This window comes from Salmo salar, chromosome 06, assembly GCF_965601325.2.
Source record: "Salmo salar chromosome 06, fSalSal1, whole genome shotgun sequence".
In the NCBI taxonomy this organism is placed as follows: domain Eukaryota; kingdom Metazoa; phylum Chordata; class Actinopteri; order Salmoniformes; family Salmonidae; genus Salmo; species Salmo salar.
The window spans coordinates 51173783-51317961 of NC_138296.1; the positions used below are offsets into that span (position 1 = coordinate 51173783).

At 41.3% G+C, this 144179-nt stretch overlaps 3 protein-coding genes and 1 long non-coding RNA gene across 7 annotated transcripts in view; 3 read left to right on the forward strand and 1 right to left on the reverse strand.

Annotated features, from left to right (window-relative positions):
• The window catches only part of LOC100380738 (syntaxin-binding protein 2), an 18721-nt gene extending 6417 nt beyond the window's left edge, over positions 1-12304 (forward strand). Inside the window, exons 11-18 of one of the 2 annotated variants that reach the window (XM_045720678.2) lie at positions 1-65; positions 2058-2138; positions 3581-3722; positions 4085-4191; positions 4339-4437; positions 6532-6617; positions 9152-9312; positions 11516-12304. The exon at positions 1-65 is cut by the window's left edge and continues 59 nt beyond it. In XM_045720678.2, coding sequence (XP_045576634.1) covers positions 1-65; positions 2058-2138; positions 3581-3722; positions 4085-4191; positions 4339-4437; positions 6532-6617; positions 9152-9312; positions 11516-11595 — 821 coding nt within the window. In that variant the 3' untranslated portion in view covers positions 11596-12304. The remainder of the gene's footprint in view (positions 66-2057; positions 2139-3580; positions 3723-4084; positions 4192-4338; positions 4438-6531; positions 6618-9151; positions 9313-11515) is intronic. The other variant, XM_045720679.2, reaches the window with a different exon arrangement.
• A 5711-nt stretch (positions 12305-18015) lies between these two features.
• Positions 18016-19134, reverse strand: LOC106607543 (uncharacterized). The gene is made up of 2 exons (XR_001329223.3): positions 18872-19134; positions 18016-18673 (listed from the first exon to the last, which is right to left on the reverse strand). It is a non-coding gene; the product is annotated as an uncharacterized LOC106607543 (long non-coding RNA).
• Positions 19135-19315: 181 nt separating this feature from the next.
• On the forward strand, positions 19316-48853 carry LOC106607544 (pre-mRNA-splicing factor SYF1). The gene is made up of 19 exons (XM_014204577.3): positions 19316-19459; positions 19750-19898; positions 22698-22821; positions 23032-23229; positions 25079-25213; positions 25308-25472; positions 25812-25956; positions 26384-26535; positions 27048-27167; positions 27423-27554; positions 27972-28103; positions 28840-28953; positions 29257-29419; positions 29898-30088; positions 36534-36656; positions 37164-37329; positions 37583-37709; positions 38004-38116; positions 45031-48853. Exons 1-19 carry the CDS (start codon positions 19424-19426, stop codon positions 45096-45098), a joined length of 2553 nt encoding a protein of 850 aa, XP_014060052.1. The 5' UTR covers positions 19316-19423; the 3' UTR covers positions 45099-48853.
• A 260-nt stretch (positions 48854-49113) lies between these two features.
• Positions 49114-106803, forward strand: LOC106607545 (calmodulin-regulated spectrin-associated protein 3). Of its 3 annotated transcripts, none has more exons than XM_014204578.3 (18): positions 49114-49664; positions 65118-65380; positions 84939-85094; positions 85246-85332; positions 94096-94128; positions 95381-95519; positions 95973-96112; positions 96515-96599; positions 97591-97633; positions 97833-97903; positions 98492-98564; positions 98732-100937; positions 101022-101155; positions 101291-101574; positions 101746-101848; positions 102109-102227; positions 102767-102885; positions 104062-106803. In XM_014204578.3, the coding sequence occupies exons 1-18, from the start codon at positions 49532-49534 to the stop codon at positions 104362-104364; spliced, it is 4491 nt and encodes a 1496-aa protein (XP_014060053.3). In that variant the 5' UTR covers positions 49114-49531; the 3' UTR covers positions 104365-106803. The 3 variants fall into 3 exon arrangements, with proteins under 3 accessions (XP_014060053.3, XP_014060056.3, XP_014060055.3); XM_014204581.3 differs by having other exon boundaries at positions 98528-98564; XM_014204580.3 differs by lacking the exon at positions 94096-94128 and having other exon boundaries at positions 49115-49664.
• The last annotated feature ends 37376 nt before the right edge of the window (positions 106804-144179 follow it).

Consider the following 144179-nt stretch of genomic DNA (forward strand, 5'->3'; position numbering starts at 1 on the left):
CCAATATCAAAGACCTGTCTCAGATGCTGAAGAAGATGCCACAGTACCAGAAGGAACTCAGCTTGGTGGGTATTCCTTGTCTTTCCATCTAAAATCAGTCGATTGGTTGAGACTGGCATTCATGTCTCTTTAGTGATCACATACTGTCCGTCTAAATGTCAACACGTGTTCTATTCCCATTAATAGCATATAGAAAAGCACCTGGGTGTTTTGGCAAAGACATGGGCCATGTTCCAATGTCCATACTAGCAAACAGTATGTTCTTTACCTGCAACGCTGAAAGCATAGTGCAAGCTACTGTCGTGTCTTGACTATCATTAATGTGTTCGGCTGTTATTTTATAAAATGATTACGTACCACGTTCAATTATTACGCGATTAAATTAATCCTATAACAATTAAGTAGTAGTCTGGGGCACCACGGAAAGTTATTTAACGCGTTACTATCTCCCGACTAAACTCTAAAGATATAAATATCTCTTACATCAGTCAGTCAGTTCATTAATTCTTATTTACCGTCAGTCTCGTTCTGAATGTCGCCTATGATCCTCACCCAAAAGGGCAAGTCATTGTTCTCGGGCGTGAGCTGCACGTAAAAAAGCAGTGAATTTTACCCTCAAGGGGTGCGAGCCTGATTTTAATTTAAATGAATAGGAGAGTATTACCCTCTGCAAACGTTGCGCATCCAGTGTAGCAGGCCACTTTTATAATGCATGTCCAGTAGTATTTCTTCATTCTACTGTGCCTTCAGAAAGTATTCACACTCCTTGACTTTTTCCACATTTTGTTTTGTTACAGCCTGAATTTGAAATTGATTAAATTAATGTTGTCACTGGCCTACACACAATACTCCATAATGTAAAATTGTGTTGAATCAATAAGTATTCAACTTCTTGGTTATGGCAAGCCTAAATATGTTCAGGAGTAAACATTTGCTGAAGTTACACAAGTTGGATTCACTCTGTGTGCAATAATAGTGTTTATGAATTTTGAATGATTACCTCATCTCTGTACCCCACACATACAATTATCTGTAAGGTCCCTCAGTTGAGCAGTGAATTTCAAACACAGATTCAACCACAAAGACCAGGGATGTTTTCTAATGCCTTGAAAAGAAGGGCCACCTATTGGTAGATGGGTAAAAAAAATAAAGAATACAGACACTGAATATCCCTTTGAGCATGGTGGTTATTAATTACACTTTGGATGGTGTATCAATACACCCAGTCACTACACACATACAGGAGTCCTTCCTAACTCAGTTGCCGGAGAGGAAGGAAACCGCTCAGGGATTTCACAATATTACAGAAATGATTGGCTGTTTATAGAAGAAAATTAGGGATGGATCAACAACATTGTAGTTACTCCACAATATTAACCTAATTGACAGAGTGAAATGAAGGAAGCCTGTTCAGAGTAATCTTTAAGGACTGGGTAATTTTTCAGGATACAACAATAAATGGAATGGAGCTAAGCACAGGCAAAATCCTAGAGGAAAAGCTAGTTCAGTCTGCTTTCCACCAGACACTGGGAGGTTAATTCACCTTTCAGCTGGACAATAACCTAAAACACAAGGCCAAATCTACACTGGAGTTGCTTACCAAGAAGACAGTGAATGTTCCTGAATTGCCGAGTTAGTTTTGACTTAAATCTACTTAAATCTGTCAAGACCTGAAAATGGTTGTCTAGCAATGATCAACAACCAATTTGACAGATTTGTTAAATAATAATTGGGAATTTCAGATTTGGAAAGCTCTTAGAGACTTACCCAGAAAGACTCACAGCTGTATAATCAAAGGTGCTTCTACAAAGTATTGACTCAGGGGTGTGAAAACTTGTGAAAATGAGATACTGTATTTCACCCCCCACACACAATTAAATATTTCTTAAAACATGTTTTGATTGTGTCATTATAGGGTAGTGTGTGTGTGTAGATGGATTAAATTCTAGTTTCTCATCCATTTGGATTTCAGGCTGTAACAACAAAGTGGAGTATTATTATAGTGTGGAGTGATGACATCAACTTTTTATTAGTTAATAAGTCATGTTTGATTGCAGTACTCCACTCACCTGCACCTGGCTGAGGCCTGCATGAAGAAATTCAAAGCCTCTGTGAACAAGCTGTGTGAGGTGGAACAGGTCAGTGTTACTACAAAAGTCCCAAATGGTACCCTATTCTCTATATAGTGCACTACTTTTGACCAAGACCCACAGGGATCTGATCAAAAGTAGTACACTATATAGGGTGCTGTCAAGCTCCCTCCCTCCCTCTCTTATGAAACCATATGCAAATGACCTGGCAGGTACTCCCAGGAGCATGTTTTTGATTCTCGGAAGTGTAAAACACAGCATGTTTTTATTCAACCTTTTAACCAGCAAGACCCTTGAGATGAATCATCTGTTTTTCAAGAGCGACCTATAGCATTTTAATTATGTTTGTGTTCTGTGATTTTTTTTCCCATCTTTCCTTACATCCGTTCTACACTGAAATGTTTATTTTCCCAAACCGATATCCTCCTCCTTCCTTATATATATATATATATATATATATATATATATATATATATATATATATATATATATATATATATATATTTTTATATATAGAAAACAATCTTGAATAATCACATCCCTGGTTGTTAGCCTTAGGTGGTTAAACCATGAATGACCAGGTCACCATGATGTTGTGTAATATATTTTAATATTTAGAACTATCGTGTCATATAATAATGCTCGCCCACTCACCCCATCTAGCCTCCACTGGGGTGCTGACCCCCCCCCCCCTCCCACATTCCCATCTCTATTTTTACCTCTGAGTCTCATAAAAGCTTCATAGGCTGCTTCTTCCCAAATGGCACGCTATTCACTAGTGCACTACTTTTGACAAGCGCTTACTTTTGACCAGAGCCCTATGTGTCCTGGTCAAAGGTAGTGCACTATATAGGGAATAGGGTGCCATTTGAGACTCAGACATTGTCTGATGCTTTCTGGCGGCCTAGTGGGCATCCACTTCACTAATGTTGTGTAAAGGGCTTGAGACGAGACGTGTCGCACACCTGGATCAACTGTCCCTCTCTGAACCTACAGTAATGCACAGGAAGCTGTTATGTCATGCCTAGTCTTTTAAAGACCATTCATGTTGCCAGGCTGTTATTACTCCATCCATCCATCCATCCACGTCTTCCAGAAATCTTACACCATAAGGCATCAAACATCTGACTATAACCCCTTTCCCTTCCTAGTTCCCAGAACAGCTCCTACTTTCTCCCTCAACACAATTACTACATCTCAAATGGCACCCTAGTCTTTATTTAGTGCATTACTAATAGCGTGCCATTTGGGATGCAAGCATTGTTTTGGTCTTAATAGTTCTAATAGCTCCGCACAGGTTTGTTTTTGATAGTCTGTAATATAGTAGGTTTAGTGGTCGATCATTTGAGACATTCCTAGCATGACCAGGAGTGATGTAATCTGGGTCTGGTTGTGGGATTATGATCTGAAGTGTTAATGCATTGATGTAGATGAGGAGGACCTAAAAGCATCATTCTCTGATTGTTGTTTTCCCCTTATATGTTTCCCAGGACCTGGCCATGGGGACTGATGTAGATGGGGAACCCCTGAAGGATGCCATGAAGAGCATCGTCCCTGTACTCCTCAACACCGACATCGAACCCTACGACAAGATCCGCATCATACTGCTCTATATCTTCCACAAGAAGAAGGGTAGGTCAACAGAATGGCACTGGCTGCATGATCCCACTGTGTCTGCTTTCTGTCAGTGCATTGTCAAGATACACACAGCAGGTACAGCAATATGAGTGTTTCTAATATGATACGACACAGCTACTACACCACATGACTGCTATTGAAATTAAAGAGGAGCAGATGGTGATCTTTAGGTTGAGCACTTGGCTCTACTCTGTATATAATGTTGGTCTCTGTAAGGATATATGTGGTTACTGTTGATCCTCGTGGAATGACAACAGGCTAGCTAATGAATCAGTTTTGATTAGGTTAACTTGGTGATGAGTCGTCATTACCTTCTCCAGCTCTACTCTGTATAACAGTGGCCTCCTCACACACAGGCATTGGAGAGGAGAACCTGACCAAGTTAATCCAGCATGCCAACGTGCAGGCAAACAGCAACATCATCACCAACCTACAGCACCTGGGCTGCCCCATCATCGCTGGGGTCAGTAGGGCTCTGTCTGTCCGTCCCTCTCTCGCTCCTCCAACTGTCTCTCTGTTGCTCTCTCTCACACATTGAACAATTGCATCTCTTTACAGTGAAGCCTTTTTTCCCTTGTTTATATTTGAATGATGTGAAATGTTGTTTCAGGCTCCCAATGCTGGGAAAACACTGCCTGAGAAGAAAGAGCGCAAGGAGAGCACGTACCAGCTCTCCCGATGGACACCCACCATCAAAGATGTGATGGAGGTATGGAAGAGAAGGATAGACAGACAGTGTGGTAGAGGACTTCACGTGTCCAAATTGTTGGACCTGTTCCGAAATGGGCCTGGGGCTTTCCCACCCGGACCCGATATATATATATATATTTTTTTATACATATAGAGACACTTAACGAACGGACCCGGGACAAGTAGACCCGTTCCATATAGACCTGGTCGGATCCAGACCCGGTCCGATCTGAATGAGGGAAGCAGCAGAAAAGTACATTTTTAAGATACTTTATTAACCAGAGCTGATAAAGTGTGAGGAAGAGAGGTGGCTGTCTAGCAGGGGCCGTGCTGTGTGTCTGAACTGTGAGAGCGAGGGAAGGAGAGACTCCAAGAAAGACTTGTGCTATAGTAGACCAATAGCTGCTATAGTTAGGTTATTTATTATTCAATATGATTACATAGTGCCTGTCTTGACTGCATCAAACATGAAGCTAGTCTAATTGAGGCTGCATGCACTTTCTTGTCTTACACAGTTACAAATAACACCATTCAGATTATTACGTAGCAGCCTACCTCTTGGTTGTTGTAGCCTTTCGTTCTCCTTTAACAATTAATTCCGTCATTTTAATTCCATTGATTTATATATCTCCTAACTTTTGCCAGACACGGAGGCTCTGACTGTAGCCTATTGCCGCTTTGATTACTTATGCTTGGCCAACAACAAGCTCCAAGCGCCGCTCTCGTGAAAAGCAACATATATTATACAATTTCTCTCCCTCCCTCCTGCAGCCGTCGCATTTGGACCTGTATGAGTCCTTCTGGACAAGTCCGTTAAAATTACATATACCGTGACAATAATATAAGACGCGGGACATTATTTAGAATTCTGGATCCAGATCGGGTATTTTGGTACAGGTGGATCCGTGAACAGCTGACTTAAGCCAGGACTGCCGGGCAGTCCGTTTTGGCGGTAACATGGACTCTAAACAAAGTGATTAAACTTTGTTGCTCCTTGCTGAAACATGCAACAAAAACACCCCCCACAATGCAGCAGCACACAGAAATAGAATTGGCTTGGAACCTATAACCCTGGCAATTTGACTGGTAAACTCATGGGTACACTCGCAATGGCTTTCTGATATAGAACCAGTCAGTATTAGATAGAACGTCACGACCCTGCCCGTCTGTGGGGAAGACGACCTGTGGTTACCCCAGTGGCTCACAGCAAAAACAGTTTTCAACCACAATTTCCTTGTTTTAGTCAATTACAAAAATACATTGAAGAGAAGTACAGGTCTAAAGATTACGTTTCAACGTTGCCTACTCTCTAGCATTCTCACTACTTATTAAAAAAAAACCGCAAGGCTTCCCACATCCCCCTTTTCTGTTTGCTTGAGTGAGCGTGCTAGCTACCGACTGGAACATTAAGCTAGCCAAGACCAACAACACAAACAGACTATACAAGTAGTGAGTGGAGTTAGAAACGGACTGTACTAAACAAGTTAAATGTCAAACACATAGCTATGTGTAGCCTACTTTTTGACCTGGCTACCTGTATATTAACAACACAGCAGCTTTTCTGCATGTTTTGTTGTTTCTGTATAACCAAAAAAATCTATCACAGTTTCCTCTACAATGGGGAATAACAGGAAAGAAGGTTGGTTTTCCCCAATTTGTGGGCGTGGTCGAATTCCTTATTACATGAGAACTGACTGGGACTATTGTGAGGCAATATTTCTATGATAATAAAGAATATTCATTCAAAAAATGTTAACTGATGTGGCTTATGCAATGGAATGTGTTTTTGTAAGGTCAGTTGAGTTGAATCAACAAATCACAGCACATATTGATGGGTATACTTCCTGCTTTGCTTCTATGGGTACATTCGCAATGGCCGCCAATCCACCCATTATGCCATCATTGACTTGAATAGGGACGCCTGTTCTATTCATTCTATTTCTATGGCAGCACATGTAGTCAGGAGGAGTGTATTAAAAGTATTTTTTTATGTTTTGCTATTTGAAAGGTTATTACGAAGACTGCGGTCATTTCGCTTGGCAATTACTGTCATCCAAAATTCCATGACTGTCACAGCTCAAGTCTGACCAACCCTGTCTGTCTATTTTCCCAGAATGCCATAACAGACATGCTGGACAGGAAGCAGTGGCCATTCATCTCTGACCCTGCCCCCATTAACACCACGCAGATGACTGTCAGGTGTGTATACTGTATACACCACGGAGGGGAGGGGGGGGGGCGCGCAACATGGAAGGGGTGGGGCTGAACCAGAGACAGAAGGGTCACATACATTAACACTTTAACCTCACTTGTCATCTTGAAAATAGAGCTTTGTTGTAGTTATGTGAGCTGGAGAGGTGAAAAGTTAGTTGATCCAAGCTGCCATTAGACAGCCTGTGAATAATCTCCCTTGCCCCATACCAGGAGTTATTTTATTTTTAGTTTGTTGACATAGCTTGTTCATGTTGTTCAGTGCATTTGGAAAGTATTCAGACCCCTTGACTTTTTCCATATTTTTCTAACGTTATAGCCTTATTCTAAAATGTATTAATCAAAACATTTTTATCATTCTACACACACACAATACCCTAAAAGGACAAGGCAAAACAGGTTTTTAGAGATGTTTGCTAATTTATAAATAAAAAAAGACTCCTTATTTACATAAGTATTCAGACCCTTTGCTATGAGACTTGAAATTGAGCTCAGGTTCATCCTGTTTTCATTGATCATCCTTGACGTTTCTACAACAAATGCTGATGCTCCAGATACTCAACTAGTCTAAAGAAGGCCAGTTTCATTGCTTCTTTAATTAGAACAACAGTTTTCAGCTGTGCTAACATACAGTTGAAGTCGGAAGTTTACATACACTTAGGTTGGAGTCATTAAAACTCGGTTTTAAACCACTCCACAAATTTCTTGTTAACAAACTAAAATTTTGGCAAGTCGGTTAGGACATCTACTTTGTGCATGACAAGTAATTTTTGTTTACAGACAGATTATTTCACTTAATCACAATTCCAGTGGGTCAGAAGTTTACATACAGTAAGTTGACTGCCTTTTCAACAGCTTGGAAAATTTCAGAAAATGACATCATGGCTTTAGAAGCTTCTGATAGGCTAATTGACCTCATTTGAGTCAATTGGAGGTGTACCTGTGGATATATTTCAAGGCCTACCTTGAAACTCAGTGCCTCTTTGCTTGACATCATGGGAAAATCAAAAGAAATCAGCCAAGACCCCAGAAAAATAATTGTAGACCTCCACAAGTCTGGTTCATCCTTGGGAGCAATTTCCAAATGCCTGAAGGTACCACGTTCATCTGTACAAACAATAGTACGCAAGTATAAACACCATGGGACCACGCAGCTGTCAAACCGCTCAGGAAGGAGACGCGTTCTGTCGTTTAGAGATGAACGTACTTTGGTGCGAAAAGGGCAAATCAATCCCAGAACAACAGCAAAGGACCTTGTGAAGATGCTGGAGGAAACAGGTACAATAGTATCTATATTCACAGTAAAACGAGTTCTATATCGACATAACCTGAAAGACCGCTCAGCAAGGAAGAAGCCACTGCTCCAAAACCGCCATAAAAAAGTCAGACTACGGTTTGCAACTGCACATGGGGACAAAGATCGTACTTTTTAGAGAAATGTCCTCTGGTCTGATGAAATAGAAGTGTTTGGCCATAGTGACCGTCATTATGTTTGGAGGAAAAAGAGGGTTGCTTGCAAGTCGAAGAACACCATCCCGTTGCTGCAAGAGGGACTGGTTCAGAAAATAGATGGCATCATGAGGCAGGAAAATTATGTGGATATATTGAAGCAACATCTCAAGACATCAGTCAGGAAGTTAAAGCTTGGTCGCAAATGGGTCTTCCAAATGGACAATGACCCCAAGCATACTTCCAAAGTTGTGGCAAAATGGCTTAAGGACAACAAAGTCAAGGTATTGGAGTGGCCATCACAAAGCCTTGTCCTCAATCCTATAGAAAATGTGATGGCAGAACTGAAAAAGTGTGTGCGAGCAAGGAGGCCTACAAACATGACTCCATTACACCAGCTCTGTCAGGAGGAATGGGCCAAAATTCACCCAACTTATTGTGGGAAGCTTGTGGAAGGCTACCTGAAACATTTGACCCAAGTTAAACAATTTAAAAGGCAAAGCTACCAAATACTAATTGAGTGTATGTAAACTTCTGACCCACTGGGAATGTGATGAAAGAAATAAAAGCTGAAATAAATCACTCTACTATTATTCTGACATTTCACATTCTTAAAATAAGGTGGTGATCCTAACTGATCTAAGTCAGGGAATTTTTTGTAGGATTAAATGTCAGGAATTGTGAAACTGAGTTTATTTGGCTAAGGTGCATGTAAACTTCCGACTTTAATTGCAAAAGGGTTTTCTAATGATCAATTAGCCTTTTAAAATGATACACTTGAATTAGCTAACACAACGTGCTATTGGAACACAGGAGTGATGGTTGCTGATAATGGGCCTCTGTATGCCTTTGTAGATATTCCATAAAAAATATGCCGTTTCCAGCTACAATAGTCATTTGCAACATTAACAATGTCTACTCTGTATTTCTGATAGACATTTTTGTCCATTAAAATAACAAAATTTAAGTGACCCCAAACTTTTGTACATGTTTTTATTTTGCCGCAGCAGGTAATTTGTACATAATTAGGAATGTACATGTTTTATTATGTTAACATTTATATCATACTGCAGCAGTGCTCGGTTTGGACAATGGCATAAGAACAAGTCTCCAACGGAGTATCGTTCCGGCCCTCGGCTCATCATCTTCATGATCGGAGGCGTGTCCCACTCTGAGATGCGCTCCGCCTACGAGGTCACTCGAGCCACCGACGGAAAATGGGAGGTCCTGATTGGTAAGGAACACAATAGTTGGACTGAACCTTAATAGTGTACACTTTTATATTTCATTTAACATTTTCTTTAACCAGGCAAGGCAGTTAAATTAAAAAAATTATTTACAATGATGACACACCATGTACCCTTGTTTGGAATTCCCCTGCTGGTGGCGCTAAAAGATCCTATAGTGCCTTCAGAAAGTATTCATACCCCTTGACTTATTCCACATTTTGTTGTGTTACATGTAATCCATCTTGAATTCAGGCTGTTTTTTTTCTTCTTTAGACACAATACCCCATAATGACAAGGTGAAAACATGTTTTCAGACATTTTTGCAAATGTATTGAAAATGAAATGTATAGAAATACTTATCTAATTTACGTAAGTATTCACACCCCTGAGTCAATACTTTGTAGAAGCACCTTAATCCTCTGGGTAAGTCTCTAAGCGTCTTCCACACCTGGATTGTGCATTTTGTACGTTTATTCTTTTCCAAATTCTTCAAGCTCTGTCAAATTGGTTGTTGATCATGGCTAGACAACCATTTTTCAGGTCTTGCTGTAGATTTAAGTCAAAACTGTAACTCGGCCACTCAGGAACATTCACTGTCTTCTTGGTAAGCAACTCCAGTGTATATTTGGCCTTGTGTTTTAGGTTATTGTCCTGCTGTCAAGTTGAAGCAGACTGAACCAGGTCGGGCACAAAAAGCTTATTTTGTTTACATCCCTGTTAGTGAGCATTTTTCCTTTGCCAAGATAATCAATCCATCTTACAGGTGTGGCATATCAAGAAGCTGATTAAACATGATCATTACACAGGTGCACCTTGTGCTTGGGATAGTGAAATGCCACTAAAATGTGCAGTTTTGTCACGCAACACAATGCCACAGATGTCTAACGTTTTGAAGGCGTGTGCAGTTGGCATGCTGACTGCAGGAATGTTCACCAGAGCTGTTGCCAGAATTTTGTTAATTTCTCTACCATAAGCCGCCTACAACGTCATTTTAGAGAATTTGTCAGTACGTCCAACCGGCCACACAACCGCAGACCATGTGTAACCACGCCAGGACTTCCACATCCGGCTTCTTTACCTGCGGGATTGTCTCCGGCCAGCCACCTGGACAGCTGATGAAACTGAGGAGTATTTCTGTCTCTAATAAAGCCATTTTGTGGGGGAAAACTCATTCTGATTGGCTGGGCCTGGCTCCCAAGTGGGTGGGTCTATGCCTTCCCAGGCCCACCCATGGCTGTGCCCAAACCCATTCATGTGAAATCCATAGATTAGGGCCTAATTAATTTATTTCAATTGACTGATTTCCTTGTATGAACTGTATCTCAGTAAAATCTTTGAAATTGTTGCATGTTGCATTTATTTTTAATCAGTACACAATGTTGTTGATCCATCCTCAATTTTATCCTATCACAGCCATTAAACTCTGTTTTAATGTCACCATTGACCTCATGGTGAAATTCCTGAGCGGTTTCCTTCCTCTTCGGCAACTGAGTTAGGAATGACGCCTGTATCTTTATAGTGACCGGGTGTATTGATACGCCATCCAAAGTGTAATTAACACCATGCTCAAAGGGATGTCTGCTTTTAAAAAAATATATATATTTTTTTACCCATCTCCCAATAGGTGCCTTTCTTTGCGAGGCATTGGAGAACCTCTGGTCTTTGTGGTTGAATCTGTGTTTGAAATTCACTGCTCAACTGAGGGACCTTACAATTATCTGTAAGTGTGGGGTACAGAGATGAGGTAGTCATTCAAAAATCATGAAGAACACTTATTGCACACAGAGTGAGTCCATGTGACTGATTTTTACTCCTGAACCTATTTAGGCTTCCAATAGCAAAGGGGTTGAATACTTATTTACTCAAGACATTTCAGCTAAATATTTTTAATTTGGAAACATAAAAAAATAAAAATAATAATCCACTTTGACGGGGTATGGTGTGTAGGCTAGTAACAAAACATCTCTAAATTCAGGCTGTAACACAACAAAATGTGGGAAAAGTCAATACTTTCTGAAGGCACTGTATATCCCCCAGCATGCATGTTTTTTTATTTTATCTTTGTCTGGTAAATGCACCGCTAAGTCTGTCTCTCTCCATACATTTTTGTTGTGAATCTTCACAACGAATATATGCCTCCTTGGGTTTCAGAAAAGCACTACTATTGTGTTAATGTTTCTGTATTGCCTGTTCACCTTCTCTCTATAGGTTCGTCTCACATTGTCACACCCACCAGCTTCCTAAATGACCTGAAGAAGCTGGACCTGGATCCAACTCCTGAAAGCTAGATATAACCCTCCCTTCACTCCTCGGCCTGGAAGGGAGCTGGCCTGAGTCTGCAGGGAGAATGGCTCTGAACACAAACCTGGATTCAAATTGTGCTTGTTTTCTTTCAAATATGTTGAGCGAACAAATACTATTTGAACCCAGGTCTGCTCATTATGAGACGCTTGTGTACTCGTCTAACTGTAAAACAAAGTGCCGTTTTTAAGATGTAGTCATCATTAAAGGATAGTGTCTTTTGATTCTCAATCTTTTATTGAATTTCTCTTTAGTTACGGTTGAAGTAAAATAAATTATGTACATACGTATTAATGTAATGCTGTGATGGACATTTTTTTTTGCTCTGAATATTAAATTAAAACAGTCCTTATATTATGAGGATCATTTTAAGCTGTCTCTGTCTCTGTCTTCAACTGTAATTGAGTTACAAATATGGGCTGCATCTCAACAGTCTAAAGTAGCTTCCTCTCCTTTTGTCCTGTTAGTGCAGATGAACTAAAGGACATAAGGAGCAGTGGCCTCTTTAGACTATTGAGATGCAACTTTTGTGTGGGGAGCATTAAATACTTGTGCCTTTCTCAAGTTACAATTGTTTTCATATGTCTTAATGTCTTTACCACTGTAGTGTGCCTCGGAAATCATGCACTTTCATGTTTGGGCCTTTTGTCTTTTGTATTTTAGTCAATTATGAATAAACAATATGCATACATTTTACTTTTTGTACATTGTGTCTTATATTGCAATGTCATATGTTCTAGCTGCCATGAGAATGCCTAGAGAATCTCTGGTGTTGAAGCCAGGAGAAAACAATACTAGTCTGGGCACCGGGTGCAGATTAAGCCTGGAAAAACACTTTAAATTGAGATTATTTTTAGTCCAGGACTAGGCATAATATGTGTCCAGGAAACTGTCCCTATATTTATTGCATACATTAATTCTAATGTCCATTTCTATGGCAAACAAGCATGCTTTATGTATTGTAGCATGTATTCTAATTTCCATTTCGATGGCTTTCACAATCGATGCTGAAGGTCTTTGTTTAATGTAATTGACATTGACCATAAGCCTGTTTAGAATTAGAGACCTTAGGACACTGAGCTTAATTACTTATGCATGCTTAACCTCACCTCTTAGTACTGCATTGTCTCAGTCTGAATAGCAAATATTTGTCCCACTTGTTTTAATGTATAAAGGCTTAGAGCATTCATGAGGTCTTCATAAACACCACATGATTCTCAAGTCATTTATAGCATTTCTAATTAGATAAAGGGGATATAACAGGCCTATACATCTGGCTTTACATCTGGCATTTGCTATGGTCCACTGTAGCTCAGCTGGTAGAGCATGGAGCTTGCAATGCCAGGTTTGGGGGTTCGGTTCCCGGGACCAACTCTTTGTTATTGTCCAACAGGGAGCACCAGCTGAGCAGGACAAGTTCCTCACCATGATGAGTCAAATCAAATCAAATCAAATTTATTTTTATATAGCCCTTCGTACATCAGCTGATATTCTCAAAGTGCTGTACAGAAACCCAGCCTAAAACCCCAAACAGCAAGCAAAGCATGTGAAAGAAGCACGGTGGCTAGGAAAAACTCCCTAGGAAAAACTCCCTAGAAAGGCCAAAAACCTAGGAAGAAACCTAGAGAGGAACCAGGCTATGAGGGGTGGCCAGTCCTCTTCTGGCTGTGCAGGGTGGATATTATAACAGAACATGGTCAAAATGTTAAAATGTTCATAAATGACCAGCATGGTCAAATAATAATAATCATAGTAGTTGTCGAGGGTGCAACAAGCACGTCCGGTGAACAGGTCAGGGTTCCATAGCCGCAGGCAGAACAGTTGAAACTGGAGCAGCAGCACGGCCAGGTGGACTGGGGACAGCAAGGAGTCATCATACCAGGTAGTCCTGAGGCATGGTCCTAGGGCTCAGGTCCTCCGAGAGAAAGACAGAAAGAGAGAAAGAGAGAATTAGAGAGAGCATATTTAAATACACACAGGACACCGGATAAGACAAGAGAAATACTCCAGATGTAACAGACTGACCCTAGCCCCCCGACACATAAACTACTGCAGCATAAATACTGGAGGCTGAGACAGTCAAGCCCAACGTGGTCGTATGGAAGAGCAGCACTGTCTTGAACCCTACCGGGACCACTCCCTCTACCCCCAAACACACCACTACTATACCCTCAGGTCAGTACTGTACTAACCTAACGTAGCAGGCGTTAAAGAAATACCCTTGCAGGATCCTCACATCAGATTGGTTCTTTAACCTGTTGGCCAACACCCAGGGGCATCGGTTTGACGACCTGCAAGGGACCCTTCCCTTGTTGCCAGGGATACTGCTGGTCATCAGGATGGGGTGAAGACAAAGGCTGGACCCGGTCCATTTGTCACACCTCAGGTAGGCCCTATTCTGACTTCCAAATCAACCCCTAGCCCAGTGTTTTTCTTCCCAAAGGGGTGCACATTTTAGCATCTACTTCCAAGAGGTAGGAGGGGGACAAGGAGAGCAGGTAGCTGACTATTGGTGGCTATTTAGCAGCCTGATGGTCTGGGGGTAGAAGGTATTGGCCAGTCTGTTCGTTTTAATCATAATAATCCTGTACTGCCCGTGTCTGAGTGATGGAAGCGGGGAGAACAGGCCGTGGCTCGGCTGAGGAACCTGATGATCTTCGTGGCCTTCCTGCAACACCTGATGTTGTAGGTGTCATGGGGGGCAGGCAGTGTGCACCCAATGGTGCATTCGGCTGAGCATACCGCCCTCTGTAGTGCCTTGTGGTCAGCTGCAGTGGAATTGCCGTACCAGGCTGTGATGCAGGCCAACAGTATGCTCTCGATGGTGCTCCTGTAGAACACTATGAGGGCCCTCGGGGACAGGCAACATTTCTTCAGCCTTCTGAGGTTAAAGAATCGCTGTCGTGCCTTCTTCAACACAGTATGGTTTGACCATTTCAGCTCCTTGGAGATGTGTACGCTGAGGAACTTGAAGTTTTTGACCGTCTCCATGGCGGTCCCATTGATAAGGATGGGGGCGTTCTTGAATTCCACAATCAGCTCCTTTGTTTTGCTGACGTTGAGGGAGAGGTTGTTTACCTGGCAACCTCCTCCCTGTAGGCTGCCTCGTCGTTGTTGGTAATCAGGCCTACTACTGTTGTGTCATCAGTGAACTTGATGATGGAGTTGGAACTGTGTGAGGCCACGCAGTCGTGGGTATACAGGCAGTACAGGAGGGGACTGAGGACGCACCCTTGTGAGGCCCCCGTGTTGAGGATCAGTGTGGAGGAGGTAATCTTGTCTAACTTCACCACCTGGGGTCGGCCCGTCAAGAAGTCCAGGACCCAGTTGCTTCGGGAGTTCAGTCCCGGAGCTGTGAGCATTGTGACGAGTTAAGACACGATGGTATGCATTCCTCTTGTCCAGGTGGGTGAGGGTAGTGTGCAGTGCAATGGTGATTGCGTCGTCCATGGATCTATTGGGTGGTAGGCGAATTGGAGAGGGTCGAGTGTGTCGGGGAGGGAGGAGGTGATGCAGTCATTCAGTTCAGTTACTTTCCCTTTCTTGGGCACTGGGAGGATAGTGGAATTGGGGATAATGGCCTGGGCTAGAGAAAGATTGAAAATGTCTGAAAACACAACAGCTGTTCATGCTTTGAGGGCGCGCCTTTCCTGAACCAGCAGACTCCCAGAGAGACACACCAAGGTCAGCCTCCTTTAGCCCTGGCTCTGAATAGACCATAAAGGATCCCCCAGCTCAAGTAAATATATTCACTTGAAATGTTTATTGCTTTTGTGGGATAACATCACATGCACATTTAAAACAAAAAGGAAAACAAATTCAGAGGTATTCATATGTGTGGTAGACAGGCAAGTCACTACGCAACAGGGAAAATCAAGTAAATATATTAATGTTTTTATTTGTTTTCTTATATTTCATTTTCATTATATATTTTAATTCTCATTTTGATAAACAGATGTCTATTGATTATGGATGCATGTTGATTTATTCACTTGGCTTCTTATACATTCCCACCATCAGACGCTTGTATTTTGAAAGCATGATTAAATCAGTTTATTCTATGCTTGCTTTACTCAACATCTGAACTCTGAAAGAATCGTTTTATTGTTGTCTGTATTGTTTTTTAATGACAATAACTGTGATATTTTCTCCCTGAAGGTAACATTGAGGTTGCTCATGTGCTTCACTCCACAACAGGTAAGCTCATGCATGATGTTGGTGACAGTCTGCTTGTTTGAAGAATGTGGTCATACAGTATGTCAGTATTGTGGTCAACAAGTAAAATGTCAACCTACAACACTGTGTTGATTACTCATTTGGGAACTCATAAAGGCAGTTACAGAATGCAGTTATATAAGACTAAGAACGCAATAGAATTCACATTACAATTAGTTTTCCGTTTCTTTCACTCAGGGACGCAAGGTCAACAACAAATGCCATGCTCCTTACCAGAAATGTTCTTCGATTTGGGACCCCCAGGAGAGGCTCTGGTGGTCACTCTGAGCTTAACCCCAGGAAGACCCCTATCCCTCAACATGGATCCAGAGAGTGAGCATTGCACAGCTCCAGAAGGGTCTGGGACTAGTGGGGGAGAGGAGATCTAGAGAAGGGAAAGGTCAAAGAGGATCAAGGAAGGGGGGTGGAAGAAAAGACAGGAAGGAGGGAGGTAGGAAAAGATAGTTGGCAATCAAATGTGGAATATCTGGAGATGTGATAGGTTGAGCTGCAGTACAGAGATGACAAATTGCAAGTTGTTTTTGCAGGGGTTGATATAAATACAATCTTTGTTCATTGTTTTTTATTTATCATTGTCTGTTATTGTTGTTTCTGTTTGTCTTTGCGTGAAAGTGAAATGGGCCAAGCAATTCCTGACTTTGTCATGCTCAGGGAGGTAAAGTTAGGGTGGAAAATGGGTCCGTTCCAGGTCGTGTTTATTGCAATCATGTTGCAGATGATCATATCTCACAAAGCCTGGTGAAGTGTTCCTATGTGTTTTAATCTTCCAAGATGTGTATCCCCATTGAAAAAAATGGCTGTCTGGAACAACACCACCATATCAAAATCTCAAATGTCTTGCAAATGTTTTATGATATATAGTCATATTTTTCAGCCATGTTATGTATTTTATGATGAGCTGCAGGCGAGAATGCAGCATTATGTGAAACTTCTTGTTTTGAACAGCAAGTTGAAGTTGTAAGTCAGTGTAATTCTTGTTAATAGCTATTCAATAAAAAAGACATGATTGGTTGAAATTCTATTGCTTCTCATTGAATTTTGAATTCATGTCGAGTCCTTTTTGAAGAATGTCCTAGTGTGTATTCAGTCATGTGAAATGTTCAGAACATTGCAGATAATGGCTTTGGTTCAGTCTGCAGCATCACAGTCAAAGACCAAATGTGCCATGGAAGTCTCTCAATCACCAATGGGAATGGAGAAAAGCAGAATAGCACACAATTGAATCACTAGTTGAAATTGAGACCAAAAATGCTAACTTTATTCAGAATGTTGAGAAGATAATTTTCATTCCCATCATAACAGGTCAACATTAGCTCTAATCTATACAGATCACTTCTGTGGTCGGGTTTACGTAGGCCTGGATTTGGGCTGTCCGGATCCAGCATCCCAGCCAATTAAATGCGTCCCACTGTGGATTTATAAAAATAAAATAAAAAATGAGCGTGGCTGCCAACAAGATACAGAATGCGACCCTTTATAGAAACACATGCACATAAATAACCTGTCTGCTATTTGCGGTTGGTAAACTAACTAATGGGTAATGGATACTACTGTGCTGATTCCATAATGCAATGCATTTGTCCTGAAGGGCTGTTCTCCTGTCCAATGTTGGTTAGAATGCACCTCAATCTTCTGATACCATAACCCATACAAGGCATTGTCATGTTGCATTCTCCTTCTTGTGAACACTCATGTGCCTTCTTTGGGATTCAAGCGCGTACCGCAATCAGTGCACACATACGGTCATTCCTCCTTGTGCATTGTCTGGTGCTTATTCAGTGAAGCTAACGTGGCAAAACATTTATAGCATTCAGAACACATATACGGTCTCTCCCCTGTGTGAACTCTCATATGCACTTTCAGGTTATCTCGTCTGTTAAAACCACGATGGCAAACCGGGCAAGGAAACGGTTTGTCCCCTGTGTGAATCCTCCTATGCTTTGTCAGACAATCACTCGACCTGAAGCCTTTGCCACAGTCACTGCAACAACGGGGTCTTCCCCCTGTGTGTATCATCATATGTCTTTTCAGATTACTAGTCCAGTTGAAACATTGACCACATAAGAGAAAAATATTTTTTGTGTGAGTTTGGAGATGGTCTATAAGAATTTCTTTGGACTCAAAGTGTTTTCCACAGACACCACAAAGGCAATCTAGGTCTATATCATCTGTGTGTTCTCGTGTATGTTTTATTAAAAAACTCAGTAACATTTATTTCCACACACACCACACCAACAGGGTGTGGCTTTGACTGTTTGAGGCTTTGACTGTGTGGGCTCAAATGGAATGACTGTGGATTTCCTTCCTTTTTTCCAGATGCCGGAGATTTGGCTTGTTATTTTCTGTGCCTTCTTTGATTTGAGTGGCTTAAACCTAATCCAAGGTTCTGTTTCCTCTTCTTTGACACCTTCCCTGTATTCACTTGGGATTGGAGAACAGTCTGGATTTACTGCAGAGAGGGGCTGAGAGCCACTCGTTAGCTCTAATACTCTGTAGCCCTCTACATCAGGTTCAGCTTTGATCTGTTCCGATGAGGGGCTAGGTAGAGAGGCTCCCTGTTCATATTCCTCACTTTGGGTTTGGTAAAGATGTGAGGGCTGACATAAATCCTCATCCTGATCATAGTCACTTTTCACAGTCAGAGCTAATTATGAAGGTGTCATTATGAAACTCTTCCTCCTGACTGGTCCTGTGTTGCACCTGTTGTTCCTCTAATCTGTGTGGGCTCTGGGTCTTCTTTCCCCAGATTGGGGCTCCACTCCTGCTCACAGTGTTGCTGTTCAGGGGGAACCTCCTCTTCGAAGACAGTGAGAGAGAGCTGCTGAAGGTCTGGAGAGGAGAAAGGATTCAACAAAAAAGTAAAAGCTGACATGAGACCATAATTACATTTCCATGTATGCAACATTATACAAAATGTGTCCTTCAGCAAGACATGATGTGTATCGTGCTCGAATGTAATAAAAAAAGATGGCCAATGTCGCATAATATTGATGTCAACAGGAAAAAATGTAATAGCTAATGACAAACCTGTCCTATGTAATTGTATCTCTGGTGGTTTGAGAACGATATAAAGCTGCCTCTGTAGACGGCCATTCTCCTCTTTTGGACACACTTCTTCCAGGTACTCTGCTATCGTTTTCTCAACAGCCACAAATGTCTCCTCAGCAGCTGATGTTAAACGCTGGTTGAGAAACATTCTCAACAACTGTATTTTAGCCATTTGAAATAATCCAATTGGATAGTCTGTTGAGTGGCTAGTCTGCGCCTGGCTAGCGCTTTTGTGTTTGTCGACGTTTTGATAACCTTTCACCTATAGGTTTGGCCATGCACGAGCATATCAGATTTTCCACTGTCGCCACCTGCTGGGCTGGAGTGCTAATAATATGCTGTTTTCTTTGTGACTAATGATTGGATAGTCTGTTGAGTGACCGTTGTACTACCCAATAATATTTCCACATGGGGCGGGGTTTATATTCTACGTTCTGAACACGTTGGAGGAGTCAGGACGTTTAGTAACAATACATACATTTTTGGGAACTTTTGACACTACGGGCATTTATTTTGGTCTTAAAATCAAAAATGCCGTCTCTAAATGGGAAACCGGACGTCATGTTTGTAAGTTATTTCATGAATATTGATATTTTCTTGTGGAATTCTCTCAGCATGCTGTAATATTTATGCGGCCTCCTCGACCTCGGCTGTGTCGATTTGAATGCCCCGGCAAACTGTTCCGTCTACTGTGTGTGAATTTACAGCATATTGTAGCCCTTTCTATTCTTCGAGAAACGTTACACTAGTTTTGAGAATAGTGCAGTGTTTTTCGAATGAGAGAAAAGTGTCCAACGTTCGAAGGAGAGAAGGCTTCCTGTTGACTGTTTTGCTGGGTTGGTGATGGTATTTTTCAGGAGGAAGATGACTTGCCTTATGAGGAGGAGATCATCAGGAATCCGTACTCGGTCAAGTGCTGGATGCGTTACATCGAGTTCAAACAAAACGGCACAATGTCCATCCTCAACATGATATATGAACGAGCTCTGAAAGAGCTACCTGGCAGGTAGAGGCAACGTTTCTGCATCTAGATGGCTGCAGTGTTTCCCAATCCTGGTCCTGGGGACCCAAAGGGGTGCCATACATTATTTTGGGGCAAAAACAAAACTCACCCCCCTTGGCCCCCAGGGCCAGAATAGGAATACACTGCTAAAGGTTCATGGAAAATACTGTAGTGTCCCAGACTGTTTGTAGTCTGTCTCTAACCAGAGACAGGAACATTTTCACAGACAGTTACTGTTGCACATACACTGTTGAAGTCGGACGTTTACATACACCTTAGCCAAATTCATTTAAACTCAGTTTTTCACAATTCCTGACATTTTAATCCTAGTAAAAATTCCCTGTCTTAGTTCAGTTAGGATCACCTCTTTATTTTAAGAATGTGAAATGTCATAATAATAGTAGAGAATGACTTATTTCAGCATTTATTTCTTTCATCACATTCCCAGTGGGTCAGAAGTTTGCATACACTCAATTAGTATTTGGTAGCTTTGCCTTTTAAATTGTTTAACTTGGGTCAAATGTTTCAGGTAGCCTTCCACAAGCTTCCCACAATAAGTTGGGTGAATTTTGGTCCATTCCTCCTGACAGAGCTGGTGTAACTGGGTCAGGTTTCTAGGCCTCCTTGCTCGCATACACTTTTTCAGTTCTGCCATTACATTTTCTATAGGATTGAGGTCAGGGCTTTGTGATGGCCACTCCAATACCTTGACTTTGTTGTCCTTAAGCCATTTTGCCACAACTTTGGAAGTATGCTTGGGGTCATTGTCCATTTGGAAGACCCATTTGCGACCAAGCTTTGACTTCCTGACTGATGTCTTGAGATGTTGCTTCAATATATCCACATAATTTTCCGCTCTCACTGATGCCATCTATTTTGTGAAGTGCACCAGTCCCGTCTGCAGCAAAGCACCCCCACAACATGATGCTGCCACCCCCGTGCTTCACTATTGGGATGGTGTTCTTCGGCTTGCAAGCGTTCCACTTTTTCCTCCAAACATAACAATGGTCATTATGGCCAAACAGTTCTATTTTTGTTTCATCAGACCAGAGGACAAAAAGTACAATCTTTGTCCCCATGTGTAGTTGCAAACCGTAGTCTGGCTTTTTTATGGTGGTTTTGGAGCAGTGGCTTCTTCCTTGCTGAGCAGCCTTTCAGGTTATGTCGACATAGGACTCATTTTACTGTGGATATAGATACTTTTGTACCTGTTTCCTCCAGCATTTTCACAAGGTCCTTTGCTGTTCTGGGATTGATTTGCACTTTTCGCACCAAAGTACATTCATCTCTAGGAGACAGAACGCGTCTCCTTCCTGAGAGGTATGACGGCTGCGGGGTTCCATGGTGTTTATACTTGCGTACTATTGTTTGTACAGATGAACGTTGGTACCTTCAGGCGTTTGGAAATTGCTCCCAAGGATGAACCTGACTTGTGGAGGTCTACAATTGTTTTTCTGGGGTCTTGGCTGATTTCTTTTGATTTTCCCATGATGTCAAGCAAAGAGGCACTGAGTTTGAAGGTAGGCCTTGAAATACATCCACAGGTACACCTCCAATTGACTCAAATGATGTCAATTAGCCTATCAGAAGCTTCTAAAGCCATTACATTATTTTCTGGAATTTTCCTAGCTGTTTAAAGGCACAGTCAACTTAGTGTATGTAACTTCTGACCCACTGAAATTGTGATACAGTGAATTATAAGTGAAATAATCTGTCTGTAAACAATTGTTGGAAAAATGACTTGTGTCATGCACAAAGTAGATGTCCTAACCGACATGCCAAAACTATAGTTTGTTAACAAAAAATTTGTGGAGTGGTTGAAAAACAAGTTTTAATGACTCCAACCTAAGTGTATGTAAACCCCCGACTTCAACTGTAGGGCCGATTTCCAGGACACATCTTAAACTAGCCTTTCAAAGAATCCGAGAGTGGAAGACTCCTCTTTCTTGTCTCCAACATATAGGCTCACTTTTGTGACCAGTCCCATCACAAGTCAGACTGTTGAATAAACTTAATTTGAACCTGCTTGACCTGTTGTCTGCTGATTTTGTCTTAATGTAGGAGTTACTCTGAGACAAAATATCCAGAGTAGTGTTATTAACCCGACTTTCAGTACGCTGGTCTGTATGTCGGTTTGTAATTCTGTTTTGTATTTTCAATGCTGACGCAATTTGCACGCAACTTACACAATATGTCAACAATGGCCGAGTTTAACCGAAGCACAGACCAAATGTTGTCCCACGCAAAGAGCTGGCAAATTTCACAAGCACTTCCAGCTGACTGCGAGGGAACGCGCTTTGGTCGACAACATTCGGTTACATTCGGCTATTGTTTACATATTGTGCATCGCGTGAAATGCATCAGGAGATGGAAAATGCAAGCAACAGAACCTTCTGGCCCTGCAAAAAGTGAGGTAAACAACACTTTCCTGTGGTTACCCTATCTCCACTTCCTACCACCAAAAGAACCAACAGCATGGACAACCGGTAAAGTATGTTAAAATATCATTGTATTCAACATTCTGGCTTGTCGAGACTATTGCGTCTTTACAGCAACTTCTTTCAGACTGATATCCATGGAGTAACCATGGTAACAGTCTGATGTTTAGACAAATCTTAGACCTAGTCCTGGACTAAAAACATTTGTCAATCAGTCTCTGGAAAATCGGCCCAAAATCTAGGCTTATTTGAAAACCGTACAATGGTTGTTATCGAATACCATACCAGTGTCTGGGCTAGGGTTTTAGGCATTGCTAAATGTTATGACTGGGTGTTCACGGATTGTTCATACGTGACCTTGCAGTTACAAGTTATGGTACAACTACCTGCGAGAGAGACGGAAACAGGTCAAAGGGAAGTGCATCATGGAGCCAGCCTACGAGGAGATCAACAACTGCCATGAAAGAGCTCTGGTTTTCATGCACAAGGTAGGCTTATGCTTATGCCATGTCTGTCCATCCCCTGTTAAGAGAAAATACTCACACAAACTCTGAGGAATATTATTGTCCATTCATTGGCACAGACTATCACAGAGTACGTTTATGTGTGAGAGTATTTTTTACTTGGAAGTAGATTTTGTCGTCTGAGATGTTAGGAATAGTATCCCACATAACTTGTTCTTCCCGTGGCTGTCCTAGATGCCGAGGATATGGCTAGACTACTGCCAGTTTCTGGTGTCTCAGTGTAAGATCACCAGGAGCAGACGCACATTTGACCGAGCGCTCAGAGCCCTTCCCGTCACTCAGCACCCTCGCATCTGGCCCCTGTACCTCCGCTTTGCCCGGAACCTGCCCCTGCCTGAGACCGCCATCCGTGTCTACCGCAGGTACCTCAAGGTAAGAGGACATTTTTAGAAGATTTGCTCCTCTGTGATTGAACTACAACCAAAGCTGAAGCCACACTTTATGGAAGATAGTCACAGGATTAAAAAGGAAATAAAAACAAATCAGAATACACATTAATAAACACTATTCATTTTCAACAATGGTGATAAGACTTTGTCTTAGTTATGAGATTATAACAACACCAACCACACATCACATCAGAAACCTACAAGATATCACTTAACATAGAAGGTAGGCCTGGAATAGATGACAGTGCTACCAATAAATGTGTGAGCAGAAAACTATTAAAGGAAGTGTGAGAAGCCCACACGTGTGCATTGGCCCTTAGGCGTAAGTAGACCTGATCTCCCACCTCCAGCTGTAGAGTAACTGCATTACCCCCATCTAGACTTGTGATCAGATGTAATAGGCATACACTCTTCATTCTTGAACAGGGATGTGTGGGAGTCTTCATATCCTCCAGCATGAAAGAAGAAGCTGAAGTAGTAGACCCGTCTTACAGGGGCTGTAGCATGAGGGTCAACATGTAGCATGAGTTCTATAGTTCTGCAGCGCATTCCACTTCATGTTCAGTCATTGGGGTGTCGTCCTGTGCCATAGACAGACTTCAGCTCAGAGACACCATCAGAAATGCAGTAGTTTTCATCCTTCACCTGGGTTCTGATACCTCTCTGAGTAACCTGTATTGGTCGGCCTAACCTTTTTTTGATTCCAGAGTTCTCTCAGCTTCTTTTCATACAGCCAGGTTTGACGCAATCCAGTTCACTGGAAGTTAGTCCTTGTTGGTTTTATAGTTAACTATTCAACCTTATAGTCCATAAGTCAGACCCCCAAATTTGATCTGTCGGTACCATCTGGGGCTGTGATTTTTTTGGTTGTTGATTTGTCTGTGATTTTGTACCCAGAGTGTGCTGTTCTGGCTTGGACAAGGCTTACTTACTGGCCCTGTCCCTAGAGTTGCCTAACGTGTGATAACATTGCAGCAATGGTAGCTTTGTGTGTGTTATCTCCAAATCATGTATCATTAGAAATCTGAAACATTTCCTGAATATTTGGGTCAAGAGTCCTCTGACCTCTAGGGTTCATATTGGAATTACCTGTATGCATTACCCTGATAACCCTAGATATTTATTTAGCTCTTGTAATTATTTGAAGGAATGGACAGGACAATATACATGCGTTCAAAAGATTTTGTCTCTGCTTAATACGTTTTCTAGTCTTCCACACAAGCAGCAGTGTGGTATTCCAGAATTATTCTACATTGAGCCCTTTTTTCTCCCCAATTTCGTGGTTTCCAATTGGTAGTAGTTATAGTCTTGTCTCATCACTGCAACTCCCGTACGGACTCGAGAGAGAGAGAGGCGAAGGTCGAGAGCCATGCGTCCTCCGAAACGCAACCCAACCAAGCCGCACTGCTTCTTGACACAATGCCCATCCAACGCACCAATGTGTCGGAGGAAACACCGTACACTTGGCGACCTGGTCAGCGTGCACTGCGCCCGGCCCGCCACAGGAGTCGCTAGTGCGTGATGAGACAAGGATATTCCTGCCAGCCAAACCCTCACTAACCCGGACGACGCTGGGCCAATTGTGCGCCTCCCCATGGGCCTCCCGGTCGCGGCCGGCTGCGACAGAGCCTGGACTTGAAACCAGAATCTCTGGTGGCACAGCTAGACCACTGCGCCACCCGGGAGGCCCATATTCCAGAATTATTAGATACATGGTTGATAAAGAAAGCTATATATTGGTTGTCAAGTGCCAAAAGTCTATATTTCTCAAAATGACAAAGTTATTTCTGCAACAGCCCCCTGGATTTGACTATCCCCCTCTTTCTCTGCAGCTGTCCCCAGAGAATGCAGAGGAGTACATAGATTACCTGCGTTCCTGCGGCAAGCTGGATGAAGCAGCAGTACGTCTGGCAGCCGTTGTCAATGATGAGAGCTTTGTGTCCAAGGAGGGCAAGTCTAACTACCAGGTAAGACCACGTCTGGCTCATCCTCCTTATCCCCATGTTGTTGTGTGGTTGATATCTAATGTTATCCCCGTGTTGTTTGGTTAATATCTAACAGCTATGGCACGAGCTGTGTGACCTGATCTCTCAGAACCCAGACAAGGTGAACTCTCTGAATGTTGGGGCCATCATCCGTGGAGGCCTCACTCGCTTCACAGACCAGCTGGGCAAACTCTGGTGCTCCCTGGCTGACTACTACATCCGCAGTGGACATTTTGAAAAGGTACTGGTCTGGATAGATGCATCCCAAATGGCACCCTATTCCTTTTGTAGTGCACTACTTTTGACCAGCGCCCTATAGACAATGTCATCTTATAGTCCACTTTTGACTTTGTCGTCATGCATCAGGGTCATTAGAAATGATGTAGGATTATAGGGTACCTCACCACCATAACATTGTCATAATATATATTTGACACGTTTTGATTAGCTATCATGCATGTTATGAAGCTTTACAACATTGTTATGTAGTGCAAGTAAAGTGTTAGTAAATATATTCACCGTTTTTGGGATGCACACACACACAGACTAATTTGAATGCTTGTGTGTTGTGGCCCACCAGGCTCGGGATGTGTATGAGGAGGCCATCTTAACGGTGGTGACGGTGAGAGATTTCACCCAGGTGTTCGACAGCTACGCCCAGTTTGAGGAGAGCATGATTGCTGCCAAGATGGAGACTACCTCCGAGTTGGGGAAAGATGAAGAAGGTGGGTGCATCTCAATAGTCTAAAGTGTCTTACTCTCCTTGTCTCCTGCTCAGATCTCAAATAACTCTATTAAGGGAAATCGATTCCTGATCTAGGTATCCATGTTACTGTTTTCCCAATCCTGGCTGGCTGCGACTTTGAGTAAAAAAAATCAAATGTACACAGTTTACAGAAATGCTTGTGCTCTAGTTCCTTCAACATAAATGTAACTGAAGAGAGTAGTCTTGGGAAGCCAGCCATTTTAGAGTATTGAGATGCACCCAGTGTGTCTGGATTGTAGAGTATCACAATCTCTCGCAAAAATAGATTTGATCTCAACGAGAATAACCTGTGTAAATAAATATTACAAGGGGGGAAAAAATCACAGCCGCAAGTCAATGCTTTGCCTTTGTCGTCATGCTCAACTCGTGTTCCCTTTCCCTCTCAGAGGACGTAGACCTGGAGCTGCGTCTGGCCCGCTTTGAGCAGCTGATCGCTCGCAGGCCCCTCCTGCTGAACAGTGTGCTGCTGAGACAGAATCCCCACAACGTCCACGAGTGGCATAAGAGGGTCAAACTGTACGAGGGGAAACCACGACAGGTAGCAGAAACCAGAAGTGGGCACGTAGTAGAAGTGCTGACCCAGGATCAGTTTAGTCTGAATATGATTATATGAACAGATGGGACCAGATCCTAGATCAGCACTCCTACTCTGAGACCCTTTGTGGATACAGGCCCTGAACTCTTAGCCCTAGTCTTACTTGTGCCATCTTTTTGACACTGTCTCTAATACCCATTTTATTCTACTGAACTGAGGTGTACTGCCCTGGCCTGGTTCCGCTCTACTGTTGTAGCTGGAACCGTGATATGAAATGAAAATATCCGAGCCAGCGCAGTACTGTTCAGGTTGGAATTATAATGTGAAAAGGGTTTGAGAAAAATCCGAGCTAGTTTACATCTGTGTTATTGGTAGAGAGTAGCAATTAATACATGTTTACAGATTTCACATTTAACATGGTTTCTTAGTCTTTCTAGCTGGCAATAGGTACCTTGCATGCTCTTCCTCACATACATGTACAGTGTATAGAATGTGTGTCTTAACCCCTTTTTCAGATCATCAACACCTACACAGAGGCAGTTCAGACTGTGGACCCTATGAAGGCTACAGGGAAACCCAGCTCTCTCTGGGTCTCCTTCGCCAAGTTTTACGAGGAGAACGAGCAGCTAGACGACGTGAGTCTCAAACTAAGGTTTCCCCATCACACGTGGGTTGAAATTGTATTTTAAACCTTTCAAATCCTTATTTGAGCCTGCCTGGAGTGCCATATGGGTAGAATTTGCACGTTTGGGACCATTCCATTGCAAGCTCAATCAAGTCTTCTCCCTACTTAGGGTAAAAACAACATAGATTTACTCCTTCAACCCAAGAGGAAGTTAAGTTTTAATTATTATTTTAAATGTTCTTTTTCCACTTTTCCCCACTATCAGGCGCGGACCATCTTTGAGAAAGCCACCAAGGTGAACTACAAGCAGGTTGACGACCTGGCTGGCGTGTGGTGTGAATACGGAGAGATGGAGCTACGCCATGAGAACTACGAACAGGCGCTACGTATACTGAGGGTGAGACGGAGACACAGGCACAACAAATACTGACCCACTGTCTGTCACACACTCCAAAGACATGTACATTTTGTTTTTACTTTTCTGTCATCCTGAATTATTTCTTATGCGTTTAAACTGCTACACATTGCTGTGTGGGCGGCTGACATGTACTTGCTTTTTTAATGTATCTATTTAATAACTTCAATAAATGAATACCGTGATCTAATCTCAAATTCTATGATGCAGACTGCTCTTCTCATAGTTTCAAATATTCTTTCTATAGATGTACATTTTTTTTATTTTACCAGGTAAGTTGACTGAGAACACATTCTCATTTACAGCAAGGACCTGGGGAATAGTTACGGGGGGATGAATAAATACTGGATGCATGTCTGTGCAAATATCCCTTGACTTTCTCTCTTTCCAAATGTGTAGAAAGCAACTGCCATCCCGTCCAAGAAGGCGGAGTACTTTGATGTGTCAGAGCCCGTGCAGAACAGAGTGTACAAGTCTCTGAAGGTCTGGTCCATGCTGGCTGACCTGGAGGAGAGTATGGGAACCTTCCAGGTACTTTCTTCATGTTTCTCTCTACGGTGTCTGTCTTCGTTGTATTTCAATTGCACTGATTTAGAAAGGAAAAGAAGGTAGCTTTGATGCAACACATCTAAGGCTGCGTTTACACAGGCAGCCCAAATCGGATCTTTTGCCCCATTATTGGCAAAATATCTGATCTTATTGGTAAACAGATCAGAATTGAGCTGCCTGTGTATACTCAGCCTAACAATAGTCAACTAACGTTTTGGCTGCAAGAAGCTTTCATTTAAAAACAAAATATGTAACATTTATTTAACTAGGCAGGTCAGTTAAGAACAAATTCTTATTTACAATGACGGCCTACCCTGGCCAAACCCGGATGACCCTGGGCAAATTGTGCGCCGCCCTATGGGACTCCCAATCATGGCCAGATGTGATACAGCCTGGATCCGAACCAGGGAGTATAGGGACGCCTCTTTCACTGAGATGCAGTGCCTTAGACTGCTGCGCCACTCGGGAGCCCAAAAATCCTTCATTAGGGTTTCTGGATTGGATTGATTAACATTGTTTAGGTTTGTACGGTTTATGTATTCCGTGAGCTCTTCTTCTCTCAGATGAAATGTTGTTAGAATAGGAGAACCTGAAAATTGCATCTTGTGCATAGTGATGACCCAGTTTTAGGGACCAAACATGTAACAACAATGCATGTAACGACCATACGATGTAACTAACAACCCTACCTTTTGTCTTGGTCGTTTCTCCCCGTCAGTCCACCAAGGCAGTGTACGACCGCATCATTGACCTGCGCATAGCCACGCCCCAGATAATCATCAACTATGCCATGTTCCTGGAGGAGCACAACTACTTTGAGGAGAGCTTCAAGGTGACACCAACCACCTGCCCTGCTGCACACATCTCACTAGCCTGGTCCCAGTTCTGTTGTGCTGTCTTGACAACTCTTATTGCCATTGTCACGATGCCTGAACTGGGACCAGTCTAACATTTCACAGCCTAGCATATAAACTCTAACTCATACTGCGTTCAAACTGTTACTTTACAACTGGGTCATGTTCAGGGCCGAGTTCCCTACTGAACACGACCCTAACCATACCTTCACCCTTAAAACTACAGCATTTTGATCAGGTCTAAATCCCTGTTGCTGATGGTCTCCATGCGCTCTCTGCAGGCGTACGAGCGCGGCATCGCCCTCTTCAGGTGGCCCAACGTCTATGACATCTGGAACACCTACCTCACCAAGTTCATCGACCGCTACGGGGGCAAGAAGCTGGAGAGGGCCCGGGACCTGTTTGAGCAGGCGCTGGATGGCTGTCCAGCCAAGTTCGCCAAGAGTAAGGGACATTGTTGTCTACGTGACTTCTTTATGTCTAATGCATGTTTGTGACGTATGGCATGTCTGTCTAAGCTGACATGCTGTACGATGAAAAAATAATTTCCTGACTGATACAATGAAGTCATCATCATCACAGTTGCTTTTTAGGTACTGAGAAGCACCAAGGAAAATACAATCCTTTTCACACTACGAAGCCAAGCTGTACTGTGCTGGCCTGGTTACGCATCCACCACAGTTGCAGAAACCGTGCTGGGAATGACAGATGTTAAAAGACCATGACCGAGCCAGCTCAGTACGGTTCAGGTTGGCATGATCGTATGAAAAGGGTGTTCAAGTATCTTTCAGCCTCTGTTAGTTTTTATAATCAGTTTGCTGCTGGGTTCTATTTGTAATAATGGCCTTATTTATGTGGTACTATCCCCCCAGCTACAGGAATGACGAGTGATACGTTAACTATTTTATGTTGTGATTGACAGCCATCTACCTGCTCTACGCCAAACTGGAGGAGGAGTTTGGGTTGGCGCGTCACGCCATGGCGGTGTACGAGAGAGCCACGCAGGCGGTGGACAACACGGAGAGGCATCACATGTTCAACATCTACATCAAGAGGGCTGCAGAGATCTATGGCGTCACCTACACCAGAGCAATCTACCAGAAAGCCATCGAGGTAAGAGTGTAGTGTCTCATTTTGTTATGCACACACACACACAGGTGCATCTCAATAAGCTAAATCAGTGGCCCGTGAGGGGCGTCCAATCCGGCCCGTGGGTGGTTTGAGTACATATAAAAAAATATAATATACACATACATACAGTGAGGGGGAAAAAAGTATTTGATCCCCTGCTGATTTTGTACGTTTGCCCACTGACAAAGAAATGATCAGTCTATAATTTTAATGGTAGGTTTATTTGAACAGTGAGACAGAATAACAACAAAAAAAATCCAGAAAAACGCATGTCAAAAATGTTATACAATTGATTTGCATTTTAATGAGGGAAATAAGTACTTGACCTCTCTGCAAAACATGACTTATTACTTGGTGGCAAAACCCTTGTTGGCAATCAGAGGTCAGACGTTTCTTGTAGTTGGCCACCAGGTTTGCACACAATCTCAGGAGGAATTTTGTCCCAGTCCTCTTTGCAGATCTTCTCCCAGTCATTAAGGTTTCGAGGCTGACGTTTGGCAACTCGAACCTTCATCTCCCTCCACAGATTTTCTATGTGATTAAGGTCTGGAGACTGGCTAGGCCACTCCAGGACCTTAATGTGCTTCTTCTTGAGCCACTCCTTTGTTGCCTTGGCCGTGTGTTTTGGGTCATTGTCATGCTGGAATACCCATCCACGACCCATTTTCAATGCCCTGGCTGAAGGAAGGAGGTTCTCACCCAAGATTTGACGGTACATGGCCCCGTCCATCGTCCCTTTGATGCGGTGAAGTTGTCCTGATTTCTTAGCAGAAAAACACCCCCAAAGCATAATGTTTCCACCTCCATGTTTGACGGTGGGGGTGGTGTTCTTGGGGTCATAGGCAGCATTCCTCCTCCTCCAAACACGGCGAGTTGAGTTGTTGCCAACGAGCCAGAAATCTTTCTGATTGAGAGGGGGTCAAATACTTATTTCCCTCATTAAAATGCAAATCAATTTATAACATTTTTGACATGCGTTTTTCTGGATGTTTTTTTTGTAATTCTGTCTCTCACTGTTCAAATAAACCTACCATTAAAATTATAGACTGATCATTTCTTTGTCAGTGGGCAAACGCACAAAATCAGCAGGGGATCAAATACTTTTTTCCCTCACTGTACATACACAGTTGAAGTCGGAAGTTTACATACACTTAGGTTGGAGTCATTAAAACTAGTTTTTCAACCACTCCACAAATGTCTTGTTAACTTCTTACATCTAGGGGTTCCGCTGCCGATTTTGCAGGTTTTCCTACTTACAAAGCATGTAGAGGTCTGTAATTATTTATCATAGGTACACTCCAACTGTGAGAGATGGAATCTAAAACAAAAATCCAGAAAAATCACATTGTATGATTTTTAAGTAATTAATTTGCATTTTATTGCATGACATAAGTATTTGATACATCAGAAAAGCAGAACTTAATATTTGGTACAGAAACCTTTGTTTGCAATTAGAGATCATACGTTTCCTGTAGTTCTTGACCAGGTTTGTACACACTGCAGCAGGGATTTTGGACCACTCCTCCATACAGACCTTCTCCAGATCCTTCAGGTTTCGGGGCTGTCGCTGGGCAATACGGACTTTCAGCTCCCTCCAAAGATTTTCTATTGGGTTCAGGTCTGGAGACTGGCTAGGCCACTCCAGGACCTTGAGATGCTTCTTACGGAGCCACTCCTTAGTTGCCCTGGCTGTGTGTTTCGGGTCGTTGTCATGCTGGAAGACCCAGCCACGACCCATCTTCAATGCTCTTACTGAGGGAAGGAGGTTGTTGGCCAAGATCTCGCGATACATGGCCCCATCCATCCTCCCCTCAATACGGTGCAGTCGTCCTGTCCCCTTTGCAGAAAAGCATCCCCAAAGAATGATGTTTCCACCTCCATGCTTCACGGTTGGGATGGTGTTCTTGGGGTTGTACTCATCCTTCTTCTTCCTCCAAACACGGCGAGTGGAGTTTAGACCAAAAAGCTCTATTTTTGTCTCATCAGACCACATGACCTTCTCCCATTCATCCTCTGGATCATCCAGATGGTCATTGGCAAACTTTAGACGGGCCTGGACATGCGCTGGCTTGAGCAGGGGGACCTTGCCTGCGCTGCAGGATTTTAATCCATGACGGCGTAGTGTTTTACTAATGGTTTTCTTTGAGACTGTGGTCCCAGCTCTCTTCAGGTCATTGACCAGGTCCTGCCTTGTAGTTCTGGGCTTATTCCTCACCTTCCTCATGATCATTGATGCTCCACGAGGTGAGATCTTGCATGGAGCCCCAGACCGAGGGTGATTGACCGTCATCTTGAACTTCTTCCATTTTCTAATAATTGCGCCAACAGTTGTTGCCTTCTCACCAAGCTGCTTGCCTATTGTCCTGTAGCCCATCCTAGCCTTGTGCAGGTGTACAATTTTATCCCTGATGTCCTTACACAGCTCTCTGGTCTTGGCCATTGTGGAGAGGTTGGAGTCTATTTGATTGAGTGTGTGGACAGGTGTCTTTTATACAGGTAACGAGTTCAAACAGGTGCAGTTAATACAGGTAATGAGTGGAGAACAGGAAAAACAAACAGGTCTGTGAGAGCCGGAATTCTTACTGGTTGGTAGGTGATCAAATACTTATGTCATGCAATAAAATGCAAATGAATTACTTAAAAATCATACAATGTGATTTTCTGGATTTTTGTTTTAGATTCCGTCTCTCACTGTTGAAGTGTACCTATGATAAAAATTACAGACCTCTAGACATGCTTTGTAAGTAGGAAAACCTGCAAAATCGGCAGTGTATCAAATACACTGCTCAAAAAAATAAAGGGAACACTAAAATAACACATCCTAGATCTGAATGAATGAAATAATCTTATTAAATACTTTTTTCTTTACATAGTTGAATGTGCTGACAACAAAATCACACAAAAATAATCAATGGAAATCCAATTTATCAACCCATGGAGGTCTGGATTTGGAGTCACACTCAAAATTAAAGTGGAAAACCACACTACAGGCTGATCCAACTTTGATGTAATGTCCTTAAAACAAGTCAATGAGGCTCAGTAGTGTGTGTGGCCTCCACGTGCCTGTATGACCTCCCTACAACGCCTGGGCATGCTCCTGATGAGGTGGCGGATGGTCTCCTGAGGGATCTCCTCCCAGACCTGGACTAAAGCATCCGCCAACTCCTGGACAGTCTGTGGTGCAACGTGGCGTTGGTGGATGGAGCGAGACATGATGTCCCAGATGTGCTCAATTGGATTCAGGTCTGGGGAACGGGCGGGCCAGTCCATAGCATCAATGCCTTCCTCTTGCAGGAACTGCTGACACACTCCAGCCATATGAGGTCTTGCATTAGGAGGAACCCAGGGCCAACCGCACCAGCATATGGTCTCACAAGGGGTCTGAGGATCTCATCTCGGTACCTAATGGCAGTCAGGCTACCTCTGGCGAGCACATGGAGGGCTGTGCGGCCCCCCCAAAGAAATGCCACCCCACACCATGACTGACCCACCGCCAAACCGGTCATGCTGGAGGATGTTGCAGGCAGCAGAACGTTCTCCACGGCATCTCCAGACTCTGTCATGTCTGTCACATGTGCTCAGTGTGAACCTGCTTTCATCTGTGAAGAGCACAGGGCGCCAGTGGCGAATTTGCCAATCTTGGTGTTCTCTGGCAAATGCCAAACGTCCTGCATGGTGTTGGGCTGTAAGCACAACCCCCACCTGTGGACGTCGGGCCCTCATACACCCTCATGGAGTCTGTTTCTGACCGTTTGAGCAGACACATGCACATTTGTGGCCTGCTGGAGGTCATTTTGCAGGGCTCTGGCAGTGCTCCTCCTTGCACAAAGGCGGCGGTAGCGGTCCTGCTGCTGTGTTGTTGCCCTCCTACGGCCTCCTCCACGTCTCCTGATGTACTGGCCTGTCTCCTGGTAGCGCCTCCATGCTCTGGACACTACGCTGACAGACACAGCAAAGCTTCTTGCCACAGCTCGCATTGATGTGCCATCCTTGATGAGCTGTACTACCTGAGCCACTTGTGTGGGTTGTAGACTCCGTCTCATGCTACCACTAGAGTGAAAGCACCGCCAGCATTCAAAAGTGACCAAAACATCAGCCAGGAAGCATAGGAACTGAGAAGTGGTCTGTGGTCCCCACCTGCAGAACCACTCCTTTATTGGGGGTGTCTTGCTAATTGCCTATAATTTCCACCTGTTGTCTATTCCATTTGCACAACAGCATGTGAAATTTATTGTCAATCAGTGTTGCTTCCTAAGTGGGCAGTTTGATTTCACAGAAGTGTGATTGACTTGGAGTTTCATTGTGTTGTTTAAGTGTTCCCTTTATTTTTTTGAGCAGTGTACTTGTTCTCCCCACTATACATACATACATACATACATACATACATACATACATACATACATACATACATACATACATACATACATACATACATACATACATACATACATATTGTACAAGTCCAAAGTTTGGACACGCCTGCTCATTCCAAGATCTTTCTTTATTTTTACAATTTTCTACATTGTAGAATAATAGTGAAGACATCAAAACTATGAAATAACACATGGAATCATGTAGTAACCAAAAAAGTGTTAAACAAATCAACATATATTTTCTATTTCGGATTCTTCAAAGAAGCCACCCTTTGCTATGATGACAGCTTTGCACACTCTTGGCATTCTCACAACCAGCTTCATGAGGTCACCTGGAATGCATTTCAATTAACAGTTGTGCCTTGTTATTTTGGGGAATTTCTTTCCCTCTTAATGCGTTTGAGCCAATCAGTTGTGTTGTGACAAGGTAGGGGTGATATACAGATGGTAGCCCTATTTGGTATAAGACCAAATACCTATATTAGGGCAAGAACAGCTCAAATAAGCAGCGAGAAACAACCATCCATCATTACTTTAAGACATGAAGGTCAGTCCGGAAGATTAAGAACTGTGAAAGTTTCTTCAAGTGCAGTTGCAAAAACCATCAAGCGCTATGATGAAACTGGCTCTCATGAGGACCGCCACAGGAAAGGAAGACCCAGAGTTAACTTCTGCTGCAGAGGATAAGTGGATGAGAGTTTACATTTACATTTAAGTCATTTAGCAGACGCTCTTATCCAGAGCGACTTACAAATTGGTGCATTCACCTTATGATATCCAGTGGAACAACCACTTTACAATAGTGCATCTAAATCTTTTGGGGGGGGGGGTTAGAAGGATTACTTTATGCTATCCTAGGTATTCCTTGAAGAGGTGGGGTTTCAGGTGTCTCCGGAAGGTGGTGATTGACTCCGCTGTCCTGGCGTTGTGAGGGAGCTTGTTCCACCATTAGGGTGCCAGAGCAGCGAACAGTTTTGACTGGGCTGAGCGGGAACTGTGCTTCCTCAGAGGTAGGGAGGCGAGCAGGCCAGAGGTGGATGAACGCAGTGCCCTTGTTTGGGTGTAGGGCCTGATCAGAGCCTGAAGGTACGGAGGTGCCGTTCCCCTCACAGCTCCGTAGGCAAGCACCATGGTCTTGTAGCGGATGCGAGCTTCAACTGGAAGCCAGTGGAGAGAGCGGAGGAGCGGGGTGACGTGAGAGAACTTGGGAAGGTTGAACACCAGACGGGCAACTCTGGATGAGTTGTAGGGGTTTAATGGCACAGGCAGGGAGCCCAGCCAACAGCGAGTTGCAGTAATCCAGACGGGAGATGACAAGTGCCTGACTTCTGACTTCAACCCAATTGAGATGGTTTGTGAAGAGTTGGACCACAGAGTGAAGGAAAAGCAGCCATAAGTGCTCAGCGTATGTGGGAACTCCTTCAAGACTGTTGGAAAAGCATTCCTTGTGAAGGTGTTTGAGAGAATGCCAAGAGTGTGCAAAGCTGTCATCAAGGCAAAGGGTGGCTATTTGATTAATCTAAAATATATTTTGATTTGTTTAACACTTTTAACACTTATTTCATAGTTTTTATGTATTCACTATTATTCTACAATGTAGAAAATAGTAAAAAGAAAGAAAGATCCTTGAATAAGTAGGTGTGTCCAAACTTATATAGATAAAAAAAAAAATGGGGGGAGACGACAAACTCAATATACTTTCAAATTACTAAAACCAAATAGAAATGTTGTAAAAATGATAAGGGACCTATATTCATTCCATTTCTTGACTGTCTCCAGCTCGCTAATAATCACTGAAATGAAAGCTAGACAGTCAGTGAGCATAAAACATTTCCCAAAAGATGGATGTTGGAAAATATTTTGCTAATTCTGACGGCGAAGAAAGATAACACATTTTCTGTTTCGGACCTCGTTCAAGAACGAATGCAGCCCCCATGGCAAAATGAGTTAGACACCCCTAAATTAATCATGTGATTTTTATTTATTGAGATGGTGTATATGGTTATGCAACTAATATATTCCAATATATAATATCATATGTTGTTTTCTTCCAGGTGCTTCCAGACGAACACTCCAGGGACATGTGCCTGCGCTTCGCAGACATGGAGAGCAAACTGGGCGAGATCGACCGGGGCAGAGCCATCTACTCCTACTGCTCTCAGATCTGTGACCCAAGGGTGAGCTCTCACACTCTGACCCAGGGTCCTCTTCATTAGTGCACACTAGAGCTGGGCAATATGAACAAAAATCCGTATTGCAATAAATTGCCTCAATTGATGTGATAACAATAAATAGAATGATACGTTTATAACATTAATGTGCTACCACTACTACTAGTTTGGTGGTTGTAGCCACAAATTATGCCATTAACAATCACTCGGCAAACTTATTTAATTTCAAACTTCACATTTCTCTAGTGTAGGCTACTTATCATAATTAATGATATAAGCAAAATGCCTGCGCTAAGTTATTGGTATGGTCAGTGTCGATAATTTGTAGTTTATCGTCCCAGCTGTAATGCACACCGTAGGAAAATGTTATTGAACAGAAAGCTAGCTGTTCTTATTGGACAATCCACGTACTCCTTCCCTGTTTCAGTCCTTTCCTCAATTTGTGGAAACACAGGTTTGTGCACAGTAGCGATAAAAAGTTTTACTTCCTGTGTGTGTGTGTGTTTGCTTCAGATGACGGCCACGTTCTGGCAGACGTGGAAGGAGTTTGAGATCCGCCACGGGAACGAAGACACTATCCGGGAGATGCTGAGGATCAAGCGCAGCGTCCAGGCCACGTACAACACACAGGTCAACTTCATGTCCTCACAGATGATGAAGGCCACCACCAACGCCACCAGTAAGAACACACACACACACACGCATACAAACATATACGCACCCACACCTTCGGTCTCTAATGACACAATCTTGTAATCAAGCATGACATGTTTTTCCTATAAGTGATTGATTAATCTTCCATGTTGATTTTTAACATGATTTGGAAGTGTCATGCTTACAGCTGTAAATGTTTTTCATGAAAAACACAGGCCAGATGGGGCTTGGTTAGGGTGTACCTCTGTATCGAACTCTGTTATTCTGTGTCTGTGCAGTCTCAGACCTTGCCCCGGGCCAGCTGGGGCTGGATGATATGAAGCTGTTGGAGCAGCAGGCCCAACAGCTGGCCGCCGAGGCTGAACAGGACAAACCCAAACTCAAAGAGAAGATCCTCTTCGTCAGGTCTGTCATCCATCCACCCACCCATTTAGCATCCTTTCCATTGACCTCTGAAAACCCAACTGCAGACCAGGGCCCGTATTCACAAAGCGTCTCAGAATATTAGTGCTGATCTAAGATTTTAAATTATAATGAATAAGATAATATGGACAGATCCTAGATCAGCACTCCTATTTTGAGATGCTGTGTGGATACGGGCCCAGTAAGTAGCCAGTCATTTAATATAAATACAACAATGCAGAAATGGTTCAATACTGGTCTTAACCACTCTGTGTCATTGTGAATCTGTTTGTTTAGGAGTGACACATCTCGCAGTGAGCTGGCTGAACTGGCCAAACAAGCCAACCCTGATGAGATTGATATTGAGGATGAGGATGAGGATGGTGATGATGAAGACCAGGGCCCAGAGGGTGAGTTACAACACCACCAGGGGGCGCTGTTCAGGAGGGAGCAATGCTACAGAACATTCACATAGAAATGGACTGTGTAGATTACAGAAAAGTATTCTGTCATATAATATAGAAGCATGACAACTCTATACATTACATTTCTATCTGCAATGTTTTGAGTGTTTCACTTGATAGAATATGTTCCAGCTGTTTTCTTGACAACCCTAATAAAAAAAATATTAATAAATATATAAACACCCCTTCAAATTAGTGTATTTGGCTATTTTAGCCACACCTGTTGCTGACAGTTGTATAAAATTGAGGATACAGCCATGCAATCTCAAACATTGGCAGTAGAATGGCCTTGCTGAAAAGCTCAGTGACTTTCAACGTGGCACCGTCATAGGATGCCACCTGTCCAACAAGTCAGTTTGTAAAATTTCTGTCCTGCTAGAGCTGCCCCGGTCAACTAAGTGCTGTTATTGTGAAGTGAAATCATCTAGGAGCAAAACGGCTCAGCCGCGAAGAGGTAGGCCACACATCTGTCCTCGGTTGCAACACTCACTACTGAGTTCTAAACTGCCTCTGGAAGCAACATCAGCACAAGAACTGTTGTTGGGAGCGTCATGAAATGGGTTTCCATGGCCAAGCAGGCGCACACAAGCCTAAGATCACCATGCGCAATGCCGAGCATCGGCTGGAGTGGTGTAAAGCTCGCCAACATTGAACTCTGGAGCAGTAGAAATGTGTTCTTTGGAGTGATGAATCACGCTTCACAATCTGGGTTTGGTGGATGCCAAGAGAACGCTACCTGCCCGAATGCATAGTGCCAACTGTAAAGTTTTGTGGTGGTGGAGGATAAATGGTCTGGGGCTGTTTTTCATGGTTTGGGCAAGGCCCCTTAGTTCCAATGAAGGGAAATCTTAACGCTCCAGCATGCAATGACATTCTAGACGATTCTATGCTTCCAACTTTGTGGCAACAGTTTGTGGAAGGCTCTTTCCTGTTTCAGCATGACAATGCCCCCGTGCACAAAGCGAGGTCCATACAGAAATGGTTTGTCGAGGTCAGGGTGGAGCCCTGACCTCAACCGCATCAAACACCTTTGGGATGAATTGGAACCTAATCGCCCAACATCAGTGCCCGCAGCAATGTTCCAACATCTAGTGGAGCGCCTTCCCAGAAGAGTGGAGGCTGTAAATAGCAACAAAGGGGGGGACCAACTCCACTAGATGTTGGAACATTGCTGCGGGTACGGATGTTGGCTGATTAGGTTCCAATTCATCCCAAATGTGTTTGATTTTGGAATGACATTTTGGAATGAGATGTTTGACGAGCAGGTGTCCATATACTTTGAGAGAGCAAGAGCGAGAGATGCCTTGCAGCACAGCGTGATGGCTGCAACAAGCATGTGACCTGTTTACTTTGAGAGTGGTGCCAATGTTCCAAATGGCACCCTATCCCCTATATGAAAAATGGTAACCCTGTTTTTAGTTTCCAGAAAATAACCGAAGCAGAGGTTCTAGCTGCCCTGTGTGCCATTGATACTAAGAAATCCTTAGGCGCTGACAATTTAGACCCGTACTTACTTAAGTTACATTTACATTTAAGTCATTTAGCAGACGCTCTTATCCAGAGCGACTTACAAATTGGTGCATTCACCTTATGATATCCAGTGGAACAACCACTTTACAATAGTGCATCTAAATCTTTTAGGGGGGGGGGGGGTTAGAAGGATTACTTTATCCTATCCCAGGTATTCCTTAAAGAGGTGGGGTTTCAGGTGTCTCCGGAAGGTGGTGATTGACTCCGCTGTCCTGGCGTCGTGAGGGAGCTTGTTCCACCATTGGGGTGCCAGAGCAGCGAACAGTTTGGACTGGGCTGAGCGGGAACCGTGCTTCCTCAGAGGTAGGGGGGCCAGCAGGCCAGAGGTGGATGAACGCAGTGCCCTTGTTTGGGTGTAGGGCCTGATCAGAGCCTGAAGGTACGGAGGTGCCGTTCCCCTCACAGCTCCGTAGGCAAGCACCATGGTCTTGTAGCGGATGCGAGCTTCAACTGGAAGCCAGTGGAGAGAGCGGAGGAGCGGGGTGACGTGAGAGAACTTGGGAAGGTTGAACACCAGACGGGCTGCGGCGTTCTGGATGAGTTGTAGGGGTTTAATGGCACAGGCAGGGAGCCCAGCCAACAGCGAGTTGCAGTAATCCAGACGGGAGATGACAAGTGCCTGGATTAGGACCTGCGCCGCTTCCTCTGTGAGGCAGGGTCGTACTCTGCGAATGTTGTAGAGCATGAACCTACAGGATCGGGTCACCGCCTTGATGTTAGTGGAGAACGACAGGGTGTTGTCCAGGATCACGCCAAGGTTCTTAGCACTCTGGGAGGAGGACACAATGGAGTTGTCAACCGTGATGGCGAGATCATGGAACGGGCAGTCCATCCCCGGGAGGAAGAGCAGCTCCGTCTTGCCGAGGTTCAGCTTGAGGTGGTGATCCGTCATCTACACTGATATGTCTGCCAGACATGCAGAGATGCGATTCGCCGCCTGGTTATCAGAAGGGGGAAAGGAGAAGATTAATTGTGTGTCGTCTGCATAGCAATGATAGGAGAGACCATGTGAGGATATGACAGAGCCAAGTGACTTGGTGTATAGCGAGAATAGGAGAGGGCCTAGAACAGAGCCCTGGGGGACACCAGTGGTGAGAGCGCGTGGTGCGGAGACAGATTCTCGCCACGCCACCTGGTAGGAGCGACCTGTCAGGTAGGACGCAATCCAAGCATGGGCCGCGCCGGAGATGCCCAACTCGGAGAGGGTGGAAAGGAGGATCTGATGGTTCACAGTATCAAAGGCAGCAGATTGCTCTCATCCTTCTAGACCTGAGGAGAGAGAGTTAGCTTTAGCAGTGCGGAGAGCCTCCGTGACACAGAGAAGAGCAGTCTCAGTTGAATGCCCAGTTTTGAAACCTGACTGATTAGGATCAAGAAGGTCATTCTGAGATAGCAGGAGAGCTGGCCAAGGACGGCACGTTCAAGAGTTTTGGAGAGAAAAGAAAGAAGGGATACTGGTCTGTAGTTGTTGACATGGGAGGGATTGAGTGTAGGTTTTTTCAGAAGGGGTGCAACTCTCGCTCTCTTGAAGACGGAAGGGACGTAGCCAGCGGTCAAGGATGAGTTGATGAGCGAGGTGAGGTAGGGGAGAAGGTCTCCGGAAATGGTCTGGAGAAGAGAGGGGATAGGGTCAAGTGGGCAGGTTGTTGGGTGGCCGGCCGTCACAAGACGCGAGATTTCATCTGGAGAGAGAGGGGAGAAAGAGGTCAAAGCACAGGGTAGGGCAGTGTGAGCAAGACCAGCGGTGACGTTTGACTTAGCAAACGAGGATCGGATATCGTCAACCTTCTTTTCAAAATGGTTGACGAAGTCATCCGCAGAGAGGGAGGAGGGGGGGGAGGAGGATTCAGGAGGGAGGAGAAGGTAGCAAAGAGCTTCCTAGGGTTAGAGGCAGATGCTTGGAATTTAGAGTGGTAGAAAGTGGCTTTAGCAGCAGAGACAGAAGAGGAGAATGTAGAGAGGAGGGAGTGAAAGGATGCCAGGTCCGCAGGGAGGCGAGTTTTCCTCCATTTCCGCTCGGCTGCCCGGAGCCCTGTTCTGTGAGCTCGCAGTGAGTCGTCGAGCCATGGAGCAGGAGGGGAGGACCGAGCCGGCCTGGAGGATAGGGGACAGAGAAAATCAAAGGATGCAGAAAGGGAGGAGAGGAGGGTCGAGGAGGCAGAATCAAGTGTGCTGCACCTATCATTGCTGGTTCAGTGACACACATTTTTAATCTAACATTAAGCACAGGAAATATCCCTAAGGTGTGGAAAGCAGCTTTTGTTCTGCCATTACATAAGGGAGGTGACGGTAGTGATTTGGATAACTATCGACCCATCTCTAGGCTCCCTTGTCTGGCAAAGATCCTAGAATCTATAGTCAACAAACAGTTACAGTCTTTTCTTTCTGCTAACAGTATTATTAGCACCAATCAATCTGGTTTTAGATCTAAACACAGTACCACATCGGCAACTATGCTTGTTGTAAATGATATTGCAAATGCCTTAGATGATTGAAAGCACTGTGCTGCGTTGTTTGTAGATTTGTCAAAAGCTTTTGACACTAGACCATGCTATCCTTTTGAGTAAGCTGTCATCTATAGGACTGGGCACTGATGCCTGCCGATGGTTTTATGACTATCTTAAAGATAGAACTCAGGCTGTCATGGTCGACGGGGTCAAGTCTGACCCCTTACAGTTACTTAAAGGGGTCCCTCAGGGTTCAATAATTGGCCCACTATTGTTCTCACTTTATATAAACAACATTGGTGATGATGTCAGATATTGTAAATTCCATTTATATGCAGATGCCACAGTGATGTACTCTATTGCTCCAACAGCGGACCAAGCTTTAACCTCTCTGGGCTAGGCGGGACGAATTCGTCCCACCTACGTAACAGCCACTTGAAGCCTGTGGCTCGATTTTCAAAACCTTAAAAATCCTATTACTTCAATTTCTCAAACATATGACTATTTTACAGCTATTTAAAGACAAGACTCTCGTTAATCTAACCACACTGTCCGATTTCAAAAAGGCTTTACAATGAAAGCAAAACATTAGATTATGTCAGCAGAGTACCAAGCCAGAAATAATCAGACACCCATTTTTCAAGCTAGCATATAATGTCACAAAAACCCAGAAGACAGCTAAATGCAGCACTCACCTTTGATGATCTTCATCAGATGACAACCCTAGGACATTATGTTATACAATACATGCATGTTTTGTTCAATCAAGTTAATATTTATATCAAAAACCAGCTTTTTACATTAGCATGTGACGTTCAGAACTAGCATACCCCCCCGCAAACTTCCGGCGAATTCGCTAACATTTTACTAAATTACTCACGATAAACGTTCACAAAAAGCATAACAATTATTTTAAGAATTATAGATACAGACCTCTATGCACTCGATATGTCCGATTTTAAAATAGCTTTTTGGTGAAAGCACATTTTGCAATATTCTAAGTACATAGCCCAGGCATCACGGGCTAGCTATTTAGACACCCGGCAAGTTTAGCACTCACCATAATCATATTTACTATTATAAAAGTTTGATTACCTTTTGTTGTCTTCGTCAGAATGCACTCCCAGGACTGCTACTTCAATAACAAATGTTGGTTTGGTCCAAAATAATCCATCGTTATATCCGAATAGCGGCGTTTTGTTCGTGCGTTCCAGACACTATCCGAAATGGTAAAGAAGGGTCGCGCGCATGGCGCAATTCGTGACAATTTTTTTTTAAATATTCCATTACCGTACTTCGAAGCATGTCAACCGCTGTTTAAAATCAATTTTTACGCCATTTTTCTCGTAGAAAAGCGATAATATTCCGACAGGGAATCTCCTTTTCGGCAAACAGAGGAAAAAATCACAAAGGCGGGGGCGGTCGGGTCACGCGCCTAAGCCCAGAGTCCCTTGATCGGCCACTTGAGAAAGGCGATAATGTGTTTCAGCCTGGGGCTGGGATGACGACATTCAGGTTTTTCCCGGGCTCTGAGCGCCTATGGACGACGTAGGAAGTGTCACGTAGAGCAGAGATCCTTAGTAAAAGATAGAGATGGAAAAGAAGTTCAAGAAATGGTCAGACAGGCCACTTCCTTAAAAGGAATCTCTCAGGTTTTGACCTGCCATTTGAGTTCTGTTATACTCACAGACACCATTCAAACAGTTTTAGAAACTTTAGGGTGTTTTCTATCCATATGTAATAAGTATATGCATATTCTAGTTACTGGGTAGGAGTGGTAACCAGATTAAATCGGGTATGTTTTTTATCCAGCCGTGTCAATACTGCCCCCTAGCCCTAACAGGTTAATGCAGTTGGAGTCTGATTTTAGGATACTACAGGGGTCTCTTTTACAGCTTAAACTTGTTTTAAACGCTAAGAAAACAAATGTCATGTTTTTTTCTAGGTCTAAACTCTCAGTTAGAAACACTTTTGTAATCACTAGCTTGGATGGTACTCAAATCAAACAGGTCTCTGCATATAAATACTTAGGGGTATGGTTATATGATAGGCTTTCTTTTAAAGAACATGTTACTGAATTGGGAAAAAAGCTCAAATTCAAGATAGGGTTCCTTTACAGAAACAGGGCTTGTCTGTCCTCCGTAAATAGAAAACAAATTGTGCAGGCTACTTTTATGTCCGTTTTAGATTATGGTGATATTATCTATATGCATGCATCGGCAAACACATTAAAACCACTGGATGCTATTTACCATTGTGCACTCAGGTTTATCACGGGTGATAGTTACAAAACTCATCACTGTATCATATATCAACATGTGGGTTGGGCCTCTATCTGTGAGGCTTCTTTTAAAACTACCTCCATATATATCATCATTAATTTCCACTAGATATACTAATTTTAAAACCAGATCACAGATGTGGATTACATTAGAGACTCCTGCGGTCTCCACAGAGTTGGGTAGGACTGCCTTTAGTTCCTTTGCACTTTATTTATGGAACAAACTGCAGATCCAACTTAAGTTAGACACTCTGGTGTCCCTTGCCCATTTAAAAAATGTTATGGAGGATCAATATGATGTTGTCTGTGATTGTTTCTGTTGAATTGTGTCTTTGTTTTGTATGTTTGAAATGTTCTTGTCTGTATGCCTAAAACTGTACATGTCAACATGTTTACACACGGCACAGCCATAAAAGAGATCCAGGTCTGTCTGTTTTCCCTGTTAAAATAAAGATATATAGTGCACTATATATAGTGCACTATATATAGTGCACTACTTTTGATCTTGTCAAAGGTAGTGCATTATATAGAGGACAGGGTGCCATTTGAGACACTGCCATGGTGTTTATGTAAATGTGTGCTTTGATTATGTTTGTCTCCAGAGGTGCAGCTGGAACAAAAGACTGTCCCCACTGCTGTCTTTGGAGGGCTGAAAGAAGGAGAAGATTGAATACAGAATGTTGGGATGGTATCTGTCCCATAGACATGGCATCACAGACGAGCTCCATGGTCTACGAATGGAGCCTTTTCAACCCCTGTAAAATGTATGATGAAAATAGATTGTATGGAATGTGAACTTTGTCATTGATCTTTTCTACAGTGGCAAGAAAAAGTATGTGAACACTTTGGAAATACCTGGGTTTCTGCATAAATTGGTCATAAAATTTGATCTTCATCTCAGTCACAACAACAGACAAACACAGTCTGCTTAAACTAATAACACACAAACAATTATACGTTTTCATGTCTATTGAACACACCATATAAACATTCACAGTGCAGGGTGGATAACCTCAACCAAATGTTTTCTGTAGTTGCGAATCAGACCTGCATAACGGTCAGGAGGAATTTTGGACCATTCCTCTTTACAAAACTGTTTCAGTTAAGCAATATACTTGGGGGGTGTGAACTGCTCTCTTGAGGTCATGCAACAGCATCTCAATCAGGTTGAGGTCAGGACTCTGACTGGGCCACTCCAAGAAGGCGTATTTTCTTCTGTTGAAGTCATTTACTTCTGTGTTTTGGGTCGTTGTCCTGTTGCATCACCCAACTTCTGTTGAGCTTCAATTGGCGGACAGAAAGCCCAACATTCTCCTGCAAAATGTCTTGATAAACTTAGGAATTCATTTTTCTGTCGATGATAGCAAGCTGTGCATTCCCTGAGGCAGCAAAGCAGCCCAAACCATGATGCTCCCCCACACACAACACTATGTGTGGAGAAAAAAGGCACAGCACACCAACATCAAAACGTCATCCCAACTGTAAATACTTTACAGTTGGGATGACGTTTTGATGTTGGTGTGCTGTGCCTTTTTTCTCCACACATAGTGTTGTGTGTTCCTTCCAAACAACTCAACTGTAGTTTCATCTGTCCACAAAATATTTTGCCAGTAGCGCTGTGGACCGTCCTGGTGTACTTTTGTAAACTTCAATGTGCATGAATTATTTTTTTTTTGGACAGCTGTGGCTGCTTCCATGGTTCCTTCCATGAACACCATTCTTGTTTAGTGTTTTACGTATCGTTGACCCGTCAGAGATGTTAGCATGTTCCAGAGATTTCTGTAAGTCTTTAGCTGGTAAGTCTTCTTAACCTCATTGAGCATTCTGCGCTGTGCTATTGCAGTCATCTTTGCAGGACGGCCACCCCTAAGGAGAGTAGCAACAGTGCTGAACTTTCACCATTTATAGACAATTTGTCTTACCGTGGACTGATGAACTCAAGGCTTTTAGAGATACGTTTGTAACCCTTTCCAGCTTTATGCAAGTCAACAATTCTTAATCTTAGGTCTTCTGAGATTTTTTTATATTTTTTTATATATTTTTTTACTACAACTACTAGGGCTTTTTCTCAATGGTCCTAATGGAAGGTACCACTCCACCATGATCAACGAGGGTCCTGATGGAAGGCACCACCCCACCATGATCAACGCGGGTCCTGATGGAAGGCACTGAGATCTCTTTTGTTCGAGATCACTTCTGAGATCTCTTGTTCGAGGCATGGTTCACATCAGGCAATGCTTCTTGTGAATAGCAAACTTTGTGAGTTTTTTTTATAGGGCAAGGCAGCTCTAACCAACATCTCCAATCTCGTCTCATTGATTGGGCTCCAGGTTAGCTGACTCCTGACTGCAATAGCTTTTTGAGAAGTCATTAGCCTAGGGGTTCATATTTTTTCCAACCTACACTGTGAATGTTTAAATGACGTATTCAATATAGACAAGAAAATACAATCATTTGTGTGTTATTAGTTTAAGCACACTGTTTGTCTATTATTGTGACTTAGATGAAGATCAGATCAAATTTGATTACTAATTTATGCCGAAATCCAAGTAATTCCAAAGGGTTCACATACTTTTTCTTGCCACTGTATGTTGTCGACTGTAAGTGTTTTGCTCTACATTCATAAATTGTCAAGTCTGCACTAGATCAGTGAATAAAAATGAGATTTGTGAATAAAATTTAAATACTCCTTATTCTAGAAACAATGTAAATGCTCCATTTCCTTCTAAACATGAGGACCAAGGCACACTTCATAAAGTTAAAATGTTTAAGTTACGGTGGCATGTTCAATAGAACAAAATTGTAAAAACTTCTGACGTGTTTTGGCACAAGTTTTGTCAGGTACTGTAGTTTTTAAGATTTTCTATTGAACATGCTCTGTATGAGGGCCTTGGTCCTCCTTGTTCTTTATGTCAAATTAACCCCTTAACCAAAGAGCGCCTTCAACGTACAAAGATCTAGTAGTGCTCCTTCTTGATGTAGTGATGCATTAAAGCAAAACTAGCATTGGCAACACGGTGGCACTCTTTCTACTGTTGAAATTACTGTTTGCTACAGTATTGTATTTTTATGGATCCCCATTAGCGCAGCTACTCTTCCTGGGCTCCAGCAAAATTAAGGCAGTTCATAGAATTTTAAAAGCAAAACAATGCATTCACAGATTTCACAACACACTGTGTGCCCTTAAGCCCCTACTCCACCACTACCACCCCACACTTGTGCATATTTTTGAGTCTGTTGTATGTCTTGGCATTGCGATTATTTCAACCCGCATGACATTTGAGTCTGTTCACAATGGTTCTATGAAATTGATGTGTAAACTGCTGACATAACTCTTACTGTAAGTCCAACACCATGACTGACAGGATCTGTGCAGTAGTGCTTTGCTGCAGAAAGAGAAAGAGGAGTTTACTGCCCTAGAAAAACAGAGGGATTAGTTACGCTGGGTGAATAGGGAATATTTAATTGATACTGGAACTGGGAGTTGTAGTAAGCAACAAGAGCCATATTTTACAGCCTTGTCATGCTCCCTGGTTTATTGTTTTTGATTAAAAACTGTTTAGCACTCGCTCTAGCGGGCATTCAAAAATTCTTAGGAATTAGGAAAACACGTCGCATCTAAGACTGGATCTGAGCAGTATGTTGTGTATTCTAGCCCAAAGTTATATAGTTTAAACTTCTGCCTAAACTAATCCTTAAGCCAGTTTTTTACTGATTAGTTTGTATTGTTATGGAGGGAAATGAATAACCCTAGAACGGAAAAAGAAATAGACCTAGCATTCTCTTCCATCTTCTGTTTTTAGTGATCGATTAGTTATTCAGAGAAGGGAATAACCCTGGAATGGAAAATAAATAGGCCTTAGCATTCTTCTCTACTATAATTAGATTAAAATAGTTGAGGTAATCCTCTCACAGGCTACGTCCCAAATGACACCCTTGTCCATACATAGTGTTTTACTTTTGATCAGAACCTTATGGGCCCTGGTTGAAAGTAGTGCACTATATAAGGAATAGAGTACCTTTTGGGACACAGAACAATGTGACTGCTGAGGGATGCTGAAAGAGCTCTTGGAACTTTCAAGGCCGTGATGTGATTGGGAGATCTGTGTGCCTGCTGAGAATTCTGTGTTTTCTGTGTGGTTTGCAAAGCTTGAGCGTTGACTGGAAAGTGGAAAGAAAAGAAATCAAGGCATAGTCTCCTATTTCACATGTTTATTTTAGTACAATGTTTATTTTAGTACAATTTTGGGGTTTGTGGCAGTCCATGTGTTTTATTTTGATAAAAGTTGCTTATTTGATGGGCTACTTTTTGTTCAACACCCCACAGAGTAGGCCTACTTGCATTATAATTTATCGCACCTAGGCCAATTATGCACCTGTTTAATTAAAACGTAAAAGCCTACATGGCATATAATTCTAAAAATGCATCGTTGTTGGCGTTTTCTTTTACCTGTATGGTATGTTTCATGGTCAGAGGACAATATTAGGAGACAAGTGTATGAAAACCTCCTGTAGCTAAAACCTCCTGTTGGCTACTTGCTCAACTCAACACGGCAAGTTTCACCAACCTAATGCACCTGTCTCGAGAGCTGTCATCATACCTCTACCTGCTGGTCGCGTTCACACGACTAAGATCCCGCCCCTTCACTCTTCCTCAAACACGATTGGCCAGTGGGCTGAGTGAGTGATGCCATTGTGGAGCACCTGGAAATCAGTCATCGGCCGGGCTCTGTAGCCTACTGTAGAGCGCTAACCAAAAGTTAGCAATGCGGACGGCGAAACGGGAAATAATATGCTTTTTTTTTAAAAAATGTATAACCCGATGTGTTGGGAACTTCTGTAGGGCTTTAAGACCGCGCGCGCCTTCATTTTATGACCATTTTTTTTTGTCTGGAATCAGGAGAGAAACGGGATATATCCTGAGCTGGGGCCCATAGTGTCAGGATAGTTCCTGAGAAAACGCTTACCCACATCCTCAGCCCCAGTGTTATGAAATAGGAGAAATAAAATAATGAATGCTTGATTTGAAGCTTATTTCGCCACCAACTATTTTTCTAGGTCTCTATCCCCCTCCCATTATCACGGCCTGTCTGCGGACTTGCTATGGTGGACTCCAACGCGACGAGGAAGACTTTTGTAGTCCCGGACATAAAACCTTTGGATCTGTATGATTGTACCAGGGCAAAAATATGCGCAAGTGTGGGATGGCTCTTGGCTATATCTTACGGCAATGCAGGTATGTGGCCTAGGCTATTGTAGCCAAACGTTTATAATGTGTTGTTCTATGTTTTTCCTACATCCCCTCCCTCCTATGTAATCCAGCATTGTTCCCTGACTGTCAGTGTAATGAAAAGCGTGTGCGTGAAGGTGAACTGACTGCGCGCTGTGTAAACTCAGCGATTTTGGCCACACAAAGAGTAATAGCCTACAGTACATGAGGTGGGACAGCGCGTGTGTGGTATGTAGTCCTATTCAGCACCCCATTTAACCCGAATAGCGGTCCTTCCTCAGATTCACGTGTTATACCTGAATATTGTATAACTTCGAAAATATATCCTTACAACATCCTAAAAACAGACGCACTGTTTTGTTTGGATCACAGCAGCCTATTTGATCTACAGTAGTTGATTTAAGCCGATTTAAGATCCAGCTCGCTGCTTGCCAAATTCGACTGGTGCATTGAGGCCCCCCCCCCCTAGCGAATGGTGATGAGGCATCGTTTTGACAGCTTGCCTAATTTCAATCACAAATAATGTATCGAACCAATTTCATTTTGGCTGGCGAGCAACTCAGGGACTGGGCTGTAAAATATCCTGACCTGAACCGAGTGTTCACCACTGACAAACGCATAGGCTATTGTCAGGTCAACTGCTGAACAAATAACGTGAGATTTTAATAATGTATCCAAATATAATATAACAGGAGGTATAGAGGAGGGTCTATTTCTCTATAATAATGGTAGTAGACTGGGAGCGTGGAGGCTACTGAAACCACCCGTGCGATTTCGATGACGCGCATACACACCCACTTAAAGACAATCCTTTTGTTGGATTTACGCCTACTACACAATTTAAACGAAACCCGTTTTAGTTTCATTATGTTTTATATAGGCCGCCTACCCTCCCCTGAACAAAAATATATAAACGCAACAATTTCAACGATTACAGTTACAGTTCATATAAGGAAATCAGTCAATTGAAATAAATTCATTAGGCCCTAATATATGGATTTCACATGACTGGGCAGGGGCGTGGGCCTGGGAGGGCATATGGAGTACTCTCTCTTACTATACATAAGCTCTCTTATTGGTCAAACCTAGCCACAGCCCAGGACACTTGATTAATTCATAAGGCATAGTCCTACTACACAAGACATTTTACTACACATAGTAAACAGTGAAGAACCAGGCCCATCTTGGTCAAAAATGGCTTCATTTGGAAACCATGTAACGATGACCTTCCTTCACATTCCTTAAATGTAAACAAAGGTCCCCGATTCCCCGGCTAGCCAGGGATAATGAAATGAGCTTGGGAGTACACACACACAGGGCTTAAATTTGGTTATGGAATGACACACACAAGCTTGATTGTACTTTAGCAACATGGCGTATGTGTCATGTGTTCTGCAATCTGTGGCCTTGGGTACAGGTTGAGGCTCCTGCTGCACTGTTCTGTTTGTCTCTCTGCCTCCTCTTCATGCATCAACAGCCAGCCTGCTCAACCAACCAGCCACGCCCTCCCACCCTCTGGTCAAAGTCACACACACGCACTCTTGACTGTGTTCCCCAAGGCTGGATGGGGAGCCTGAGTGAAACAATTTGGGAACCCCTGATTTAACCTGCTGATTGGTAGAAAGGCTCCTCTGGCTCACTGTTCACGCAATGGCTGCTCAAGTTTGTGTGTGTGTGTCTGCAAGCAGCTGAGGTTTGACGAGTTCATAATCCCCGACGTACCCTGACTGAATTAATGCCAATAAGCGCACACACACACACACTAAGATGTCTATAGTTTTGTCGGACATCTAGCAAACTATTGATATCTGTTCTCTCTGTAAAAATTGAATAATAGCTAAATTAGTTTGTGTACAGAGGGGTCATATCATACAAGAGAGCGAGAGAGCAACTCACTGGAATGGGTGAACAGAGAGCATGGGGTTTTGTCTTTCAAATCTATGTCAAACTCAATGTGACTTCCCTGGTTAAATATGGAATTCATGAAAAATATTGATTAGCCTACTTCTGCTTTCCTCTCTCTCTCAGAATTCCTAAGATAAAACAGAGATCCCAGTGAACAAAGGTTATAAAAACATATCTTGTTTGTTCAGTGCGCTTGAAACCTGTCGCTGCTTTATAGCTCTGTAATTCTGCCTTACTAGAGCTGGGGCCTGTTCATAATTATGACTCATGTTCTTCTCCTCAGTGTGTCTTGGGTTGGGTGTGAGACTGAGTCAATAGGTGTGGAGGATCTAGCGCTGCATCCTGACTCTCTACCCTTCTGCCCTAAGTGTGCACTTGCCTCTAGCTAGCACATGCTTACACCATGTAAATGCAGGGTTGTGTTCAGTGAGGTTGAAAATGTTTTCAAACACAATAAAACAAAGTGCTACTACCTGAACTTGGCCAAACAGACCGATTTTCATTTTCCGTTGCAAAACATTTTGCTACGGTGTGCCCTACTGAACCTAACCTTGGTCTATGATGGGAAGGGTATTCATGTTAAAGCTTAGGATGTCATTATGCTGTGGCTCTGTGGGCACTTATAGGTCAGTAGATGATCCCTGCTGTGCTCTGTTCTGGGATGGCCCCTGGTCCACCATAGTCCCTCTCTCTTTCTGTCTCTGTCTGAGGTAACTGTTGCACACAGATGGTAGAATCAGGACCACCTACCTACCCGTTTTACAGATCCTTCATGAGCTATACAAAATCAGGTCATAGCATTTATCTAAAGCGACATTCACACTATACAGTGCATTCGGAAAGTATTCAGACCCTTTGACTTTTTCCACACTTTGTTAGAGCCTTATTCTAAAATGGCCTAGAAAAATGTTTTCTTCTCAATCTACACACAATACTCCATAATGACAAAGCAAATAACGGTTTTTAGAAATTTGCAAATTTATAAAAAATAAACTATCACATTTCCATAAGTATTCAGACCCTTTACTCAGTACTTTGTTGAAGCACCCTTGGCAGCGATTACAGACTCGAGTCTTATTTGGTATGACCCTACAAGCTTGGCACACCTGTATTTGGGGAGTTTCTCTCATTCTTCTCTGCAGATCCTCTCAAGCTCTGTCAGGTTGGAAGGGGACCGTCACTGCACAACTATTTTCAAGTCTCTCCAGAGATGTTCGATTGGGTTCAAGTCCGGGCTCTGGCTGGGGTACTCAAGGACATTGAGAGACTTGTCCAGAAGCCATTCCTGCGTTGTCTTGGCTGTGTGTTTAGGGTCGTTGTCCTGTTGGAAGGTGAACCTTCGCCTCAGTCTGAGGTCCTGATCATCAAAGATCTCTCTGTACTTTGCTCTGTTCATCTTTGCCTCCATCCTCACTAGTCTCTCAGTCCCTGTCATTGAAAAACATCCCCACAGCATGATGCTGCCACCACCATGCTTCACCTTAGGGTGAAAAAGCAGGCTGTCATGTGCCTTTTACTGAGGAGTGGCTTCCGTCTGGCCACTCTACCATAAAGGCCTGATTGGTGGAGTGCTGAAGACATGGTTGTCCTTCTGGAAGGCTCTCCAATCTCCACAGAGGAACTCTGGAGCTCTGTCAGAGTGACCATCGGGTTCTTGGTCAACTCCCTGATCAATGCCCTTCTCCCCCGATTGCTCAGTTTGGCCAGGCGGCCAGCTCTAGGAAGAGTCTTGCTAGTTCCAAACTTCTTCCATTTTAAGAGTGATGGAAGCTACTGTGTTCTTGGGGACCTTCAATGCTGAATACTTTTTTTGGGTACCTTTCCCCAGATCTGTGCCTCGACACAATCCTGTCTCGAACCTCATTGCTTGATTATTGCTCTGACATGCACTGTCAACTGTAGAACCTTATATAGATGGGTGTGTGCCTTTCCAAATCATGTCCAATCAATTGAATTTACCACAGGTGGACGCCAATCAAGTTGTAGAAACATCCCAAGGATGATCAATGCAACTGAGCTCAGTTTTGAATCTCATAGCAAAGGGTCTGAATACTTATGTAAGTAAGGCATTTCTGAATGCACTGTATGTGTGTCTCATAACTGATGCTTTCAAAGCTTGGTGGATGTATATCAAAATTGTTATATTCAAACCCCAAATGTAAAATTTCTTTCCCAGTGATAGTCTTTGAATGTAACATTTTTATTTAAATGTATTCCTTAACCAGGGATGTCACATTGAGCTTGACGTAGAGCATGGCGCCTGCAATGCCAGGATAGTGGGTTTGATTCCCGGGACCACCTGTGCGTAAAATAACTAAACTCATGACTGTAAGTCCCTTTGGATAAAAGCGTCTGTTAAATGGCATATTATCTTTTTCAGTACGCCGTAGTTTTAACAATTGACAAGAATGCTGTTTACCCATGATGTCTGAAGTGTGTTTAGTTAACCACAACCTGTAGACATCAAGGCCCTGAGGTCTGGAATTATTTCGAAGGGTGTTTCAGGCGATCAGCATATCAACCTGAACCAGAGAGGGGTCATGTGGAACATTAGCCTAGGCCACAGGATAACAACATGTTCACCATTAGTCTTAAAACAAGGCTTGTCTTTGTCCTAAAAACAGAGCATTTAATCAGCCTGCTAGGTCTCTCCCACTGTATGATGAAGGTTTTAATATCCCTCCATAGCATGTTCACAGGAATATCACCACAACAACGGATCAACAATTGTCGACAACAACATGTTGATTCATGTTATATAAATTATTTTGATATGTTCAAGGATAATCGTTGTAAGTACATCTTACGAATTTGGAAGTTCTCACTTAAAGCAGACATCTTACCATGTGCTTCCTCCCTCCATCCCTCTCAGTGCTTACCTTGCACAGTTGAGCATATGAGTTCTTTCTGAAACACGTGTTCCTGAGGGTTCTTCGCAGGCCAGCCTGAGTACACCGGGCCCTGACCCTAATCAGAAAATGTATTGGCCTCTCTGTTTCTGGCAGCTGCTTCGCTCAGCCTTTAATTAAAATAAAGTGGTCTTAATGTGTAACGCTGGTCAGCCAGTCAGCTTGTCAGCCAGCTAGCCAGCCAGTACTCTACCTGGTCTACAGTAAACTGGAATGGAGAGGGACAGAATTTGATCCTTACAGATTCTTACCCACAATGATGGTTCGATTGATACATTGCCCAGCCTCTGTGTGTTTGTGTAGTCCTATTTCAGCGTTTAATTTGTCTGTCCATTTGTGACGGCCACATATCAGATGTTTATGACAAGACTGACCGAGGCGGGCTAACTCAACCGATCAACTATTAATAGGATTACATGGCCTCGGCTCTGGCGCGTCCCCTTGCCACTCCCAGTCAGTAGGGGGGATGGTGGCAGAGCTGGAGTGTAGTAGACAACACACAGAGCAGAGCTCTTTTATATTCCACTCCATCACTATCTTTACCTCCAATTTACCTTAGTTTTATTCACTTATGGTGCTTGTGTAAGTTGTTTGAGCCTTTGTGTATTTCTCACCAAATTTGCATAATGTTTTGTTACAACCCAGCTCCCACAATTCCCTTGGTGTGCAGCACGAGTATGACCTTTGACCCCTCACCTAGACCAATAGATATGCCCTGTCCTGTTAGGCTGCTTCCCTGTTGCCCTGTTAATTTTTATTTCACCTTTTATTTAACTAGGCAAGTCAGTTAAGAACAAATTCTTATTTACAATTACGGCCTAGGAACAGTGGGTTAACTGCCTTGTTCAGGGGCAGAATGACATTTTTACCTTGTCAGCTCGGGGATGTGATCTAGCAACCTTTCGGTTACTGGCCCAACGCTCTAACCACTAGGCTACCCGCCGTCCCAAATACACTCAGTTTACACAAAGACGGACAGGTTAGTGTTTGCTGTCAAAATACTATCCTCTTGAGAGGGTATGGATATCAATGTCCTGGTGACATTGTTATCCTCCATTTACTACTGACTCATTACCCAATTCCTGCTTTCCACTCGCTCTTTTTTTGTCTCTCATATTCAATTTCCTTTCTGTGTCCTAAGCATTTTTTTCTAACAAAGTGTGAATGGTTGTGTTGTGTTACTTGAAAGAGAGCAGGTGTGCTGCAGACCTTTTTAAAACTGCGGTTCCCAATACCTGAAATCCCATTTGCAAAATGTCTATTTCTAGCCATTGCTGCTCCCCTGTCTGTCTGTTTCAACCTGGTGATGTGTGTGACACAGACTGGTCATTCATTTTGCTGGACCGTCCCACAGGGAAATGATGCTTGTATCGACGGCATCCATCTTGCTTTGCATCCTACTTTGCATTATGCTTTTTTTCCCCCCTCCACGTCCTATAGTGACTGCATGGTGGAACTGCATGGAAAAGCCTCATTATTATTCCTTGTGCGGTGTCTGAAAATTCCTTGTGTGTTCCATGCGGTATCTTATGTTGCAGTTCAATAGTCTAGCAACTTGGCGGGTCAATGTGTTTCCTTCCATCAGTCCAGTTATTTTGAATCAGAGTGGATGAGAGAAAGGAGATGAGAAGGTCAACTGCTTTAGACTATTGAGATGCTCCCGTAGTTTACCTCCCTCACTTGGTCAGTCAGTTTGCCTGAAATGTTTATACGGCTAACAATGCTCTGTAGTTTAAACACAATGGAACATTCACACACCCCAATGTAATCTTTCTCTGTTTGACACACTAGTATTCTACACCAGGGTTGTGTTCAGTTGGGAGAAAACCTTTTGAGAAACAGAGTGGTACTTCATGACTTGTCCCATAAGAGCGCAGATCGTTTTGTTTTCTGTTGCAAAACATTAGTTGTGAAGTCAGTGAAAGTACAGAAAGCCGGAGAGAGGTATATGGAATGTTGTTTTTGGGAAAAGTATCCCATGCTATTGTGTGCCCTAAATATAACCATTAACTTAATTCAAGGAACCGTAATGATAAAACGACAACATGGTCGGGTGACTCCCTTTATCCTTCAATCTTCTCTGATCTTCTTATGAGTCGGAGTTCACCACTGAGAGAGCCATGTGATGTCCCTTTAAGTCTCCTTTCAGATACTAACCTAACTGTTCCTTTTTAATTGGTTTCAGCCGTCCAACTGTTTACTGTGGTGTTTGAAAATGGGTCTGTGTGTAGGCTACGTTTACTGTCCACGAATAGGCCTAATGGGCCATGTGGGTCTCATCTAGGGCTGTGGCAGTCATGACATTTTGTCAGCCGATGATTGTCAAGGAAATAACTGCTGGTAATTGACCGTTAATTATAAAATAAGGGAAAGCCGCACACTCTAAGAGCTCAGATGCAAAAATTGAATAACCAACGTTTCGACAGCAAAGCTGTCTTCATCAGGGTATCATCACAAACACTCGCAGTGTTTGATGATACCCTGATGAAGACAGCTTTGCTGTCGAAACGTTGGTTATTCAATTTTTGCATCTGAGCTCTTAGAGTGTGCGGCTTTCCCTTATTTTCTAGTTTTCTACTCCGCTAGCCAGCACCTCACCTTTATAGGTGTGCGTTTATTTTTTCTAAATTGACCGTTAATTAACATAAACACATTTTAGAATTTCCTGGCTTCCACACACAGCCTACAAGCCACTAATGCACACATTTGGAACATCTACATTTAAACAGTTTAATAAATCCATATAATATAGCCTACACCATCACAATAAATCCATTAATTTTAAACCGGTGTAAAGAAACATGATATGAAGAAAATGTAGTCTATTTCAGAAGAACAGAATAGCATACGCTGAGTTGTCCTTATGTTAGGCCTTGATCTTGCTATGCCATATGGCTGTTAATTAACACTAGTTCATTTAGCAGTCAAGATTTTCTTTGAATACCGTGCTATTAATTTATATAATTTATTTCATATAAGAATATATGAAGAATACAATTGAACATAGCTTAAGAAAATAGAAAGGATATTTTCTCCAAACTATTTGAGGGAGTGCGCACATGTGGCTATTCTGTGTTCAGCAGTTAACAAAGAAACAGACCTATGCTTAATTTAGAGTTATTTATGTAACTTTAGTTGTGATACAAAGGTTGGGCTATATGTTTTGATTTTTAATACCTTCTAAGGCTGCATGATGCGACTCTAATGATGATTTGCATGAAAAAGTTGCATGAAAGTCATGAGCTCTGCTTTATTTGCGCAGGCTGTACACACTTCATCAGTCTCTCATTCACAATTTCACAAGCACTTGATTATGCCTCGAATTTCCCAGCTGCATCCCCTTTGTGTGGCTGTAATACCCCCTAAAAAAATCCTGCAAATGTCCTTATCCAATTCCGAGGCATACATTTAAGATATTGGAAGAACTGTCCACATTTACTTTTCGTCAGCCAACAAGATGAGTAGGCCTAACAAACAGCAAAAACACTAGCCTATCAACTTTTGTACAATGGGGGATAGTAGATTGACATAGCAGCGTATGTCAATCTACTATCCACCATAGTACAAAAGTTGACCTATTCTGTGTGAGAAAGTAATATTCCAAACATATTCTGGGACAGTTGTGGGATGCGATAGATCCCAAATTAATACTACCACTAGCATCCCAAAAACGTTTACAACTTTTTTAAGCAATTAGGCTGATGCAACAGATCAGAATGTTTAGCTTAAAATGTTGATAAACTATTAGGCTATTTCTTCACATAAGCGCAGCAATGCGCACACGGCAGTAGGCTATAAGGGTGAATGTTCCATAATGCAATCAATTAACAGGAAAACACCCTTCTCAAAAGGTACCGCAAATGTGATTATGCATGTTATGCTTTTATTCTAAAGGTGCATTTTTATGGTGAAAATTATTTTCCCCAAACTTGAAACCATGCCAGTTAAGCTCTACACCTGTTGTAAAGCAGATGAATGTGCTTAATTTTAAGAAGTTATTTGGCCACTTTTTAGTTGTGATACAAACCTTAATAAAACATTTAGGCCAATGGGTTAGGCTACATGAGGTGTGCGACTATGATTTGAAAAAGGTGCAAAAAAATAGGCATGTGCTGTTTCTTGCCTCGCTGGGCATCATTCATAAGTGATAATATATCATTCACAAGTGATAGGCTAATGTTGTCACCCATCAGACTGTTCCTGATTTAATCTTGTCTTTACATATACTAAATAATATATGTGAAATTTGTTTTGATTTAGAATGGACCATTATCATGCAACTGTCTCGAAACAGGCAGGGGGAAGAAAATGCATGACATCTATGCACTTAAATAGCGAATGGAGGACGCTTTTCCCGTGATTCATTTTCATGCCAGCCAGGCTTTACTCCTGTTGTAAAGAGAAGCAATGTGCTTAATATTAGGAAAGATAAGAAATAAATATAGTCGGCCTAGCCTCTAGAAACCTGATGGGATCCTCCTATTTTTAATAGAGGCCATCACTCTATTTTCTCTCGCAATTGCGTAGCCTATAGAAATGTTGCGCAACATGAGCTCATGGGCTCTCATGAAGTGTTTGATTAGATTTTCGATTACATTTGCATTGATGTCAAAATGATTAGAGGGACAATGGAGTGCTGAGTACCAGGCAGTTAGCAAGTTCAGTAGGCTACGCATGACCATCAGCAGCATCAGACCTCGTGATTTAAACGGTCTCGTGGAATTTGACTACAGTCATGACTCGTGACCGCCGGTGTGGCAGTAATAGGGTCACCGTAACAGCCCTAGTCTTTAAAAAAAATTGCTAGTTACAGTCTTGTCATATGGCTGCAAATCCCATACGGACTTGGGAGAGGCAAAGGTCGAGAGCCGTGCGTCCTCCGAAACACAACCCAACCAAGCCGCTCTGCTTCTTGACACAATGCCCGCTTAGCCCGGAAGCCAACCGCACCAATGTGTCGGAGGAAACACCGTACACCTGGCGATTGTGTCAGCGTGCATCGCGCCCGACCCTAACCCGGACGAGGCTGCGCCAATTGTGCGCCGCCCCATGGGTCTCCCGGTCGCGGCCGGCTGCGACAGAGCCTGGACTCGAACCAGGATCTCTAGCTAGCACTGCGGTGCAGTGCCTTAGACCACTGCGCCCCTCGGGAGGCAGAGCTAGTCAAAAGTAGTGCATTATAAAGGGAATATGGTGCCATTTGGGATGCAGCCAGTGTTTTGGTTTGCCCCTTCACAAGGTTCAGGTTACTTTCTTGTCTTAGCTGCTCTGGAAGAAATGTGCCACAAAGCATAGGTTTCCATCAACTCTGTCCAGAAGTCGCCTTAAAGATAATTTCCCACAGACTACCTTCAGCTAAAAATAAAACACCGGGGTCGTGTTCATCGGGGCACACAATGGAAAATGAAATTGAGCTTTTCTTAACCTCTATGGGCTAGGTGGGACGCTTGCACCGCAGTGCTAGCTTGCGTCCCACCTACTCAACAGCCAGTGTAATCCCGTGGCGCGATATTCAAATACCCTAGAAATGCTATTACTTCAATTTCTCAAACATATGACTATTTTACACCATTTTAAAGACAAGACTCTCGTTAACCTCTATGGGCTAGGTGGGACGCTTGCGTCCCACCTACGTAACAGCCACTGCCAGCCTGTGGCGCGATTTTCAAAACCTTAAAAATCCTATTACTTCAATTTCTCAAACATATGACTATTTTACAGCCATTTAAAGACAAGACTCTCGTTAATCTAACCACACTGTCCGAAAACATTAGATTATGTCAGCAGAGTACCAAGCCAGAAATAATCAGACACCCATTTTTCAAGCCAGCATATAATGTCACCAAAACCCAGAAGACAGCTAAATGCAGCACTCACCTTTGATGATCTTCATCAGATGACAACCCTAGGACATTATGTTATACAATACATGCATGTTTTGTTCAATCAAGTTCATATTTATATCAAAAACCAGCTTTTTACATTAGCATGTGACTAGCATTCCCACCGAACACTTCCGGTGAATTTACTAAATTAATCACGATAAACGTTCACAAAAAACATAACAATTATTAAAAAAATTATAGATACAGAACTCCTTTATGCACTCGCTATGTCCGATTTTAAAATAGCTTTTCGGTGAAAGCACATTTTGCAATATTCTGAGTAGATAGCCCGGCCATCACAGGCTAGCTATTTTGACACCCACCTAGTGTGGTACTCACCAAACTCCGATTTACTATTAGAAAAGTTTGATTACCTTTGCTGTTCTTCGTCAGAATGCACTCCCAGGACTTCTACTTCAATAACAAATGTTGGTTTGGTTCCAAATAATCCATAGTTATATCCAAATAGCGGCGTTTTGTTCGTGCGTTCAAGACACTATCCGAAGGGTAAAGAAGGGTGACGCGCCCGACGCGTTTCGTGACAAAAAATGTCAAAATATTCCATTACCGTACTTCGAAGCATGTCAAACGCTGTTTAAAATCAATTTTTATGCGAGTTTTCTCGTAAAAAAGCGATAATATTCCGACCAGGAGTCGTTGTTTTCGTTCAAAGAGAGAGAAAGTAAACATGGTGTCGGCTCGTGCACGCGCCTCCAGTCTCATTGTCCTCAGATCGACCACTATCCAAATGCGCTAATGTTTTTCAGCCAGGGCCTGCAAAGCCACCATTCATCGTTCTGGCGCCTTCTGAGAGCCTATGGGAGCGTTAGAAAATGTCACGTTATGCCAGAGATCCCCTGTTTTGGTTAGAGATGATCAAGAAGGCCAAGAAATAGTCAGAGAGCGCTTCCTGTTTAGAATCTTCTCAGGTTTTGGCCTGCCAAATGAGTTCTCTTATACTCACAGACACCATTCAAACAGTTTTAGAAACTTTAGGGTGTTTTCTATCCAAATCAAACAATTATATGCATATTCTAGTTACTGGGCAGGAGTAGTAACCAGATTAAATCGGGTACGTTTTTTATCCGGCCGTGCAAATACTGCACCCTATCCCCAACAGGTTACTTGATAGGCCAAGGTAGTCCGTTTTCTGCCGTTAATGCCTAATGAACACAACCCTGGTTATCTATCAATACGACAGGGCTCTGGTCTGGTAATTGTCATATGTTAACCGCTAAGGCTAACCTCTAGGCATGGATGTTGTGTAATTTCACTCCTCTTGACACAGACTGATAATGTGGTTCCATACTGTCCGCATCCAAAATGGCCCAGGTAGTGCACTATATAGGGAATAGGGTGCCATTTGGGACGCAACCACGGACGGACTGACTGACATGTGTGGTGTGGGGTTTGAAATGGAATGCACCACAGTATCGTTCCCGTGGGGGGAGAATGACACTGTCACCATGAGACCTGAACTGCCGAAAGAACATTTAGACAGGGAAATGGAGGGAGGAGTTGATACTAGCCCCCAGAAAATATCAAATTGTAACCAGTGTATCGTGCCTATATCTGTAACCTTATGACTCCTGCAGGCCCTATGATTGGCTGGTTGGATTTGCTGTGAAAAACACAACACCGAGACGCACGTCACACGCACACACAAATGCACGACAAGCGCACACAAACGCACATACATGTACCCTGCTCAGCTCATTCACTCAGATGATTGTAGTTGCTTAGGCAGATGCCTAGCATTGCCTATCCATATCTAACTATGCCCATAGTACTGTCAAGGTAACCAAATGCTATACCTTCACTATACACTGCATGTACAAAACATTAGGAACACCTTCTTAATATTGAGTTTCACCTCCTTTTGCCCTCAGAACAGCCTCAATTTGTCAGGGCGTGGACTCTACAAGGTGTTGAAAGCATTCCACAGGGATGACGGCCCATGTTGACTTCAATGCTTTCCAAAGTTGTGTCAAGTTGGCTGGATGTCCTTTGGGTTTGGACCATTTTTGATACGCACAGGAAAAATCCCAGCAGCGTCGGAGTTCTAGACACACTCAAACTGGTGCGCTTGGCACCTACTAACATACCTCGTTCAAAGGCACTTAATGGCACACATACACAATCCATGTCTCTTGGCTTAAAAATGCTTCTTTAACTGGTCTTTTTCCCTTCATCTGCACTGATTTTGAAGTGGATTTAACAAGTGACATCAATAAAGGATCATAGACTGACCAGGTGAATCCAGGTGACAGCTATGTCATAGGAAGAGCTAGTGTTCCTAATGTTTTGTATAATTGATGAGGAAACACCCACTTCTTTGTTTGTTTCTATTAGATACCTAGCGATAAACAGAATGTGTGTTTATTTGACAATAGGACTTTAAACTGTGTTTTGTCAATGATCTTGTTAGGACTTTGAACGGCGGGTTTCGTTGATGTTTTGTGTAACCTATATCCACAATACCCTGCTGAGAGATTGTGGTTGCATCTGAAATGGCACACTATTCCTTTTAAAGTGCTCTGGTATTAACCTCTCTTGGGTTAACCTCTCTCTTTCACCTCCGGATGAAAAGCATGCCCAAAGTAAACTGCCTGTTACTCAGGCCCAGATGCTAGGATATGCATATAATTGATATATTTGGATAGAAAACACTCTAAAGTTTCTAAAACTGTTAAAATAATGTCTGTGAGTATAATAGAACTGATATGGCAGGTGAAACCCAGAGGACAAACCATCCAGGGGAGAAAAAAGATTGAGGTCATAGGATCTTCCATTTGTTTTCTATGGGATACCCTTATTATTAGGAACCTGGTTGCAGTTCCTATGGCTTCCACTAGCTGTCAACAGTATTTAGAAATTGTTCGATGTTTTTCTTTTGAGAAATGAAGAAGTAGTGCTATTCATTGTAAGTGTCACTCCAGGTGGACTCTACTGTTTTGATAGGCGTGAACTATAGGGCGCTTCACGTTGTCTTTATCCGGTATTGGAAACAGTTTATTCCGTCTTAAATTTGATCAATTATTTACGTTTTAGGATACCTGAGGTTGGATTAGGAACGTTGTTTGAAATGTTTGGACCAAGTTTACAGGTAATTTATTAGATACTTTGTAGGCATGTTGGGCAAGTTCAAACCGGCGTATTTCTCAATCAAACGTGCCAAATAAATGGACATTTTTGGGACATAAGGACATTATTGAACAAAAGGACCATTTGTGATGTTTCTGGGACATTTTGGAGTGCCAACAGAAGAAGATCTTCAAAGGTAAGGCATGAATTATATCGCTATTTCTGACTTTTGTGGCGCACCTGCCTGGTTGAAATATTATTTTCATGTGTTTGTATGCGGGGCGCTGTCCTCCAGATAATCTCATGGTTTGCTTTCGCCGTAAAGCCTTTTTGAAATCTGACACAGCGTCTGGATTAACAAGAAGTTAAGTTTATTTTGATGTATAACACACACATGTGTGTAAATATTTGAATTTGGTATTTTTGAATTTCGCGCTCTGCAATTTCACCGGATGTTGGCCAGGTGGGACGCTACCGTCCCATCTGCCCATAAGAAGTTTTAAGGGTGTGAAATGTTAAACGTTAAAACGAAATTGGGATCCTTAATGTTAAGAAAAATCCCTAACCTAATTATAATTGTTTTTGTAAATGCAGAAAGTAAACAGCATAGTGGGTACATTTTTGCAACAACTAAGAGCGTTGGTACCCTTGCTACCACACTGTGAACAGCTTGAAGTGAACCTGTGCACATGCGCAGATACTTTGTATTGCATCTTGCTCATCTCAATATCCTAGCCTATTCATTGATGATAGGCCCTGATTTATTGAAGTTACGAGACATGGCAAGCCAAGAAATCTGCGAGATACAGTATGCCAGTGTGGGATACAGCTTTTGATTGCAGATAGTCCACGGTTCTGACTCTGTCTGGCTGGTAGCCGACATGCCCATTTGGGCCGGGATTATACCAGTATCGCAATATTTTTGTTCCATATCAAAAATGTAAACATGAAGCAGATCAAACTGAGTGGAGGCTGTTATAGCAGCAAAGGAGGGACCAACTCCATATTAATGCCCATGAATTTTGGAATGAGAAATTCGACGAGCACGTGTCCACATACTTTTGGTCATGTAGTGCATCATGATAATAGTATCGTTCCCGGCCCTACTGCCTGTATTGTGCCCCTTCCTTCATTCTCCGTCCTCGCTAGCATGCTATGAAAGATGCGAGTGTTTGATTAGTTGCTGTACTTCGAAGAACTTCGTACTTCTTTCCAAAAATACTGAATCCTACCGGAATCGAATCTTGACACTCAGAAATGGGAGTCAACGTATAAGGAGCCGTGCAAGGAGTCTACTCTCCACGACTAAGTCATTGTCGTTAACAGTTAGAAAATGGCAGCTGTGAAGTCCTGTATGGCAACACTTTGAGAAGTTAAATGAGAATGAAATACAAACTTTCCGAGGTGGAATTGAGGTACAGTAATGGTGGTACAGGTGCGATGCTTAACCATCTGAAAGCGACGCACCGTGAAACCCAAAACGTTGCATGCAGCAGCACAGCTGCATTGTGAATTCACATGTATATTGGATGCAGTCTGGGTAACTTTTTTTTGTATTTTCTTCCTCAGTGGAAACACGTTCTATTGATGCGCTTGTTTTGCCTATTAATAGTGTACTCGTCTCCCACAACATGATTATTTCACTCACTGTTTTTGTCCCTCTTCTCCGTCCGTAGAGCATGTTCCAGTGGAGTTGCGGGAGCCCTTCTACTGTGACCAGTATGAACAGGAGCACCTGAAGCCCCCCGTCACACGCCTCCTGCTCTCCTCTGAACTCTACTGCCGCACTTACGGTCTGCTGCAGGGGGACCAGGGGGGGGCAGGGGCCCCAAAAGACAACGCCAACCTGCTGCAGCTCCTCGCCAACAGGGGCATGGCCCCCAAAGATCAAGACGTCCCCGTGTCTGATGTGGACCTCCGGCATATACCAATCAAAATGGTAAGAGGTGGGTGTGGCATATGGCATGTTGACATGGTTTAGTCCATTGTGATTTTGGGTAATCTTGGCGCCCAGAACCAAGTCTCGTGTTATGTTTGGTCTGACATGTGAGACTATGGTTCGAGTTATGGAAATATGTAAAAGGAGGAGGATTTCTGTTTTACTGTTGGCCACCAGTCTCCCAGTATTAGTAATGCCCCTGGGATGGGATTGGGCTGACTGCCACAACACACAGGTTCAATTGAGGGAAGATCGAAACTGCACTGGAAACTGCCACTGGATCGGTCCTGGTGTCACAATAATCCATCCAGCAGTGATCGATCTGGGCATACGGTCTGCCTCATAGGGACACACACAGGCATTGTCTGGTCACCCTCAGCCATGACTGCTGGCCATGGGGGAGTGGGGATGTTAAAGCTGTGGAGGTGATTGGGGTGTAGGACTTGTTTATGCTTTGATTCCACGGATTAGACGACATTAAAAAATACCCCCTTTCTGGACCCATTCCCTGGTCCTTCCCAACCCCCCCACCTTCACCCAAGCCGATCTCCTGAAGATGAGTGGATCCAGCTGTGAGGACCAGGGGGACGTCAGAGCAACTCCAGGGGGGATTCAGTCTTAATTCTGGGGGTAGCATGGTAGGGGTGGGACTGGGAGGGAGGGCTTGGAGGCCTGGAGAAGGTAGTGTTTACTAGACAATCAGTGGCTTTGACTAGGCCTTAGATTAGAACAAAAGGCAAACTGCGCAGCACCAGTGACACCAGAGCTCCCTGTAGCTGGCTGTCAATGCAGCTTCTGAAGCAAGAGGAACTGGTTTGTCATCTCTAGCCATTCACAATGAATCTTTCGTTCTCATTCACTCACCACGTTTCTGTCCACTGTATTTATGCCAGTAAAGTCATACCGAATAAATAAAAAAAATTCACGACAGCTGTGATGGAAACAGGAAGTTTCGGTACAATTTTATAAATGCCAACTGATACTTTGTTCATTTGACATGGTGGGATTTGTTTGTGTCAATAAAATGTGTTATGTGAGAAACAGTGGTGGAAACACCTTTATGTGCAAATATTGATATAATTTTACATTTACATTTTAGTCATTTAGCAGACGCTCTTATCCAGAACGACTTGGAGTATGCATACATTTCATACATTTTTTTTCTCCGTACTGGTCCCCCGTGGGAAATGAACCCACAACCCTGGTTTGGCAAACACCATGCTCTACCAACATCATATCGAAGTAAACATGGAGTCACACAATGATGTGGTCCTCCCACTACGACTCGGGAAACCATGCAGTTTATTAGACTACAGATGCAATACAGAGCCTTCAGAAAGTGTTCACACACCATGACCTTTTTCCACATTTTGTTGTGTTACAGCCTGAATTCAAAATAGATTAATATGAGATTTTGTGTCACTGGCCTACACACAATACTCCATAATGTCGAAGTGGAAATATGTTTTTAGATATTAAATGTTTTTTACAAGTTAATTACTAAAGCTGAATTGTCTTGAGTAAATAACGGGGTGGCAAGTAGCATAGTGGTTAGAGCGTTGGACTAGTAACCGGAAGGTTGCAAGATCGAATCCCCGAGCTGACAAGGTAAAACTCTGTTGTTCTGCCCCTGGTCAGGGCAGTTAACCCACTGTTCCTAGGCCGTCATCGAAAATAAGAATTTGTTCTTAAAACTGACTTGCCTAGTTAAATAAAGATTAAGAAAATGTATAAGTATTCATTCTCTCGTTGACACAGGTGTGAGTGTCGACAAGGACAAGGCTGGAGATCACTCTGTCATGCTGATTGAGTTCGAATAACAGACTGGAAGCTTTAAAAGGAGGGTGGTGCTTGGAATCATTGTTATTCCTCTGTCAACCATGGTTACCTGCAAGGAAACACGTGCCGTCATCATTGCTTTGCACAAAAAGGGCTTCACAGGCAAGGATATTGCTGCCAGGAAGATTGTACCCAAATCAACCATTTATCGGATCATCAAGAACTTCAAGGAGAGCGGTTCAATTGTTGTGAAAAAGGCTTCAGGGCGCCCAAGAAAGTCCATGCGCCAGGACCGTCTCCTAAAGTTGATTCAGCTGCGGGATCGGGGCACCACATTTTACATTACATTTTAGTCTTTTAGCAGACGCTCTTATCCAGAGCGACTTACAGTAGTGAATACATACATTTCATTTTCATTTCATGCATTTTTTTTTTTTGTACTGGCCCCCCGTGGGAATCGAACCCACAACCCTGGCGTTGCACACACCATGCTCTACCAACTGAGCCACAGGGAAGGCTGTACAGAGCTTGCTCAGGAATGGCAGAAGGCAGGTGTGAGTGCAAGACCTTTGGAGGATGGCCTGGTGTCAAGAAGGGCAGCAAAGAAGCTGCTTCTCTCCAGGAAAAACATCAGGGACAGACTGATATTCTGCAAAAGGGACAGGGATTGGACTGCTGAGGACTGGGGTAAAGTCATTTTCTCTGATGAATCCCCTTTCCGATTGTTTGGGGCATCCGGAAAAAAGTTTGTCCAGAGAAGACAAGGTGAGCTCTACCATCTGTCCTGTGTCATGCCAACAGTAAAGCATCCTGAGACCATTCATGTGTGGGGTTGCTTCTCAGCCAAGGGAGTAGGCTCACTCACAATTTTGCCTAAGAACACAGCCATGAATAAAGAATGGTACCAACACATTCTCAGAGAGCAACTTCTCCCAACCATCCAGGAACAGTTTGGTGACGAACAATGCCTTTTCCAGCATGATGGAGCACCTTGCCATAAGGCAAAAGTGATAACTAAGTGGCTCAGGGAACAAAACATCGATATTTTGGGTCCATGGCCAGGAAACTCCCCAGACCTTAATCTCATTAAGAACTTGTGGTCAATCAAGAGGCAGGTGGACAAACAAATACCCACAAATTCTGACAAACCCCAAGCATTGATTATGCAAGAATGGGCTGCCAACAGTCAGGATGTGGCCCAGAAGTTAATTGACAGCATGCCAGGGCGGATTGCAGAGGTCTTGAAAAAGAAGGGTCAACACTGCAAATATTGACTCTTTGTATCAACTTCATGTAATTGTCAATAAAAGCCTTTGACACTTATGAAATGCTTGTAATTATACTTCAGTAACATCTGACAAAATTATCTTAAGACACTGAAGCAGCAAACTTTGTGAATTAATATTTGTCATTCTCAAAACCTTTGGCCACAACTGTACATTAATAGTGTTTAACATACTTTTTGAATGACTACCTCCTCTCTGTACCCCACACATACAATTATCTGTAAGGTCAGCTGAGCAGTGAATTTCAACTACAAAGACTGGGGAGGTTTTCCAATGCCTTGCAAAGAAGGGCACCTACTGGTAGAAGGGTATAAAACAAAGCAGCCATTGAATATCCCTTTTGAGCATGGTGAAGTTATTAATTACACTTTGGATGGTGAATCAATACACCCAGTCACTACAAAGATACAGGCGTTCTTCCTAACTCAGTTGCTGGAGAGGAACAAAACCACTCAGGGATTTCACCATGAGGCCAATGGTGACATTAAAACTGTTTTTAATGGCTGTGATAGGATAACATTGAGGGATGGATCAACATTGTAGTTACTCCACAATAGGAGTAAATGACAGAGTGAAAAGATGGAAGCCTGTACATGCATCCTGTTTGCAAAAAGGCACAAAAAATGCCAAAGAAATGTGCTTCATGTCCTGAATACAAAGACTTGTTGGATTTTCCCCAAACATAACACTGAGTACCACTCTTAATATTTTCAAGTATGGTCGTGGCTTCATCATGTTATGGGTATGCTTGTCATCGGCAAGGACTACAGAGTTTTTAGGATGATAAAAATAAACTGAATAGAGCTAAGCACAGGCAAAATGCTAAAGGAGAACGTGTTCAGTCTGCTTTCCAACAGACATTGGGAGACAAATTAACAATAACCGAAAACACAAGGCCAAATTTTTGGGTTGCTTAACAAAACGACATTGAATGTTCCTGAGTGGCCTAGTTACAGTTTTGACTTAAATCGTCTTAAATCTATGACGAGGCTTGAAAATGTCGATCTACAACCAACTTGACAATGCTTGAAGTATTTTTAAAAGAATAATGTGCAAATATTGTACAATCCAGGTGTGCAAAGCTCGTTGACTTACCCAGAAATACTCACAGATGTAATCATGCCAAAGGGGATTCTAACATGTATTGACTCAGGGGTGTGAATATTTATGTAAATTGGATATCTCTGTGTCTTTATGGACTATTGTGTGTAGATGGGTCCAAAAAAAAATGTAATCCATTTTTAATTCAGGCTGTAACTTTCTGAAGGCACTGTAAGTTATGATGAACTTCACAGGGTGGTGAAAGTGCAAGGTGATGAGTTTGATGATCGATGCTTGACTGCTGTTTGACATACAAATATTCTGACTCTTATCTATAATAATCTCATCATATAGACTAGGCTACCCGCACTGTAACTACGAGCTGTTGGCTGGTGTGCACATGCCAAGACCTGATTGCGCACTTTTGCTATTTAACTCAACTGTTTTTGTTAAAGAAAACTTTGTGGTAGAGTTGAAAATGCAATGGAAACATATTGAAATGTTATTCGGTACATGAAAATTTAAGTGAAAAATAAAAATGTGTGCACTACGTCATCATGCACTGATTTTTATGCGCAACAAGTCTTTATGCAGATTTTAGAATATTTGCAAGAAAATCTGTAGCCAATTGGATGGAAATCTAGCTATTGCCTGTTTCTGTCTGTCTGTTTCTCTCTCTCTCTTGCATTGTTATGTGGTCATTGAAGCTTGATCATGTCTGTTCCGTCTGAGAACCATATTCCCATTCAATTGGCCAAATGATCTCTCTCAACAGCCAATTAGAAGAAGGGGAACCCGCATGGATCCGGAGGCCTGAGCATGTTCAAATAGGAACAGATGTATTACAGCTTAATTTCTCTGAATTCACAGTGACCCAATTTAACGAGTCTGTGTAACATTACTGTCTAACTAATTAAATATTATACCTTCTCGATTAAAAAAAAAATATCTTAATGAGATATAGAAGATTTTGTAAACAATTAATGGAATTCCAACTTGCGTTGAACCTCAGCTCTTCAGCACTATAGACATCATTGAATTCTTATTATACATCATGGAAGTGCTGTAGTCAAAGGCTACATTTTGGCTGCATGAGCATACTTTGACATTCTGAAAATGTTTACAGTGTGGCTTTAACAATATTACCCCCCCTATACTGTATATAATCTTCACTACAACATCTATGTTCTCACCCCCAGCCAGCCCAACTCCTCTAGCAGACACCAGCCCAACCGACACCGGCTCTGTGATTTGAATGCCCTGAAGTCTGTTTCTGGAGATCCTGTGTAGCTGTTCGCAGGCGTGTTTCCCTCATAGTCAGTCAGGTGAAAAGTAGAGTGTCCATTACCCCTGCCTCCGCCTCTCTCTAACTCCACCTCTTTCTCTGCTTCTCTGCCTGGTGCCTTTGCCTCTCTGCTTCTACCTCTACCTCTCTGCCTGTGCCCCTGTTTCTGCCACTAACTCTCCCTGACAGGGGAGCTACACTGGGCTGTCGAGTCACTTTATGAAGTGTTCTCGGCTGTGAGCAATTCTTGAAAATAGAACCAGAGTGTAATGTTATGCTGAGCAGCACACGCCTCTTCGCGAAACTGCCTGGAGCTCTCTACCTGTTGGCCAGGGCACCTGGTGGTGTCGCTGTCTGCAGGTCCTTGTACTAATTGGACCAGTGGTGTGTGAGGGGAGAAGTGTGCTGTGCTGTCTCATCCAGACCTAGGTTCAAATAGTATTGACTTTCTTTCAAACACTTAAGCTGCGATCAATTGAGCTTGCCTGGCTGGCACAGTGGAACCGATGGAATAGTGGAGGTGAGAGTTGTTCTCCAGTGTGCTGTGCGTGCTGTCTTTGCTCAGCTAGTACTGTCTGTGCTGTGTTCTGTGGTCAGCTAGTACAGTGTGTGCTGTGTTCTGTGCTCAGCTGCTGCTGTCTCAGCTCCGCGCTGGTGATGGTGTTGCTGCCATGCCGCCAGACCTGGGAGGCTGCCTCAGCCTCAGCTGGCCAAGAGCTGATAGTGACACTCACTGCTTGGCTGTCACTGTTAGGCTGCTGCTACTGCTGCTACTCAACTTGCACTTGTAGTGCTCTCTGAGCTTGAGCTTTGGGACAGTGCTGCTGTCTGAGCTGGGCCACCGCTGCCTGGCTCTGTCAGGGGGGAAAGTGGGTCATGCCACACGCACGCACAGCATTAAGAGGATGGAGCAATGTGGGCCTTGGCCAGTAAACAGCTTTGAAGCAACAGAAAATCTGCTGCTGTAGTGTGCTGCTTTATATTAAAGCTCATCTGTGTCATACACGCATGCATGCAGTCACGCACACACAAAGCATGTTCACACAGCAACCAAAGCACACACACGTAATCAGTATTGTTTCCGTCTCTCTCCTTGCCCCTAACCTGGGCTCGAACCAGGGACCCTGTGAACACATCTACAACTGCCTCCCAAGACACATCGTTACCTATCGCTCCACAGAAGCCGCAGCCCTTGCAGAGCAAGGGAAACACTTCAAGGTCTCAGAGCAAGTAACGTCACCAATTTGAAACGCTACTAGCGCGCACTGCTAACTAGCTAGACATTTCACACCAGACACACGCGCACACACACAGCAAGTGTAAACAGAATATATTATTGTTTACTTACAGATAACATCTGTATTGCCTTTTTAAGCTGTTTCACTGTGTGATATTGACCACTCTTCTCTCTGGTTATGTCCCAAATACCAAATAGAACCCTATTTCCTATGGGCCCTGGTCAAAGTAGTGCACTATGAAAGGAATAGGGTGTCATTTGGGAGGTAGCCTCTTTTCAATAACCTCACAGCTTACATCATCAGCTCTAAATGAAGCTTGGGCAAAAAAAAGCTACATTTAAATAGATATTCTAAATAGGATACTTTCTCTAGCGCGCCACACCCTCGAACGGCACTGTCACTGAAGCCTTCTAGATCAGCCAGTCTTGCTATACTACACCTGGTCTTGGGCCTGTGTCCAAAATGGCGCCCTATTCCCATCAAACTCAACTCTGGAACTCAAAGCCAGTTCCACTTCGTTTTTTTAATTGTTCCCCTCTAATCAGGGACTGATTTTTAAACCTGGGACACCAGGTGGGTGCAATTCATTATCCGGTAGAACAGAAAACCAGCAGGCTCTGGACCCTGTAGGGTAGAAGTTGAATACCTCCGCTCTATATAGTGCACTACTTTTGACCTGCTCTGACTCATACCACACACACAGTATATATTATATATCATCGTCAGGGGTGTATTCAGTGAGCTGAAACATTTCAGAATGTTGCAGATAAAAATATACTGAATAGGGCTGATGTGATTCCCAACTCTACCTGACAGACAATCCTATCTGAGCGTTCTGTAACGTTGCACCCTCCTGAACAGACCCCGGATATCATTGTGCACCGTGATATTGATGATGCATTACTAATAGCCATACTCTGTATTTCATATGTAGTTGCTGTGTATCAGTCAGACAAGTGTTTTTAAATGGAATCCTTGTTTATGTTACATTTACGTTTTGGTAATTTAGCAGACACTCTTATCCAGAGTGACTTACAGTTAGTGAAGTTCATTCAAATGTTATGTAGCCTACATATGACAAAGGCATGAAATGTACTTTGGGGGAGCAGTGGGGGGGGGTCACAGGATAGCCCTGTTCCAGAAATCCCTGCCTGTGTCTATGTTTGGTTTTGGTTAGTGAGTCGCTGACACGTTGATTTAAGTCATACTGCTGGGTACGCAAGTTTTCGCTCAAGATAGCATCCGTCTCGAGCTCAGTAGGTATTAGAAGTGGCACAGGCTGTTTACCAAATGGTACCCTATTCCCTATTTAGTGTACTACTTTTGACCAGGCCTCAGTAGTGCACCCATAGGGCTCTGGTCAAAAGATGTGCTCTATATAGGAGATAGGGTGCGATTTGGGACAAAGACGGAATGCTGCTGAACATCATTTGGCCCGTCACGGGACCTCCTAGGCCTGCCAAGGGGAGAAAGAACATTTTAGTTTTTCTTTTCTTTTGTTTGTTACAGAGAAGAGTCAACAAAGGAAAGCTGCCAGGGATCGCAACATTGATCTTGTAATGTGTTTTTTGTTGGGGGGGGGCGCAACAGTGTTTTCCAGATGGGAGGGTTGTAAAAAGCTGGAACAGCACAGATTGTTGTGGTTTTGCTGCTGCTTCAGTATTTAGTATCTAACTTGACATGTCAATATTCAGAGAGCCATGTGCTGTCGGAGGGGTGCTGGGTAGCGCACCAGCTCCACCCAACCCTGCCGCGCTGCACCCCCGACTGATCCCCACACCGACCCCAAGAGCACTCCCCACCCACCAACCCCACATATCCCCCAGACCTGGCTGGCTGTTTGGTCCTTCTGTTTGTCCCTCTGTCTAACCCTGGATTTCATGGGGGCTGTGGCTGGGGCGGAGGGGTTGAGAGGGTTAAGTCATATTTCAGATATAATCAGATTTAATCTCCTTTGGTGTTTGTTTTCCTCTTGTTGTTATTATTGAAATGGATGATCGTCGCAGTATTCCCAAAGCAGCAATTAATGACTTCCTTATAGACAGGTTAATATATAGCTTAATATTATAGTATTTAATTATTGGAGGATATGTTATGTCCGGTCCGCTCAGGAGGATTCTGAGCAGAGTGACCCGGTGTTAAGCCGGTGAGGGAGTAGAGCACCACCGCCACGCCCAGGATTGTGGGTGCTGAGGAGCATTGTGGGTCAGATTGTTGGTTGTTATGGTGATTTGGCTGGCAGAGTGTGCCCTATGTTCCAGGTTTGCACCTCTCTCTCCTTTCTCATTAAGGTGAACTTGTGATTTGGCTTAGCGAGCTTCGCAGGGTCAGGACGGGAAATATGTGACCCCAACCCCTCACCTCTTCCTCTTTACTCTGCTCTCATTCCACGCTTTTGTTGTGAATGACCCTGTAGTCTACTCTCTCCTGAATGATCACTGTATTACACCACAGTGAAATAGTCCCAGCCCCACCAGTTCAGGACTTATTCTCACTGAATAGAGTTATCTGTACAAAATGTTGATTTACATAATATGTACATGCACTTTTCAATTCACATTAGCTACGGGAATATCACGAGCCGAGAGGATTTGGTTGACTTTCTTGCTTACGCAACAATTCGCAAGCATGTGCAGACAATTTAAAGGGTTTATTTTGTCTTCTGTACACTCATTACATTTTTGTTTCAAGACAAAATCACAGAGTCACTGCTAGCCAAAGCTAAAATGTCTTCATCAAGTAACATTAGATTATCAAAATGAACGATTACCCCTCTAATACGAATATAAAAGTACAGTAGGCCTACCTTACAAAATTACAACAAACCATGCTTCATTTGTATAAATATCATGCAAATCATTAGGCTACATGTGGTAAAAGAAAATTGCGATTGAAAGCATTGGAATAATTCACTGGGGAGTTGTTGAGCTGTTTTATATGGAAGCCCATTCCTGCCACCCAAAAATAAAATGCATATAGATCTTACATATAGGTTATGTTTCTTCATTTGTAGCATTGTGTGGCGATTTCAATCTATCCATGTTGCAGAGATCAGCACAGCACGTCCTCCGGCAAACCCGTGGCAACCTGGTATTTGCCCCAGCACTTTTAATTAGGTTTAATACAAAATATTGACACAAAGTGTTGAAAAAAAGAGGGACAAAATAACGTTTTATTTTTCATTTATTCTCCTCATTATTTGTTTGACAGGATTTTAATGTTTTCATTCTCCAGGAGTTTTTCCATTAGTTTTTTTTAAACCATATGATCTGATAAGAAAAAATCTGGTCCTATCATAGTTGTATTTTTTTTTACAGCTGATTTATTACTATGTCATACCCAGAGTTTTACCTGGTTAGGTTAGAATACCAGACTAAGAACAACTCTGGGCCCAGGAAAACAATTCCCCCCCACTCTGGGACCTGTGGTGCCACCTCCGAAATCACCACACAATGTACAAATGAAACAACATTTATTCTATTTGTATGATCTATCTCAAAAATGATGACTTGTGCAAGTCAAACTACATATCGCAACATTTTGTAGACATATACTTTTTTTTATGGTGGTGGGAATGGGCGCCCATAGTTTTGTGGCTCAGCAGGCAGCTGCTACTGCGACAATTTCAGAATGGAACAGGCAATTTAAGGTAAAAACGAAGTAATATATTTAATGTAAACTCAAATATAAGGAACATTTCAGCCGTTTCAAAAACATTGCTCTGCTATTACCATTTTATACTGTTGGAGTGTTGAGCGCAACGAGACAATTGTTTACACTGCCCTGCTAAGAGGGGGGGAACTGTCAAGCGTGACCTTCGGAGGTAGCGCTCGCGACGTGATAAGTATTGTCGCTTGAATTAATACCTCTCGAATGTCCCTTTGCTATCGTCTGTGAAACCAGCCTCCGTCTCCTCCTCCTCCCATTCTGTCCCTCTCTCACATTCCTCTCTGTCAGTCCTTCTCTCTTTCTCTCTCTGTCCAAAATACCACACTCTGACTCTCTAATTTTAACATGAATGTTATGTTAATGGTCCTTTTGTTTGTGAACTGTGTCTGAGTCTCTTTGGATGCTTTACTGCATTTCCCTCTACTTTTTGTGTTATAAATTGAACTCTTGAAAAGGCAGCCAATGCAGCTACATGATGGCAAATGGCTCAGCTCCACATCCATTCCAGTCACTCATCAGTGTCAGGGACTGGTGTTCTGACTGAATAAGTGTGACTGAATCTCTCTCCCCATTAGAGAGAGCTGCTGGCTGGAAATGGCATCCCCATCCCCCCTCAGACAGCCCAGCTCAACCCAGACTATGCAGACATCATGACAGCTTTATCCCCATGCTACCCTGAGTGCTCTCAGCCCTTGTCTTTCCTCTCTCTCCCTGGCCCTGCACTGACTGTGCTACCAGATTGCCCCTCAGCCCCTGTCTCTCCCCTCAGCCCCTGTCTCCGTCTCTTCCCTCAGCCAGTCTCCCCTTGCACTACACTGCAGACAAGACGTATACATCAAACAGACATGTCTTAGCTCACAGATAAGCTAATAGTGTGACCCTGCCTCCATTGAGCACAACACACATTTTTACATTTTAGTCATTTAACAGACGCTCTTATCCAGAGCGACTTACAGTAGTGAATACATACATTTCATACATTTTTTTTTTTTTTTGTTGGAATCGAACCCACAACCTTGGTGTTGCACTTTGAGATATCAGCTGATATAAAAAGGGCTATATAAATAAAAATAAATTTCATCCACCTCTGGCCTGCTGGCCCCCCTACCTCTGAGGAAGCACAGTTCCCGCTCAGCCCAGTCAAAACTGTTCGCTGCTCTGGCACCCCAATGGTGGAACAAGCTCCCTCACGACGCCAGGACAGCGGAGTCAATCACCACCTTCCGGAGACACCTGAAACCCCACCTCTTTAAGGAATACCTAGGATAGGATAAAGTAATCCTTCTAACCCCCCCCCCCCCCCCCCCCCCCTTAAAAGATTTAGATGCACTATTGTAAAGTGGTTGTTCCACTGGATATCATAAGGTGAATGCACCAATTTGTAAGTCGCTCTGGAGAAGAGCGTCTGCTAAATGACTTAAATGTAATGTAATGTAAATACATTTGATTTGACTAGCATCTCAAAGCACTTTATGATGACAAAAGTGAGTGCTACGGGGCGGTAGTCATTTAGTACAGTTATCTTTGCCTTCTTGGGTACAGGAACAATGGTAGCCATCTTGATGCATATGGGGACAGCAGACTGGGATAGGGATTGATTGAATATGTCCGTGAACACACCAGCCAGCTGGTCTGCACATGTTCTGAGGACGCGGCTAGGGATGCCGTCTGGGCCAGCAGCCTTGTGTGGGTTAACGTGTTTAAATGTTTTACTCACGTCAGCCACTGAGATGGAGAGAGGGTGACGTCGGTATCCGTGACTTGTTTTTGTAGTCCGTGATTTCCTGTAGACCCTGCAGGCCCTCTCGTGTCTGAGCTGTTGAATTGCGACTCCACCTTTTCCCTGTACCGGCATTTCGCTTGTTTGATTGCCTTGCGGAGGGAACAACTACACTGTTTATATTCAGCCATATCACCAGACCTCTTTTCATGGTTAAATGCGGTGGTTCGCGCTTTCAGTTTTTCACGAATGCCGCCATCCATCCACTGTTTCTGGTTAGGGTAGGTTTTAACAGTCACAGTGGGAACGACATCTCCAATGCACTTATTTATAAACTCACTCATCGAGGAAGCGTATAGATCAATGTCGTTCTCTGAGGCTGACTGGAACATATTCCAGTCCGTGTGATCAAAACAATCTTGGAGCGTGGCTTCCGATTGGTCAGACCAGCGTTGAATGGTTCTCGTCACTGGTACGTCCTATTTGAGTTTCTGCCCATAAGCAAGGACTAGCAGGATGGCTTTGTATGCATCGCGGAAGTTAGAGGAGCAGTGGTTGAGAATATTAGCCCTTCGTGTCATGCAATCAATATGTTGATAAAATTTAGGTAACATTGATCTCAAATTTGCTTTGTTAAAATCCCCAGCTACAATAAATGCAGCCTCCGGGTATATAGTTTACATGGTCGAGTGAAGTTCCTTGAGGGCCGTCTTGGTGTTCGCTTGAGGGGGGGATGTACACAGCTGTGACTATAACTGACGAGAATTCTCTTGGTAGATAGAATAGCCTGCATTTGATTGTAAGAAGTGCTAGGTCGGGTGAGCAGAAGGACTTGAGTTCCTGTGTGTTGTTATGATCACACCATGAGTTGTTCATCATAAAGCATGCACCCCCGCCCTTCCTGTTCCCGGTGGCTGGACCGATTCCGATAACATATCCCGAGAGAGCCATGTTTCTGTGAAACAGTGAATGTTACAATCTCTGATGTCTCTCTGGAAGGCAACCCTTGCTCGAATTTCGTCTACCTTGTTGTCAAGAGACTGGACATTGGCGAGTAGTATACACTAAAATGTTTATTAAAGAACACTTGTGGGGGCAGGACTAAAGCTGGTAAACCAGACTAAATGCTGTGCTTTCCAGGCTAGACTAACACTGCCTGGCTGTCTGCACACTGAGCTGTGTGTTTCTTTCTGTGTCTGACTCTGCCCTGCTGTCTGTTTTTTGGTCTGTCTCTATCTGTCCTTGAGACCTACTGAAAACCCTAAGAGCACTTATTTAAATCCAACCCTCTAGACTCACTAACTTACACTCTCCTTCACCAGCCCTGATTTGATTAGGTCAGAGCATTGTGTTTCTGTGAACAGTTCTAGACTTTACCACAGATGGAACGATGAGACATATTTCACCAGATGTATAAATGTGAAGCATCCCCTTAATGTTTCCACTCACTACCAAATATGGTAGTGAGAGGAAGCCCACTGGCCAACTGTGAGAGAAGATGGAATGAGATGGTTTTGGGGGGGACATTCTGCACATTTTCTTATCGATGAAACATTTGATTTCAATACAGTTTTCTGTTCCCAAAACTAGAATTTGTTATGAAAAGAGTGGACTAAGTTTTGTAGACTTTACCCTTTGCAAAGGTTTTTAAAAATCTTGTTGTTTAGGAGTGCAAAGGCGAAAAGAGTTATTGCACACGCGCACTTCACAGAGTAGGTGTTCCCTTACGGAAATATGCAGATGTCTGCTAGAACTCACCAATAGGATCTCGCTAACTCATGCTTGGCTCTGCCCACCTCCTTGCTTGTTCTGGTCAATATGACTCATTTGTTCCCATTGGAAATGACAGATGACAACCTATCTTGGTTTAGTTATACAAATCTTTGACTTTACTAACTGGGTCAAAGGCTGTTCTAGTAACCGGTGGCGAGCAGTGGAGGTTACATATACCTCTATAGGCCGACTTCTCAGAACCTGTTGTGTGTGCGTCTGTGTCCCTGAAAGATTTATTAAGAACACTTATGGGAGCAGCAAACAGTAAGCAGGCATTACCTTATTGCTTCAGTTTGTTTTTGTCCAATTTGAATGTTCATAAATACTCTTACCTCAATCCTCCTCAGCCCCACTGGTAAATGCCTAGAGGCAGAGATCAGTGTTTCCCCTAGTTTTTATAATGTTAAGGGAAACACTGTATGAGAGGAAGCATTTACATTATATTGTGTGTTTACGGACGTATTCAATCAATCCTTATCGCAGTCTGCTGTTCCCACATGCTTCAAGAGGGCCACCATTGTTCCTGTTCCCAAGAATGCTAAGGTAACTGAGCGAAATGACTATCGCACCGTAGCACTCACTTCCGTCATCATGAAGTGCTTTGAGAGACTAGTCAAGGAACATATCACCTCCACCCTACCTGACACCCTAGACCCACTCCAATTTGCTTACCGCCCCAGATCCAATAGGTCCACAGACGACGCAATCACACTGCACATTGCCCTAACCCATCTGGACAAGAGGAATACCTATGTAAGAATGCTGTTCATTGACTACAGCTCAGCATTTAACACCATAGTACCCTCCAAACTGTGCAACTGGGTCCTGGACTTCCTGACGGGCCGCCCCCAGGCGGTGAGGGTAGGAAACAACATCTCCACCCCGCTGATCCTCAACACTGGGGCCCCACAAGGGTGCCTTCTCAGCCCTCTCCTGTACTCCCTGTTCACCCATGACTGCGTGGCCATGCACACCTCCAGCTCAATCATCAAGTTTGCAGACGACACTACAGTGGTAGGCTTGATTACCAACAATGATGAGACGGCCTACAGGGAGGAGGTGAGGGCCCTCAGAGTGTGGTGTCAGGAAAATAACCCCACTCAACGTCAACAAAACAAAGGAGATGATCGTGGACTTCAGGAAACAGCAGAGGGAGCACCCCCCATTCCACATTGAGGGACAGCAGTGGAGGTGGAAAGTTTTAAGTTCCTCGGCATACACATCACGGACAAACTGAAATGGTCCACCCACACAGACAGCGTGGTGAAGGAGGCGCAGCAGCGCCTCAACCTCAGGAGGCTGAAGAAATTTGGCTTGTCACCAAAAACACTGAAACTTTTACAGATGCACAATCGAGAGCCTCCTGTCGAGCTGTATCACCGCCTGGTACGGCAACTGCTCCGCCCACAACCGTAAGGCTCTCCAGAGGGTAGTGAGGTCTGCACAACGCATCACCGGGGTAATCTACCTACCCTCCAGGACACCTACACCACCCGATGTCACAGGAAGGCCAAAAAGATCATCAAGGACAACAACCACCCGAGCCACTGCCTGTTCACCCCGCTATCACCCAGAAGGCGAGGTGAGTACAGGTGCATCAAAGCTTCTATCTCAAGGCCATTAGACTGTTAAACAGCCATCACTAACATTGAGTGGCTGCTGCCAACATACTGACTCAAATCTCTAGCCACTTTAATAATTAAAAATTGGATGTAATAAATGTATCACTAGCCACTTTAAACAATGCCACTTACATAATAACTTCTTTTGACATGAATAGGGTGGACCAAAGTTTGACTTTTAGTTTTAACCATTGTCTGTATTCATATGTGATTTTGGCATATTTTACTGGGGTTTCTTGGACAATGTTTAGAAATTAAGTGTTTGTATTTTACTGGGGTTTCTTGGACAATGTTTATAAATTAACATGTCTTCTTCTATATGTGAAGGGAAGTATTTAAACACTTGCTTAGGTCCAACCTCTGATCTTTCCAAGCATTTTTTATATGCTAAAACAGGATAAAAATTGTAAGAAAACATATCAAATCATTCTACTGTATGTAAACGTTACTCATCTCATATGTATATACTGTACTCTATACCATCTACTACATCTTGCCTAAGCCGTTCGGCCATCGCTCATCCATATATTTTTATGTACATATTCTTATTCATTCCTTTACACGGGGGGTGTGTGTGTGTGTGTGTGTGTGTGTGTGTGTGTGTGTGTATAAGGTAGTTGTTGTGAAATTGTTAGATTACTTGTTAGCTATTGCTGCATGGTCGGAACTAGAAGCACAAGCATTTCGCTACACTCGCATTAAGATCTGATAACCATGTGTATGTGACAAATAAAATTTGATCTGTATGTTCAAGTCACAGTGTGCAGGTGTAGACATAGAGCATTGCCCAAACTGGCAGCCTTTTGAAGGCCCTCTGGTCAATTTCCCCCAAAAATCAGCAGTTTTTCCTAATGTCAGTCACTTATAGTCAGTCAATTAGCCTATGTCAGTTAAACATTTTTTGATTGCTAAATTAGTTTAGGGGCCAGCTACGTAAACTTGTTATCGTGGTTGAATTACAGGTTGGGGGGGCCCCCAATTGATTTTGTTAGTCTCATTCAGATATCATAAACTCAGCAAAAAAAGAAACGTCCTCTCACTGTCAACTGCGTTTATTTTCAGCAAACTTAACATGTGTAAATATTTGTATGAACATAACAAGATTCAACAACTGAGACATAAACTGAACATGTGCCATAGACATGTGACTAACCGAAATGGAATAATGTGTCCCTGAACAAAGGGGGGGTCAAAAGTAACAGTCAGTATCTGGTGTGGCCACCAGCTACATTAAGTACTGCAGTGCATCTCCTTCTCATGGACTGCACCAGATTTGCCAATTCTTGCTGTTAGATGTTACCCCACTTTTCCACCAAGGCACCTGCAAGTTCCCGGACATTTCTGGGGGAATGGCCCTAGCCCTCACCCTCCGATCCAACAGGTACCAGACGTGCTCAATGGGATCCGGGCTCTTAGCTGGCCATGGCAGAACACTGACATTACTGTCTTGCAGGAAATCGCGCACAGAACGAGCCGTATGTCATGCTGGAGGGTCATGTCAGGATGAGCCTGCAGGAAGGGTACCACGTGAGGGAGCAGGATGTCTTCCCTGTAACGCACTGCGTTGAGTTTGCCTGCAATGACAACAAGCTCAGTCCGATGATGCTGTGACACACTGCCCCAGACATGACGGACCCTCCACCTCCAAATTGATCCCGCTCCAGAGTACAGGCCTCGGTGTAACGCTCATTCCTTTGACGATAAACGCGAATCCGACCATCACCCCTGGTGAGACAAAACAACAAGCTCAGTCCGATGATGCTGTGACACACTGCCCCAGACATGACGGACCCTCCACCTCGGTGTAACGCTCATTCCTTGACCGAATCCGACCATGACCCCTGGTGAGACAAAACAACAAGCTCAGTCCGATGATGCTGTGACACACTGCCCCAGACATGACGGACCCTCCACCTCCAAATCGATCCCGCTCCAGAGTACAGGCCTCAGTGTAACGCTCATTCCTTTGACGATAAACGCGAATCCGACCATCACCCCTGGTGAGACACAACCACAACAAGCTCAGTCCGATGATGCTGTGAAGAGCACTTTTTGCCAGTCCCGTCTGGTCCAGTGACGGTGGGTTTGTGCCCACCGTTGTTGCCGGTGATGTCTGGTGAGGACCTGCCTTTACAACAGGCCTTCAAGCCCTCAATCCAGCCTCTCTCAGCCAATAGCGGACAGTCTGATTACTGATGGAGGGATTGTGCGTTCCTGGTGTAACTCAGGCAGTTGTTGTTGCCATCCTGTACCTGTCCCGCAGATGTTATTTTCGAATGTACCGATCCTGTGCAGGTGTTGTTACACGTGGTCTGCCACTGCGAGGAAGCTGTCAATCCTGTCTCCCTGTAGCGCTGTCTTGGCGTCTCACAGTACGGACATTGCAATTTATTGCCCTGGCCACATCTGCAGTCCTCATGCCTCCTTGCAGCATGCCTAAGGCATGTTCACGCAGATGAGCAGGGACCCTGGGCATCCTCCTTTTGGTGTTTTCAGAGTCAGTAGAAAGGCCTCTTTAGTGTCCTAAATCTTCATAACTGTGACCATAATTGCCTCACATCTGTAAGCTGTTAGTGTCTTAACGACCGTTCCACAGGTTTATGCTCATTAATTGTTAATGGTTCATTGAACAAGCATGGGAGTCAGTGTTTAAACCCTTTACAATGAAGATCTGTGAAGTTATTTGGATTTTTACGAATTATCTTTGAAAGACAGGTTCCTGAGTTTATAAAACAACTGCAAACATTTCTCTCCACCCTGTTGCAAAATGAGTAGAATTGCATTGAGAGAGTTATAAAATTGCAAAATCTTCTCTCCCCATGGCAAAAATGTGTAGAATTTTAGCAAACTTGTTTTAAAACTGCAACATTTTCACTACACCCCATGGAAAAATGTGTAGAATTGCACCCCTTATGAGTTCAGACTTTTTTGGACCCTGACCCCATCAAAGTTGCCCATCCCTGACCTAGCCCCATGGTAAGCATGGAGGGAGGCAGCAGTAGACCGATAACGAGCTAACCCTCTTATGGGCGCTATAAGGAGCTCTCCTCTGAGTGAGCTGATCATGTCGTTGGTGTGTTTTAATGGGCTCTTGCCATGAGAGCGCAATGTAATTGGTTTGGCCATGAGAACTAAAGGTACTAATAGGTTTGGCTATGAGAAAAGGTACTGGGGCTCTAGCTAGCTTTTGAGAAACGGAACTATCATGATTTTGGGCTATGAGAGAAGGAGAGGAAGAGAAGCAATGCACCCTGCACTGGGGGTTGGTTGAAAATACCCCAGTTTCAGTTAGGGATGTGTCAAGGGAAGCTATTGTTGTGCCCTTTTTCATGTTGTGTAATTTGATACACTATATTGTATGGTTGTGTTGGTGTGAACAGGGTTTTGAGTGTATAGTTTTGCCCTCTCTCTCTCTCTCACTCACTCACTCACACACACACTGTGCCACAGGATTCCTGGGGTTTGTGCTGCTCCCTCACTGAGCCATCCCTAGTGAGTTGATTACAGAACAACACTGTACAGAACCAAACTTTATCCTGCAACTTGTCATCCATGAGTCATGCTGCCATATCTCATAGCAGAGAGGAGAAAGAGGGAGAAACACACACACACACACACACACACACACACACACACACAATGATTAGAAGGAGGAGGAGGAAGAAAGAGAAAGTATACAGTGAAGGGGCAGAGAGGAGAAAGTACACAGAGTAAAAAGGGCTGTTATCGTGATAGCACAGATGTTCCAAAGTTCACTCAGACAAGCTCTCACTTCTTCTTTCAATTTTTCTCTCTCTTCTTTACTCCTCTCCTCTCATCACTACCACGCTTTCTGCTGACTCAGAGCTGGGGTTCTTGGAGTCCCCTAGTGGCTGGATGTGGTTTTTGACCGGAGCACATTGCAGCCTGGTGTGATCTCATCTCAATAGCTCTGCCACATTAACATGGACCATGCTTTCTCAGAGCAGTCTGAGTCTGTGTCCCAAATGGCACCATATTCCCTACATAGTGCACCATTATTACATTAGCCATAATGCTGTAATAAATGTCATGAGTTTGGTGGCCGGCCAGCCAATCCCGCAGCTACCTCCCCTGACTGTTCCAATGCTGACAGTTTCCTGTTCTCTTTGCTGTGATTGGTGCAGAGTGCCCACCTGGCGGTGATGGATGCCCTGATGTCGTTGGGCGCCATGGAGATGGTGAGCGCAGTGAGGATGTCCGGTGCGGCGGCGGGGGAGGAGCTTCTGGATGGAGTTGGAGGAGCCAGCTGGGAGAACACCCTGCTCCACTGGGTGAACAGGGTAAGGACAAGGAAGACTCACTCTCTGTCTCTCTCGTTCTCTCTCTCGCTCTCTGTCACTGAGTCATGATTTCATAACACAATTTATATGCGAGTACAAAATATACATACTTATAACATGTGGCTTTCCACCATCCCATTTCCCCCCCCAGTTGAATCAGAGGCTGAGAGAGAAAACAGAGGGTGCGCAGGGTGACCCATCTCAGGACAACACAGAGCCACAGCCTGTTCAGCCTTCAGTAAGTATTACACTACACATGTACTACACAGTGTCTGTGTCAAAAATGGCACCCAGGGATCACGTGACTTTTGAACGAGATGGCCGCATGAACTAAGAGCTCCGCACAATTAGTTTCCAATTCTTAATCTTACCTCCACTTCAAGTTAAAACTCCTTTAGCTTTAGTCAAAAAGTCATGGCGACTACAAAAGATGACACTACAGGTGACATTTTTACCCGGACTCGAGCATTAGCGGCGGAAAAAGCCTCCAACAAACAGCTAGCTTCAGGAAAAGCTAGCGCCATTAGCCAGGAGCAAGAGGACCCGTCCCCCCCAAGGTCCAGCAAATGCCAACCTCGCACTCTGTCGAAGACATCATTTCTGAGCTGAGATCCCAACGTACAGAATTCAACAGATGGCATTAACTCTCAGCTCAGTGCGATAGGGGTCAAGGTGACAACCCTGGAAAATGCTTTGCCTGTTATCTATAATAAGATTGCCTCATCCAGGCGCCCTGCGTTGATGGTTGAATCCTATCCATGGAAAAGTCACTGACAGACGCCATGGAAACAATAGCATATGTTAAAAAGAAAAAAGAGCATCTGGAAAAGAAAACAGAGGACCTGGAAAACAGGGGGCGAAGGAATAATTGTGTTCTATTAAATCTGGGCGAAAAAGAAGAGGGAAACATGCCACTGATCCAATACCTGCAAGACAAACTTCCCGAGTGGCTCCACCTGTCCACTGACAGGCCCATAGAACTCGAGAGAGCTCACTGAGCACTGAGGCCCCCACCAGCAGCCAGACAACCACCGCGCCCAATCACCATACGTTTCCTGAGATTCACCGACAAGGAACGAGTCGTACAGGAGGAGAAAATCAACACCATTACAGTGGGAAACGCCAAACTCTCTTTACACCAGGACCTGTCAGCTGGAATACGCCGAAAGCGGCGAGAGTTTTTCAAGTTGAAGAAATACTCCATTGACCGAGGCATCTTAGGGGATTCAAATACCCAAACGAGCTCAGGATTCTTTACCAAGGATCCCTGCGACACTTCAAAACTCTCGAAGAGGCAAAATGTTTTTTGAACGACAATCCTGGTCACTGAGAAATGGACCAATGTCTAAAAGCGATTACTGTTATTACTAAAGGAGGTAAGACAACTTATAGCCGCCATCCAAAGAACCACCCGCCCCGCTAAATGTCATATTATAGCCATCTAATTTATATTTATTTTATTTTAGCTGAGAGGGATAGGCTTTATAGCCTACTAACGTTTCAGCCTACTTTTATTTCCCTTTTAAAAAAAATGATTTGTAGTTATCATTTTCACATAGGCCTCCACCATTTATAGGCTGTCGATTACGACACATTTACAGACCTAACGAGAAGCTCAATGTGTCAATTTTATGCCTATGGCCTTCTTGTTGATATGACGTTTTAATAAAAACAAACAACTTATCATATAGATCCCTCTTAAGGATTTGCCCCAACATTTCTGTTTTATTTGGTCCAAACAATTAGCCCTATGTCCTTTGGAGGAGGTATATGTAGGCTGGGCTATTGATTTTATTTTCTCCCTCTTTTTTAATGTGGTCTGGACGGGGGCTACGTTGTCACTTACTCAATGCGGGGCGGAGAGGATGAGGCATTTCTTTGGTGGGGAGGGGGAGACGTTGTGCGTTGCTAACTGTTCCCGTTTTTTCTTTTTTTTTCGGAACGCAGAATTGAGACTGAGCGTGGGGGTAATAGATCCTGCGGGATATGTCGAGTTGTTTGTGAACTCGGCTGGGGTGTTCAGATGTACACCATCTTTTATGTACACCATTTATTTTTATTTTATGTGATCGCAACTGTAACTATTATCCACCTTTACCCAGAGATGACTTGCACTAGAGTTCGATTACTGTTCGATGACGTAGACTAGTACCTTAAATCTATTGACATGGAACTGCCATGGTCTAGGTCATGCAATAAAATGGAAAAAGATACTATGTGCTCTAAAAAAGGAAAAAGCAGACATTGCTCTATTACAAGAGATACACCTCTGTGATGCCGAACATGCCAAACTCCGCAGAGCTTGGCTGGGACAGGTGTATTTCTCATCTTTCAAATCAAACAGTAGAGGTACAGCCATACTTATCCATAAGAATGTTCCATTCATAATTGACAAAAACATATCTGATCCAGAGGGGAGATTTATTTTGATAATTGGGTCACAGTAATTGGTAGCCCATACAATCTTAAACATATACACCCCTAACACAGATACTCCTGCTTTCATGTCGAAAATGGTAACCCTGTTTAATGAGCATTGTGTTTCCTTTGGAGTGCTGGCTGGAGATTTTAATTGTACCCTCAACCCAACCCTGGATAAATAAATCTCAAGTCCACTCCACAAATCCTAGATCTGCAAAGATGTTGAACTCTCTTACTAAAGACATGGGACTGATAGATATCTGGAGAGAGACTAATAGCTCATCTATGGACTATACATACTACTCTGTCCGTAACACCTACTCCCGTATAGATTACATTTTTATCCAAAAGATTTTCATAAATTCAGCCACGTGTACAATTGGACCCATAGCACTTTCAGATCACGCCTTTGTCCACCTCCGCTTTGACCTCTGCAAAAACATTCCGAGGTCAAAGAGCTGGAAATTCAACACCTCCATGTTATCAAACGAAGCGTTCCATACATTGGTAACTACATGGTTAGACAACTACACACAAGACAACAAAGACTCTCCTGTTTCTCCGGCCACAATGTGGGACACTGCCAAAGCCGCACTGAGGTCATGTAATTGCATATGCTTCCTCTAAGAATAAAGCAATGGAAGCACACAGGCTAGATATTGAGAGGGAGCTGGAACACTGTGAAAAAGTACATAAACAATCCCCAGACAGCACCTCCTGGAGTCAACTTAAAGCAGCCAAAGCCAAACTGAACTTGGACTATACTCGGGAGAAAAAAAAAAAGTTTTTCTTTACTAAACAGAAATACCATGAGTATAGCAATAGGCCTAGTAGATTGCTTGCTTACCAATTTAAAAAAGAGCAGTCAGCGTACAATCATGGCTATCCGAACGGCAGAGGACGAGGTCACATATGACCCCAAAAAGATAAATGTAACTTTTCATGATTTTTACTACAAACTATATACTTCTGAGAGAAAACATACGGCGGCAGAACTCCATTCCTTCCTAGAGTGAATCTCGCTACCTAAACTATCAGAGACTGACCAAGAAGATCTCAACTCCCCCTTCACTCCTGAGGAGGTCCTGGAGGAAATTATCTCCATGCCACCTAATAAGTCCCCAGGCCCAGATGGATTCCCCAGAGTTCTACAAAGCTTTTTGGCCCCAGCTTAGCCCTATTTTCATGCAAATGCTGGATGATTTTTGCAAAAATGGAGCTCTCTCAGACTCTAGGCAAACAGCTCGCATTAGTGTTGCTCAAAAAAGACAAGCACCCTCTATCCTGCTCGTCCTTCCAGCCCATAAGCTTGTTGGATTTCGACGACAAAATAATTACCAAATTGCTCGCCACTCTTCTTCCCAAAATAATAAAAGCGGACCAAACTGGATTTATTACAGACCGGTACTCTTCTGATATCATTCGCCATCTTTTTGATATTATTGATCAAGTAAACGCTGGCTTCACTGGATGCTGAGGAGGCATTCGACAGGATAGAGTGGAGCTTTCTGTTCTCAGTCTTAGAAAAGTTAAATATGGGCCCAAACTTTATTAAATGGATTAACCTGTTGGGTCTAGGGGGCAGCATTTGCACGTCTGGATAAAAAAAATGTACCCGATTTAATCTGGTTACTAATCCTACCCAGTAACTAGAATATGCATATACTTATTATATATGGATAGAAAACACTCTAAAGTTTCCAAAACTGTTTGAATGGTGTCTGTGAGTATAACAGAACTCATTTGGCAGGCAAAACCCTGAGACATTTTCTGACAGGAAGTGGATACCTGATGTGTTGTATTGACTTTAAACCTATCCCATTGAAAAACACAGGGGTTTAGGAATATTTTGGCACTTCCTATTGCTTCCACTAGATGTCACCAGCCTTTACAAAGTGTTTTGAGTCTTCTGGAGGGAGATCTGACCGAACAAGAGCCATGGAACGGTGATGTCCCATTAGACACCTGGCGAGCTACTTCATGTTGGGTACCCTCGTTCCAATACGTTATAAAAGGCTATGCATTCGTCCACCTTGAATATTATTCATGTTCTGGTTAAAAAAGGCCCTAATGATTTATGCTATACAACGTTTGACATGTTTGAACGAACGGAAATATATTTTTTCCCCTCGTTCATGACGAGAAGTCCGGCTGGCTTACATCATGTGCTAACGAGACGGAGATTTTTGGACATAAATGATGAGCTTTTTTGAACAAAACTACATTCGTTATGGACCTGTGATACCTGGAAGTGACATCTGATGAAGAGAATCAAAGGTAATGGATTATTTACATAGTATTTTCGATTTTAGATCTCCCCAACATGACGTCTAGTCTGTATCGCAACGCGTATTTTTCTGGGCACAGTGCTCAGATTATTGCAAAGTGTGATTTCCCAGTAAGGTTATTTTTAAATCTGGCAAGTTGATTGCGTTCAAAAGATGTAAATCTATAATTCTTTAAATGACAATATAATATTTTACCAATGTTTTCTAATTTTAATTATTTAATTTGTGACGCTGACTTGACTGCCGGTTATTGGAGGGAAACGATTTCCTCAACATCAATGCCATAGTAAAACGCTGTTTTTGTATATAAATATGAACTTGATAGAACTAAAAATGCATGCATTGTCTAACATAATGTCCTAGGAGTGTCATCTGATGGAGATTGTAAAAGGTTAGTGTATCATTTTAGCTGGTTTTATGGTTTTGGTGACCCTGTCTTTGACTTGACAAAACATTACACACAACTCTTGTAAATGTACTGTCCTAACATACTCTAAATTTATGCTTTCGCCGTAAAACCTTTTTGAAATCGTAAAACGTGGTTAGATTAAGGAGATGTTTATCTTTCAAATGGTGTAACATAGTTGTATTTTTGAAAAATTTGAATTTTGACATTTATTTGGATTCAAATTTGCCGCTCTTGAAATGCACCTGCTGTTGATGGAGTGCACCACAGGTGGCACGCTAGCGTCCCACCTAGCCCCAAGAGGTTAAGTCCCTATACTCTCGTCCAAATGCCATGGTGACTACTAACGGACTGAACTCTGACAGATTCCCTTTGGGATGGGGCACAAGACAAGGGTGCTCGCTGTCCCCCCTGCTCTACTTGTTGGGGGCGGAGCCTCTGACAGAGTTGATAAGGAGCAATCCAAGTATTATGGGTGTTTCTGCAGGCGGCCTGCAGCACAAGATTTCGCTCTACGCAGATGATGCCTTGCTCTACATACCCAACCCTGAGATATCCCTCCCTCCCATTTTAGACACAATTGCTCAGTATGGCAAGTTTTCAGGATATAAGATAAATTTGAACAAATCCACTGTTTGCCCTCTCAATTTTACACTTACCAGCTCTATGAAGACACTCTGTCTGTTCCAATGGAAGACACAGGGGTTTCAATACCTTGATCTTCAAAACACCAAATCTGAATAGCCTTTTCAAGGAAAATTATCTTCCACTCCTGGATCGAATCAAGAACGATCTCCAAACCCTGAATCTCTCTCCCAATTAGCTTAGTCGGAAGAATTAATGTCATCCGTATGAACATCCTCCCTAGATTGAACTATTTATTTCAGATGCTCCCATGCTAACTCCCAGTTTCCTTTTTCAAATCAACTAACCAAAGCATCACCAAATTTATATGGGGCAATAGAAATCCTAGGATCAAGTTCTCCACTCTATTGAAACCTGAATCTAAGGGTGGTCTTGCCCTTCCCTCCCTTCAATTGTACTACTGGTATGCCCAAATCCGCAACATGCTAACATGGATCACAAACAGACAAGTCTCAACGTGGATTCAGATAGAAGCCCAATCCTGTGGTTTATTGCCCCTAAACTCAATTATATTCAATTGTATTCACATATGAATATTGCAATTAATAACTTGTGAAGTGGGCAACATAGCCAAAACCTTCCAGCGTGGAGTGACTGTAAGAAGTACCTCTGCATTTCTTCCCAAATATGTTCTCACTCGCCTATAGTATGCAACCCAGACTTGCCAAAAGCCCTGAGTCATGTCAACTTAAATCTTTGGGTGATTAGGGAAATGAGCAGATGCATGTTGTGTAAGGTGCTGTAAAATCGAATTACTTGCTTGTCGTCTCAGCTAAGGCTGGAAATGGCTAATAAGAACCTTGATAGTGCTGCGGCAAGTTTTTTTAATTTTTTTAAATCTTTTTTTATTATTGTTATATTATTTATTTTTTAAGTCTGTCACATCTGTGAATGTGTTTTGTTGGTTGATGGAAAAACAAGAACTTAACTTTTTAAATTGAAAAAACAAAAAAATGTCCTGTGAACAAGCATGCTTTATACAGTGTGCTTGTAAGATATGTATATTTTATTGTGAACATTAAGTTTATAGTCTCCTACGCACACACTATACATGCAATCTCCCTAGTACCCTGGTGCTTATACAGGTAACTACCAAAATAAAGGAAACACGGTGTTGGGCCACCACAAACCGCCAAAACAGCTTCAATGCGCCTTGGCATAGATCGTAGACGTTTGGAGGGATGCGACACCATTCTTTCATGAGAAATTCCATAATTTGGTGATGGTGGTGGAAAACGCTGTCTCAGGCACCGCTTCAGAATCTCCCATAAGTGTTCAATTGGGTTGAGATCTGGTCACTGAGACGTGCACACACACACACACACACACACACACACACACACACACACACACACACACCCTTTAAACCCCCTATTCTCCTTTGAGACCCCCTTTTCAAAGTAACTGAGGTCTCTTCTAGCCATGATAGCCAGAATAACTGGTTGTATGATTTTTAGGCTATATATAATATATACACTGCTCCAAAAAATAAAGGGAACACTTAAACAACACAATGTAACTCCAAGTCAATCACACTTCTGTGAAATCAAACTGTCCACTTAGGAAGCAACACTGATTGACAATAAATTTCACATGCTGTTGTGCAAATGGAATAGACAACAGGTGGAAATTATAGGCAATTAGCAAGACACCCCCAATAAAGCAGTGGTTCGGCAGGTGGTGACCACAGACCACTTCTCAGTTCTTATGCTTCCTGGCTGATGTTTTGGTCACTTTTGAATGCTGGCGGTGCTTTCACTCTAGTGGTAGCATGAGACGGAGTCTACAACCCACACAAGTGGCTCAGGTAGTGCAGCTCATCAAGGATGGCACATCAATGCGAGCTGTGGTAAGAAGGTTTGCTGTGTCTGTCAGCGGAGTGTCCAGAGCATGGAGGCGCTACCAGGAGACAGGCCAGTACATCAGGAGACATGGAGGAGGCCGTAGGAGGGCAACAACCCAGCAGCAGGACCGCTACCTCCACCTTTGTGTAAGGAGGAGCAGGAGGAGCACTGCCAGAGCCCTGCAAAATGACCTCCAGCAGGCCACAAATGTGCATGTGTCTGCTCAAACGGTCAGAAACAGACTCCATGAGGGTGGTATGAGGGCCCGACATCCACAGGTGGGGGTTGTGCTTACAGCCCAACACCGTGCAGGACGTTTGGCATTTGCCAGAGAACACCAAGATTGGCAAATTCGCCACTGGCGCCCTGTGCTCTTCACAGATGAAAGCAGGTTCACACTGAGCACATGTGACCGACGTGACAGTCTGGAGACGCCGTGGAGAACGTTCTGCTGCCTGCAACATCCTCCAGCATGACCGGTTTGGCGGTGGGTCAGTCATGGTGTGGGGTGGCATTTCTTTGGGGGGGCCGCACAGCCCTCCATGTGCTCGCCAGAGGTAGCCTGACTGCCATTAGGTACCGAGATGAGATCCTCAGACCCCTTGTGAGACCATATGCTGGTGCACATGGCCCTGGGTTCCTCCTAATGCAAGACAATGCTAGACCTCATGTGGCTGGAGTGTGTCAGCAGTTCCTGCAAGAGGAAGGCATTGATGCTATGGACTGGCCCGCCCGTTCCCCAGACCTGAATCCAATTGAGCACATCTGGGACATCATGTCTCGCTCCATCCACCAACGCCACGTTGCACCACAGACTGTCCAGGAGTTGGCGGATGCTTTAGTCCAGGTCTGGGAGGAGATCCCTCAGGAGACCATCCGCCATCTCATCAGGAGCATGCCCAGGCGTTGTAGGGCGGTCATACAGGCACGTGGAGGCCACACACACTACTGAGCCTCATTTTTACTTGTTTTAATGACATTACATCAAAGTTGGATCAGCCTGTAGTGTGGTTTTCCACTTTAATTTTGAGTGTGACTCCAAATCCAGACCTCCATGGGTTGATAAATTGGATTTCCATTGATTATTTTTGTGTGATTTTGTTGTCAGCACATTCAACTATGTAAAGATAAAAGTATTTAATAAGATTATTTCATTCATTCAGATCTAGGATGTGTTATTTTAGTGTTCCCTTTATTTTTTTGAGCAGTATATATATATATATATATATATATATATATATATATATATATATCCTCTTCAAAACTGTTTTTTTCCCTCTTAACTATCCGACTAAAGTAACCTTAATACCGACACTCTTCTCTCCTCCTGTCTTCTCCTTCCCCACTTTCCTCTTTCTCCGACCTCCTTTCCTTCACTCTTTCCTCCTCTCTGACAGTGTCCCACTCACTGGTACTGGAAACTTGTTCCTGTAAGTTCCTCCTCTTTCTTCTCTGATGTGTCATTTCTTGTCTTTCTCTCCATCTTCATATTTTCTCTATTAGATTTTCAAATTAAAGGTCTGTTCTGTTTTTCTCTCTCTGCCTCTCCCCCTGTTGGAACAATATAATAATGCAGGCATACTGCTTGTCTGTACATTTCCTTGGGCTGATGTCACAGGGGGTGGCAGAGAAGGGTAGGGTGTTGTTGGATGTAAATCACATGTAATCCACTCAGGGCTCTGGAAATGTGAAAAAACGTTCATTCTAGAAACCATTCCCTCTGGTCGGCTCTGTCTTAAAAAGGACCTTGTGTGAGGGAGGTTTCAGTTTCTAGCCACCAGCCAGTCATTGTTTTGAGTCCCAAATGGCACCGAATTCCCTATTTGTTGGATTACTTTTAGCCAGGGCCCATAGAGTATGAAGTAATGAGCTTATGGTGTAGGCCTTTTACGTGAGGTGAAACAAGTAGATGTGACAGATTCCCAATTCTAACATGGCTGATAGTCATAGCTGTTTTACATTATACGAATCTATCTGATTGGGACTATTGTGTAACATTACACTCTCCTGAACAGACCCCAGTTATTAGTCTGCTGATAGCGTTGACACTGTGCTGGCTGTGTTCAGTTCAGTCGTTGTCTAATACCTGAATAGTCTCACCTTCGTCAGGTTGGGTTAAATATCTTCCACCGATGACTCTCTCTCCTGGCCTACTTTCCACTGACAAAGCCCTCGCTGTCTCTGGACTCATTCTAGGGTTGCATCCAAAATGGCACCCTATTCCCTTTTGAACATGGCCCTAGTCAAGAGTAGTGCACTATATAGGGAGTAGGGTGCCATTTTGGACGCAGCCATTCTCTCTCTCCCCATGGCTTCTGGTGTCTGGCTGACTGGTTGGCTGCACCTTTCTCTTCTCCACTTCCATGGCATGTTATCTGTTCTCTCTCCACCTCCATCCCTTTTATTCTCTCTTTTCTCTAGGAGCACATTGTTGGTCACGTTATCCTCGAGTCTGATGGGTGGTGTTTGTATGTGTGTGTACTGTTTGCGCTGTATGTCCACCTGTGTTTTTTAAGAACATTGGCCTTGAACGAGCTCTCCAAATGAAAACATCAAAGGTATTGCATTGAACTCGCATTGAACTGTACAGCCTGGACATCTCCCTAACTCTCCCATACTCCCTCAATTGATGTCCCTCTTTTCTCTCCTCTCTCTCACACACACACACACACCCCATCTAAGATCCGCTACAGAAAAGATAAGACGCTGTCTAAACAGAAGCCTACGTTTCCGGTGGTGACTGAAGTCAAAGACCTCTCCAACGGTTGTGCCATCGCTGCTGTTGTACACTATTACTGCCCCAGCCTGTTGCGACTAGAGGGTACGTACATACATAAAACCACATGATAAAAATGAACTTGACAGTATTTGATATGCAAATACAAATTAAAAACACTGGACTAGTGTACAGTTGTCTAATATAATATAGCACATGCCTGGGGGTTTGTCTAAAAAGCCTAGCTTACTATGTCACACAAGGTTCCAATTAGGTTTAAACCACACTACCTTTAATACAGTAACATACTGTGTGCAGTGTATCATAACACTTACTGTACTACCCTCTCATTGTCCTGTGTTAGATGTTTAGACTCCATGACCTGACTAGCTGCTCATTGTACCGTTCCTGTGTTAAATTGGTGTCGCAATATGGCTTCCCTGTGCCCTAGCCTATCCAACCTGTATGTGTGACTTTCGGAGGGGTTGGGATAAAGCGGAAGTCGAATTTCCATTTGTCACCCGTGGATAATAAAGTAATCCTTGTTTTCTTCTTCAGATGTGTGTATGAAGGAGTCCATGGCGGTGGCAGACAGCCTGTACAACCTGCAGCTGATCCGAGAGTTCTGTGACAGCTGTCTGAAGAGCTGCTGCCCCCTGGTGTTGGAGGACCTGCTCTACACCCCACAGGCGCTCCAGGTACTACACCCCCACCTTATTGTAGGCCCATATAGCCACATCTACATCAACCCTTTTCCTGGAGAGTTACCTTCCTGTAGGTTTTTGCTTCAACCCCAGTTGTAACTAACCTGATTTTAATTTGGCTTATTATTAGGTGTGCTAGACTAAGGTTGTAGTACAAACCTACAGGATGGTAGCGCTCCAGAACTCTGATCTACACATTGTCTTGCCCTCAGAGCCATGTATTTAGAAATATATGGCTAAATATATGTCACTGAGTGTTTGGCGAACTGGGGCTGGATGCCATTTTTGTAATAAAACTATTAGAGCATATAACTTTATTGATACCCAGGAATGATTTGTTATGGAGATCGAAACGCCATTACAGGGGCCCTTTAACTGTTTCTCTGGTATGTTCAGGTCAACATGATGAGTTTCCTAGCAGAGCTGCTGGGTTGGTTTGAGGTACGGAGGCCAGAGTTTGTTCAGCCACTGAACACCACTGGTAAGTGTTTTGATGGGCCATGTTCAGGAGGATGCAATGTTACAAAACATTAAAATCAAATCAGTTTATTTGTCACGTGTGCTGAATACAACACCTTACAGTGAAATGCTTACTTACAGGCTCTAACCAATAGTGCAAAAAAGGTATTAGGTGAGTAAAGAAATAAAACAACAGTAAAAAGACAGGCTATATACAGTAGCGAGGCTACATACGGACACCGGTTAGTCAGGCTGATTGAGGTAGTATTTGCATGTAGATATGGTTAAAGTGACTATGCATATATGATAAACAGAGAGTAGCAGTAGTGTAAAAGAGGGGTTGGTGAGTGGTGGGTGGGACACAATGCGGTTAGCCAATGTGCGGGAGCACTGGTTGGTCGGCCCAATTAAGGTAGTATGTACATGAATGTATAGTTAAACTGTGCATATGATAAACGGAGAGTAGCAGCAGTGTAAAACGAGGGTTTGGGAGGGGGGCACACAATGCAAATAGCCATTTGATTACCTGTTCAGGAGTCTTATGGCTTGGGGGTAAAAACTGTTGAGAAGCCTTTTTGTCCTAGACTTGGCACTCCGGTACCGCTTGCCATGCGGTAGTAGAGAGAACAGACTATGACTGGGGTGGCTGGGTTCTTTGACACATAGAAATGTGTCCTATAGAACAGATGGTCTGTCAAGTTGAATAGGGAATTATGTCAGCTCTAGTTATTACCTTTCTATCTGCAATATTCAAAGCGTTTCGCCTCACTGAATACACCCCTAGGCCTATATTCATAAAGCGACTCTGAGTAGGAGTGCTGGTCTTGGATCAGATCCTCTCTGTCCATATAATCTTATTCATTGTGATGATAAAGGCAAAACTGATCCTATATCAAGCACTTCTACTTTTAAGATGCTTGATACATTCAAGCCCAGGTCTTATATGTGATTCCTGCGTAGGCCTAAATGGCAGTGTCGATATTTGACTAATGAGACCGTTTGTTTTATTCCAGATGCTTCTGTACCGCTCAAGCCAACCAGTTTGAGCAATAACAGGTACAGCAGCTCGCACAGTCTTAATCACTAACATTACCACTAATATAGAAAATATAAAGTCATCTATTTCAGGAATGGTATCTTTAGAGTGAAAGTTTATTGTGAGAGCTGGTGAGTGAGTAGATTCCCAATGTATTTATTACATATGGCAAATGAACTTGACCTTGAAACTTGAATCAAATTTTTGTCTGTATTTAAGCGGCTCTCCTTCCATCTTCAAGAAGCCATTCCTGCCCATCTCCTCACCAGTGTCGCCAGGGTCTGCGCCAGGTGAGAGCAGGGCAACGCCATCCCATCATTTAGGTCTGGCACGCTTCTGTTCTCTGCAGAACATCCGGATTCAAATAGTATTTGTTTTATTTACAACAAAACAACATAATTATACATAGTACATATAATACAAAACTGATTGATTGATGAGCTTGCCTGGCACAATGAAAGCAATGGAATAGTCCCGAAAGTGCAAACCCCGTTCATCTGCGACCACAGGCAGGCATGCTCAGTCAATTGCTCCTCAAAGTATTTGAGGGAGAACAGATAGTTAAGTTTACACCCAGGTCTGGTGAGGATGCCATTGCATCTTTTGTAACTGTGTGGTCTGCATGTGTTTATCAGTGGGTCCATATAAAGCTTTTTCTGTCAGTTTTTTTTTGTGCTTTTTTGTTGTTGTTGGTGTTTGTGCATCTTTGCATGCTCTGACGGTGTGTGTGTGTGTGTGTGTGTGTGTGGTGTGTGTGTGTGTGTGTGTGTGTGTGTGTGTGTGTGTGTGTGTGTGTGTGTGTGTGTGTGTGTGTGTGTGTGTGTGTGTGTGTGTGTGTGTGTGTGTGTGTGTGTGTGTGTGTGTGTGTGTGTGTGCAGGATCTCTGACTCAGTCTGCCTCCATGTCTCATGTAGAGGGAGCTGGGAGAACATGGACCAAGAAGCCTTTCAGGTAGGCCCCATCTCACTGTTGTTCTCTCGCTCTCGCTCTCTCTCTCGCTCTCTGTTAGCTCCATATTTCAGTTGTATCTCAATACAGAGGTTGGGGTCAATTCTATTTCAATTAAGTCAATTCAGGAAGTAAACTCTCTCTTCCTGTCTCCCTCCATCTCTGTCAAGTCGTCCCCTGTCCTCAGCCGTGTCATTTAGCATTCCCTTCGGCCTGGACAGAGACGTGGACGTCGTGATGGGCGGAGCCATCACCCGCTCGGTCAGCTCTGACAACGTGGCCCCCGGCCAGACTGTGACCCGCGTGCCCTACACCCCCCCAGAGGACCTTAGCCACCTGCTCAGCAAGCCCCCCGCCACCCCCGGCTCCCACAGAGGCTCCTGGGCCACCCAGAGCTCCTCTGTGGTGCCCGTGCTGCTGAAGCAGAACGGCCTGGGAGAGAGGGATGGGGACGGGGGGGGGGAGCTGCCCACCATCGAGGAGGCCCTGCAGATCATCCACAACGAGGGCAAGATGGAGCCCCGGCTCCACCCTGACGGGGCGGCCGACGGATTCTTCCTGCACTCGCCCGATGACCCGGCCAGCGCCAGACACAACGGCCGCGCCACTCACCCCTCCCACCCGCCTAACCCCATACCCCTCAGCTGCTCCGCCCCGTCCCGCTCTGGGATGATGTACCACCCCCACCTCCCCATGGAGGGCAAGACGCAGGCACCCAGGGAGCAGCCCTCCTCCCGTACCCGACACACCTCGGAGGGCTCGCGGGACGACGACTCGGTGCTGAGGGACGGGAGCATGGACTCTGACGCCTCTGAGGACCTCCTTCTCCTCCCCAATGCCCAGTCCACGCCTGCTGTCCACACCAGAGGCCGTGGAGGGGACGACGACGCGCCGGACAGTGGCGTGAGGATGACCAGTTTTGCTGAGCTCAAGAAGAAACCGTCGACAGTGGGCGACTCACCTAAAAGTGGCGGCGCCAGCAGCAGCGAACCCGTCGCCCCGGCAGCAATGGCTCCGATGACCAGCTGGGTGGCCCAGCCCCAGAAGTCGACAGAGGAGAGCCCCAGTAAGCGCCCTGGACTGACCACCGAGATGTCCGAGCTGGGAGCCCGGCTGGATGAGAAGAGGAAGGCCATCGAGGCCCAGAAGAAACGTATTGAGGCCATCTTTGCCAAGCACCGCCAGAGACTGGGCAAGAGCGCCTTCCTGCAGTTAAAGAAGGAGCAGGGAGAGGGGGAGAGAGAGGAGGAGGGCGGCCAAGTCAGCGCCTCCTCCACAGAGGAGGACCTCAGGGGGCTGACGTTAGAGGAAAGGCTGGCTCGCGTGGAGGACGAGGAGCAGCAGGAGGCGCAGCAGCAAGAGAACCGGCGCCCCTCAGTGGAGCAGGAGGGGAACGTCAAACCTTCATCATACCTGGACAACAAGCAGGCCTCCTTACCCATAAGGGAGAAGGGTGCAGGGGCGGCAGGGCCAGGAGGAGAGCAGGTCGGGGTGGTAGGGCATCAGCCAGCGCCCTTGGGGGATTACAACAACGCCGTGTCAAAGCTGAACGCGGCACTAAGCTCCCTGCAGAGCGACATGCAGCGCCTCTCTGAACAACAGAACCAACTCATCAGGAAGAAGCCCGTCGCTCCCGCCAGCAACAAGTCCTGGGTGATCCTGCCTAGTCTCAAATCCTCGGCCCCTCCCTCGACCCGCATGTCCCGCGCGTCCACCCCCCGTGACCCCGCCTCTGCCTCCTCTTCCCCCTCATCATCCCGCCGCAACGCCCCCGGTCCCGCCAGAACATCCAAGTCGCCCCAGGTCCAGCGCCGGGCCCAGTCGGTGCCTCCCAAGAGCCCCAAGCACCAGGCCACCCACTACCACCACGCCCGCCCCCAGGACCTCAAAGTGCTGGGCCTGTCGCGCGTGCTCACCCCCCCGCAGAATGTGGACACTATCCCCCACCTACGCCGCGCCTCCCCCTGGCAGTGCCGGGACCAGAACTCTTCCACCTTCAACATCAGCTCTGCCCCCAGCCCTTCCTCCGCCCCAACCCCCACCCCCCGAGCCCTGTCACTGGCCCTGGATGACAACATGTCGGACGCCGGCTCAAACGAGGACCAGAGCATCTTCATCATCGACCTGGATACCACCACATCTCAGGCCTCGGGGAGAAAGGAGCATGTGGGTTGTGGGAGCTCGGGGGCGCCCTCAGAGTGCTCGTTTGAGAGTGATGTTCCGGCGGCGGGGGTGTTTAATGGCAAGCGCAGCAGCCTGATCGAGATTTCTCTATCGGCCTTGCGCGGGTACGAGGATGACCTGAGTGTCATGGACGACTCCATGAGCGACGTGACCGAACCCGAGATGAAGGGAGGGGTCGGCTTCTTCTTTAAGGTTAGTCGGACTGTGTGTGTGTTTGTTTGTGTTTAAGCCTGACTAATCCTGTATCTGTATGTGTGCGTTTGTGTCCGCCATCAGGATGACAAGGTGCGGCCGGAGGACGAAATGGCCCAGAGGAAAGCAGCCCTGATGGAGAAACAGCAGAAGAGGGCGGAGGAGATGAAGAGACGCAGACTGGAGCAGGAGGAGAAGAGCGAGAAAGAGCATGCGATGTGCGTTGTGTTTTCAAGCCACTTACAGTACTGCATTGTCCAATAGTCGACTCTCTGAATCAACTAGATGGAGCTGCTTATGTTTCTTGATTTGATTGATTAATTGGTTACCCCCCCCTCTCTCTATACCTGTAGCCGACCTGAGTGGTTTAACATCGAGGGCTGGGGAGACAAGAGTGGCGGTGGTGAGGACCAGCCCCGGACCCCCGGTACCCCCTCTTCGGATAGCACGACCCAGCGGAGAGACACCTTCACCAGGCAGGAATACGAGCGGCGGCAGCAGCTGAAGATCATGGAGGATCTGGACAAGGTGTTGCGGCAGAAGCCCACCACGGTGCGTGGCGTGAAGAAGCGGAGACCCAGGACCATGTTCCGGGATGACTCTGTGCTTTCCCGCAGCCCCACCAAGGGATTAATGGGTAGATATAAACTCCACCGCCAGCACTCCCATTGCTGAGTCAGTCCTGGGCCGTTCATTGTCATTTTTTTGTTTTGTTGCTGCGTATCTCAGAAGATTGCGATGTCATATTAATGTTTTTTTTCTGTGTGTTTGTGTTTCTCTCACTCTCTCTCTCTCACTCACTCACTAGGCTCCAAACTCAACAAGGTCTATTCCCACTCTTCCATGAACCTGTCCTCAATGGCTAACGACACTGGCAACAGCGGGACACTGACCGTCAGGAAATCTTCCAGGTAACTAACTGTCAATCATAACAAGTTGTATTTTACTGCACTGCTATGGTAACTGTACCGCACAGGTAGCTATGGTTAACCATAACGAGTTGTATTTCCCCCCCACATGGACCTGTAGCTGCCCAACTATGCTCCCGTCCTCACTATTGGCCTGTTTTTTTTTAAACAAATGTGTGATTCAGTGTCTGTCTGTTTTATGTACCAGTATATAGATTGTTTTGTTGTTATGCTTCACAACAAATTTCCTCTCCTCCCTACAGCCGATCTCACTCCCCCTCAAGGCTGATGTCACCAGGACGAATGGCCAATCAGAACGGAGAGAAGGACTGGGAGAATGCCTCCACGGCCTCGTCTCCCGCCTCCATTCCAGAATACACCGGTACGTTTACCTTACGTTACTGCTTACTGTTAACCATCACTCGGGGTCCATGACTGTGACATACCCTCTTCCAATATTCCTGTTCCAATAATATCCACACTAGCATTCATCAATAATCTTACTTAATCCAGAACTAAAGTCTTGTGTAATTGGCCAGATGCTCGATTAAGAAAGAGAACCGGAACGAAGAGCTCTCTCTTTGAATGTTCCCTCCTCGCCCGAATATTGAAGACCTGCAAAATCGTGATTTGTCCAAAGTACCAGAACTAATGCTGCTCGTTATCTCACGCATCCCTTTGTATCATGACAGATCTACGCTACCATTTATGTTTACGATAGATTACTTTATCATAAGTGGAATGCTAGTGTGGATATGGGAACAGAGCCTATACTGAGAATACGATGTCATCATAAGTGTCTGTTTGAACCAATCCACCACATATTAATAGAAAGCCCATATTGGAACGTACTTGGTCTTTGATATATGGCATGTTATTTGTATTGATTGTGTTTTGGTGTTGATTTGTGTTGGCTTCCAGGGCCCAAGCTGTACAAGGAGCCCAGCTTCAAGTCCAACAAGTTCATCATCCACAACGCCATCTCCCGCTGCTGCCTTGCCGGCAAGGTCAACGAACCGCAGAAAAACAAGATTGTAGAGGTCAGAAATCTTTAAATCAACAACTCCCCCTAGATCCTTTTAAATCAATGTGTGCATCCCAAATGGCACCGCCATAATCCATTATAGTGCACTTAGGGAATAGGGGTGCCATTTGGGATGCAATCAACCCCTGTTAGAGCCCTATAAATCAACAACCTTGCTAACCCCCTCTCTGCTCCGCTGGCTGGACTGGCTGTCAGAGTCTACCTGGTTGGAGCCTCCCTACTGCCACTGTTCATATCCCGTTTACCTCCTCTCTCTCAATTCAATTCAAAGGGCTTTATTGGCATGGGAAACATATGTTTACAAAAGTGAAATAAACAATAAAAGGTGAACAGTAAATATTACAGTTCCAAAATAATAGACATTTCAAATGTCATTATGTCTATATACAGTGCTGTAACGATGTGCAAATAGTTAAAGTACAAAAGGGAAAGTAAGTAAAAATCAATATTGGTTGTATTTACAATGATATTTGTTCTTCATTGGTTGCACTTTTCTTGTGGCAACAGTTCACACATCTTGCTGCTGTGATTGCACACTCCACCCAATAGATATGGGAGTTTATCAAAATTGGATTTGTTTTCGTATTCTTTGTGGGTCTGTGTAGTCTGAGGGAAATATGTCTCTCTAATATGGTCATACATTTGGCAGGAGGTTAGGAAGTGCAGCTCAGTTTCCACCTAATTTTGTGGGCAGTATGCACATAGCCTGTCTTCTTTTGAGAGCCAGGTCAGCCTACGGCAACCTTTCTCAATAGCAAGGCTATGCTTACTGAGTCTGTACATAGTCAAAGCTTTCCTTCATTTTGGTCAGTCACAGTGGTCAGGGCCAAATGGCATTGTAGTTTGCTCATCTTTTTTGTTCATTCTTTCCAATATGTCAAGTAATAATTTTTTGGTTTTCTCATGATTTGGTTGGGTCTAATTATGTTGCTGTCCTGGGGCTCTGTTTGTGAACAGAGCCCCAGGACCAGCTTGCTTTGGGGACTCTTTCTCTCTGCCCCTCTCTCTCAATTCAATTAAATTCAATGCTTTATTGGCATGGGAAACATATGTTAACATTGGCAAAGCGCTCTCACTCTTTCTAATGTGTATTTGTATTGAATTTGTTGAATTGTCATTGTTAAAGTGTTTTTAACATTGTTTTATCTTCCCCTCTCCTTCTATGGTTCAGGAGATGGATAAGTGCCAGGCCAACCACTTCCTCATCCTCTTCCGTGACTCCAGCTGTCAGTTCCGGGCCATCTACACCATGAACCCAGAGACCGAGGAGATGGTGCGCTTAACGGGCATCGGGCCTCGTGTCATCAGCCCTGCCATGGTGGAGTCCATCTACAAGTATAGTTCGGACCGCAAACAGTTCACCACCATCCCATCCAAGACCATGTCCATGAGCGTTGATGCCTTCACCATCCCCGGGCACCTGTGGCAGAGCAAGCGCCCGGGGACCCCCAAGAAGCTGGGGACCCCCAAATAATAATGACAACATCTCAATGATGGAGGTGGTGATGGGCGGGGGGAGGAAGGAGGTGGACATATCTAAATCAGGGGCCCCTCTTCCCCCAGTCAACCCCCTCCTTTCTCTTATATTGGTTTGGTCCAGTGTTGGCTGTAGATTTGGAGACTGCTTTAGCTCAGTAGGCTGGTCAGTTAGACCGCCGGAGGGATCTGAAAGGAATAAATGACACTGGTGCCTATACAAACCGCCTGTCCAACCGGATGGTCTCTGCCCCTTTAAGACCAACCTGGGTCGTATTCACTGGGAAGCAAACGGACCAAAACAGGGAGGGACTACCTGAATGTGTCCAATGAGAAACGCTTGTTTTTCGTTGCAAATGTTTTGCTACGGTGTGCACTAATGAATATGACCCTTATCAGCTCTGTGTATGGGGGACATTGGTACATGTCATGTGACAAGGGGGCAAGCTACAGATAATCACTACTATTAAAGCCATTCATAGGGCTCTGTCTGTCACACACTACACCCCGTAGGGGCCTCTGACCCCCCCCCCCCCCCCCCCCAGCCTGATCTACCTAGATTGTAAAATAATAATAATAATGTTGTGATAGGACTGGAATGAACAAGGCTTCTTCCCACTGTACTGGGCCTATCACCCCCAGGGCCTGGCTCCCCCAGCCTCCTACTGCCTTCCCTTCTCCCCCTGACCCTACCTGCCTTCCCACTGCCTCCCCTTTACTAACCCCGTCCACAGTCATCCATTGTGACCTTAAACACTCGGTGGTGAGCGTGAGAGAGTACATCTCACATACTGCCGCAGCTCTCTGAACAGAACATGGGGGGAACAGACCTGCAATCTCCCTCTTTTTCTCTCTCTCTTCTTTTCATTTCATCTGACCTTTCTTCTTTAATTCCAGGACTCTTTCTCCTCCTGTCCGCTGCTTTTCCGTGCAGATGGGACAGAAGAACCCAAGCTGAAAGAAATCCGACTTAGCAAACTGCTCTCTCATGAATGTAGGGCGCACCCGAACCACTCTGCTCCCCCAGTTTTCATTCGCCAGTCAAGTACTGGGAGGTACTGTATTGGGCGGGTCCGCCGAGGGCTCAAGCACTCTTGACTGGCTGCCATGCCTGTCAGTCAGAGCGGTATAAAGGGCTCCGCCCGTCTCCAGCTGTAGACATCTGGATGTTTTTTTTACACCACTACTTTTGACATGTGCTGAGTGAATCGCTTCAGCCTTCGCGAGCAGAAATGAGAACTCAACTCTTTTTTTTTACTTGCCTTATTTCCTATTTCAGTACGAGAGGAGGAATGAAAATAGCGTAATACCGTTGTACATGATTATCTTGATTAATAATATTGGAAAAAATGAAGGACTTTATACTCTGTTTAGCATTACCCTGGATTCGCATTGTGTGGAGAGAAAAAAATAAACGAAAATGAATGACAATTTAATATGTATGAATGTTGTTTATCGCTAATTACTTTCATTTTGACAATGATTTGTACAAACAAGTTGAACTATGAATAAGCTAACCTGCTGCTTTACCATTAGTGAGGTGTGTGTGTGTGTGTGTTTGAGAGAAGAGCGTGCAAGTGAGTGAAAGAACGAGTGAACGAGTAGAAAAACTGTCTAACAGACACTTAGCGGACTATCCACAATCTGAGAAATAAACCGAGAAGGACAAAAATGAACAAGACGTGTCATTTGAGATCACACACACAGTATATGTTACCTGTGAATGAAGGATAATCAGGACTGTATCAGCCCTAATTTGGTCCCTCTGCAGGTTATGGTGTGGTACTATATGCAGTTTTGGGTAAGCCTAGACCCCATAGGGGACACAAACGGTGTTTCTGGTGTAACCTGTAGGCTCCAGTGGGTTCTGATCTCCTCTTGGCTTCATTTAGCACTACATCAGCTGATGTAGGTCAGCTGTCATCTCTCCTGTCTTGTTATACATCACAAACTGCCTCCAACAACAACAAAATGTTCCTGTCGTTTTGACTGAATTTCAAATGGAGATCTGAGATTTTTTTTGTCTCTCTAAATCAGCATTTATGAAATGAAAGCGTGACAATGGGTTTGTATGTTCGGTGTATATTGCAAGGATTGTGTGACTGTTGGTGTAATGTGTATATCTGTTTGTAAAGGAGAGTACGTATGTGATCGTCGAACTATAATTGGATTCTGTGCAATTCTCCTGTAGACAGACAGTCATGTAACCCTGTGTTTATTGGGTAAGGATTGTTTTAGTTTCAAGATTATTTTTTTCCATTAAAGTGATGATTCACGTTCATTTCATAGAAGTCATGTCCTGTATGTTGTCTTTTCATTTTGCTCTGTTACCACCGTGTCAATGTGGGCCGAGTATTTGTGTTCCTCTCAAATTGTTCTTGATTACAGATCTATCCCAGGTAACTGGACCAGGCTAATAAAATCCTTTTAAAAATCACCATTACCCCTTTAAGTTTCTGTCATGCTCATCCTTAGTGTTTCTGGACCCACCTTAAATTAACAACTTTAAAAGCTTAACAAAGCCTTCATGAACCAATTATAGGGCGACATACAGTAGGTGCTTCACAAATAATTTAGAAGCCTAATTGTACTATATAAAAAAATTCTAACATCTAGCGCTTATCCAAATGTGACAGATCTTATTTCACATATACAGAATGGTCTTTGCTAATAAATGATTTCTAAAGCATCTACCGTATGGAAGCCTTAGTGTTTATGAAAGCTTCATAAAACCTTTTAAAGTTACATTGCCTATCAGTTCCACATTTTTAAAGTTTGAGAGAATTTCTTGCCTTTTAGGTCTCTTTTTCCCCTCACTTCATTTTGATTTTTAGTTTAAGTCCGTACTATCACTGTCAGCATTAGCAGAATTGCACTGTGACTAAGAAGACTGTTTTGCTAAATGCCATGTGTTTAACAAACTCGTACCCTCTATGGCCCATGTCAACAAAAAAGTGTGTGTGGAAATGGTTGAGCGCCTTCTTGCTTGCACACACGAGGATTCCACTTTTCACAATTCTTGTTTATAGGGGCGTCATGCACCCCAAAAATATGAGGGGGAACAAAGTGAGGATGGCTGGCAGGTGGTTCGGAGGTGGACTAGGTCCCCCGTCTGGAAGTTGGCGAATTTAGCATTTTTCAAACACCTGAAACCGCTTTTTCCTGCAATCTAGAACCATAATCATTATGCTTAATTAACACATATACCTCTTGAGCAGTCTGTATCCTCCTGAGTGTTTGTTCTTTTAATGAAACGAAATATACTCAAATCTGGGTACAAGATTAAAGGAATGTGAATCTTATTCAGTACATTTAGTAATTGCTTGCCTTTCTAAAGTCTACCAACCTTGCCAGCAGGCACGCCAGCTAACATAGACAAGCTAGCTACTAACTTGATTGATAGCCTGAAATGGCTTCTTGGTAGCTAGTTGGGAGATGGCTAGCCCAGATTGGGAACCTATAACCAACTTCATAAAATTGCGAGTAGAAAGTGGCGAGTAGTATTACAGAGAAGGAACAACCAAAAATTCATAAAATGTACAGGACATCTCTGCTTGTATATTTCAAACAGGTCTTGTGGTAAAGGGATGACATACCTTTCTCCAGATTTTATCTGACATAAAAATATAACACAGCATTAATTGTCTTGTCAAATGATATATGTCGTCTGCATAATGGGTGTACAGGAGAAGAGGAGGGAGCATATCCTCTTACATCTAGACGTTCCGCTAGCGGAACACCTGCTCCAATATCCAATGATAGGCGTGGCGCGAATTACAAACTCCTCAAAAATACAAAAACTTCAATTTTTCAAACATATGACTATTTCACAGCATTTTAAAGATAAGACTCTCCTTTATCTAACCACACTGTCCGATTTCAAAAAGGCTTTACAACGAAAGCAAAACATTAGATTATGTCAGCAGAGTACCAAGCCAGAAATAATCAGACACCCATTTTTCAAGCTAGCATATAATGTCACCAAAACCCAGAAGACAGCTAAATGCAGCACTAACCTTTGATGATCTTCATCAGATGACAACCCTAGGACATTATGTTATACAATACATGCATGTTTTGTTCAATCAAGTTCATATTTATATCAAAAACCAGCTTTTTACATTAGCATGTGACGTTCAGAACTAGCATACCCCCCGCAAACTTCCGGCGAATTCACTAAGAATTTACTAAATTACTCACGATAAACGTTCACAAAAAGCATAACAATTATTTTAAGAATTATAGATACAGAACTCCTCTATGCACTCGATATGTCCGATTTTAAAATAGCTTTTTGGTGAAAGCACATTTTGCAATATTCTAAGTACATAGCCCAGGCATCACGGGCTAGCTATTTAGACACCCGGCAAGTTTAGCACTCACCAATATCAGGTTTACTATTATAAAAGTTTGATTACCTTTTGTTGTCTTCATCAGAATGCACTCCCAGGACTGCTACTTCAATAACAAATGTTGGTTTGGTCCAAAATAATCCATCGTTATATCCGAATAGCGGCGTTTTGTTCGTGCGTCCCAGACACTATCTGAAATGGTAAATCAGGGTCGCGCGCATGGCGCAATTCGTGACAAAAAAAATCTAAATATTCCATTACCGTACTTCGAAGCATGTCAACCGCTGTTTAAAATCAATTTTTATGCCATTTTTCTCGTAAAAAAGCGATAATATTCTGACCGGGAATCTCCTTTTAGCTAAACAGAGGAAAGTAAACAAAGCTTTCGGTCGACGCGGGCACGAGCCTGAGTCTCACAGTACTGTAACCAGCCACTACCCAAAAGCGCTACTTTTTTTCAGCCAGAGCCTGCAAAGCCACGATTCAGCTTTTTACCGCCTTCTGAGACCCTATGGCAGCCGTAGGAAATGTCACGGGACAGCTAAGATCCTCACTCTTCAATAAACAGAGACAAGAAGATCGACACCTTGTCAGACAGGCCACTTCCTGCCTGAAACCTTGTCAGGTTTTTGCCTGCCAAATGAGTTCTGTTATACTCACAGACACCATTCAAACAGTTTTAGAAACTTTAGGGTGTTTTCTATCCATATGTAATAAGTATATGCATATTCTAGTTACTGGGTAGGAGTGGTAACCAGATTAAATCGGGTACGTTTTTTATCCAGCCGTGAAAATACTGCCCCCTAGCCATAACAGGATATGGCAGTGTTTTGGTTCCTACTCCCATCTGAATGAATACTGACTAACTCGGGGTTTCAAACAAATGATCAATTGGAGATGTGTTTAAATAATTTAATACTTATCTGAATAACCGGTAATGATTACTTGGGAGGAAACACACAAAGTAGATGGATGTTGTTACTAACCACAGGTCCTGGATCAGATGTTAATGTCTTATCCCCTTAATGGTTGTGGTGGGGTCATCTGGGCCCAGCTTTTCAAAAATGGATTTCAGCTATCGGATAGGAGTAAATGCATGAAATACAGAAATAAACAGTTTTTCATAAACAAGGTCTAAATCATGTTTGAGTCACTCTGTAAGTACCATTTTTGGTGTACTGCTTAATCCAGATGATAGGAAAACTGTTGACAGTTTTCAGCAAGTTGCAATCATGAAATACAGAAATAAACAGTTTTTCATAAACAAGGTCTAAATCATGTTTGAGTCACTCTGTAAGTACCATTTTTGCTGTACTGCTTAATCCAGATGATAGGAACAGTGTTGACACTTTTCAGCAAGTTGCAATCATGAAATACAGAAATAAACCGTTTTTCATAAACAAGGTCTAAATCATGTTTGAGTCACTCTGTAAGTACCATTTTTGCTGTACTGCTTAATCCAGATGATAGGAACAGTGTTGACACTTTTCAGCAAGTTGCAATCATGAAATACAGAAATAAACCGTTTTTCATAAACAAGGTCTAAATCATGTTTGAGTCACTCTGTAAGTACCATTTTTGCTGTACTGCTTAATCCAGATGATAGGAACACTGTTGACACTGTTCAGCAAGTTGCAATCATGAAATACAGAAATAAACAGTTTTTCATAAAAAAGGTCTAAATCATGTTTGAGTCACTCTGTATGTACAATTTTGCTGTACTGTTTAAACTCGATGATAGGAACAGTGTTGACACTTTTCAGCAAGTTGCAATCATGAAATACAGAAATAAACAGTTTTTCATAAATAAGGTCTAAATCATGTTTGAGTCACTCTGTAAGTACAAATTTGCTGTACTGTTTAAACTCGATGATAGGAAAATGTTGACACTTTTCAGCAAGTTGCAATCATGAAATACAGAAATAAACAGTTTTTCATAAACAAGGTCTAAATCATGTTTGAGTCACTCTGTAAGTACCATTTTGCTGTACAGTTTAAACTCGATGATAAGAACACTGTTGACACTTTTCAACAAGTTGCAATCATGAAATACAGAAATAAACCGTTTTTCATAAATAAGGTCTAAATCATGTTTGAGTCACTCTGTAAGTACAAATTTGCTCTACTGTTTAAACTCAATGATAGGAACAGTGTTGACACTTTTCAGCAAGTTGCAATCATGAAATACAGAAATAAACAATTTTTCATAAACAAGGTCTAAATCATGTTTGAGTCACTCTGTAAGTACCATTTTGCTGTACAGTTTAAACTCGATGATAAGAACACTGTTGACACTTTTCAACAAGTTGCAATCATGAAATACAGAAATAAACCGTTTTTCATAAATAAGGTCTAAATCATGTTTGAGTCACTCTGTAAGTACAAATTTGCTCTACTGTTTAAACTCGATGATAGGAAAAGTGTTGACACTTTTCAGCAAGTTGCAATCATGAAATACAGAAATAAACAGTTTTTCATAAACAAGGTCTAAATCATGTTTGAGTCACTCTGTAAGTACCATTGTTGCTGTACAGCTTAATCCAGATGATAGGAACACTGTTGACACTTTTCAGCAAGTTGCAATCATGAAATACAGAAATAAACAGTTTTTCATAAATAAGGTCTAAATCATGTTTGAGTCACTCTGTAAGTACCATTTTGCTGTACAGTTTAAACTCGATGATAGGAACACTGTTGACACTTTTCAACAAGTTGCAATCATGAAATACAGAAATAAACAGTTTTTCATAAACAAGGTCTAAATCATGTTTGATTCACTCTGTAAGTACCATTTTTGCTGTACTGCTTAATCCAGATGATAGGAACACTGTTGACACTTTTCAGCAAGTTGCAATCATGAAATACAGAAATAAACAGTTTTTCATAAATAAGGTCTAAATCATGTTTGAGTCACTCTGTAAGTACAAATTTGCTGTACTGTTTAAACTCAATGATAGGAACAGTGTTGACACTTTTCAGCAAGTTGCAATCATGAAATACAGAAATAAACAGTTTTTCATAAATAAGGTCTAAATCATGTTTGAGTCACTCTGTAAGTACAATTTTGCTGTACTGTTTAAACTCGATGATAGGAACAGTGTTGACACTTTTCAGCAAGTTGCAATCATGAAATACAGAAATAAACAGTTTTTCATAAATAAGGTCTAAATCATGTTTGAGTCACTCTGTAAGTACAAATTTGCTGTACTGTTTAAACTCGATGATAGGAACAGTGTTGACACTTTTCAGCAAGTTGCAATCATGAAATACAGAAATAAACAGTTTTTCATAAACAAGGTCTAAATCATGTTTGATTCACTCTGTAAGTACCATTTTTGCTGTACTGCTTAATCCAGATGATAGGAACACTGTTGACACTTTTCAGCAAGTTGCAATCATGAAATACAGAAATAAACCGTTTTTCATAAATAAGGTCTAAATCATGTTTGAGTCACTCTGTAAGTACAAATTTGCTGTACTGTTTAAACTCGATGATAGGAAAAGTGTTGACACTTTTCAGCAAGTTGCAATCATGAAATACAGAAATAAACAGTTTTTCATAAATAAGGTCTAAATCATGTTTGAGTCACTCTGTAAGTACAATTTTGCTGTACTGTTTAAACTCGATGATAGGAAAAGTGTTGACACTTTTCAGCAAGTTGCAATCATGAAATACAGAAATAAACAGTTTTTCATAAATAAGGTCTAAATCATGTTTGAGTCACTCTGTAAGTACAATTTTGCTGTACTGTTTAAACTCGATGATAGGAACAGTGTTGACACTTTTCAGCAAGTTGCAATCATGAAATACAGAAATAAACAGTTTTTCATAAATAAGGTCTAAATCATGTTTGAGTCACTCTGTAAGTACAAATTTGCTGTACTGTTTAAACTCGATGATAGGAACAGTGTTGACACTTTTCAGCAAGTTGCAATCATGAAATACAGAAATAAACAGTTTTTCATAAACAAGGTCTAAATCATGTTTGATTCACTCTGTAAGTACCATTTTTGCTGTACTGCTTAATCCAGATGATAGGAACACTGTTGACACTTTTCAGCAAGTTGCAATCATGAAATACAGAAATAAACCGTTTTTCATAAATAAGGTCTAAATCATGTTTGAGTCACTCTGTAAGTACAAATTTGCTGTACTGTTTAAACTCGATGATAGGAAAAGTGTTGACACTTTTCAGCAAGTTGCAATCATGAAATACAGAAATAAACAGTTTTTCATAAACAAGGTCTAAATCATGTTTGAGTCACTCTGTAAGTACCATTGTTGCTGTACAGCTTAATCCAGATGATAGGAACACTGTTGACACTTTTCAGCAAGTTGCAATCATGAAATACAAGAAATAAACAGTTTTTCATAAATAAGGTCTAAATCATGTTTGAGTCACTCTGTAAGTACCATTTTGCTGTACAGTTTAAACTCGATGATAGGAACACTGTTGACACTTTTCAACAAGTTGCACTCATGAAATACAGAAATAAACAGTTTTTCATAAACAAGGTCTAAATCATGTTTGATTCACTCTGTAAGTACCATTTTTGCTGTACTGCTTAATCCAGATGATAGGAACACTGTTGACACTTTTCAGCAAGTTGCAATCATGAAGTACAGAAATAAACAGTTTTTCATAAATAAGGTCTAAATCATGTTTGAGTCACTCTGTAAGTACAAATTTGCTGTACTGTTTAAACTCGATGATAGGGAAAGTGTTGACACTTTTCAGCAAGTTGCAATCATGAAATACAGAAATAAACAGTTTTTCATAAACAAGGTCTAAATCATGTTTGAGTCACTCTGTAAGTACCATTTTTGCTGTACTGCTTAATCCAGATGATAGGAACACTGTTGACACTTTTCAGCAAGTTGCAATCATGAAATACAGAAATAAAACGTTTTTCATAAACATGGTCTAAATCATGTTTGAGTCACTCTGTAAGTACCATTTTTGCTGTACTGCTTAATCCAGATGATAGGAACACTGTTGACACTTTTCAGCAAGTTGCAATCATGAAATACAGAAATAAACAGTTTTTCATAAATAAGGTCGAAATCATGTTTGAGTCACTCTGTAAGTACAATTTTGCTGTACTGTTTAAACTCGATGATAGGAACAGTGTTGACACTTTTCAGCAAGTTGCAATCATGAAATACAGAAATAAACAGTTTTTCATAAATAAGGTCTAAATGATGTTTGAGTCACTCTGTAAGTACAATTTTACTGTACTGTTTAAACTCGATGATAGGAACAGTGTTGACACTTTTCAGCAAGTTGCAATCATGAAACACAGAAATAAACAGTTTTTCATAAACAAGGTCTAAATCATGTTTGAGTCACTCTGTAAGTACAATTTTGCTGTACTGTTTAAACTCGATGATAGGAACAGTGTTGACACTTTTCAGCAAGTTGCAATCATGAAATACAGAAATAAACAGTTTTTCATAAATAAGGTCTAAATCATGTTTGAGTCACTCTGTAAGTACAAATTTGCTGTACTGTTTAAACTCGATGATAGGGAAAGTGTTGACACTTTTCAGCAAGTTGCAATCATGAAATACAGAAATAAACAGTTTTTCATAAACAAGGTCTAAATCATGTTTGAGTCACTCTGTAAGTACCATTGTTGCTGTACAGCTTAATCCAGATGATAGGAACACTGTTGACACTTTTCAGCAAGTTGCAATCATGAAATACAGAAATAAACAGTTTTTCATAAATAAGGTCTAAATGATGTTTGAGTCACTCTGTAAGTACAATTTTACTGTACTGTTTAAACTCGATGATAGGAACAGTGTTGACACTTTTCAGCAAGTTGCAATCATGAAACACAGAAATAAACAGTTTTTCATAAACAAGGTCTAAATCATGTTTGAGTCACTCTGTAAGTACAATTTTGCTGTACTGTTTAAACTCGATGATAGGAACAGTGTTGACACTTTTCAGCAAGTTGCAATCATGAAATACAGAAATAAACAGTTTTTCATAAATAAGGTCTAAATCATGTTTGAGTCACTCTGTAAGTACAAATTTGCTGTACTGTTTAAACTCGATGATAGGGAAAGTGTTGACACTTTTCAGCAAGTTGCAATCATGAAATACAGAAATAAACAGTTTTTCATAAATAAGGTCTAAATCATGTTTGAGTCACACTGTAAGTACAAATTTGCTGTACTGTTTAAACTCGATGATAGGAAAAGTGTTGACACTTTTCAGCAAGTTGCAATCATGAAATACAGAAATAAACAGTTTTTCATAAACAAGGTCTAAATCATGTTTGAGTCACTCTGTAAGTACCATTGTTGCTGTACAGCTTAATCCAGATGATAGGAACACTGTTGACACTTTTCAGCAAGTTGCAATCATGAAATACAAGAAATAAACAGTTTTTCATAAATAAGGTCTAAATCATGTTTGAGTCACTCTGTAAGTACCATTTTGCTGTACAGTTTAAACTCGATGATAGGAACACTGTTGACACTTTTCAACAAGTTGCACTCATGAAATACAGAAATAAACAGTTTTTCATAAACAAGGTCTAAATCATGTTTGATTCACTCTGTAAGTACCATTTTTGCTGTACTGCTTAATCCAGATGATAGGAACACTGTTGACACTTTTCAGCAAGTTGCAATCATGAAGTACAGAAATAAACAGTTTTTCATAAATAAGGTCTAAATCATGTTTGAGTCACTCTGTAAGTACAAATTTGCTGTACTGTTTAAACTCGATGATAGGGAAAGTGTTGACACTTTTCAGCAAGTTGCAATCATGAAATACAGAAATAAACCGTTTTTCATAAACAAGGTCTAAATCATGTTTGAGTCACTCTGTAAGTACCATTTTTGCTGTACTGCTTAATCCAGATGATAGGAACACTGTTGACACTTTTCAGCAAGTTGCAATCATGAAATACAGAAATAAAACGTTTTTCATAAACATGGTCTAAATCATGTTTGAGTCACTCTGTAAGTACCATTTTTGCTGTACTGCTTAATCCAGATGATAGGAACACTGTTGACACTTTTCAGCAAGTTGCAATCATGAAATACAGAAATAAACAGTTTTTCATAAATAAGGTCGAAATCATGTTTGAGTCACTCTGTAAGTACAATTTTGCTGTACTGTTTAAACTCGATGATAGGAACAGTGTTGACACTTTTCAGCAAGTTGCAATCATGAAATACAGAAATAAACAGTTTTTCATAAATAAGGTCTAAATGATGTTTGAGTCACTCTGTAAGTACAATTTTACTGTACTGTTTAAACTCGATGATAGGAACAGTGTTGACACTTTTCAGCAAGTTGCAATCATGAAACACAGAAATAAACAGTTTTTCATAAACAAGGTCTAAATCATGTTTGAGTCACTCTGTAAGTACAATTTTGCTGTACTGTTTAAACTCGATGATAGGAACAGTGTTGACACTTTTCAGCAAGTTGCAATCATGAAATACAGAAATAAACAGTTTTTCATAAATAAGGTCTAAATCATGTTTGAGTCACTCTGTAAGTACAAATTTGCTGTACTGTTTAAACTCGATGATAGGGAAAGTGTTGACACTTTTCAGCAAGTTGCAATCATGAAATACAGAAATAAACAGTTTTTCATAAACAAGGTCTAAATCATGTTTGAGTCACTCTGTAAGTACCATTGTTGCTGTACAGCTTAATCCAGATGATAGGAACACTGTTGACACTTTTCAGCAAGTTGCAATCATGAAATACAGAAATAAACAGTTTTTCATAAATAAGGTCTAAATGATGTTTAGTCACTCTGTAAGTACAATTTTACTGTACTGTTTAAACTCGATGATAGGAACAGTGTTGACACTTTTCAGCAAGTTGCAATCATGAAACACAGAAATAAACAGTTTTTCATAAACAAGGTCTAAATCATGTTTGAGTCACTCTGTAAGTACAATTTTGCTGTACTGTTTAAACTCGATGATAGGAACAGTGTTGACACTTTTCAGCAAGTTGCAATCATGAAATACAGAAATAAACAGTTTTTCATAAATAAGGTCTAAATCATGTTTGAGTCACTCTGTAAGTACAAATTTGCTGTACTGTTTAAACTCGATGATAGGGAAAGTGTTGACACTTTTCAGCAAGTTGCAATCATGAAATACAGAAATAAACAGTTTTTCATAAATAAGGTCTAAATCATGTTTGAGTCACACTGTAAGTACAATTTTGCTGTACTGTTTAAACTCAATGATAGGAACAGTGTTGACACTTTTAGGCAAGTTGCAATCATGAAATACAGAAATAAACAGTTTTTCATAAACAAGGTCTAAATCATGTTTGAGTCACTCTGTAAGTACCATTGTTGCCGTACAGCTTAATCCAGATGATAGGAACACTGTTGACACTTTTCAGCAAGTTGCAATCATGAAATACAGAAATAAACAGTTTTTCATAAACAAGGTCTAAATCATGTTTGAGTCACTCTGTAAGTACCATTTTTGCTGTACTGCTTAATCCAGATGATAGGAAAACTGTTGACACTTTTCAGCAAGTTGTAATCATGAAATACAAAAATAAACAGTTTTTCATAAACAAGGTCTAAATCATGTTTGAGTCACTCTGTAAGTACCATTGTTGCCGTACAGCTTAATCCAGATGTTAGGAACACTGTTGACACTTTTCAGCAAGTTGCAATCATGAAATACAGAAATAAACAGTTTTTCATAAACAAGGTCTAAATCATGTTTGAGTCACTCTGTAAGTACCATTTTGCTGTACAGTTTAAACTCGATGATAGGAACACTGTTGACACTTTTCAACAAGTTGCAATCATGAAATACAGAAATAAACAGTTTTTCATAAACAAGGTCTAAATCATGTTTGATTCACTCTGTAAGTACCATTTTTGCTGTACTGCTTAATCCAGATGATAGGAACACTGTTGACACTTTTCAGCAAGTTGCAATCATGAAATACAGAAATAAACAGTTTTTCATAAATAAGGTCTAAATCATGTTTGAGTCACTCTGTAAGTACAAATTTGCTGTACTGTTTAAACTCGATGATAGGAAAAGTGTTGACACTTTTCAGCAAGTTGCAATCATGAAATACAGAAATAAACAGTTTTTCATAAACAAGGTCTAAATCATGTTTGAGTCACTCTGTAAGTACCATTGTTGCCGTACAGCTTAATCCAGATGATAGGAACACTGTTGACACTTTTCAGCAAGTTGCAATCATGAAATACAGAAATAAACAGTTTTTCATAAACAAGGTCTAAATCATGTTTGAGTCACTCTGTAAGTACCATTTTTGCTGTACTGCTTAATCCAGATGATAGGAAAACTGTTGACACTTTTCAGCAAGTTGTAATCATGAAATACAAAAATAAACAGTTTTTCATAAACAAGGTCTAAATCATGTTTGAGTCACTCTGTAAGTACCATTGTTGCCGTACAGCTTAATCCAGATGTTAGGAACACTGTTGACACTTTTCAGCAAGTTGCAATCATGAAATACAGAAATAAACAGTTTTTCATAAACAAGGTCTAAATCATGTTTGAGTCACTCTGTAAGTACCATTTTGCTGTACAGTTTAAACTCGATGATAGGAACACTGTTGACACTTTTCAACAAGTTGCAATCATGAAATACAGAAATAAACAGTTTTTCATAAACAAGGTCTAAATCATGTTTGATTCACTCTGTAAGTACCATTTTTGCTGTACTGCTTAATCCAGATGATAGGAACACTGTTGACACTTTTCAGCAAGTTGCAATCATGAAATACAGAAATAAACAGTTTTTCATAAATAAGGTCTAAATCATGTTTGAGTCACTCTGTAAGTACAAATTTGCTGTACTGTTTAAACTCGATGATAGGAAAAGTGTTGACACTTTTCAGCAAGTTGCAATCATGAAATACAGAAATAAACAGTTTTTCATAAACAAGGTCTAAATCATGTTTGAGTCACTCTGTAAGTACCATTGGTGCCGTACAGCTTAATCCAGATGATAGGAACACTGTTGACACTTTTCAGCAAGTTGCAATCATGAAATACAGAAATAAACAGTTTTTCATAAACAAGGTCTAAATCATGTTTGAGTCACTCTGTAAGTACCATTTTTGCTGTACTGCTTAATCCAGATGATAGGAAAACTGTTGACACTTTTCAGCAAGTTGCAATCATGAAATACAGAAATAAACAGTTTTTCATAAACAAGGTCTAAATCATGTTTGAGTCACTCTGTAAGTACCATTTTTGCTGTACTGCTTAATCCAGATGATAGGAACAGTGTTGACACTTTTCAGCAAGTTGCAATCATGAAATACAGAAATAAAACGTTTTTCATAAACAAGGTCTAAATCATGTTTGAGTCACTCTGTAAGTACCATTTTTGCTGTACTGCTTAATCCAGATGATAGGAACACTGTTGACACTTTTCAGCAAGTTGCAATCATGAAATACAGAAATAAACAGTTTTTCATAAATAAGGTCTAAATCATGTTTGAGTCACTCTGTAAGTAAAATTTTGCTGTACTGTTTAAACTCGATGATAGGAACAGTGTTGACACTTTTCAGCAAGTTGCAATCATGAAATACAGAAATAAACAGTTTTTCATAAATAAGGTCTAAATGATGTTTGAGTCACTCTGTAAGTACAATTTTACTGTACTGTTTAAACTCGATGATAGGAACAGTGTTGACACTTTTCAGCAAGTTGCAATCATGAAACACAGAAATAAACAGTTTTTCATAAACAAGGTCTAAATCATGTTTGAGTCACTCTAAGTACAATTTTGCTGTACTGTTTAAACTCGATGATAGGAACAGTGTTGACACTTTTCAGCAAGTTGCAATCATGAAATACAGAAATAAACTGTTTTTCATAAATAAGGTCTAAATCATGTTTGAGTCACTCTGTAAGTACAAATTTGCTGTACTGTTTAAACTCGATGATAGGGAAAGTGTTGACACTTTTCAGCAAGTTGCAATCATGAAATACAGAAATAAACAGTTTTTCATAAATAAGGTCTAAATCATGTTTGAGTCACACTGTAAGTACAATTTTGCTGTACTGTTTAAACTCAATGATAGGAACAGTGTTGACACTTTTCAGCAAGTTGCAATCATGAAATACAGAAATAAACAGTTTTTCATAAACAAGGTCTAAATCATGTTTGAGTCACTCTGTAAGTACCATTTTTGCTGTACTGCTTAATCCAGATGATAGGAACACTGTTGACACTTTTCAGCAAGTTGCAATCATGAAATACAGAAATAAACAGTTTTTCATAAATAAGGTCTAAATCATGTTTGAGTCACTCTGTAAGTAAAATTTTGCTGTACTGTTTAAACTCGATGATAGGAACAGTGTTGACACTTTTCAGCAAGTTGCAATCATGAAATACAGAAATAAACAGTTTTTCATAAATAAGGTCTAAATGATGTTTGAGTCACTCTGTAAGTACAATTTTACTGTACTGTTTAAACTCGATGATAGGAACAGTGTTGACACTTTTCAGCAAGTTGCAATCATGAAACACAGAAATAAACAGTTTTTCATAAACAAGGTCTAAATCATGTTTGAGTCACTCTGTAAGTACAATTTTGCTGTACTGTTTAAACTCGATGATAGGAACAGTGTTGACACTTTTCAGCAAGTTGCAATCATGAAATACAGAAATAAACTGTTTTTCATAAATAAGGTCTAAATCATGTTTGAGTCACTCTGTAAGTACAAATTTGCTGTACTGTTTAAACTCGATGATAGGGAAAGTGTTGACACTTTTCAGCAAGTTGCAATCATGAAATACAGAAATAAACAGTTTTTCATAAATAAGGTCTAAATCATGTTTGAGTCACACTGTAAGTACAATTTTGCTGTACTGTTTAAACTCAATGATAGGAACAGTGTTGACACTTTTCAGCAAGTTGCAATCATGAAATACAGAAATAAACAGTTTTTCATAAACAAGGTCTAAATCATGTTTGAGTCACTCTGTAAGTACCATTGTTGCCGTACAGCTTAATCCAGATGATAGGAACACTGTTGACACTTTTCAGCAAGTTGCAATCATGAAATACAGAAATAAACAGTTTTTCATAAATAAGGTCTAAATCATGTTTGAGTCACTCTGTAAGTAAAATTTTGCTGTACTGTTTAAACTCGATGATAGGAACAGTGTTGACACTTTTCAGCAAGTTGCAATCATGAAATACAGAAATAAACAGTTTTTCATAAATAAGGTCTAAATGATGTTTGAGTCACTCTGTAAGTACAATTTTACTGTACTGTTTAAACTCGATGATAGGAACAGTGTTGACACTTTTCAGCAAGTTGCAATCATGAAACACAGAAATAAACAGTTTTTCATAAACAAGGTCTAAATCATGTTTGAGTCACTCTGTAAGTACAATTTTGCTGTACTGTTTAAACTCGATGATAGGAACAGTGTTGACACTTTTCAGCAAGTTGCAATCATGAAATACAGAAATAAACTGTTTTTCATAAATAAGGTCTAAATCATGTTTGAGTCACTCTGTAAGTACAAATTTGCTGTACTGTTTAAACTCGATGATAGGGAAAGTGTTGACACTTTTCAGCAAGTTGCAATCATGAAATACAGAAATAAACAGTTTTTCATAAATAAGGTCTAAATCATGTTTGAGTCACACTGTAAGTACAATTTTGCTGTACTGTTTAAACTCAATGATAGGAACAGTGTTGACACTTTTCAGCAAGTTGCAATCATGAAATACAGAAATAAACAGTTTTTCATAAACAAGGTCTAAATCATGTTTGAGTCACTCTGTAAGTACCATTGTTGCCGTACAGCTTAATCCAGATGATAGGAACACTGTTGACACTTTTCAGCAAGTTGCAATCATGAAATACAGAAATAAACAGTTTTTCATAAATAAGGTCTAAATCATGTTTGAGTCACTCTGTAAGTACAATTTTGCTGTACTGTTTAAACTCGATGATAGGAACAGTGTTGACACTTTTCAGCAAGTTGCAATCATGAAATACAGAAATAAACAGTTTTTCATAAATAAGGTCTAAATGATGTTTGAGTCACTCTGTAAGTACAATTTTACTGTACTGTTTAAACTCGATGATAGGAACAGTGTTGACACTTTTCAGCAAGTTGCAATCATGAAACACAGAAATAAACAGTTTTTCATAAACAAGGTCTAAATCATGTTTGAGTCACTCTGTAAGTACAATTTTGCTGTACTGTTTAAACTCGATGATAGGAACAGTGTTGACACTTTTCAGCAAGTTGCAATCATGAAATACAGAAATAAACAGTTTTTCATAAATAAGGTCTAAATCATGTTTGAGTCACTCTGTAAGTACAAATTTGCTGTACTGTTTAAACTCGATGATAGGGAAAGTGTTGACACTTTTCAGCAAGTTGCAATCATGAAATACAGAAATAAACAGTTTTTCATAAATAAGGTCTAAATCATGTTTGAGTCACACTGTAAGTACAATTTTGCTGTACTGTTTAAACTCAATGATAGGAACAGTGTTGACACTTTTAGGCAAGTTGCAATCATGAAATACAGAAATAAACAGTTTTTCATAAACAAGGTCTAAATCATGTTTGAGTCACTCTGTAAGTACCATTGTTGCCGTACAGCTTAATCCAGATGATAGGAACACTGTTGACACTTTTCAGCAAGTTGCAATCATGAAATACAGAAATAAACAGTTTTTCATAAACAAGGTCTAAATCATGTTTGAGTCACTCTGTAAGTACCATTTTTGCTGTACTGCTTAATCCAGATGATAGGAAAACTGTTGACACTTTTCAGCAAGTTGTAATCATGAAATACAAAAATAAACAGTTTTTCATAAACAAGGTCTAAATCATGTTTGAGTCACTCTGTAAGTACCATTGTTGCCGTACAGCTTAATCCAGATGTTAGGAACACTGTTGACACTTTTCAGCAAGTTGCAATCATGAAATACAGAAATAAACAGTTTTTCATAAACAAGGTCTAAATCATGTTTGAGTCACTCTGTAAGTACCATTTTGCTGTACAGTTTAAACTCGATGATAGGAACACTGTTGACACTTTTCAACAAGTTGCAATCATGAAATACAGAAATAAACAGTTTTTCATAAACAAGGTCTAAATCATGTTTGATTCACTCTGTAAGTACCATTTTTGCTGTACTGCTTAATCCAGATGATAGGAACACTGTTGACACTTTTCAGCAAGTTGCAATCATGAAATACAGAAATAAACAGTTTTTCATAAATAAGGTCTAAATCATGTTTGAGTCACTCTGTAAGTACAAATTTGCTGTACTGTTTAAACTCGATGATAGGAAAAGTGTTGACACTTTTCAGCAAGTTGCAATCATGAAATACAGAAATAAACAGTTTTTCATAAACAAGGTCTAAATCATGTTTGAGTCACTCTGTAAGTACCATTGGTGCCGTACAGCTTAATCCAGATGATAGGAACACTGTTGACACTTTTCAGCAAGTTGCAATCATGAAATACAGAAATAAACAGTTTTTCATAAATAAGGTCTAAATCATGTTTGAGTCACTCTGTAAGTACAATTTTGCTGTACTGTTTAAACTCGATGATAGGAACAGTGTTGACACTTTTCAGCAAGTTGCAATCATGAAATACAGAAATAAACAGTTTTTCATAAATAAGGTCTAAATGATGTTTGAGTCACTCTGTAAGTACAATTTTACTGTACTGTTTAAACTCGATGATAGGAACAGTGTTGACACTTTTCAGCAAGTTGCAATCATGAAACACAGAAATAAACAGTTTTTCATAAACAAGGTCTAAATCATGTTTGAGTCACTCTGTAAGTACAATTTTGCTGTACTGTTTAAACTCGATGATAGGAACAGTGTTGACACTTTTCAGCAAGTTGCAATCATGAAATACAGAAATAAACAGTTTTTCATAAATAAGGTCTAAATCATGTTTGAGTCACTCTGTAAGTACAAATTTGCTGTACTGTTTAAACTCGATGATAGGGAAAGTGTTGACACTTTTCAGCAAGTTGCAATCATGAAATACAGAAATAAACAGTTTTTCATAAATAAGGTCTAAATCATGTTTGAGTCACACTGTAAGTACAATTTTGCTGTACTGTTTAAACTCAATGATAGGAACAGTGTTGACACTTTTAGGCAAGTTGCAATCATGAAATACAGAAATAAACAGTTTTTCATAAACAAGGTCTAAATCATGTTTGAGTCACTCTGTAAGTACCATTGTTGCCGTACAGCTTAATCCAGATGATAGGAACACTGTTGACACTTTTCAGCAAGTTGCAATCATGAAATACAGAAATAAACAGTTTTTCATAAATAAGGTCTAAATCATGTTTGAGTCACTCTGTAAGTACAAATTTGCTGTACTGTTTAAACTCGATGATAGGAAAAGTGTTGACACTTTTCAGCAAGTTGCAATCATGAAATACAGAAATAAACAGTTTTTCATAAACAAGGTCTAAATCATGTTTGAGTCACTCTGTAAGTACCATTGGTGCCGTACAGCTTAATCCAGATGATAGGAACACTGTTGACACTTTTCAGCAAGTTGCAATCATGAAATACAGAAATAAACAGTTTTTCATAAATAAGGTCTAAATCATGTTTGAGTCACTCTGTAAGTACAATTTTGCTGTACTGTTTAAACTCGATGATAGGAACAGTGTTGACACTTTTCAGCAAGTTGCAATCATGAAATACAGAAATAAACAGTTTTTCATAAATAAGGTCTAAATGATGTTTGAGTCACTCTGTAAGTACAATTTTACTGTACTGTTTAAACTCGATGATAGGAACAGTGTTGACACTTTTCAGCAAGTTGCAATCATGAAACACAGAAATAAACAGTTTTTCATAAACAAGGTCTAAATCATGTTTGAGTCACTCTGTAAGTACAATTTTGCTGTACTGTTTAAACTCGATGATAGGAACAGTGTTGACACTTTTCAGCAAGTTGCAATCATGAAATACAGAAATAAACAGTTTTTCATAAATAAGGTCTAAATCATGTTTGAGTCACTCTGTAAGTACAAATTTGCTGTACTGTTTAAACTCGATGATAGGGAAAGTGTTGACACTTTTCAGCAAGTTGCAATCATGAAATACAGAAATAAACAGTTTTTCATAAATAAGGTCTAAATCATGTTTGAGTCACACTGTAAGTACAATTTTGCTGTACTGTTTAAACTCAATGATAGGAACAGTGTTGACACTTTTAGGCAAGTTGCAATCATGAAATACAGAAATAAACAGTTTTTCATAAACAAGGTCTAAATCATGTTTGAGTCACTCTGTAAGTACCATTGTTGCCGTACAGCTTAATCCAGATGATAGGAACACTGTTGACACTTTTCAGCAAGTTGCAATCATGAAATACAGAAATAAACAGTTTTTCATAAACAAGGTCTAAATCATGTTTGAGTCACTCTGTAAGTACCATTTTTGCTGTACTGCTTAATCCAGATGATAGGAAAACTGTTGACACTTTTCAGCAAGTTGTAATCATGAAATACAAAAATAAACAGTTTTTCATAAACAAGGTCTAAATCATGTTTGAGTCACTCTGTAAGTACCATTGTTGCCGTACAGCTTAATCCAGATGTTAGGAACACTGTTGACACTTTTCAGCAAGTTGCAATCATGAAATACAGAAATAAACAGTTTTTCATAAACAAGGTCTAAATCATGTTTGAGTCACTCTGTAAGTACCATTTTGCTGTACAGTTTAAACTCGATGATAGGAACACTGTTGACACTTTTCAACAAGTTGCAATCATGAAATACAGAAATAAACAGTTTTTCATAAACAAGGTCTAAATCATGTTTGATTCACTCTGTAAGTACCATTTTTGCTGTACTGCTTAATCCAGATGATAGGAACACTGTTGACACTTTTCAGCAAGTTGCAATCATGAAATACAGAAATAAACAGTTTTTCATAAATAAGGTCTAAATCATGTTTGAGTCACTCTGTAAGTACAAATTTGCTGTACTGTTTAAACTCGATGATAGGAAAAGTGTTGACACTTTTCAGCAAGTTGCAATCATGAAATACAGAAATAAACAGTTTTTCATAAACAAGGTCTAAATCATGTTTGAGTCACTCTGTAAGTACCATTGGTGCCGTACAGCTTAATCCAGATGATAGGAACACTGTTGACACTTTTCAGCAAGTTGCAATCATGAAATACAGAAATAAACAGTTTTTCATAAACAAGGTCTAAATCATGTTTGAGTCACTCTGTAAGTACCATTTTTGCTGTACTGCTTAATCCAGATGATAGGAAAACTGTTGACACTTTTCAGCAAGTTGCAATCATGAAATACAGAAATAAACAGTTTTTCATAAACAAGGTCTAAATCATGTTTGAGTCACTCTGTAAGTACCATTTTTGCTGTACTGCTTAATCCAGATGATAGGAACACTGTTGACACTTTTCAGCAAGTTGCAATCATGAAATACAGAAATAAACAGTTTTTCATAAATAAGGTCTAAATCATGTTTGAGTCACTCTGTAAGTACCATTTTTGCTGTACTGCTTAATCCAGATGATAGGAACACTGTTGACACTTTTCAGCAAGTTGCAATCATGAAATACAGAAATAAACAGTTTTTCATAAATAAGGTCTAAATCATGTTTGAGTCACTCTGTAAGTACAAATTTGCTGTACTGTTTAAACTCGATGATAGGGAAAGTGTTGACACTTTTCAGCAAGTTGCAATCATGAAATACAGAAATAAACAGTTTTTCATAAACAAGGTCTAAATCATGTTTGAGTCACTCTGTAAGTACCATTTTTGCTGTACTGCTTAATCCAGATGATAGGAACACTGTTGACACTTTTCAGCAAGTTGCAATCATGAAATACAGAAATAAAACGTTTTTCATAAACAAGGTCTAAATCATGTTTGAGTCACTCTGTAAGTACCATTTTTGCTGTACTGCTTAATCCAGATGATAGGAACACTGTTGACACTTTTCAGCAAGTTGCAATCATGAAATACAAAAATAAACAGTTTTTCATAAACAAGGTCTAAATCATGTTTGAGTCACTCTGTAAGTACCATTGTTGCCGTACAGCTTAATCCAGATGTTAGGAACACTGTTGACACTTTTCAGCAAGTTGCAATCATGAAATACAGAAATAAACAGTTTTTCATAAACAAGGTCTAAATCATGTTTGAGTCACTCTGTAAGTACCATTTTGCTGTACAGTTTAAACTCGATGATAGGAACACTGTTGACACTTTTCAACAAGTTGCAATCATGAAATACAGAAATAAACAGTTTTTCATAAACAAGGTCTAAATCATGTTTGATTCACTCTGTAAGTACCATTTTTGCTGTACTGCTTAATCCAGATGATAGGAACACTGTTGACACTTTTCAGCAAGTTGCAATCATGAAATACAGAAATAAACCGTTTTTCATAAATAAGGTCTAAATCATGTTTGAGTCACTCTGTAAGTACAAATTTGCTGTACTGTTTAAACTCGATGATAGGAAAAGTGTTGACACTTTTCAGCAAGTTGCAATCATGAAATACAGAAATAAACAGTTTTTCATAAACAAGGTCTAAATCATGTTTGAGTCACTCTGTAAGTACCATTGGTGCCGTACAGCTTAATCCAGATGATAGGAACACTGTTGACACTTTTCAGCAAGTTGCAATCATGAAATACAGAAATAAACAGTTTTTCATAAACAAGGTCTAAATCATGTTTGAGTCACTCTGTAAGTACCATTTTTGCTCTACTGCTTAATCCAGATGATAGGAAAACTGTTGACACTTTTCAGCAAGTTGCAATCATGAAATACAGAAATAAACAGTTTTTCATAAACAAGGTCTAAATCATGTTTGAGTCACTCTGTAAGTACCATTTTTGCTGTACTGCTTAATCCAGATGATAGGAACACTGTTGACACTTTTCAGCAAGTTGCAATCATGAAATACAGAAATAAACAGTTTTTCATAAATAAGGTCTAAATCATGTTTGAGTCACTCTGTAAGTACCATTTTTGCTATACTGCTTAATCCAGATGATAGGAACACTGTTGACACTTTTCAGCAAGTTGCAATCATGAAATACAGAAATAAACAGTTTTTCATAAATAAGGTCTAAATCATGTTTGAGTCACTCTGTACGTACAATTTTGCTGTACTGTTTAAACTCGATGATAGGAACAGTGTTGACACTTTTCAGCAAGTTGCAATCATGAAATACAGAAATAAACAGTTTTTCATAAATAAGGTCTAAATCATGTTTGAGTCACTCTGTAAGTACAAATTTGCTGTACTGTTTAACCTGTTGGGTCTAGGGGGCAGCATTTGCACGTCTGGATAAAAAAAATGTACCCGATTTAATCTGGTTACTAATCCTACCCAGTAACTAGAATATGCATATACTTATTATATATGGATAGAAAACACTCTAAAGTTTCCAAAACTGTTTGAATGGTGTCTGTGAGTATAACAGAACTCATTTGGCAGGCAAAACCCTGAGACATTTTCTGACAGGAAGTGGATACCTGATGTGTTGTATTGACTTTAAACCTATCCCATTGAAAAACACAGGGGTTTAGGAATATTTTGGCACTTCCTATTGCTTCCACTAGATGTCACCAGCCTTTACAAAGTGTTTTGAGTCTTCTGGAGGGAGATCTGACCGAACAAGAGCCATGGAACGATGATGTCCCATTAGACACCTGGCGCGCTAGTTCATGTTGGGTACCCTCGTTCCAATACGTTATAAAAGAGTATGCATTCGTCCACCTTGAATATTATTCATGTTCTGGTTAAAAAAGGCCCTAATGATTTATGCTATACAACGTTTGACATGTTTGAACGAACGGAAATATATTTTTTCCCCTCGTTCATGACGAGAAGTCCGGCTGGCTTACATCATGTGCTAACGAGACGGAGATTTTTGGACATAAATGATGAGCTTTTTTGAACAAAACTACATTCGTTATGGACCTGTGATACCTGGAAGTGACATCTGATGAAGAGAATCAAAGGTAATGGATTATTTACATAGTATTTTCGATTTTAGATCTCCCCAACATGACGTCTAGTCTGTATCGCAACGCGTATTTTTCTGGGCGCAGTGCTCAGATTATTGCAAAGTGAGATTTCCCAGTAAGGTTATTTTTAAATCTGGCAAGTTGATTGCGTTCAAGAGATGTAAATCTATAATTCTTTAAATGACAATATAATATTTTACCAATGTTTTCTAATTTTAATTATTTAATTTGTTACGCTGACTTGACTGCCGGTTATTGGAGGGAAACGATTTCCTCAACATCAATGCCATAGTAAAACGCTGTTTTTGGATATAAATATGAACTTGATAGAACTAAAAATGCATGCATTGTCTAACATAATGTCCTAGGAGTGTCATCTGATGGAGATTGTAAAAGGTTAGTGCATCATTTTAGCTGGTTTTATGGTTTTGGTGACCCTGTCTTTGACTTGACAAAACATTACACACAACTCTTGTAAATGTACTGTCCTAACATACTCTAAATTGATGCTTTCGCCGTAAAACCTTTTTGAAATCGTAAAACGTGGTTAGATTAAGGAGATGTTTATCTTTCAAATGGTGTAAAATAGTTGTATTTTTGAAAAATTTGAATTTTGACATTTATTTGGATTCAAATTTGCCGCTCTTGAAATGCACCTGCTGTTGATGGAGTGCACCACGGGTGGCACGCTAGCGTCCCACCTAGCCCCAAGAGGTTAAACTCGATGATAGGAACAGTGTTGACACTTTTCAGCAAGTTGCAATCATGAAATACAGAAATAAACAGTTTTTCATAAACAAGGTCTAAATCATGTTTGATTCACTCTGTAAGTACCATTTTTGCTGTACTGCTTAATCCAGATGATAGGAACACTGTTGACACTTTTCAGCAAGTTGCAATCATGAAATACAGAAATAAACAGTTTTTCATAAATAAGGTCTAAATCATGTTTGAGTCACTCTGTAAGTACAAATTTGCTGTACTGTTTAAACTCGATGATAGGAACAGTGTTGACACTTTTCAGCAAGTTGCAATCATGAAATACAGAAATAAACAGTTTTTCATAAACAAGGTCTAAATCATGTTTGAGTCACTCTGTAAGTACCATTGGTGCCGTACAGCTTAATCCAGATGATAGGAACACTGTTGACACTTTTCAGCAAGTTGCAATCATGAAATACAGAAATAAACAGTTTTTCATAAACAAGGTCTAAATCATGTTTGAGTCACTCTGTAAGTACCATTTTTGCTGTACTGCTTAATCCAGATGATAGGAAAACTGTTGACACTTTTCAGCAAGTTGCAATCATGAAATACAGAAATAAACAGTTTTTCATAAACAAGGTCTAAATCATGTTTGAGTCACTCTGTAAGTACCATTTTTGCTGTACTGCTTAATCCAGATGATAGGAACACTGTTGACACTTTTCAGCAAGTTGCAATCATGAAATACAGAAATAAACAGTTTTTCATAAATAAGGTCTAAATCATGTTTGAGTCACTCTGTAAGTACCATTTTTGCTGTACTGCTTAATCCAGATGATAGGAACACTGTTGACACTTTTCAGCAAGTTGCAATCATGAAATACAGAAATAAACAGTTTTTCATAAATAAGGTCTAAATCATGTTTGAGTCACTCTGTAAGTACAAATTTGCTGTACTGTTTAAACTCGATGATAGGGAAAGTGTTGACACTTTTCAGCAAGTTGCAATCATGAAATACAGAAATAAACAGTTTTTCATAAACAAGGTCTAAATCATGTTTGAGTCACTCTGTAAGTACCATTTTTGCTGTACTGCTTAATCCAGATGATAGGAACACTGTTGACACTTTTCAGCAAGTTGCAATCATGAAATACAGAAATAAAACGTTTTTCATAAACAAGGTCTAAATCATGTTTGAGTCACTCTGTAAGTACCATTTTTGCTGTACTGCTTAATCCAGATGATAGGAACACTGTTGACACTTTTCAGCAAGTTGCAATCATGAAATACAAAAATAAACAGTTTTTCATAAACAAGGTCTAAATCATGTTTGAGTCACTCTGTAAGTACCATTGTTGCCGTACAGCTTAATCCAGATGTTAGGAACACTGTTGACACTTTTCAGCAAGTTGCAATCATGAAATACAGAAATAAACAGTTTTTCATAAACAAGGTCTAAATCATGTTTGAGTCACTCTGTAAGTACCATTTTGCTGTACAGTTTAAACTCGATGATAGGAACACTGTTGACACTTTTCAACAAGTTGCAATCATGAAATACAGAAATAAACAGTTTTTCATAAACAAGGTCTAAATCATGTTTGATTCACTCTGTAAGTACCATTTTTGCTGTACTGCTTAATCCAGATGATAGGAACACTGTTGACACTTTTCAGCAAGTTGCAATCATGAAATACAGAAATAAACCGTTTTTCATAAATAAGGTCTAAATCATGTTTGAGTCACTCTGTAAGTACAAATTTGCTGTACTGTTTAAACTCGATGATAGGAAAAGTGTTGACACTTTTCAGCAAGTTGCAATCATGAAATACAGAAATAAACAGTTTTTCATAAACAAGGTCTAAATCATGTTTGAGTCACTCTGTAAGTACCATTGGTGCCGTACAGCTTAATCCAGATGATAGGAACACTGTTGACACTTTTCAGCAAGTTGCAATCATGAAATACAGAAATAAACAGTTTTTCATAAACAAGGTCTAAATCATGTTTGAGTCACTCTGTAAGTACCATTTTTGCTGTACTGCTTAATCCAGATGATAGGAAAACTGTTGACACTTTTCAGCAAGTTGCAATCATGAAATACAGAAATAAACAGTTTTTCATAAACAAGGTCTAAATCATGTTTGAGTCACTCTGTAAGTACCATTTTTGCTGTACTGCTTAATCCAGATGATAGGAACACTGTTGACACTTTTCAGCAAGTTGCAATCATGAAATACAGAAATAAACAGTTTTTCATAAATAAGGTCTAAATCATGTTTGAGTCACTCTGTAAGTACCATTTTTGCTATACTGCTTAATCCAGATGATAGGAACACTGTTGACACTTTTCAGCAAGTTGCAATCATGAAATACAGAAATAAACAGTTTTTCATAAATAAGGTCTAAATCATGTTTGAGTCACTCTGTACGTACAATTTTGCTGTACTGTTTAAACTCGATGATAGGAACAGTGTTGACACTTTTCAGCAAGTTGCAATCATGAAATACAGAAATAAACAGTTTTTCATAAATAAGGTCTAAATCATGTTTGAGTCACTCTGTAAGTACAAATTTGCTGTACTGTTTAACCTGTTGGGTCTAGGGGGCAGCATTTGCACGTCTGGATAAAAAAAATGTACCCGATTTAATCTGGTTACTAATCCTACCCAGTAACTAGAATATGCATATACTTATTATATATGGATAGAAAACACTCTAAAGTTTCCAAAACTGTTTGAATGGTGTCTGTGAGTATAACAGAACTCATTTGGCAGGCAAAACCCTGAGACATTTTCTGACAGGAAGTGGATACCTGATGTGTTGTATTGACTTTAAACCTATCCCATTGAAAAACACAGGGGTTTAGGAATATTTTGGCACTTCCTATTGCTTCCACTAGATGTCACCAGCCTTTACAAAGTGTTTTGAGTCTTCTGGAGGGAGATCTGACCGAACAAGAGCCATGGAACGATGATGTCCCATTAGACACCTGGCGCGCTAGTTCATGTTGGGTACCCTCGTTCCAATACGTTATAAAAGAGTATGCATTCGTCCACCTTGAATATTATTCATGTTCTGGTTAAAAAAGGCCCTAATGATTTATGCTATACAACGTTTGACATGTTTGAACGAACGGAAATATATTTTTTCCCCTCGTTCATGACGAGAAGTCCGGCTGGCTTACATCATGTGCTAACGAGACGGAGATTTTTGGACATAAATGATGAGCTTTTTTGAACAAAACTACATTCGTTATGGACCTGTGATACCTGGAAGTGACATCTGATGAAGAGAATCAAAGGTAATGGATTATTTACATAGTATTTTCGATTTTAGATCTCCCCAACATGACGTCTAGTCTGTATCGCAACGCGTATTTTTCTGGGCGCAGTGCTCAGATTATTGCAAAGTGAGATTTCCCAGTAAGGTTATTTTTAAATCTGGCAAGTTGATTGCGTTCAAGAGATGTAAATCTATAATTCTTTAAATGACAATATAATATTTTACCAATGTTTTCTAATTTTAATTATTTAATTTGTTACGCTGACTTGACTGCCGGTTATTGGAGGGAAACGATTTCCTCAACATCAATGCCATAGTAAAACGCTGTTTTTGGATATAAATATGAACTTGATAGAACTAAAAATGCATGCATTGTCTAACATAATGTCCTAGGAGTGTCATCTGATGGAGATTGTAAAAGGTTAGTGCATCATTTTAGCTGGTTTTATGGTTTTGGTGACCCTGTCTTTGACTTGACAAAACATTACACACAACTCTTGTAAATGTACTGTCCTAACATACTCTAAATTGATGCTTTCGCCGTAAAACCTTTTTGAAATCGTAAAACGTGGTTAGATTAAGGAGATGTTTATCTTTCAAATGGTGTAAAATAGTTGTATTTTTGAAAAATTTGAATTTTGACATTTATTTGGATTCAAATTTGCCGCTCTTGAAATGCACCTGCTGTTGATGGAGTGCACCACGGGTGGCACGCTAGCGTCCCACCTAGCCCCAAGAGGTTAAACTCGATGATAGGAACAGTGTTGACACTTTTCAGCAAGTTGCAATCATGAAATACAGAAATAAACAGTTTTTCATAAACAAGGTCTAAATCATGTTTGATTCACTCTGTAAGTACCATTTTTGCTGTACTGCTTAATCCAGATGATAGGAACACTGTTGACACTTTTCAGCAAGTTGCAATCATGAAATACAGAAATAAACAGTTTTTCATAAATAAGGTCTAAATCATGTTTGAGTCACTCTGTAAGTACAAATTTGCTGTACTGTTTAAACTCGATGATAGGAACAGTGTTGACACTTTTCAGCAAGTTGCAATCATGAAATACAGAAATAAACAGTTTTTCATAAACAAGGTCTAAATCATGTTTGAGTCACTCTGTAAGTACCATTGGTGCCGTACAGCTTAATCCAGATGATAGGAACAGTGTTGACACTTTTCAGCAAGTTGCAATCATGAAATACAGAAATAAACAGTTTTTCATAAACAAGGTCTAAATCATGTTTGAGTCACTCTGTAAGTACCATTTTTGCTGTACTGCTTAATCCAGATGATAGGAAAACTGTTGACACTTTTCAGCAAGTTGCAATCATGAAATACAGAAATAAACAGTTTTTCATAAACAAGGTCTAAATCATGTTTGAGTCACTCTGTAAGTACCATTTTTGCTGTACTGCTTAATCCAGATGATAGGAACACTGTTGACACTTTTCAGCAAGTTGCAATCATGAAATACAGAAATAAACAGTTTTTCATAAATAAGGTCTAAATCATGTTTGAGTCACTCTGTAAGTACCATTTTTGCTGTACTGCTTAATCCAGATGATAGGAACACTGTTGACACTTTTCAGCAAGTTGCAATCATGAAATACAGAAATAAACAGTTTTTCATAAATAAGGTCTAAATCATGTTTGAGTCACTCTGTAAGTACAAATTTGCTGTACTGTTTAAACTCGATGATAGGGAAAGTGTTGACACTTTTCAGCAAGTTGCAATCATGAAATACAGAAATAAACAGTTTTTCATAAATAAGGTCTAAATCATGTTTGAGTCACTCTGTAAGTACCATTTTTGCTGTACTGCTTAATCCAGATGATAGGAACACTGTTGACACTTTTCAGCAAGTTGCAATCATGAAATACAGAAATAAACAGTTTTTCATAAATAAGGTCTAAATCATGTTTGAGTCACTCTGTAAGTACAAATTTGCTGTACTGTTTAAACTCGATGATAGGGAAAGTGTTGACACTTTTCAGCAAGTTGCAATCATGAAATACAGAAATAAACAGTTTTTCATAAACAAGGTCTAAATCATGTTTGAGTCACTCTGTAAGTACCATTTTTGCTGTACTGCTTAATCCAGATGATAGGAACACTGTTGACACTTTTCAGCAAGTTGCAATCATGAAATACAGAAATAAAACGTTTTTCATAAACAAGGTCTAAATCATGTTTGAGTCACTCTGTAAGTACCATTTTGCTGTACAGTTTAAACTCGATGATAGGAACACTGTTGACACTTTTCAACAAGTTGCAATCATGAAATACAGAAATAAACAGTTTTTCATAAACAAGGTCTAAATCATGTTTGATTCACTCTGTAAGTACCATTGGTGCCGTACAGCTTAATCCAGATGATAGGAACACTGTTGACACTTTTCAGCAAGTTGCAATCATGAAATACAGAAATAAACAGTTTTTCATAAACAAGGTCTAAATCATGTTTGAGTCACTCTGTAAGTACCATTTTTGCTGTACTGCTTAATCCAGATGATAGGAACACTGTTGACACTTTTCAGCAAGTTGCAATCATGAAATACAGAAATAAACAGTTTTTCATAAATACGGTCTAAATCATGTTTGAGTCACTCTGTAAGTACAAATTTGCTGTACTGTTTAAACTCAATGATAGGAACAGTGTTGACACTTTTCAGCAAGTTGCAATCATGAAATACAGAAATAAACAGTTTTTCATAAATAAGGTCTAAATCATGTTTGAGTCACTCTGTAAGTACAATTTTGCTGTACTGTTTAAACTCGATAATAGGAACAGTGTTGACACTTTTCAGCAAGTTGCACTCATGAAATACAGAAATAAACAGTTTTTCATAAACAAGGTCTAAATCATGTTTGAGTCACTCTGTAAGTACCATTTTTGCTGTACTGCTTAATCCAGATGATAGGAAAACTGTTGACACTTTTCAGCAAGTTGCAATCATGAAATACAGAAATAAACAGTTTTTCATAAACAAGGTCTAAATCATGTTTGAGTCACTCTGTAAGTACCATTTTTGCTGTACTGCTTAATCCAGATGATAGGAACACTGTTGACACTTTTCAGCAAGTTGCAATCATGAAATACAGAAATAAACAGTTTTTCATAAATAAGGTCTAAATCATGTTTGAGTCACTCTGTAAGTACCATTTTTGCTGTACTCCTTAATCCAGATGATAGGAAAACTGTTGACACTTTTCAGCAAGTTGCAATCATGAAATACAGAAATAAACAGTTTTTCATAAACAAGGTCTAAATCATGTTTGAGTCACTCTGTAAGTACCATTTTTGCTGTACTGCTTAATCCAGATGATAGGAACACTGTTGACACTTTTCAGCAAGTTGCAATCATGAAATACAGAAATAAACAGTTTTTCATAAATAAGGTCTAAATCATGTTTGAGTCACTCTGTAAGTACCATTTTTGCTGTACTGCTTAATCCAGATGATAGGAACACTGTTGACACTTTTCAGCAAGTTGCAATCATGAAATACAGAAATAAACAGTTTTTCATAAATAAGGTCTAAATCATGTTTGAGTCACTCTGTAAGTACAAATTTGCTGTACTGTTTAAACTCGATGATAGGGAAAGTGTTGACACTTTTCAGCAAGTTGCAATCATGAAATACAGAAATAAACAGTTTTTCATAAACAAGGTCTAAATCATGTTTGAGTCACTCTGTAAGTACCATTTTTGCTGTACTGCTTAATCCAGATGATAGGAACACTGTTGACACTTTTCAGCAAGTTGCAATCATGAAATACAGAAATAAAACGTTTTTCATAAACAAGGTCTAAATCATGTTTGAGTCACTCTGTAAGTACCATTTTTGCTGTACTGCTTAATCCAGATGATAGGAACACTGTTGACACTTTTCAGCAAGTTGCAATCATGAAATACAAAAATAAACAGTTTTTCATAAACAAGGTCTAAATCATGTTTGAGTCACTCTGTAAGTACCATTGTTGCCGTACAGCTTAATCCAGATGTTAGGAACACTGTTGACACTTTTCAGCAAGTTGCAATCATGAAATACAGAAATAAACAGTTTTTCATAAACAAGGTCTAAATCATGTTTGAGTCACTCTGTAAGTACCATTTTGCTGTACAGTTTAAACTCGATGATAGGAACACTGTTGACACTTTTCAACAAGTTGCAATCATGAAATACAGAAATAAACAGTTTTTCATAAACAAGGTCTAAATCATGTTTGATTCACTCTGTAAGTACCATTTTTGCTGTACTGCTTAATCCAGATGATAGGAACACTGTTGACACTTTTCAGCAAGTTGCAATCATGAAATACAGAAATAAACAGTTTTTCATAAATAAGGTCTAAATCATGTTTGAGTCACTCTGTAAGTACAAATTTGCTGTACTGTTTAAACTCGATGATAGGAAAAGTGTTGACACTTTTCAGCAAGTTGCAATCATGAAATACAGAAATAAACAGTTTTTCATAAACAAGGTCTAAATCATGTTTGAGTCACTCTGTAAGTACCATTGGTGCCGTACAGCTTAATCCAGATGATAGGAACACTGTTGACACTTTTCAGCAAGTTGCAATCATGAAATACAGAAATAAACAGTTTTTCATAAACAAGGTCTAAATCATGTTTGAGTCACTCTGTAAGTACCATTTTTGCTGTACTGCTTAATCCAGATGATAGGAACACTGTTGACACTTTTCAGCAAGTTGCAATCATGAAATACAGAAATAAACAGTTTTTCATAAATACGGTCTAAATCATGTTTGAGTCACTCTGTAAGTACAAATTTGCTGTACTGTTTAAACTCAATGATAGGAACAGTGTTGACACTTTTCAGCAAGTTGCAATCATGAAATACAGAAATAAACAGTTTTTCATAAATAAGGTCTAAATCATGTTTGAGTCACTCTGTAAGTACAATTTTGCTGTACTGTTTAAACTCGATAATAGGAACAGTGTTGACACTTTTCAGCAAGTTGCACTCATGAAATACAGAAATAAACAGTTTTTCATAAATAAGGTCTAAATCATGTTTGAGTCACTCTGTAAGTACCATTGTTGCTGTACAGCTTAATCCAGATGATAGGAACACTGTTGACACTTTTCAGCAAGTTGCAATCATGAAATACAGAAATAAACAGTTTTTCATAAATAAGGTCTAAATCATGTTTGAGTCACTCTGTAAGTACCATTTTGCTGTACAGTTTAAACTCAATGATAGGAACACTGTTGACACTTTTCAACAAGTTGCAATCATGAAATACAGAAATAAACCGTTTTTCATAAACAAGGTCTAAATCATGTTTGATTCACTCTGTAAGTACCATTTTTGCTGTACTGCTTAAACCAGATGATAGGAACACTGTTAACACTTTTCAGCAAGTTGCAATCATGAAATACAGAAATAAACAGTTTTTCATAAATAAGGTCTAAATCATGTTTGAGTCACTCTGTAAGTACAAATTTGCTGTACTGTTTAAACTCGATGATAGGGAAAGTGTTGACACTTTTCAGCAAGTTGCAATCATGAAATACAGAAATAAACAGTTTTTCATAAACAAGGTCTAAATCATGTTTGAGTCACTCTGTAAGTACCATTTTTTGCTGTACTGCTTAATCCAGATGATAGGAACAGTGTTGACACTTTTCAGCAAGTTGCAATCATGAAATACAGAAATAAACAGTTTTTCATAAACAAGGTCTAAATCATGTTTGAGTCACTCTGTAAGTACCATTTTTGCTGTACTGCTTAATCCAGATGATAGGAACACTGTTGACACTTTTCAGCAAGTTGCAATCATGAAATACAGAAATAAAACGTTTTTCATAAACATGGTCTAAATCATGTTTGAGTCACTCTGTAAGTACCATTTTTGCTGTACTGCTTAATCCAGATGATAGGAACACTGTTGACACTTTTCAGCAAGTTGCAATCATGAAATACAGAAATAAACAGTTTTTCATAAATAAGGTCTAAATCATGTTTGAGTCACTCTGTAAGTACAATTTTGCTGTACTGTTTAAACTCGATGATAGGAACAGTGTTGACACTTTTCAGCAAGTTGCAATCATAAAATACAGAAATAAACAGTTTTTCATAAATAAGGTCTAAATCATGTTTGAGTCACTCTGTAAGTACAATTTTGCTGTACTGTTTAAACTCGATGATAGGAACAGTGTTGACACTTTTCAGCAAGTTGCAATCATGAAACACAGAAATAAACAGTTTTTCATAAACAAGGTCTAAATCATGTTTGAGTCACTCTGTAAGTACAATTTTGCTGTACTGTTTAAACTCGATGATAGGAACAGTGTTGACACTTTTCAGCAAGTTGCAATCATGAAATACAGAAATAAACAGTTTTTCATAAATAAGGTCTAAATCATGTTTGAGTCACTCTGTAAGTACCATTGGTGCCGTACAGCTTAATCCAGATGATAGGAACACTGTTGACACTTTTCAGCAAGTTGCAATCATGAAATACAGAAATAAACAGTTTTTCATAAACAAGGTCTAAATCATGTTTGAGTCACTCTGTAAGTACCCTTGTTGCCGTCCAGCTTAATCCAGATGATAGGAACACTGTTGACACTTTTCAGCAAGTTGCAATCATGAAATACAGAAATAAACAGTTTTTCATAAACAAGGTCTAAATCATGTTTGAGTCACTCTGTAAGTACCATTTTTGCTGTACTGCTTAATCCAGATGATAGGAAAACTGTTGACACTTTTCAGCAAGTTGTAATCATGAAATACAGAAATAAACAGTTTTTCATAAACAAGGTCTAAATCATGTTTGAGTCACTCTGTAAGTACCATTGTTGCCGTACAGCTTAATCCAGATGATAGGAACACTGTTGACACTTTTCAGCAAGTTGCAATCATGAAATACAGAAATAAACAGTTTTTCATAAATAAGGTCTAAATCATGTTTGAGTCACTCTGTAAGTACAAATTTGCTGTACTGTTTAAACTCGATGATAGGAACAGTGTTGACACTTTTCAGCAAGTTGCAATCATGAAATACAGAAATAAACAGTTTTTCATAAACAAGGTCTAAATCATGTTTGAGTCACTCTGTAAGTACCATTGTTGCTGTACTGCTTAATCCAGATGATAGGAACACTGTTGACACTTTTCAGCAAGTTGCAATCATGAAATACAGAAATAAACAGTTTTTCATAAATAAGGTCTAAATCATGTTTGAGTCACTCTGTAAGTACCATTTTGCTGTACAGTTTAAACTCAATGATAGGAACACTGTTGACACTTTTCAACAAGTTGCAATCATGAAATACAGAAATAAACAGTTTTTCATAAACAAGGTCTAAATCATGTTTGAGTCACTCTGTAAGTACCATTTTTTGCTGTACAGCTTAATCCAGATGATAGGAACAGTGTTGACACTTTTCATCAAGTTGCAATCATGAAATACAGAAATAAACCGTTTTTCATAAACAAGGTCTAATTCATGTTTGAGTCACTCTGTAAGTACCATTTTTGCTGTACTGCTTAATCCAGATGATAGGAACACTGTTGACACTTTTCAGCAAGTTGCAATCATGAAATACAGAAATAAAACGTTTTTCATAAACATGGTCTAAATCATGTTTGAGTCACTCTGTAAGTACCATTTTTGCTGTACTGCTTAATCCAGATGATAGGAACACTGTTAACACTTTTCAGCAAGTTGCAATCATGAAATACAGAAATAAACAGTTTTTCATAAATAAGGTCTAAATCATGTTTGAGTCACTCTGTAAGTACAAATTTGCTGTACTGTTTAAACTCGATGATAGGGAAAGTGTTGACACTTTTCAGCAAGTTGCAATCATGAAATACAGAAATAAACAGTTTTTCATAAACAAGGTCTAAATCATGTTTGAGTCACTCTGTAAGTACCATTTTTTGCTGTACTGCTTAATCCAGATGATAGGAACAGTGTTGACACTTTTCAGCAAGTTGCAATCATGAAATACAGAAATAAACAGTTTTTCATAAACAAGGTCTAAATCATGTTTGAGTCACTCTGTAAGTACCATTTTTGCTGTACTGCTTAATCCAGATGATAGGAACACTGTTGACACTTTTCAGCAAGTTGCAATCATGAAATACAGAAATAAAACGTTTTTCATAAACATGGTCTAAATCATGTTTGAGTCACTCTGTAAGTACCATTTTTGCTGTACTGCTTAATCCAGATGATAGGAACACTGTTGACACTTTTCAGCAAGTTGCAATCATGAAATACAGAAATAAACAGTTTTTCATAAATAAGGTCTAAATCATGTTTGAGTCACTCTGTAAGTACAATTTTGCTGTACTGTTTAAACTCGATGATAGGAACAGTGTTGACACTTTTCAGCAAGTTGCAATCATAAAATACAGAAATAAACAGTTTTTCATAAATAAGGTCTAAATCATGTTTGAGTCACTCTGTAAGTACAATTTTGCTGTACTGTTTAAACTCGATGATAGGAACAGTGTTGACACTTTTCAGCAAGTTGCAATCATGAAACACAGAAATAAACAGTTTTTCATAAATAAGGTCTAAATCATGTTTGAGTCACTCTGTAAGTACCATTGGTGCCGTACAGCTTAATCCAGATGATAGGAACACTGTTGACACTTTTCAGCAAGTTGCAATCATGAAATACAGAAATAAACAGTTTTTCATAAACAAGGTCTAAATCATGTTTGAGTCACTCTGTAAGTACCCTTGTTGCCGTCCAGCTTAATCCAGATGATAGGAACACTGTTGACACTTTTCAGCAAGTTGCAATCATGAAATACAGAAATAAACAGTTTTTCATAAACAAGGTCTAAATCATGTTTGAGTCACTCTGTAAGTACCATTTTTGCTGTACTGCTTAATCCAGATGATAGGAAAACTGTTGACACTTTTCAGCAAGTTGTAATCATGAAATACAGAAATAAACAGTTTTTCATAAACAAGGTCTAAATCATGTTTGAGTCACTCTGTAAGTACCATTGTTGCCGTACAGCTTAATCCAGATGTTAGGAACACTGTTGACACTTTTCAGCAAGTTGCAATCATGAAATACAGAAATAAACAGTTTTTCATAAACAAGGTCTAAATCATGTTTGAGTCACTCTGTAAGTACCATTTTGCTGTACAGTTTAAACTCGATGATAGGAACACTGTTGACACTTTTCAACAAGTTGCAATCATGAAATACAGAAATAAACCGTTTTTCATAAACAAGGTCTAAATCATGTTTGATTCACTCTGTAAGTACCATTTTTGCTGTACTGCTTAATCCAGATGATAGGAACACTGATGACACTTTTCAGCAAGTTGCAATCATGAAATACAGAAATAAACAGTTTTTCATAAATAAGGTCTAAATCATGTTTGAGTCACTCTGTAAGTACAATTTTGCTGTACTGTTTAAACTCGATAATAGGAACAGTGTTGACACTTTTCAGCAAGTTGCACTCATGAAATACAGAAATAAACAGTTTTTCATAAATAAGGTCTAAATCATGTTTGAGTCACTCTGTAAGTACAAATTTGCTGTACTGTTTAAACTCGATGATAGGAACAGTGTTGACACTTTTCAGCAAGTTGCAATCATGAAATACAGAAATAAACAGTTTTTCATAAATAAGGTCTAAATCATGTTTGAGTCACTCTGTAAGTACCATTGTTGCTGTACAGCTTAATCCAGATGATAGGAACACTGTTGACACTTTTCAGCAAGTTGCAATCATGAAATACAGAAATAAACAGTTTTTCATAAATAAGGTCTAAATCATGTTTGAGTCACTCTGTAAGTACCATTTTGCTGTACAGTTTAAACTCGATGATAGGAACACTGTTGACACTTTTCAACAAGTTGCAATCATGAAATACAGAAATAAACCGTTTTTCATAAACAAGGTCTAAATCATGTTTGATTCACTCTGTAAGTACCATTTTTGCTGTACTGCTTAATCCAGATGATAGGAACACTGTTAACACTTTTCAGCAAGTTGCAATCATGAAATACAGAAATAAACAGTTTTTCATAAATAAGGTCTAAATCATGTTTGAGTCACTCTGTAAGTACAAATTTGCTGTACTGTTTAAACTCGATGATAGGGAAAGTGTCGACACTTTTCAGCAAGTTGCAATCATGAAATACAGAAATAAACTGTTTTTCATAAACAAGGTCTAAATCATGTTTGAGTCACTCTGTAAGTACCATTTTTTGCTGTACTGCTTAATCCAGATGATAGGAACAGTGTTGACACTTTTCAGCAAGTTGCAATCATGAAATACAGAAATAAACAGTTTTTCATAAACAAGGTCTAAATCATGTTTGAGTCACTCTGTAAGTACCATTTTTGCTGTACAGCTTAATCCAGATGATAGGAACACTGTTGACACTTTTCAGCAAGTTGCAATCATGAAATACAGAAATAAAACGTTTTTCATAAACATGGTCTAAATCATGTTTGAGTCACTCTGTAAGTACAATTTTTGCTGTACTGCTTAATCCAGATGATAGGAACACTGTTGACACTTTTCAGCAAGTTGCAATCATGAAATACAGAAATAAACAGTTTTTCATAAATAAGGTCTAAATCATGTTTGAGTCACTCTGTAAGTACAATTTTGCTGTACTGTTTAAACTCGATGATAGGAACAGTGTTGACACTTTTCAGCAAGTTGCAATCATAAAATACAGAAATAAACAGTTTTTCATAAATAAGGTCTAAATCATGTTTGAGTCACTCTGTAAGTACAATTTTGCTGTACTGTTTAAACTCGATGATAGGAACAGTGTTGACACTTTTCAGCAAGTTGCAATCATGAAACACAGAAATAAACAGTTTTTCATAAACAAGGTCTAAATCATGTTTGAGTCACTCTGTAAGTACAATTTTGCTGTACTGTTTAAACTCGATGATAGGAACAGTGTTGACACTTTTCAGCAAGTTGCAATCATGAAATACAGAAATAAACAGTTTTTCATAAATAAGGTCTAAATCATGTTTGAGTCACTCTGTAAGTACCATTGGTGCCGTACAGCTTAATCCAGATGATAGGAACACTGTTGACACTTTTCAGCAAGTTGCAATCATGAAATACAGAAATAAACAGTTTTTCATAAACAAGGTCTAAATCATGTTTGAGTCACTCTGTAAGTACCCTTGTTGCCGTCCAGCTTAATCCAGATGATAGGAACACTGTTGACACTTTTCAGCAAGTTGCAATCATGAAATACAGAAATAAACAGTTTTTCATAAACAAGGTCTAAATCATGTTTGAGTCACTCTGTAAGTACCATTTTTGCTGTACTGCTTAATCCAGATGATAGGAAAACTGTTGACACTTTTCAGCAAGTTGTAATCATGAAATACAGAAATAAACAGTTTTTCATAAACAAGGTCTAAATCATGT

Coding starts and splice junctions, on each gene's coding strand:
- LOC106607544 (XM_014204577.3), top strand. CDS start 19,424: ATGCCGTCTCTAAATGGGAAACCGGACGTCATGTTT. Junction 19,460..19,749: donor GGAAACCGGACGTCATGTTT/GTAAGTTATTTC, acceptor GGTATTTTTCAG/GAGGAAGATGACTTGCCTTA. Junction 30,089..36,533: donor TCTACCAGAAAGCCATCGAG/GTAAGAGTGTAG, acceptor GTTTTCTTCCAG/GTGCTTCCAGACGAACACTC.
- LOC106607545 (XM_014204578.3), top strand. CDS start 49,532: ATGGTGGACTCCAACGCGACGAGGAAGACTTTTGTAGTCCCGGACATA. Junction 94,129..95,380: donor GGTACTGGAAACTTGTTCCT/GTAAGTTCCTCC, acceptor ACCCCATCTAAG/ATCCGCTACAGAAAAGATAA. Junction 95,520..95,972: donor CAGCCTGTTGCGACTAGAGG/GTACGTACATAC, acceptor TTTCTTCTTCAG/ATGTGTGTATGAAGGAGTCC.